Genomic DNA, 144,179 nt, shown 5'->3' on the forward strand with positions numbered 1-144,179 from the left:
TACCGTGCAAGGATACTAACTAATCTTTGTTTGAGCTAAATAGAACAATTTCATCTGTGTATAAAAGATGTGTAATGTGAAGGGGACCCACACGAGGGGGATGTGAGTTTTTATTGTCCAATGGTGTTAATAAATCTGTCATAAAGAGGTTAAAAAGGTGGGGTGCTAGGACATATCCTTGTTTAAGACTTTGGTAAGTTGGAATCTTCCTGGATAGTCTAGTGCTGTTCCTGATCTTTACGTGAATCCAGGTTTTGGAATACAGCAGTTGGATTGCTCGTAGAGGCTTGTCGGGGAGCCCCCATGTCTTCAGCTTGTTCCATAGCAGCACCCGGTTTATGCCCTCAAAAGCTGCTTTAAAATCTATGAAGCAGTGTTGTAACTTTGCCCTGGCTTGTTTATATTGTTCCATCAAAAAGGCGGCTGCTAGGATATTAGTGTTTTGTACCCACATCTTTTATGAAACCAGTCTGGTTTAACAGGATCACATTGTTTTTGTTAGACAAGTCAATTAAATCTGTCAATAAAAAGGAAGCTTAGGGGCACATGCATCAATATTGCTTTTTGCGATTCCTTAATTGCGAAAAATAAGGAATCGCAATTAAGGAATTGCAAACTGCAATGCATCAAGAAATCGCTAAAAAAATAGCGATTTCTTAAAATTCCTTAATTGCGATTCTCTAATTGAGAATCGCAATTAACGAATACCTCCCCATTGATTTCTATGGGCCTAGAGGCCCATAGGAATGAATGGGAAGACATTCTCAATTTGCAATTCTCCATTAGAGAATCGCAAATTGAGAATGCAATTTCAAGGGTGCAGGGGTGTCCAAAGGACACCCTGTTGCACCCCTGAAATCTGCCTATAAGTACATCTAGCACACACACATGCCCCAAGGGCATGTGTGTGTGTAAAATGGAACTTTAAAAAATGCACTTTAGAGCATTTTTCAAAGTTTTCGCAAATTACCATGAAGGTCAACTTCATGGTAATTTGCTCCCCTTATTAGCGAAATCGCTAATTTTTTAAGTTTGATGCATTGCTTTTAAGGAATCTCAATTTGAGATTCCTTAAATGCATTCGCAATTTAAGAAATCGCAATTTTGCGATTTCTTAAATTGCGAAAAGTATAAAAATGCTGATGCATCCCAAAAGTTGAAATTGCATTCGCAAACGGCCGAATTTTGCGATTCGCACCATTTGCGAATGCAATTTACAATGATGCATGTGCCCCTTAGTGCTTAGTTTCTGTGTCCCCGAGGACAATCAGCCTATAATTGGCTGGGTTTGTCCTGTCACCTTCCTTGAATATTGGATTTATTATGGAACCTCACCAACTCTTGGGTACTGCGCCACTGACCCAAGCTTCCTTGAACAGCGAGGACAGAACTCCTGCCCAAAATTTTACATCTTCTTTGAAACTAGCCTATGGTAGGCGATTTGGCCCTGGCGCAGATTCCTGTCCGGCCGGTGAGAAGGACTTCTTAAACTTGTGCTGATGAATAAAAGTTTTGGTTAGGTTAGGCAGTGAACTCCACACTGGTTGCTGAGTTTGTGGAGTTTTTCACACTGCGAGCTCCACGGAGTACGTGGAGTTGTGAAAAATTCTGCATAGCGTAGCTGAGTTGTTTCCTCACTCTCCAACGTTAGGTTGGCGAGGGCAAGTGAAGAAAATCAAATGGTAGACCCCTCCCAGTGAGATTTCATAATGCGGGCAGTCGCGGATGGTAGCTACCGCTTGTGTTGAAAAACCTTCCATTCGCGTTGAGGTACTACTGCACGAGTACAACATCCACACGAGGGGCAGAAAGAAGCAGCTCCTTCTTGTGCTGCGCATGGTGCTATTGTCGCTGATTTTCCAGCACGGGGCAAACACCCAGTGCTAGAAATCAGTGTGAATGGCGGGCGCGACCTAACACACTTCTCTGCTTGCGGAACTTTGTGTAGTACCAGAGTTTTGTGGTCACTTTGCAGAGTTACCCATAGTAGAACTCCTCAAACTCAGCCCAGGCCTAGTTTTGGTCCTCTAAGGGCTGCAGTTGTTTCATCCATGTATTTGTCACATCATTGTCTGAAAATCTAAAGTTCAGATGCCCTGAAGCTCATTCTTTTTGACCAAGCTACGCCACTGATGACATCAGGACCCTACAGTTACAGGAAGACACAGAGGAGGACCAGGGGCTGCACAGAGCACGCACTAGATATAAAACATGATGTAGTATTGTCTCATTACTTGTGCCAGGTCTCAGAGTCGAAAGCCTGTCCCACAATGGCACCTTATCTTTGACCTGGGACACTTTAACCATATCACCCCACCTTCAAGTACCTCCTCTTAGGCGACATGAAGCTGTGGCCAGAATTCAGAACATTCCTGCCTAGTGCACAGAGTGAAGTGGAGTCCTCGCTAGCTTGTCCTAAAAATATAGCACTGGCCGACACGCAGCATAAAAGCGTCCTCCCTTTACAGGCTAGCGATTGGACAGGCGAAATAACAGGCATTTCGAATGGAAGGACCTTCGCGCATAAAGCCTTCCTAGCCCACTCCGAGTGCCAATGTCTGGAGCTCATCTTCGTTCTTAGGTGTGTGTATCTGATCCCCAAGGTGTTCCGTGGTTTATCTTCTCCCCGTTCATTCTCCATTCACTCTTCTTAAACAATACACCGACGCAGCTGAGAGGCGAAGCATATAAAACGATGAAAAAATAAAGTAAGTTTGAAATCCCTACTGGCTTGCATTGCGACACTACGGTGTAGAATTGCAATCCACGCATGTTGAATCCCGACCACTGGCTTTGTTTTTTTTTCATGAGGAGCATTTGTGGAAATAGGAAAGTGGTACATTCCATACATTTGCTTCACCTTCAAGAGGAAAGTCAAGGGAGCTTGTCTTGTTCCTGCAATGTCATTCGGTAGTATGATCTTGTTAGCAACTTATATAGCACATATACATTCTTTGGTACCAGATGATCTTCCTCAGGAGGATGAAACCCTAAGCTAGCCCTGACAGGTGTTACACCGATGGCCTGCGTGTTTCACACAGACCTTTACAGTAGGCTCAGAATACCGTGTGTGTTCGTGCCTGCCCAGCTGACTGTGCGTGACCCTTGCAGGGAACATGCTTTCTCCGGGCAGTTGTGCACAGTGGGCGTTTGTCGGCCTATCAGGCCTCCCTTGACAGGCAAGGGGACACCGTCTTGTAAAGCTTCAGTGATGACGGCCGTCGGCATCTCGACGATCAAAAGCATCTTATATTACAAGCCTTCCAGATCCTTCCATCTCTCCGGGCTTTGTATGGACCTATTGTGAAGTATTTCTTTCAGTCACCGGCCCCGTTGTGCATTCAATCCTCGTCAGATGGAGCTGTGTTTAAGGGGGGTGAGGCGGTCCTCACAGCCCTGGGCATTCGGGAGGAATGGGTAAGAACCCTGACATCCAAGGGCCTTAAACCAGCTCGGCCGGCCGTCTGGTGACTCTGGCTATCGGTCCTGCCACGAATGACTCTTTCTCAGCCCTGCCGGCCAAATTAATTTAATAGCTCCCTATACTAATTGATCACTAATCTTTTTTGGGTTCCGGAGTAGCGTACTACTCACAGAAAAAGTGCTTTGACGCCTCATCAGGGGTAGTAAGCACAATATAAATGCAATTACATGCATTGACCCCAATGCCTAAAATGCAACCACTGGGAGGCACTGGGATGCAGACGTGGGATGCTACGGACAATTCACGAGCCATGCCAGCCTTCTGAAGGCTGTACGCTGTACCTGTAGCTCTGCATGCTAGTGATCTGCCCTGGTGTTCCAGGTGGTCTGGGCACTCGATGCCCCGGCAGCCTGTAGCTGCTGGTCCCGACATTTTCAGTGTTCATATTCCAGCCAGTGTCGGTAGCTGCTTTCTGCCATGTCGCATTACCTTGCACCAGGCTTGAGTCGCGGGTCCAGCGGCTGAGGTTCAAGAGCTATTCCCCAGGCTGAAAACGAACCCTGCTGAAAGACCCCGGCTTCATGCCTGGGTTGCAAATAAGGGGCCCCTCCGGAGCTGCATGTTGGCGGTAATGGGAGGTGACAGCTGATGAAAGCTGCTATTCATGGCCTCCTGCAGACTTCTACCCGCCCGTGTGGCAGGAACCTAAACACGACCCAACTCCAAGGCAGGCAGAATGTATCCAATGCCCCGAGGGGCGCCTGGCCAGGCTCTTGTGTTTGAGGGGGGTTCTAACGGCATCAAAGCTGCTTCTGGTAAACAATGGCGCTTTCATGTTGGCGCTGGCATCGCTCAGCCCCTCAAGGTGCCCAGGGTGGTCTACGCCTTCTGTTAGGTCTCTTTAGATCTCCCGTTCTCGCATCGTTTACTCTTTTTAAAGATGGACGCTGCGTTCTTAGACCAGAGTTCTTACTGTTGTAACTCCACTCCACCAGAACCGCTGGCCGCACACACCCTTCAGGCCCCTGTGCTTCCAGTTCACCATCTCTCACACTGGGCCAATTCCACAGCCTTAAATATTTCATGCCTCGGGTGGAGGTTTAGTTTGCAAAGTAAAAACACACACCCACTTTATATTCTGCTAAAAAGCACCAACTGGGCGAAGCCTGGATAACTCAAGGCCTGTGGTCTGTCTTCCCTCCCACATTGTGACTGCGCAGCGCATGAAGGGTTTGCAGAAAGTGCCCTGTTTCTCATGTTCCTTGGTCGGCCGCACATGGGAGGCCTTCTCCGGAAGGATACGGTCATTTGATATGCCTGAAGACGAGCCCAATATGACTGACTGCGGGGGAGTGCCTACTGAGACTGTCAATGTTAGGGTAGAAAGGTTCCAGAGAGAGTGAGCTGATCTCAATGGGAGTGAGTAGATGCTGAATGGAGCCAGCCCCGTGGAGCGTTGTCCTCACCAAGTCAAGCATGGCTAGCAGGGAGCTGTGAGCGTGGCCCTCGCCAAGTCAAGCATGGCTAGCAGGGATCTGTGAGCGGGCCCTTGCCCAGTCAAGCATGGCTAGCAGGGAGCTGTGAGCGGGCCCTTGCCCAGTCAAGCATGGCTAGCAGGGAGCTGTGAGCTTTGCCCTCGCCCAGTCAAGCATGGCTAGCAGGGAGCTGTGAGCAGGCCATTGTCCACTTAAGCATTGCTAGCAGGGAGCTGTGTGCGTGGCCCGCGCCCAGTCAAGCATTGCTAGCAGGGAGCTGTGAGCAGGCCCTTGCCCAGTCAAACATGGCTAGCAGGGAGCTGTGAGTGTGGCCCTCGCCAAGTCAAGCATGGCTAGCAGGGAGCTGTGAGCGGAGACTTGCCCAGTCAAGCATAGCTAGCACGGAGCTGTGAGCGTGGCCCTCGCCAAGTCAAGCATGGCAAGCAGGGAGCTGTGAGCGGGCCCTTGCCCAGTCAAGCATGGTTAGCAGGGAGCTGTGAGCGTGGCCCTCGCCAAGTCAAGCATGGCTTGCAGGGATCTGTGAACGTGGGCCTTGCCCAGTCAAGAATGGCTGGCAGGGAGCTGTGAGTGTGGCCCTCGCCAAGTCAAGGCATCTCCCTTCCTCAGGGCTTCACAGGAGCAAAATGTTCACCATTGGGTACCAGACCGAGTATCAGAAACCACCTTTCTCGGAAGGCGCAGTAGAGGCTGGAACGGTGAAACCAGAAAAGAGTATATACATTTGCACACCATGTAGATTGTGTTCTGGGAACCGGGTAGACAAAAACCCTAGCGTCCTCTATCTAATGTCTAATTACATCATAATGGAACCATACACATTCCATGTGGTGTAAAGCTAACAGATTCAGGTGGTCGATTTCCAAAGTTCCCAGTCTGTGGCACCCATCGAGGGATGACGCTGGCCCCGGGATTTCAGACCTTTTTTAAACTATTTGTTTATATATAAAGATCAGCAACAACCTCAACTGAACCGGCGGCAAATAACTCCAAGGCATGCATGGACATAATTTATTCATGTGTTTATTTACTGCTGCTGTTGCCCGATTGAGGGTCATTCTAGTTCAGGCGCGACACGGGAATAGTTATTCATTCAGTTTAGGTGGTGCTTCCCCGAAAGATCTACTCGACCCAACAGTGAAGGGCGAGAATGAGGAGTGAGTTGTCTGAATGCAGGGTGCATTCCCAGACACTTGAAGTAACTCAGCATGTTCTTAATGGTGGCGTAGGGTTTTAGAAAAAAGTTAAACTATTGCTATTATGGCATTAATCAGGGACAGAGGGTGGAGGAAATAAATAATGTGCTGATCCTGCAACAGACTTCATCTCTTATGATTAGGGTTGCCAGCTCATTATTGCGATGTACCAGATGGTACAAACATAAGAAGTCACCTAAAGCTGTATTTTCAGCACTTATCTGTGCATATTTCGAAAACCAAATATAAATAGATAGCACTTTTTTAATTGTGTTCTAGGGCTGCTTGAATGATCAATGACTGATAATTAAAGGGAACAAGGACAGAACAGTCACATTACAAATGAATACATACTTTTTTCTTTATAACCCTATTTAGTGTCAAGAGGAGGTCTATGCAGGCTCTTTAAACACATGGCTAGCATTTTTTTCTTTTGACAACCCTACTTTATATTCCTTTTCATGAAATGCATTCTCACACTACTGCAGTTAATGCAAAATACAAATGTAAGGAATAGGCAGAGTGGTGGCCCAGGGGTACTGGAATCAGACAAGAAAACAAAGCCTTGGTAACCAGTTTACAAAGGTATGTAAATATGCAAATGCTCTTTAAAGACCTGTGAAAAACGTAGGCGTGCAGGAGATAAGACTCCAGGCAATGCCCAGCCGAGCCCACAGCAGCTCGAGCTTCAGCAGCCCGGGCAGAGACACAGGATGGGAGGGGGGGTAAGGAGGGGAAGTGGGGGAGGGGGAGGCTGAAGCCATTTTAGCCCTATGGGCGTTGTACGCCTGTGTACAGTATTGTGTTGTATGTTGAAAGTAATTGACTTGTCAAGCAAAAATACTGACTGGACTATGATTTATTGATTGTTATTATATGCTTTGCGGAGTTCTGAGTTTCTACCTCACACCACCTCCCTGAGTATGACTTGGACTGCTTGACCTCGCTACTCTTAGGTGCGTGTGCTAGAGAGACCTTTGAGGTGCTCATTTTTGTGTCAATATTAAAGCTAGTCATGGGAGTAGAGTGGTAAAAGACTCTCATTGTTACTATTTTATATCAGTAACCCTTATAGCCTTGGGACTCCTGACAAAGTTTTTGTAGCAGATATAAAGATAGAAGGTGGTAAAAAAAGAGCAGGAAACGAAAAAGAATTAGAAGCATTAAGTGCAGTTCTCATGGAGTCAGATTGCCCAATGAGTAAGGAGAACGGCCAAGTTTAAGGAGAAAACCAAGCAAACGCCAACAAAGAGAATCAGAGGAAGAGGGGAATTACAAAGAGTACAAAATGACAGCAACTCTGTAGTAAAGAACAGAGGTAATAACATTGATAAAGAATCAAAGGAAAACAGCAAACTTCAGAAGTGTTTTACATTAGCTAATGCAATATCTGAAATCTAATTAACAATACGTTGATACTATGCCTCCCATTATGGCATTAGGTGATCTATGTTAACTGCAGTGGGTCTATTTTTTACTAAGCAGCACAGGCCAGCCATTAGGTAATGTTATGTTATGTTAATCGCACTTATAGAGCACACAGTTACCCTGGGGTGTCCTGGCACTAAGCAATGCCTGCTGGGGAACATAACGATATATGCTACTGAAAAAAGAGCCATGTCTTCAACCCTTTTCTAAAGGAGAGGAGATCCGTGGCATCCCTGATATGAAAAGGAATATCATTCCATGCCCTAAAAGCACAGGTGATGAAGCTCCTGCCTCCTCAGTTAACTTTTTTAAAGGAGGGCACTAGAACTTGCTTAGCTCCTGTTGATCGTATCATTCTTCCAGGGACGTACCATTGAAATTTACGCCTCAGGAAATCAGGACCTAGACCATTGATGGCCTTGAAAACAGTACAAAGTGTCTTAAAGTGTGCGAGTTGTTTGACCGGGAGCCAATGAAGTTGCGTGAGTTCCTCCTCTACAGAGACAAATTTTGGAGTCCCTGACAACAATCTGGCCACTGCATTTTGGGCAAGTTGAAGCTGAAAGATGTGTTGCTTTTGGGCATTAAGTCATAGGCCATTACAGTAGTCAAGCCGTGACATTAATAGGGCTGTTACCACTGTTTTAAGGCTGTTTTCAGAAAGAAAAAAAGTAATTTTTCTTATGATTCTTAGTGCCAAAAAGCAGGCCGAAGTCACCATACTTAATTGGTCACCCATGGTGAGTTTATTGTCCACTAGTACCCCAAGATTTTTTGCTTTCCTAGTGGGTAGGGAGCAGGGTTCAAGATCTTCCGGCCTCCATTCGGGTGTCCAAAGTAGTGAATTGTTTCTAAACTTTTTGACCTCGGTCTTGTTAGAGTTCAATTTTAAGCCGTTGGAGAACATCCAGCCGGAAATGGCACCCATACAGTTGTGGAAACACGCTGCAGTTTCATTTTCTGCCCCTTATTATTATTATTATTATTAATTAACATTTATAGAGCGCCTGGCTACCCTTAGGCATCCCCGTGCTATCTGAGAGAGTCAAAGCACCAACACGAGAGGCGACCTCATTGAGGCAATCTCTGGAAGAGCCACGTCTTCAGCTGTTTCTGGAAGGACAAATGGTTGACAGTTTATTTGCTGATTTTAGAATTATCCGTCTGGGACTGACCTGCTTGTAACTTCACTTCTCGCGGAACCCGCTCTGCGGGTCCCGCATCGCTTGGGATACTTTGTTGCAGCCGCCTGAAGGTTTGTGGAGGGAACGCCGAGGACAGTGACTCCCCGGGGCTGCGAGCGAGTGCGTGTGCTCCAACTGGGACTGCAATTCCCAGGAGCGCCCGCCAGCCCTGATCATCAACACCTGGGCCGCTCTCCCCGACCCCTCCTACCCTTCCACCGAGGATCCAAAAGCATTTCCCTTAGAGACGGCGAGTGGGACGCTTTGCAGATTTTAGAATTATCCGTCTGGGACTGACCTGCTTTTAACTTCACTTCTCGCGGAACCCGCTCCGCGGGTCCCGCATCGCTTGGGATACTTTGTTGCAGCCGCCTGAAGGTTTGTGGAGGGAACGCCGAGGACAGTGACTCCCCGGGGCTGCGAGCGAGTGCGTGTGCTCCAACTGGGACTGCAATTCCCAGGAGCGCCCGCCAGCCCTGATCATCAACACCTGGGCCGCTCTCCCCGACCCCTCCTACACCTCCCACCCTGTGTGTGTATAATCTATATCGGTCATTAGTACTCCCGCAGCGCGGGAGAGCGCGCGGGAGAAGCCCGGGACAAGGGCGGGGCCGTCTGCGGCCGTTCGAGGCCGATCGAGGCCGGGCAGGGCTACTCCCTTTATATTTTTATTTTTCGATTTTGGTTCATTTTTTTTTTAACTGACACCTGAGGATGTTAATTGAATTGACTTGTTGATTATTTCATTGTGATCTTGGGTATTTTATGATATTTTAACTATTTATGGTATACCTCTTTTCTTTTGTTTTTTAGTATTTGTATATTAATCTATTTGCTCCCACGCTTTTTAATATGTCTCTTCGCTCTGGCAAAGTCAGGCAAGTGCAGATGTCTACATCTAATGGGGTTTTTACTGGCACCATAGACCAATTTTTCCAGCGCACTACTCGCGTATTGGAAAATGAAATCGCCCTGGCTGAAAAGCGCCTATCGTTGGACTTGGTGACTGGTAGGCGTTCTTCACTAGGACCGATTCGTAATGCCCGTTCCCCAGTCCCATTAACTGACCAGACAGACGTTGTTTTGAATGTTAGAGATGTTGTTCCGATTCCAGTTAATCAGGATGTCGTATTGGTAGATGATACTGGTGACTCAGACTTAGATTCTGACAATTCGCTGGAAAGTAGTTCCATTAGACATTCTCCTGTGTATAAGGATAGCGACCCTGTAAAGCAGCCCCCTGATAATATACTTGGTTCTGTTATTAACTCTCACTCCAAGTCTTTGGAGAACCCGCCCGCTTGTAAAACGAGCAAAAGGAAAAGAGAGGATTCAATCCATAGTGAGGGTACTCTGCAACCGAAAAGCCCAACCTCTGTTGTTACTCCTCAGCCCACTTTGTCATCTAGATTTTTAGAACCCCCAGGGAGTATTAACGCTCCAGATGGTGGCCTAGAAGTCACCTTATTGGGGAAAATTGAGCTCTTGATCAAATCACTCCTACTACCTATCTTTGAAAGAACAAGGCTCTTGAATGATAAAATGGACTTAATGGAAACATTAATTAAAGAAAATATGTCCATTTCAAACAATCTATTACACCGCTCAGTCCTGGTGGTGCCACAAGTAATTCCCCCTGAGCAGGTAAAGGACACAACTGATGGGGTTATAAGAAAACCGACTGGGCCATCAAATGCCCCAAGTGCTTCCAACCAAGATACTAATTCTGGACGTACCCAGGTCCCTGTAGCAAATAGAAATAGTAAACCCATTACTGCAAATAATCCCAACCCCGTTCCTAGCACTATACCTAAAACCCCCAAGCCTTTACATAAAGCTAATCTAGCCAATAAAAACCCTAGAACGGCTAGCACTAAACGTAATGTGAACCTCCCACCGGAATCACTACCCTATACTGTTATCTTAACTGGTGTGGCTCCCTTGGAAGTAGGTAAACAGGAATCTTATAATGAATTACGTAATACAGTCAACTATTGGCTAAACAAGAACCGACCCCTACCGCACCCCTCGAAGGCAGTTATACTCAATGTCAGAAGAGTAGAGTGGGTAGGATATAGTAAAAAAGATCTAGAGGGTGACTGCATTGTTATTAGTTTTAGACAACCTTGGGTTGCTGAACTTATTTGCAGAGAGCCCAGATTTGGTCGCATTGGTGATGTACAGACCCTATCATTACAATATTTCTACCCAAAAATTAATACTGTCTCAAATCACAATCATTTCCCTACTGGTAATGGTTCAAGAGAACGATTCTTTCCTGATGTGTCCATCCATCCTTTGTTCCGGCCCCACCTCTCAAATCGATTTGCTCCACTTAGTTGGTTGGATGGAGTAGATTGACATGATAGTGGATTAATGGTTAATGGCCAGGGACACCTAGGTTTGACAAATGGTATTTCACCCTCAATTCTAAATTGTACACGGGAGCTAGTGGAAGATGTCATCTCCCCAGGAACTGATGTGGTGGAAATTTTGGACGACCACTTGAGTAATAATTCTCTTGTTGTTTTGGTGGTGGAAGAATATACTGAGAGTATGTGTTCTATTGTGTCGTGTGAAGGTCCAGTTGAATTAATAGACCCACCAGTTCTATTACCGTCTGATCCCCCATGTGAGCCTGTAAACTGTTTAAAGGTACTGTCTTGGAATATTGCAGGGCTAAGGGGCAAAATGGTTGAGATTGACTGGGGGATCTTTGCGAAGCAATATGATGTTATGGTCTTTCAAGAATCTTGGTCGATGGAAGCACTTTTCCGGCTGGGCTTTTTGAATTTTTATAAACCAGCTCACAAAGGCCCAAGGGGACGGCCGTCTGGGGGGCTTGTAATTTAGGTTCGCCAATCGCTAAATGTCAGGATCTATGAGTTACCAACTTCAAATGATGATCTCATGGGTTTGAAATTGACTAGGGCTGAAACTCGGGATCTATTCGTGATCAACGTTTATGCAAGGGGAAGACCTGGGGAAAAATGCCCTGAAGTGATGAAAGATCTTGAACTCTTGTTAAATGACATTGGTACTGACAATTGTGTAATGTTACTGGGTGATTTGAACTGTACAATTGAGCCCATATTGTCTATGGATGATGGTTGCTATGAGGAAGCAGACCAGCTTTGGAACATTCCCAGCTTAACTCTACCACCAGTTACTAAAGCAACAGAGGCAGTGCTACATTGGCTTGGGCTATGTCTGGAGTGGAACCTGAGGGCAGCCAATGGGAGGTCCAAGTCAGATCTTGCAGGAAATCCCACTTTCGATAATGGCTATAGCAACAGCCGTATTGACTACTGTTTATTTAAAATGGAGTACTGGAATCTTTTGGCAGATATGGAAGTAATTGCACGACCCGAAAGTGACCATAACCCTTTGTCAATCACGCTAAAAATGGAAATGGGCATAGATAGAAAACAAAATGTTGATATCTATACAACAGCGAATGTAGTCCTTACTAACGATTGTCGTAGGCTTCGCTGGGATAAGATTGTGGAAGACCCTAGTGTTTTGTCTAAGATCTCCAAGGATGTCACATTGGCTACAGAAAAGCTGGAGCTAATATTGGCAAATAGGGGCATTCTTGATCAAGTAGGCCCAATTCATGAATCATTATTTACCACAATAAAAACCCATTTTACGTTGAAAGGTGGTCTTAAACATAAAAAAAAGGTAATTTGGGGGCAAAATGGTATGATGCAAGCTGCAGGAAGGCACATAATCGCCTTATATCTGTAATTAAAACTAGGGATACTCAGGCAATTAAAGTTGTGAGGGCGGAGTACAGAAAAACCCTGAAACTTGCCAAAACTGTATGGGATGATAATCGTTGGCAGGACCTTTATGAGGCCAGCCTATCAGGTAACCAATTGAAATTCTGGCAGGTAGTTAAATGGGGAGGATGTGGTGACCTGCAAACCCCCACTAACCATGTCTCGGCGGATACGTGGGTTGAGTTTTTTTCAGCCCAGTTTTGTGGCAAGCAAACAAATGGTAATCCCAGCGAGGAGGGAATGTTGATTCTTCCACAGCTGGTGAACTGCGGACATGTGGTTTTTAGTGAACGTGAGACGGAGATAGCGTTACAATTAAGTAAAAATGGCAAAGCACCCGGGATGGACTGTGTCCCAGCAGACCTTTTTAAATATGATATGGAAAATTGGGTTCCGTATATCATTGCCCTGGCTAATGCCATTGCTTTGGGCGCAGAAATCCCGGTATCTTGGAGAGGGGCAGAGATTCTTCCAGTACATAAAAAAGGAGACAAGTCTAGTGCGGCGAATTATCGCCCCATTAGCCTTATCGACGCACTACAAAAAGTAATGGCCAGATTGCTGTTAGGCAGAATACAGTTATGGGCGAGGGAAGAAAATATCTTGTCCCCACTACAGGCAGGCTTTAGAGCCAACACAAGCACTATCGACCAGGTAGTCAGATTCACCATGATTTACTGGAAGACGGTTCATCTAGGAGGAGGTACATTATACGCTGCGTTCGTAGATTTAAAATCTGCGTTCGACCTGGTCCCTAGAGACAAGATGTGGTTGGCACTAAGTAAAATGGGAATGCCTCCTGACTTATTAGATTTAACGATTAGGTTACACAATCATAACTTTGCGAGAGTGAGATGGGGATCCCAAAGCCAAGTAACGGAGTCATTCCCTGTTACGCGGGGAGTTAGACAAGGGTGCGTCTTGGCACCATCCCTCTTTCTTCTTTTTATTAATCAGGTAGTGCAGTTCCTTTCGTCTGTTTCATCTGATGCCCCCGTATTGGGAGGGACTAAATTCCCACTTTTAATATTCGCCGACGATACCCTGATTCTGGCTAAAACCCAGGTGGGGTTGCAAACTGCCATTAATAAATTCACGGAGTTTTGTAAACTAAATGACCTGGAGATTAATGTCTCGAAAACCAAGTTTATGGTATTTTCAAAATGTAAACCTCGCAAGGGTTATGTTACCATGAACGAAGTATCATTAGAGCAAGTATGGGTAATGACCTACCTAGGCGTGTCTATTGATTATAGACTGCGGTGGAGAGAACAGATTGAGGCTATGTGCCTCAAACTAGCTAGGTTATCAGGGTGTCTCGTGAAGGAACAGCGTTGCTCCCTCACGAAAAGAGTACTTCCCCCCACGAAAATCTATAAGGCCAAAATTAGTTCAGCCATTCTCTATGGCTCTGACCTATGGGGTCATGTTGATCTTGTACCACTGGATAAAATTCAGAACAAATTTTTTCGAAGCTTGGTAGGTTTACCGCCCTCAACCCCCGCAATCCCACTATTGCTCGATATGGGCTGCCAATCTCTTAAAAATCAAGCTCTATTTAGAATGGTTGCTTTATGGAGAAGAATTTGGTCTACCCCAGAACTGATAATGTTTGCTAATGAGCTTCGGGAGGTTCAACTGTCCTTTGGCTCAGGGTATATACCCTGGTTCAAAAGTATTAAAGCAACCCTCCTTAAGATGGGTCTACCTTTACATTGGTCAGATCCAGGTAATCAAACCTTTCCCTCAAAGAATGAGTTTAAACAGTTGTTCTGGTCAGTTGTTAAAAATGATATGGTTTCACTTTCAGCTGGTTCTTCACTTACCAGTTCCTTCTTGCTTTATAAAGTAATTCCCCAACTTGAGACGTATTGGGATAACATCACCAAAGGCCTAGATAGAAAACTCTATCATCAATTTAGAGTAGGCACCTTACCAATTAGGGAATTTACTAACAAATGGCAGAATAGTCTGAAAATGTATTGTCCCTTTTGTTTAGGAGTTAATGAAACTGAGAGCCATTTCTTATTTGAATGTTATGCCTATCGCGCACCCCGTCTGAAGTGGCTCAAACCAGTTTGTCGACGAACTAAAAAACGGGTGTGTAAAGAAGCAATACACATTCTAAGAACAAATACAGCTGAGTGGGTTTCCATTGGTTTGGCAAAATATCTTGGATGGGCTTGGGTAATCCGAGCAAGGTATATCAAAGAAGCTAGCAAGTAGCGTCCACTATTAATTTAACTAGATTATTTTGAAACTGACTGATTATGATCTAGGACATAATGTCTGTTATATTCGTTGGTTTTAACATTGTGTAAAATGAAAACTGTTCCAGATATTGTTGGTATAGCTTTTGTTGATAACTGCTAAGAAAAAAATGTATTAAGTGGTTATTTGCTTATATTAAGGTTTATCCTTTTTAAATTTTGAATAATATCATTTTCTTCTTTTTGTTTCTGATACATTTTTGTGTATGTTATGTCTTTTATGAAGGAAAACTTCGAAATAAAGACTATAAAAACTGAAATTGAAAACTTTCTTTATTTTAAAAGTTTTATATAGCACTGGCTAGACCCGGAGGTATCAGAGCGCTTTACTTGAGCATCAGATCATAGTTACAGGTTACAACATTACAAAGGTTACACAGTTCTTAGAGCATGGCAACATAGTTACATGTAAGGTCAAGATAAACAATAAGCACAAATACGAAAGGGGAAAAGCAGGCAAGGTGAGAGATTCAGGGGAGGGGGAGTTGGAGCACGGGAAGTAGACAGATAATGAGGGCGGGAAAGGGGAGGGGAGGGTGAGAGACAGAGCATGGGAAGAGGAGGGGAAGGGTGATGGGGACACAAACCGGTAGATGAGTCAAGGCAACATCCAAAGTCCAGTAAGCTGTGATCCCAGGGCAGACAAGGGGAGAGATTCAGGGGAGAGAGGATAGGAGCTAGGGAAGAGACAATAAGGAGAGACGAAAAGAAGTCTGCCTAAAGACCGACTGGGTAGGTGACGACCAAGGAGGGAATTCACGGTCCATCTCCACTATAGCTAAACCAAGTAGCTCTATCGGGCGTCAGACAAAGTAGTTCAGTCTCAATACATTGAGAGAGGAGAGAAGGAGAGACATAAATAGAGGGAGGATACGGTAGGAGATGACAGGAGAGACGAAAGGAAGTGTAACAATGTGGTTGAACAATATACCAGAAAAGATCAACAAGTAAACATTATATAAAACAATCAGCAATACAATTAGGGGAGGAGAGAAAGGAGAGAGAAAGTAGTGGGGGGTAGAGGAGGAGGAAAAGTGAGGATAAGGGAAGAGACAACAGCGCAGCTGAGCCGGAAGAGTATTCCGTAATTTTTTTTTTTTTTTTTTTAAACCTTTATTGAAACTTGCAAAGTATTACATGCGCAGGCCCACAACCACAGGGGCCGGCCGCAAGCGTATCAAATGAATCAGGATGTAGAAACAAGAACACGACCGAACAAAGCAACATCATAGATACGTCATGTGTGAGTGCGCACTGCAAAGCATAAGGATATATGAGGTTTTCGTTTTTTTAAAAGTTATGTAGAGTAGGAACGGCTGCAGGAGCAATGGCGTCACACCACATAATAAAATAAGAAGAGGTAAGGGGGGGACGTACCCCGCAGAGCAAACAGAATCAGTTGATGAACCACACAGTTGTCAAAACAATACAGTCGCCGAGGCGGACCTAGAGCAAAAACAATACGACAGCAAGCAATAAAGCAGAGCACCATTCTGAAAACTCGCCCCCCAGGAACCTAAAGGCATAGTTGAGTGTAGAAGCCTTATAAGAAAAGGAAAAAGGGAAAGAAAGACAGCCAACCCTACTAAAGAGGTAAAGAACCCTCCCAGAGACAGACGGAAAAAGAAGAAAGGGACCATAGAACAAAACAAACTAAAATAACAAACCCCCCCCACACCCGCCACCCTACACCACTGTAATGGCTACGGCCTACCCCACTAACAGCGTGCCTGTCGCCCAGGAACTGCCCCAAAGGAGAGGGAAAGAAAAGAGAAAGCGGAGGAGGAGAAAGCAGACACACTCCCGGACTCCCATGCCCACCGCCATCAGCAACCACCCGGAGACACAATAAAACCAATATTCAGCAATTATACAAACCAGTCACGGTAGGATAAATAACAGCCACCCAATTCCCATCACAATATAGGCACAACCCCGGCATTAAGAAAAGCTATTATATCGGAACCCAGCGATAAATTTCAGCCCTGGCCAGTACGGTCCGTCCTAAGAGTCTTTGCCACTCGAGCCGCCATTTTGATGGAAAAGGCAAAGCGTCCATAAAAGTTCTTTGCAGCATAAGAGGATCGAAAACAGGATAAAAGTACATGGCTCGAACTAGGAAAGATGTCCAAGAACAGCGAGCATCCGAAACCATCAGCAAGTAACTCGTGGCCACATGGAAGGTTGTCCATAGAAGTGATGGGTGGCAGCAGGGTCAGGCAAAAGACACTAGTGAGAAGCACGGGCTGGCTAGCCGGCAATAGGGGACCGTCGAGAATCATAAAGTCCGGGCGATGCACAGGGACCCTGACCTCTGAGATGCCATGAATCGCTGGTACCATCTCCAGCTGGAGACCAAACGAGGTGTCGTCCTCAGGTTCCAGGATACCGTCCACTTTCACCATCAGTGTCCGGAACACAGCGACTGTGTGCGAATGGAGCGCCCCAATGGCGGCCACAACTGCCCGTAGTGATGGCGTGCCCTCCGTCCGCTCCATCTCCTCTCGGTAGGTGACAGAGCCGGGTTCGGACCCCGGAGGCCGGCTGCTCCGGAGTCACAGGCCACGTAAATCTGATTACAAATAATGGGCGCTCCTCGTCTTATAGAACACACCTTCGCCGTCAGGGAGGACCCAGCCCGTCGACCCCCACGGGGCAGAAAGGGCTCCGGGCGCCGGGCCTCCACCACAGCAGCCGGCGTGGCACGCTGGCGTGTCCCGGGTGTGGATCGTTCAAAGGATCGTCAGAAAAATCAACAATTCAGGCACTCTTCGGGAGACCGGGCTCAGTCCAGGTCTCACGGCCGACGTTGTTCAACTCCGACTCGGGTAGTCTAGAAATCGAGGCCCCGGCTTCAACACGATGTTAGGCCGAGAATAGAAACACGGCGTATCTTCGTCAGCCGATAAGGTAGAAATCTCGGGATTGCACCTCTGGAAGCAGTAGACCTTCATAGACAAGAAAATCAGGTGTACAGACAGGATGAAAGACAGGATAATCGAGCTGTTGGCGGAGGTCGACGGAGCCGGGAGCTTATGCGGCCATCTTGATTCGTAGCGTAGCTCCTCCTCCAGTATTCCAAAATTTTGCTGCGTTATAAGAGAACATACGACCCCCTGATTGTGCTCTCTTGTTTTTAGGAATCACAACCAGAAACTGGTTGGCTGACCGGAGACATCTTGTTGGATGGTAGAAGGTTATGAGAAAATGATTTACCTTGGGACCTGTCCCCAAAGGAATTTATGTGCTATGCACAAAGCTTTCAAATTAATCCGTTCAGCAATTGCAGCCAGTGGAGTTTTCTCAAGACTGGATTGACGGAGTGGCGGTAGGGGGTGTGATGGAGCAGCCTGGCTGCACAATTCTGCACCACCTGCAGCTTCCCTATTGCGGCCTTTGTGGTCCCTAAGTAAAGGGAGTTCCCATAATCTAATCATGAGAGCACCAGTGCCTCTACAATGACTCTACGTGCTGGTAGTAATGGGAGGAGTTTCCATAGCATTCTAATGATGCCAAAGCAGCATGCTGCCAACTTGATTGCCTGGCTCTTGAATTTAAGGCATTTGTCTAGCCAGATGCCTAAACTTTTTATCTGATCTTTGGGGGTTGGAGCTGGCCCAAGACATTTTGGCCAGTTTAATCCTATTGGTTCCATTGGGGTGCCTGGATGGTTATGTAAGATCATTAGCTCCGTCTTGTCTCCGTTAAGTTTGAGACAAGACTGATCCATCCAGGCAGCTACTACTTCCATACAAGCTTCAAGATTAATTGGTGTAGTCCGTAGATGTTTTAGTGCTACAACCAATTGTGTATCATCTGCGTAAGTGATGATTTGGATACCGTAGGGAAGAACTAGTACAGCCAGGGGTTTAAGATAAACATTAAATAGGGTAGGGTTCAATGAAGAGCCCTGGGGAACTCCGCACGTAAGAGGCAAACATTTGGAGGTGCAGTTCCCCTCGAACACCTGGAATGCTCTCTCTTTCAGGAAAAGATTCAATCCAGGTTAGGACTTTGCCTGAGACTCCCACCCTTCTGAGCCTGTCAAACAGGATATTATAATTGACAGTATCGAATCCAGAGCTCAGGTTGAGTAATATAACCGCTACAGTCCCTCCCTACCATGGTTAGCTCTAAATCCTGTCTGAGTAGTATGTAAAAGGGAGTGGTTCTCTAGATGTTCTGAGAGAAGCTTATTTACATATTTCTCAAGAATTTTGCTGTTCCCAGGGAGCAAAGAGACAGGACGGTAGTAACTCTATATGTCTAGGTCAAAATTGGGCTTTTTCAAAAGGGCCCTTATCATGGCATGTTTCCATGCCCAGGGTACCTGCCCGCAAGATAGCGAAGAGGTTAATACTTCTAGCCGAGCTGGAAGAATGATTTCTTCTACTTTGTGAAGCTTTTGAAGCGGACCCGAGTCTAAAGGGGAATCCAACTTGACCTGCGCAAAGAGTTATGATAATGTAGCCTGATCCAGGGTAGGGAAGTCTTCTAGATGTGGGATCGTATCATATGAGGAGTCTGTTTCCTGCCCCCCTTGTACAAACAAGGGGGGGCAGGAAACAGACTCCTCATATGATACTTGTGCTTTGGGGAAGGAGTTGTAGATACCTAGAATTTCTTTGTTAAAAAATTCTGCTAGTTTATCACATCTAGTCTGACCCGAAGCTGACGGCAAGTCGGGACCCGGGCACCTAGTGAGTGTTTTTGTAATTTGGAAAATATTCCTAGGTGTGTTCGCTGCTGCTGTTATTTTCTCCTAAAAAAAAAAGGCTTGTTTTTTTTAATTTCTGATTGATATATTTTAATAGCTTCTCTATATTTTTGTTTTTTTCCATCATTATAGTCCTTCCTCCATGTTCTCTCTAATTTCTTGCATTTTTGTTTAAGTTCTCTTAAATTAGGCGAGTACCATGGCGTCTGTTTTTTTTGCTGTTTATCCTGAATGCATTTGTATGGGAGCATAGCATCCAACGAGGCACTAATCCATTGATTGTAATTCTCTGATGCTATCATGATATTAACCTCCTTCCCTGGTTTGGTATTTACCAGAGCCTGTGGCAGGAGTTTTGTCCAGGGGCTGGCCCACTTCTTGCAGGTTTTTCCCTTCCGTCTGATATGGGGTGTTCCAGGTTATGGGAATTAAAAAGTGATCGGACCATGGGATCAGAACAGGGCTTCCTGTGCTGAGCTGTATGTCATCTGAAAAGACTGGGTCAAGAATAAGGCCCTTTTCATGTGTGGGGCTAGACACTTTTTGTAATAGTTGAATGGCCAGTAAATCGTGTGTCAGGTCTGCTGCATCCGCTTTAAGAGGCTTTTCAAGATGTGGATTCAGATCTCCCAATACTGTCAGATTGGGAGATCTGCTAGCCAGTCTGGCAGCGGCGTCTGTTAATGATTTAAGAAATTGTCCAAAGGGGCCCGGGGGATGATAGACCAAGATCCCTGTGATTGTGGCGGCAAATGATATTGCAAATGCCATACTTTCACAGTCTACTATGATCCATGGCTCTATGCTTCCCCTCAGATAGTCTTTTAAAATAATGGCGATACCTCCTCCTTTTTTCAATTTCCTATCTTGTTGTAAGATGTGATACCCTGGTATTAGTGCTTGAATCACATCAGGCTCTGAGTCCTGATGGAGCCATGTTTCTGTTAGAAACAGCACTTCTGGCTGTTCATCTCTCAGTAAGATATTAATTTCCCTTACATGTTTAGGGAGGGATCTAGCGCCGGGACACCTCCATCGGAGGTAGCTGCGCGCTCTATAAGCTTCATAAATAAATAAATCTACAGTTGAGGAGGAGCATCTTTCGTGTTAATGTAATGTTTGCCGGGTTAAATGAACAATGAGAACATGATGCATGGCCGTTCATTTTGCTCATGGCATGAGTATATTCATCTCTCAATGGGATTCGTAATCCGTATAATCGAGAGGCTGAATACCATCTGATCTCTGTGGTCTGAGAGCCAGGGTTTCTGGGCCCTGGCTGTCCAGGTCGGGCGTGGACGGGCGCAGACAGGCTTGCCTTTGGCACGCCGGCGGCGTGCCCGCTGAGCACGTCCGCTGAGCGCTCACATTTGCATCTGATCTAAATAGCTGCCCTTCCCTTCTGCTTCCTGTCTATGCCCTGCCTCCTCTAGCTGCCTCTCTTCGCACAACAGCCGTCCGAAGGAGGTCCGAGAATTTGGTGAGGTGAAGCCTTAGAGGTAAAGTGCGCTAGTATAAATGCTCAGTGCAATCTCAGTTTAAAAAAAGTTTGTAAGAACAGTTTAAAAACAAGTTAAAAGTCCCCCCTTAGTCAATGATAACACTATTTGAGTGTCATTAGCATAGGAGGTGAGTTGGAAAACTAAAGATCTAATGACACCTGCCAGGGATGCCACATAGATATTGAAAAGCGTCGGGATGAGAGACGAGCCCTGTGGCACCCCACAGGGGAGGTGTCGTATTCCCAGACCCAGGAGAACACGCAGGACACAATAGTGTTGTACAGGTATGCCTTTATTCTTTTCCCTTACAGCATATGCATATCACGACCTCATGCTTCGAGGTCCAGCATTAGAATGTCCTCTCCCCACCCCTTGACCGGATGTGGTGTCCGGTGTCCCCTCGCCCCAGCGCTGCCCCAGGGTCCTAGTGCCCTTGTCCTGGACAGGACATCTCCCCCCCTGTTGCAAAACAAAAATTTTTGAGAAAGGAAAGAGAGAGAGAGAGAGAGAGAGAGAGAGAGAGAGAGAGAGAGAGAGAGAGAGAGATGTTGTTCGATGGCCCAGAGGCCTCTTCTTTTACACCTCTTCAATTAGTCTCTTTCGTTCCATGTGCTTCCTTCTTGATCGCTGTTTTCTGATATCCGCTTGAGCTTCTTCCTTTTGTGTGCCTTTCTATAGTTCTTGCTTTGACCTTTCCGCTTCTCTTGCGTCTGCCTTGCTGACATGCGAAAGGTGCCCTGTGACGTGACACTGGCCAAACTGCCGCCTTTGCCACCCGTTCTTTTGCTTTTGTAATTTTCAAATTGCCTCCGGGGATCTCGTTGCTCCATTTCCTCGCTTGTCCTTCTTTGACCATCGCAATGCCTCCTTTCTTTCTTTTCCGTTTCGTCGCATGTCTTCCTTTTTTCTCCTGAGCCTTTGTTGTTGCGTTTGCTGTTTGAGCTCTTACAGCAGTGTCTTCTTGTTCCACGCTTTTTCCTTTCTTGTGTGTGATAGTCTCACTCTTCTTCATTCTCTCATTTCCACCACCTGTCTTCGGTAATTTTTTTTTTGTTGATGTTGTGTCACCTTTGCTACCAGTTCTATTTCGTTGCCATCTGAATTTGGCTTTCTGCGCTGTCCCCGGTCAGCATGTGCTGCGTCGTCCTCGGCCGTCATAGCAAGTCTGGTCTCTTTCAATTCTTTGTGGTGCTCTTCGGTCCACGTGACACGTTTTCCTTTGTTTGTTAGCCCCTTCGGTGGGGTGCTTGTGATGGCATCATCTTCTTCCAGTCTTTCAGTTGCCATAAGACCCATCATTTGCGTTGTGACGTTGCTCAACAGGCACGGCGCTGTTTCTTCTGTGAACTTTCCTCGCTCCATTTCTTTTGCGTCTGCTGTCGCTCTAGCCTCCGCTCTTGCTAGGGCCAGGATGTTTTCTAGTGATGTTGGCTCTTTTAGTATCTTTGCACGGAAGCTCCTGTCACGGCATCCTTCTATTATTCGCAATCTTATTGCTTGTGTGTTGTCAAATTTGTCAAATTCACAATGTGTTACAAGTTTCCTCAGCCTGGTCGCAAAGTCATCTGGTGTTTCGCCTATTTGTTGAGACGCAGTTGCGAAATTGTATCTTTCAAGATCAATATTTCTTTGCCGGTCAAATGTCATTGTTAAACATTTCTTTAGTTTTTTATAAGTAGTTGTTTCCTTTGTTGGTAGCGTCACTAGGAGGTCCCCAATGTCATCGCCTGCATAATTTAGTAATAGACCCAGTTTCTTTGCCTCTGTCACATCAGTCTCCTCCATGTATCTCTCCAGATGTCTGATCCAATTCTCCCACCTTATTCCTACTTGTGGCTCCGACAAGTTGAATGGTGGTGGTTTTCTGTATTGTGCACTTTGTCTTTCTGGCTTGGGGTCTGTCATTTCTTCTTTTCTATGCTCTTCTTGACACTCTTTCGTGCGCGCTTCCTGGTATTCTTTTGTTGTTTCCCGTGCTCTTTCTGGCACTCTTCTGTTTCCTGTGCTCTTCTTGGCACTCTTCTATTCTCCGTGCTCTTCCGGCACTCTTCTATTCTCCGTGCTCTTCCTGGCACTTTTTTTTTTGTTTTGTTTTTTTTTTGTTATTTCTTCTATTGTCTTTTTCTTTTGTTGTTTCCCGTGCTCTTTCTGGCACCCTTCTGTGTCCTGTGCTCTTCCTGGCACTCTTCTATTCTCCGTGCTCTTCCTGGCACTCTTTTTTTTTTTTTTTTTCTTGTTATGTCTTCTATTGTCTTTTTCTTTTGTTGTTTCCCGTGCTCTTTCTGGCACTCTTCTGTTTCCTGTGCTCTTCTTGGCACTCTTCTATTCTCCGTGCTCTTCCGGCACTCTTCTATTCTCCGTGCTCTTCCTGGTACTCTTTTTTTTTTTTTGTTATGTCTTCTATTGTCTTTTTCTTTTGTTGTTTCCCGTGCTCTTTCTGGCACTCTTCTGTTTCCTGTGCTCTTCTTGGCACTCTTCTATTCTCCGTGCTCTTCCTGGCACTCTTCTATTCTCCGTGCTCTTCCTGGCACTCTTTTTTTTTTTTTTGTTATGTCTTCTATTGTCTTTTTCTTTTATTCACTGTTTTTTTGTCTTCGCTTGTGCTTTATTAGCGCTCAATTCCTTTAGTTCGATTCTCTTATTCGTCCTTGTCAGCCTTTGTTCCGTCTTTGTTTTCTTCTTTGTCTGTGCTTTGTTCTCTTGTATCTTCTTTATTTGCACCTGTTCGTTGTGCTTTCACCTTCTTTTCTGTTCTTTGTTCTATTGCTCCTTGTTCAACCCTTATTTTCTTATTTTGCCTCTTTTTGCCTTTGCATATGCTTGTTTGTGCCTTTTCCTTAATTTCCTTTCTTTTCTTTCTTTTGTCCTTTATTTTGCCTCGTTTTGCCTTTGCATATCCTTGTTTGTGCCTTTATCTTAATCTCCTTTCTTTTCTTTCCTTTGTCCTTTTACTTGTTGTCTTTTTCTCTTATTCACTGTTTTTGTCTTCGCTTGTGCTTTATTAGCGCTCAATTCCTTTAGTTCGATTCTCTTATTCGTCCTTGTCACCCTTTGTTCTTTCTTTATTTTCTTCTTTGTCTGTGCTTTGTTCTCTTGTATCTTCTTTATTTGCACCTGTTCGTTGTGCTGTCACCTTCTTTTCTGTTCTTTGTTCTATTGCTCCTTGTTCAACCCTTATTTCCTTATTCTGCCTCTTTTTGCCTTTGCATATGCTTGTTTGTGCCTTTTTCTTTATTTCTTTTCTTTCCTTTGTCCTTTATTTCTTGTGATTTATTGCTTTGTCCTTTATTTCTTGTGCTTTATTGATATGTCCTTTTCTTGGCCCCTCTTCTTCTTTATTTGCACCTGTATTTATGCATTTATGCCCACTTGTCGTTATTTGTCCTTCTTTGTGCCTTTTCTCCTCTTTGATCGGCACTTTCTGATGTTTTTCGCCCTTTGCCTGACTTTAAGATGGCCGCCGCGCTTGTTCTTCGTCCCTATTGGCTTGTACAGCCTGATTCTAAGATGACCGCCATCTTCTCGCGGGACTTCGCAGCCAATCGCGGATCAGCCTGACCTCAAAATGGCCGCCGCGCTTGTTCTTCGTCCCTATTGGCCCTCGCGCCTGGCCCCAATATGGCCGCCGAGACTCTCGCGAGAGCTCGCGCTGGCTTTTCTTTTGTATCTTGAAGCTCGCGCTCTTTGGCTGGCGCTTACCGGGCTTGTTTTTTTTCCGTTTGCGGCGGTCGGGGTGGGCTCCCACGTCGCTGCTTTCTTCTGGACGGCGCTTCACTCTTCCCTCTTCCTTCTTGACCACGACGCAATCCAGGGTGGGCTCCTGGTTCAACTCACGATGTTCCGATGGCACAGCATGCAGTCCGTCGTCCTCGTCGCCAGATGTCGTATTCCCAGACCCAGGAGAACACGCAGGACACGATAGTGTTGTACAGGTATGCCTTTATTCTTTTCCCTTACAGCATATGCATATCACAACCTCATGCTTCGAGGTCCAGCATTAGAATGTCCTCTCCCCACCCCTTGACCGGATGTGGTGTCCGGTGTCCCCTCGCCCCTGCGCTGCCCCAGGGTCCTAGTGCCCTTGTCCTGGACAGGACAGGAGGGAGAATGTTTTTGACGTATTACCGTCTAAGTCCACCGTTTGCAATCTATCAGAATGTAGGGCATTCACCATTACAGATCCTAGCTGATATTAAAGCCCCACTGATGGAAGCCTTCAGAAGTGACTGCTGCTGGGTGGGTTGGTAATTCTGCACTTGTTGGAAAGCATCTCTATGTCAAAACAGCCCATCCCTGGCACGACTGAGCACTAATACCTATTCAACATTAGATTCCATCAGTAGCCGAGCAAACACCGCAGATACTAAGATAAGCCTTTCAATAGTCTGAATTTAAACAGTGTTTTTCGTTAGGTGGGGGGCGATGGCTGTTATTAAGTGGCACACACTGCTGTATGGTGGGCACACAGAAGCCATCCCAGCTGGAGAAGCACCAAATACCTCCTTCCATCTGAAAAATACATTGTTGGTCCGTACTCCTATTGGCCACTGGCAGAAATTAGCCAGGCTGTTTGCCCTTCCACTTTTCCTGCTCGTCCTTGTGGAGAGGGATTACCTAGTCTCCTAGTTAAAATATATCAGAGGAAGACATCAGTCTCCCTATGCCAAGTTTCTGCCTCCAAGCTCATAATTTCAAGGTGAGGGGGTACCTGTAGATGCTGCCAGTCAGGTGGCAGCATCCCCTCCTAATAATCCTGCCAGCAGCCCTCCAACCACCGGCTATGCAAGAATCTGGTTGTCTAACATGCAGTCTGCTTTTCCCATGCGTGACGGAGAATACACATGGGAGTGGCAGCACTAATGTTGCTGATGCGACAAGTATCCTCCTCCCACGGTCAGTCTCAGGTTATCCTATACAGCCACCTCTGTGAAGACAATTATCACCCACCAGCGAAGGAACAGGGGGGGTTATAATAACAGGTTGGGGCAAAGGCATTGTCCAGAGGTAGATTCCATTTGTAACGAGAGCCTACAGGTATTAGCTTCCATAGGTGCTACGTCACTTGATATATCTCCGCACAGGTTTGGTGCAGGTTCAGCTGTAGGCTGTGTCACAAGTACCAGTTCCCATTCAGTAACATGAGCTGTCATTCAGCCCTAAGAGCTGTCTGCCCAGAATCATCATATGGAATAAAAAGATCAGACAACTTGTTTACATAGTGTTAACAAATGCACATTCAGTTAACTTTAGGACAACAGAAGTGATAGAGTCCCAGACCCAAAAAGTGGGACGTGAATCCACATCTTTTAAGAATAAATGACTTTGGTGATAGACAAATGGACGTAGCTGCTTGGCTGGGTTGTCGCTGCTATCGTGTGTCTTTAAATTTCACGAAAGAAAAGGAGGTATCGGTCTGGACACAAACACTGAAGGAAGGAATGTGGGAGACATGCAAGACTGCCGCCATTTTAAGACTTCTGAGACTCCACAGCTGGTAGTAATATTTATAAAAATATTGAACTGTACGGAAATCTTTTATTTCCTGGCTCCTATTTTTAGAAGCTTTTGCTTTCAGATTTAAAAAAAATGTCCAATGAGGCCCTATTTGAAGCATTGCTTGCCTCATTTTATTCCAACAAGCGAGTGCATTATTAAACTAACTAGTCAGCATCAGCGTTTCCGAATTTAGCTGTTATTCTTAGCTGATGCACAGATGTATTTATATTTTTTGCATATAGCGTACCATACTTGTGGGAGTATGAGCACTTCACTATTTAAGACTGCTGGAACGTAACAATAAAATGATGACTAGAGAATCCGGTACTTTCCTTGATTTGCAAATATTTTGCCTGTAGAATTTACAATAAGTGATTGTTAGAAATCTGGAACAGCATTCCACAATCGTTGAACAAGCCATCTGGGAAACATTGAGAAAAAACACAACAAGCCTCGTCTTTCAGTTAGAAACCTCCTCTGTGTGTAAATGATCCAACAAGGAGTGGAGTGAGGCAGGCTTGCCTTACATCTGCACAGTCACCTCCTATTCTTCTTTCCTACTACTACCTAGTAGAATGAATGTGCTGTTAAAGGGCTATGCACTCTTCACAAAACATGACATTTTTATATTACTGATTTTTTTATCTTCTGAATTGCAGAATCAAAATTACGTTAATCGATTTTTTTTCATTTTCTTTAAAGCCGTTATCCATTACGTGAACTTTATCCCATCGTTGAAACAGCAAGCAGAAAAAGAGAGCAGGGTCAATGGAATGACATGAGTATTATCACACTGAGTTCTTGGAGGCAGCTTGAGAGTGCTGTAAGGAGACTCATAACTACTCTTGGGGGACACACCAAGGGGCATATTCTCAAGGACTTATCGCCGATTTATCGGCACTTTAGCACTGCAATAGTGGAGAAAGAATTATCGCCCCCTTTTCAAGCTGATGCAAACTGCCGATATCGCCAGTTTTCAGCGATAGCTTCCACAAAAAATATCGCCACGGAGGAGAGCAACAACTAACACTAATGATATGCAGAGTAGGCGTTGCTGTGCAAAAAAACACGAAAACACCGACATTCTCAACGACCAGCCAGATCTGCAATGAGGTCCAAATACAGACGATAAGGCGCGATAGCAGCAAGGATTTAATACCTGCCTTTTACTGGTGTTAAGCAGGACGACAACCTGCAGTATGAAAGGGAGCCCAGCCCAGAGCCACATGTGAGACCAACAGATGCCATGGAGCCAATGATCATACAGCTAGGAGACCAAATAGGGTCACATCAACCACTACCCCCTTCCCCTGGACACCCCTTTCCCCGGACTACCACTGAGGCAGCGCAGAACAGGACAGCGGACATTCTGAAAATGACATGGCCCTTCAGCCACACAATAGCAGAATGTGGGGCAAGGTGGGAACCAAGTATGTGTGAAGGAGGAAAGTTACTCATGAATAAGAATGCACACAATGCCAAGTGTGGCGGTGATACGCTGGACAGACCTCAGTATGCAGAGCACAGACTTGTCCATGTGGACATATACTGCTGGTGCATGTAGTGTTGTGAACAGTGGATGCAACCATGTTACCTCAGGTAGTGGGGAACACCTCGGTCATGTACCTGTGTTGTCCCCCCTGTAAGCGTAAGCGGAGTGGGCTGGTCTGGCGTACGACAGTCCAGCATAGGAGTGTGAATAAATAGGCCGGGGCTCAGGGCGTGGTTCACTTCTGGTAAGGCCAACGTGTCTGCTAGGGCGACGGCCCTCACCCTGTCAAGAGGCCGCCAGTGTGAACGTCAGCCTCCTCGACACATGCCCCCACCGAACGCAGCAGCACAGCAACCTGGAGTTATGTCTGTGCTGACTACTGCCTTCGATCTACACTGGGGTCAGCAGGGCTCCCAATTCAGATCGAGGCACGATTGCAAATGACGCAGTCCAGTAGGCAAAAGACAATGCTGCCAGTGCTTCCCGCCTGGACCACGCATCATCACAGGCTGCGCACCCGCTGAGCGCCACAGGTGCCACTAACTCAGTGCTCCACAAGTCATTGCCTCATGGCATGATTGAGGCAGAATTTATTAGGCAAAATACATTACTCCCAGTGTGGCCTGCCCGGACCATGCATCATCGAAGGCTGCGCACCCTCTGAGCGCTTCAGGTGCCACTAACTCTGTGAACCACAAGTCAACGCCATGTGGCCTTATTGGCCTTATTTTGTCTGATTTTGGTATTGTTATTTTTGTTTGATTATTCGTTTTTCTGTTTCCCTTACCAGCCCTTTCTGTGGGCTGTTGTTCCCCTTTGTCTCCCCTCCATTTTCACACCGCCACTTGTAGTGTAGCTCCTATTTTCCCAATAGGCTCTGCGCATTGGAATAGTACCTACAGCAGTAAAGGCCTAGGCCAGACGTTAACTAGGTCTACTACTGTCGATACTAGACTTAATTTTTGGGTTTGCCAGCTAAGCTCAGAGTTCGCTAGAAACTTTCTCGAATGTTCAAGGAAGGATTAACTTCCCTGATTAGACAAGAAGGGATTTAGTTTCTGACAACCATAGAACATGACAACTTTGCTCTCCCCTAATCAAGAGTCAATCTCGAGAGTCGTGTGAGCACAAGGCAATTATTTTACTCAGTCAGTACGTGCATTCTTAGTCTCATCAGAATGTAGAGAAAAGGAAGAGACGGGCGTGTTCAATAAAAGATGTTATTTATTGATCAGTCTCTTTTCTCGTACAAGAGAAATGGATCGATATTATTGCAATACTTATAGTTAAGTAAAGTGCATACATTAGAAGCAATAGTATAAAATAATACTGTAAAAACATTGATATGGTTTCTGAGCCATATGATGTTTAAAATGATTAAAATATATTTACATACACATATACATTTGACTAAACGTGCTCAACTGGTGTTTCTAAATACGCCTACCCCGTGTACCTGACCTAAGTCTAATGCGTGGGCGGGAATAGAAAGTTACAGTTTAAGTTAAGTTTGTTTTTGCCAAGTGAATAACTAAAGAATTCTCTGTGAGGGGTTATTCAGTTCTGTACCTGGAAGTTAGGATGAATGAGGAATGGTATCTCTTTCTCTGCTCTCGATATTCCAGGCTGCCTGCGAGGGCTACCCGGAAGCGCCGGTGCTGGGTCTCTCGGCTTGAGATAGCAGCGTGTCTCTCAGCGCGTCAGGAAGGCGGGGCTGCTGCCAGCGGGGTCTGCTTCTGCTCTTGGCTTCGGCAAGTATGGCTGCTCCGTCTTGTCACCACGCGTGTGTTTGCATAGGGCAAGGTCGGCAATATTTATACCTTAAAGGTGCCGAGATTGACGTAAGGATGGACATAGGTACGTCAATAAAGATGTCATACGACTTGCTCGTTAGCACATTCTTTTGCAAAAGTTCTCTGTGAAATCAAAACAATGGCCGCACGGATTATCCAGGTTGTCATAGGTTTGATTTGTTATGAGAACGTCGTATGCCTTATCAGGGGCTGGAGGAATGTCGCTTGTCTAATTAGATCTCAAGCGTTATGACCTAATCAGATAACACGTTCCTGTGCCGTAGTGTGACTGCGTCAGATAACGGTATCTGCATCATGGGGGATTTCTTGCCTCATGGGCTGACTGTTAGTTAACTTGATAGTTAGTTTAACCAGAATAGGGTCAGGAATAGGGGGACTGATTCAGAACCTATAGAAATACACGACACCCACTCCACGCTAACTATGGTCATATCTACTAATCTATGCATAGTATAACATAGTACAACATACTATAGAGTATAGTGTATACCTTACCACCCCAAAATACATAAATGCATTTCGAAATTTTCAAATATACTGAAAAATTGCAGTCATATATATTGTATGCACTTAAGCTATGAATTAAATGCAAAAGTAAACACGCAGTGTTATGCATTATTGCTTATTGGTATATGAGAAATACACATGAAATGGCTCTTAATATGGCTATACAGAAAGGAAGTCCGAGACCATTTCATCACATAATAAAATATTTGTGAACATACCAGCGGGCAGCTAAAGTCTATATAAAGTATCTAAAAATAGAAATCTTAGTTCTCTAGGAATAGTTTCTTACTTTAAGCAGAAGACCAGTGTCCCGGGAAAAAATATGTAGAAGAATATTTTAAGGGGCATGCTGAAAAAATTGCTGTCCGCGAACTGGATGGTAATTGTTCATGTGACTTTATTTTTAAAGTTGAATGCCGAATTCAGGGAACGCCGTGTGCGAGTTTACTCAAAAGTCTCTATTTCTGTTCCGGAGAGAACATCATATCATTCAGGCTTTCGAAAAAACTGTCAACAGCTTCATGGGAAAGTTCCACTAAGTCGGAAATAGGGGTAACCATGCATTCATGCGCATGATTGTCTCCATTGACATTCTGATTTGCATTGCTGACAGAAGGTCGTACCTGTTCGATGTTGCTTTCATCTTGAACTTCACTACTCTTCAATCGTAGTGGTGAAGATTCCAGGAATGCCGTCATCAGGATTGGCAGCCTTTGAGGGCAGCACAAAGCGTGAACCTTGGTAGGAACCGACAGTGTATCTTCATCCACCGGCGCATCCGATTGTAGCGTCAGACAGGTGTCTAACACGCATTCTTCTCCGCATAGCAGACACCTTAGTACAGGTAAAACACACCTTTGCCACATTGGTCGAAATGATAGAAACCAAGTCATGTTTAGGTCTCTAAGCCGGGAGAGTCCCAGGATTTTTGATATCCGGTCCCGGTATCCAATGGCTAGGATCGTATCTTCCATTGTCGCGAGAGTTTGATCTGTGACATGGGTTGCCATAACGAAAAATAAGGACTAGGAATAGGATTCCCGCAATTAGTCCTAGGATCAGGGGAAGTCCGCCAAAAATCGAATGGACGAAATCTGGAAAAATACCCAGTATGGCTTTGAATGGTGTTAATGCCATCGAAAATACTGTCTTAAATACCTTTGAGACCCCAGTGGTATCAGAAATATTTAAGATTTCGCTTAGGATTTCCGCGAAATGTACGGGGGAATTAGTTGATAATAATGTATGTATCTCTGCAGTCGTCCTTGCGACTTGTAGATCATATGTTTCTTTTGATGACGTGAGCCTTGTAGGCGTCTGTAGAAGCACTGTTTTCATTCTGCTTAAAGTGTCTATTCGAATAGAAGTAATTTTCAAACTGGGCCATGCCCTTGCCTCCCTGTCTGGAAAGGAGCTGGGGAATAAAGAGCGTCCACAGCACTTGACCTTCGCCGTTGTAGTTACTAGATAAGGAGTCCCGGGCATAAGACTGCAACATCTGCGGTCTACAATAAGAATGTAACTCCCATTATAGAGTCTTTGAAAGAATGGTTCTATTTCAGTTGCAGGTGCGCCTTGCTGGTGACATGAAAGGTTGTATGAATTCCCTTCACAGGCTCCATGCAAACTAATTCCGTTACACAGAAGCGTGCCGCTTAGTGACATAGCACAATTGTTGCCACTAAGAAACACTTTCTGTCCTTTATTACTGACACATGCATGTGAATAGGGCAGGTTCCAAGTTGTTTTAAGGTACCCCTTTCCCAATTTCTCGTACATGCCAGCCTGTATATATTTTTGGCAGTATTGAAACCTGAAGGTTGAGATTGGAATATTTATGATTCCGTGGATTATCCATTCACTGACAGGTCGTTCTGACATTGTCAACGGTAATCTTTCTAGTTTTTCAATGCTCAAGATTGTATAATCAGCACCCTTTTGCGCCATACCGATTTGTCTATCAGTAAGGTTAAAGATTTGGAATAGTGACGTTGTGTTGATTAAACGCCAAGGCACATAGCCTGAACGCAGATTTTGTAACGTCCAGCCAAGCTGTACAATGGAACGCAATTGTGACTGACCATGTTGTAATAACAGTAAGTCTTGCGATAAAATATCGATTGCTGAAGACACAATTCTGTCCAATGAAAAAATTCTGGAGGACAGAGTCATTAACCCATTATCCACTACAGAAAGTGATTTTTCCAAATTAATACGGTCAATTTCCCGTATTCTTTCTGCTGTTTCAATTTGAGTAACCTTCCAGGCCTCATTGTATGCTGCATATACAGAGGCTGCTATGAAACGCTTTTGACGCTGTTTGCGTGGTCCCAGTATGAAATCACGCAAGTCAGCACCATCAGTAAGTAAAGTTAGGTGTTGCTTAATTTCAGGCAGTGTGGAAGACTGTAGCCATTGAAGGCATAATTTGCCCACACTGTAGGTTGTTATTATCCCTGGGTGATGTCTTTGGGGATATCTTGGGTCTGGCCTGGTCATTTTAAAACCCTGTGGTTTTTTTCAGGAATCTTTTTTGACAGTTATTTGTATCTGTGGGCCAGATCAACCATTGTTTCCAATCAGGATGTGTTCTGTTTTGGTTAAGTATATGGTTTACGTCTATTTCTTCATCTGTATCAGAGCTGTTGCTAAACATTGTTGGCTTAGGAATAGACAGGTTATTTAAATCTTTGATTTTGGCTAAGCCAAGACAGGTGGTTTGTTGAACAGTGTCATTTAAAAATATCATTTGTTCTGGGATCATGCAGGCTCTAAACAAAGCTTCTAAACCCTGTACTTGCCATTCTTTTGTACCCCAAACACTTTTCAAATCAACATTTTTGTCCCAATAATCAAATCCAAAAGTATTCATTTTTTCAAAGAATGAATCTGAATATATCAATTTTGTGTTGGTTATCATGGTTTTCATCCCTGTCTTGTTTGACAATTTGTAATAAAATGTTTCAGCATTAGTTATGTTAAAACCTGAAAAATATGAATATTTGTCATAAACGGTTCTTGAACTCCCTTTTGGAGGTGTTGCACAATGTTCCCATTGATTATAATTTAAAACATTTCTAGGTTGTGCAGATTTATGCAAAAAATGGTTACCATAATGGTTATAGCATAACATACTATCATAATTTGTAGAACCTTGCAAATAATCATGTTTTGTAAATTTAGCAGACATTACTAAGTCCGACATCATATTGTTAATACTTTCAAAGTCCCAATCATCAGCAAATGAGTTTGGTTTTGCAAAGTCACTCAAAGAGATCTTGATTTGGTGTGGGTATTTCAGGATCTCGACCGGACCATAAATTTCATAGTCAGTGTTGTCCCAGGCTACCCCACCAGGTATCGGATTGGCTGTGAAGTTGGCTGAAGAAAGTTCTGGAGAAAGTTCTCTTTTCTCGACGTGTGAAGATGTGTGTGGTTTGAGGGCCAAGTTGATGTTCTGACTTGCTGTGTCCATTTTAGCATATTTTCCCTCAATGAAGCGTCCCAAAGTAAATACCATGATGAGCCAAAGTATGAGGATAAATGCACCAAAACCCACCCAAAATTCAATCCATGGAGAAACCAGATATGTTTCTTTCAGTTGTTTCAAAAGTTCCTTAGCTTTGTCTTTAAAGGATTTTGATGATGGCTGTGTCTTTGGTTCACTGAAGCCTTCAGAGGAATCATCGAAGTTGATGAAGTAACCAGATGCAGTTCTGTCAATTGTTCCAATTGGTTCAGGATTTTTGTTTTTTGCATTGTCACTTGGTACTTCAGTATAGATTGGTGTGTCTCTGCTAAATGTTTTTATTTGGGTTTTCAGAGGTCTTAGTTCTATTGCATTGTTGCATAGTCCTTGTTGTTCTTCTGTAGGCGTTTCGAATGTGATGAGCCTCTTTGTTAGGACCCCTGTACTGGTAGCAAACCTTGGTGTTCTGCTACTTATTGGGAGTCCACTTGGCCTACCGTTTGTTATCGGCCACATGTTGTGGTTTTACCAGGTCGATGGATACAACTCGGTTCTCCTTTTTTCCAGCAAATGGCGGTAGTACAACTGATCTTGTCCCGTTGACAGACAAGACAGGAACTGCTTTTCTGTAAGAAGGCCCAAATTCCTTCTTTACCGCGATCTTCTCCCTGACTAGATCCCCGACTTTTGGAATCCAGACAGGTCTTGCTGGGACAGGTGGTGATTCTTCAGTGGTCGTTGGCTGTTGTTTCAACTGTATGTTGCTCAGGTCTTTTCTTGTTTTGTTTAAGTCCTGCAAAATAGCCAAACGGTCTTTGACATCAAAGGTTTTTTCTATTACCACTGAAGTCTGACTATCAAGGTCAGAGATCAACATCCTAGTTCCGAATAATAATTCGTACGGACTGAATCCCTTCAGAGAATTTCTTGGCAAGTTATTTAGACTACGTTGGACACTTATTAGATGTTTGACCCACCCAGCTCCCGAACCTAATACCTTTGCCGTTATAGATTGCTTTATGTCACGGTTTTTTCTTTCAACAATTCCGTTCCCCTCAGGGTGAAATGGACAAGAGTACCGCAATTGCACGCCCATGCTGACCATGGCCTCCTTATAAGCCCGAGAGCTAAAAGCAGGACCATTGTCCGAATGCAGAATGCCAATTGCGTATGTGCCGATGAAGACCCGCAAATCTTTTATAACAGTTCTGGCGTCAGCCGTTCGCTGGGGCCACATCCATATGAATCTCGTGCATGAGTCCACTGCGACCAAGATATATTTATAGTTACCATCCCTTTGTAAGGGACCGCAGTGGTCTAGATAAACACAGGCTAATGGTTTATCCGAGATTAGAAGGGGCGTCTGTGCTGGACGTCTCACAGTTGATACTTTCATTTTTTGACATATTTCACATGCTAGAACATAGTTCCTTGTTTGTCTTCTCATTTGTGGCCACCAGTATCTCTGTTTTAATAATGATACAGTGGCTGAGACGCCAGCATGGGTAGAAGCAAGCCCTTCGTGTGCCGCTATTATTAGTCCTAATCTATGTTCCATGTTTGGAATTGCCCTATCCCCCACTCCAGGGATTTGAGCAAAAGGAACATTGTTTTCATCAGTTATGTATGAGTATTTCACTGGAAAGCCTTTAGGGAGTGGTTCTATCGAATCCTTTTCTGAAGCGCTGACAGCTTGTAATATTTCACTGTCTATTTTTGTTTTTGACCGGGTGACGGCAGCTACGGAAGCCGTTTGCACAGCTGCCTTCGCGGCCTCATCAGCCAATGAATTCCCTGCAACGTGAACGCCATCACGTTGATGATTCAGTGTATGTATCACGTGAGTCTTTGGTAGTTCTTTTTGTAAAAGAGCTACTTGTTCCCATAGCATTTTATGCTTGATTGTGCCACCTTTCGCATCCTTGAAACCGTTTTGAAGCCAGATCTGCAAGTATTCATTATAAGATTGAACGCAATAATACGAATCGCACACTATGAGTGTGGGGAATTCTCGATCGGTATTTTCAAGCGCCATCTTGAATGCTAGTAGTTCAGCTCGCTGAGCTGTGCAATCTCCTAGAGATTGGGTTTTAGTGAGGGTTGGTTTAAATTTCCCTTCGTGCCAACGACCTTTAACAATCGCGCACGCAGCACTGTAAGCTTGTTTACCCCCTACTGCGGGTTGTGCTGATCCGTCTGTATATATTATACAGCCGTATTGGTCTAGAGGCAGAATTTCGGTCGGCGGAGGACATTCAAATTCATATTGGAGAAATTCTTGTGTTTTTAAGTAAGGATCAAATTCGTACACCACGTCTGTTGCAGCAAGAGAGTTAGCCCATTGTATCCATCTCAGATGGAGTGCTTTAGCATTTGGAATGCTTGCCTTTGTTACCGCCTCTAGGGCTGGTATCGGTGTCACGATTATTATTCGTTTACCTTGTGCCAGGGCTCGTTCTTTTGCTATAGCTGTCTGTGTCGCTGTAAGAATTTTTTCCGTTGGGCTAAATTTCATTTCAGCCTTAGTGTACAAGTGTGATTTGAATGCAATTGGTACCTTTTCTCCTTCATTAGAAGTCAGGTATGTGAATCCGCATCTCCCTGGGATGACTCGGATCACAAGGTTGCGTGTATTATCACGGGTTTCTAATTTTGTTTTAATTAGCATGTCTGTTTGTAAGGATCTCAAAATTTCTGTGTGTGTTTGAGTCCAACTGGATCTTTTAAAGTCTGGTTTAATTAGATCATAAAGGGGTTTGACCCTTTCTGCGTAATTTGCAATGTATATTCTTCCGAAATTTAGGAAGCCTAGAATTGACTGTAGGTTTTTTAGTGTTTTTGGAGCTTGGATTACGGCACATTTCTCTAGGAAATTGTCTGCCAGGCTTTTACCTTCACTTGATAACTCATATCCTAAGAATAGGACTGTCAGATGGGCAATTCTGGACTTTTTAAAGTTGAATTTGTAACCCTCTGCAGCGAAACCAAGTATTATGGTGTTCACCCTTTTCAAGTGAGTCTCCAAGTCATCATCTGTTAAGTAAATGTCATCAACATAAGATAATGCTTCATCATCATATAGTTGTAGTAATTCTGTTACTCTCGCTGAGAATACCCCCGGGCTGTTCTTGTACCCCTGGGCTAACCGACAGAATTGCTTTTGAGTGCCATTTACTGAGAATGCAGTTAAATATCTGCTCTCTGGTGCTATGTTTTGACAAAAGAATCCATTGGAGATGTCCAAGGTTGTTTTGTATTTTTTGCGCACTATGTTATTCATTAGTGCAGCACTGTGTGAGTTTTGCACTGCAAAGGTTTTGCAACATGTGTTAAGGTGTCGGTAATCCAAAACTAGACGGTATGAATTGTCTGGTTTGGAGACCGGAAACAAAGGATTGTTCATTTGTGAGGTGCAAGTTTCAATCACCCCCTGGTATTCTAGCTGATCTAGTATTTCATTTACTTGTTTTTTAGCTTCTTGCTTAATTGGGTACTGCCTTTGTGCAGTAGGTTGTGATTTTAACTGGATTTTGTGAGGAGGAGAATCCTCATCCCATCCTACGTGATTTTTATATAAAGCAGGTGCTAAGGCCACTGCCCACTTTCTAGCAAGTGTGTATTTTTTATGAATCGGGATTTGATTCGAGAAGGCAGGCATAATTACTTCTTTGCCATGAGGGCACTCCCTGACAAACTCTGGTGGCCAGTCTTTTTCAGCTAGAAGGATGTCATAGCCTTTGGAGAGGTTATCCCAAAATAGTCCCCTTATTTTCCTAGTCTTATCTCCCTCTATACGTAATGTTATCTCGTATATCTTGTGGGGCTTGCTAACTCTGGTATCTGCAGTTTCCACTTGAAGGTATTCATTCGTGTCCACTGTCTCCAGATGATTCATAAGGACTTTGCGAGCTATGCTCACATCTGCTGCGCTGTCTAGCATTGTCTGAGCCCACTCTCCGTTTTTCAGTTGTGTCCTCAGTATTCTCGGCATTGTTAACTACCTTGATACTGGCTACCTTCTTTTTTGGAAATTGTAATTTCTTTTTTAGTTGAGCAGGTTCCTTGTCTTTGGACTTGGCGTGCTCTTCTGATCGTCCTCTTCTTTCCGATTTCTGCGAGGAATTCTGAAAAGATTGAGAGGGACGTGTATCAATGTCTTGATATCTATCAGGTTTTTTAATATTATCCCTATTTCTAAGGTTATATCTATTCCCAGAGGGGTCACTCTGTGGTGACCTCTGTCTTTGGTTTGGAGATTTCTCTCTTCGCCTAGGAGACCTTCCTCTGGGCTGGAATTTCTTTTCTTTAGGATTGGATTGTTTATTTCCATCCCAGTTCTTTTTTGGTGAATTATTATTATTAAAAAATATTTTTTCTGGACTTGTAGTCAGTTGCGGTTTTACTGGTATTCCACCTAGACTATCTCTGCCTAGTTCTTCATAGGATTTTTCTATGATTCTGGCAATTTCAGCTGGTTGGTCTGCTATATCTGTCTCTTTTAACCTCTGGCGGATCGCCACGTTTGCTGCTTCACCTTTTATGTTGGCTAGTAATATAGCCGAGACCTGCTTGAAGTCTTTCAGTAATTTCATACCAAGAGTTAAAGCAGGTTCTGGACCGTATTCATCTTGAATTTGTTTTAGCACATCTGGTATCACCGAAATGGATGGGACACCGTGCGTTTTTGTGTAGATGGAAGCAAAGACTGTACCCCAAGTGTCACAGTCCTCAATGTGTGGTGCGATTCCCATTGGGAGACATATAGTCAGAATCCTGTGTTTTTCCAGCGGGCTGGTGTCAGGAAACACCGCCTCTATTTGGGTAATTTTCTGTGCCAACCAGAATGGTATCTGTTCCCGTTTAACTGGAACTTTACCTAGGCAGGATTGGATGTTCTGTGGTGTAATTTTATTTGTGTTCCCCTGGTGAGGGATCAGCTGTGGAAGTTTAATCGCTGGCTGAATTGTTGAAGTCCGCATTACATACTGAACTAATTGTCTATGAATTTTTAGTAGTTGTTTTAGCTGTATTAATAGCTCTGCTGAAGGCATTCTTTCGATGTCTGGATGTGGTGTGTATCCGGCTAAGACCGGCCACGTTGCTCCTGGTCTACCTAAAGGACCGAGCCTTGTAATGTGATTGTTATGTATTAGGGCGCCATCAAATAAGAGCAAATGCTCTTGGAATTTGAGTGGTACTTCCACCTCCTCGAAAGGAGTGTAAATGTCAGGTGGTACCTCTATTTTGTAATAGTGGAAGTACTTTGTTACAGCATTTGCTGCTGGAAAATGTATCCATGTATAGTATACCTCTGTCTGCCGATATTCGTGTGCCTCAATTATGAATATGACTGTGCCACCTCTAGGTGTCAGTCCATTTTCTATAAGTTTTAAGGTTATAGATCTCCTTTTGCTGACCGGAATGAGTATTATATCCGCGTCTGCATCCTTTAGTGCAGTATCTGCTGCTGCTATTTCAGCTGCTAATCTAACTGCCTCTCTTTCTTCATCACTGTCTCCCATTTTACAGACAGGATGGTATTATGTCTATTTGCAGATCAGGTTTCTTTATGGAACAAAGATTAGATGCACAATATTATGGAACTGTTTTTATCCTTCAACGTTGACTAGACCAAGAACCATACATAGGAGTTCCCTTCTGCGAGGTTTTGGAGGATATAACCTTTCACCCACTCCAGACGTCTTTGGAGTATTTGGGAAAAGGGGTCTGAGTGAGAAAGCACGACTGAGTTACTCTAAATGTCTTACGTTAGTTTTATCGCCCTTTCCAAACGCGTTGGGCGCCATGTAGTGTAGCTCCTATTTTCCCAATAGGCTCTGCGCATTGGAATAGTACCTACAGCAGTAAAGGCCTAGGCCAGACGTTAACTAGGTCTACTACTGTCGATACTAGACTTAATTTTTGGGTTTGCCAGCTAAGCTCAGAGTTCGCTAGAAACTTTCTCGAATGTTCAAGGAAGGATTAACTTCCCTGATTAGACAAGAAGGGATTTAGTTTCTGACAACCATAGAACATGACAACTTTGCTCTCCCCTAATCAAGAGTCAATCTCGAGAGTCGTGTGAGCACAAGGCAATTATTTTACTCAGTCAGTACGTGCATTCTTAGTCTCATCAGAATGTAGAGAAAAGGAAGAGACGGGCGTGTTCAATAAAAGATGTTATTTATTGATCAGTCTCTTTTCTCGTACAAGAGAAATGGATCGATATTATTGCAATACTTATAGTTAAGTAAAGTGCATACATTAGAAGCAATAGTATAAAATAATACTGTAAAAACATTGATATGGTTTCTGAGCCATATGATGTTTAAAATGATTAAAATATATTTACATACACATATACATTTGACTAAACGTGCTCAACTGGTGTTTCTAAATACGCCTACCCCGTGTACCTGACCTAAGTCTAATGCGTGGGCGGGAATAGAAAGTTACAGTTTAAGTTAAGTTTGTTTTTGCCAAGTGAATAACTAAAGAATTCTCTGTGAGGGGTTATTCAGTTCTGTACCTGGAAGTTAGGATGAATGAGGAATGGTATCTCTTTCTCTGCTCTCGATATTCCAGGCTGCCTGCGAGGGCTACCCGGAAGCGCCGGTGCTGGGTCTCTCGGCTTGAGATAGCAGCGCGTCTCTCAGCGCGTCAGGAAGGCGGGGCTGCTGCCAGCGGGGTCTGCTTCTGCTCTTGGCTTCGGCAAGTATGGCTGCTCCGTCTTGTCACCACGCGTGTGTTTGCATAGGGCAAGGTCGGCATTATTTATACCTTAAAGGTGCCGAGATTGACGTAAGGATGGACATAGGTACGTCAATAAAGATGTCATACGACTTGCTCGTTAGCACATTCTTTTGCAAAAGTTCTCTGTGAAATCAAAACAATGGCCGCACGGATTATCCAGGTTGTCATAGGTTTGATTTGTTATGAGAACGTCGTATGCCTTATCAGGGGCTGGAGGAATGTCGCTTGTCTAATTAGATCTCAAGCGTTATGACCTAATCAGATAACACGTTCCTGTGCCGTAGTGTGACTGCGTCAGATAACGGTATCTGCATCATGGGGGATTTCTTGCCTCATGGGCTGACTGTTAGTTAACTTGATAGTTAGTTTAACCAGAATAGGGTCAGGAATAGGGGGACTGATTCAGAACCTATAGAAATACACGACACACTGACCCTCCACCACTGCCCCGATCCCGCCTCCCAGCTCCTCGTCGCTCCCCCCTCCGCTACATCATGGCGATCGCTGCAGAGGAGCGCATATGAGTCCTCAGACCTCGGTCTAAAGCACGCACTCTCCCTGGCAGCTCCGCGGTGCTCTGCTTTGCCTAGAAGCCAGCCCTCCTCTGTGGCAGGGTTCAAGACTACCCTGATCCAACTGTTTCCAACAGGCACATGGTGATTGTGTTTTTTTGGATGTAATTTTGTCTGATTTTGGTATTGTTATTATTGCTTGATTACTTGTTAATCTATTCCCCTTTCAGCCCTTGCTGTGGGCTGTTGTTTCCCTTCATCTCCCCTACATTTTCCTGCCGCCACTGACCCTCCCCCTACCGCCCGTTCCCGCCTCCCAGCTCCTAGTCCCTTTCCCTCCCCTACATCATGGCGACCACTGCGCGGTCACGCAGTGGACACACACAGCAGGCATGCCGCTGGCGTGCCAAAGTAAAGCCCGTCTGCGTCCATCCACGCCTGGACCGCACCCAGTGCCAGACCCCCTGGCCCCCATGAGCGCCATGAAGCCCGACGCCACTACGACATCAACACCTTCAGCAAACTCAACACCGGCCGATCATCCACCTACTTCCAGGCCACCCCAAAGCTCGTGGAAAACAACACCCCGAACTCGTCCCAATCTGGATTCCGCAGCATCCACAGCACTGAAACCACCCTCATTGCCGCCAATGATGATATCAGGACCCTGTTGAACAATGGTGAAACCGCGGCCCTAATCATCCTGGACCTCTCGTCCACCTTCGACACCGTCTGCCACCACACCCTATGAACACGCTTACATGACACAGGCATCCGCGACAAAGCCCTGGACCAGATCACCTCCTTCCTCACCTGCAGAACCTAGAGAGTCCGCCTCTCTCCATTCTGATCCGAAGCCACCAAGATCACCTGCGGCGTACCCCAAGGTTCATCCCTCAGCCAGACCCTCTTTAACATCTACATGGCGCCACTCGCCAACATCGTCGGATCGCACAACCTCAACATCGTCTCACACGGCGACGGCACCTAACTGATCCTCTCCCTCACCAAGGACACCGTCAAATCCAACCTTCACGAAGGAATGAAGGTCGTCGCCGAATGGATGAAGAACAGTTGCCTGAAACTGAACTCTGATAAGACGGAGGTCCTCATCCTTGGCTCCCCCCTCCGCCTGGGATGACTCCTGGTGGCCGGCCATGCTGGGAGCTGCACCGACACCCACCGACCACGCACGCAACCTGGGGTTCATCCTAGACTCATCACTATCTATGACCCAGCAAGTCAACGCCGTCTCCTCTTCCTGCTTCAACACTCTCCGCATGCTTTGCAAGATTTACAGATGGATCTTCACCGGAACCAGAAGGACGGTCACCCAGGTCTTCATCAGCAGCAGGCTGGACAATGGCAACACCCTCTACGTGGGAACCACGACCAAACTACAGAAAATACTTCAACGCATACAGAATGGCTCCGCACGCCTCATCCTCGACATCCCCTGCCACAGCCACACCACTGCCCACCTGAGGGACCTGCATTGGCTCCACGTCAACAAGAGGATCACCTTCAAACTCCTTACCAATGCTCACAAGCACTCCACAATACCAGACCAACATACCTCAACAAACGACTCACCTCCTACACCCCGAACCTCCAGCTTCGCTCCGCTGACCTCACCCTCACCACTGTTCCACGCATCCACCGAACGGCCACCACCGGCAGATTATTCTTCCACCTCACCGCCAAGACAGGGGACACCCTCCCTATCCACTTGCGGCAGACCCAAGACCTGCTGACCTTCAGGAGACTTCTCAAGACCTGGCTGTTCGGGCAGGAGAAGCACCCCCCACCCCCTTAGTGCCTTGAGACCCTCATGGGTGAGTAGTGCACTCTACCAATATTTGATTGAATGATTGATTGATTGATTGATTGATTGAGGCAGAATTCAATAGACAAAAGACATTGCTCCCAGTGCGGCCCGCCTAGATGACGCATCATCGCTGGCTGCGCACCCCCTGAGTGCTTCAGGTGCCAGCAACTCTGTGCACCACAAGTCAACGCCACATGGCTGTGAGCCCCTGCTGACCTCTGCCTCCAGCCTACACTGTAGTCTGCATGGCTCACACACATGCAATCAATTCCTGACCTTCACGGACGACGTATCATCGCTGGCTGCGCACCCCTTGAGTGCCACAGGTGCCACTAACTCTGTGCACCACAAGGCAATGCCACGTGGCTGTGAGCCCCTGCTGACCTCTGCCTTTGGCCTACACTGAGGTCAGCAGGGCTTACACACCGCCAATCCATTCCCGACCTTCCTGGATGATGCATCATCATTGGCTGCGTAACTGCTGAGCGCCACAGGTGCCTCTAACTCTGTGTACCACAAGTCAACGCCATGTGGCTGTGGGCCCTGCTGACCTCTGCCTCTGGCCAACATTACAGACAGCAGGGCTCACACACATCCAATCCATTCCTGACCTTCATCATGCATCATCGCTGGCTGCGGACCCGCTGAGCGCATGAGGTTCCACTAACAATGTCACCTCAGGCAGTGTGGAAGACCTAGGACGATGATGATGAAGATGAGGCAGGTGTAACACACCCCACTGCAGCTGCAGCAGGAATATCCTGAAGGGACACAATCATTGACAATTTCTTCACATTAGCATGCTCAGCTCTGGTGCCCCTATCTCAGTGCACCAGAAGTCATAGCCCCTTCTGATTGAAAATTGGGTGACCTCTGTACTTGCTCCAGCTACCTCCATGATGCTTCGCAGATGTTTGTGTTATGTTGGTGTTTTCTGTTTCCGCTTTAATAGTGATCACTGTTCAAGTTGTTGCCAGCACCAACCACTCCCTGAGGGCTGGCTCACACTCACCCCACACCCATCAGCACAGGCATCACTGGATATGTGATCCTGGTAATAAAAAGGGCCTGGGCGCACGTGCCCATAGCCAGTTCCACTACCTATCCAAGTGTGTCCGTGTGGTCATTATGAATGAATGATGGCCCCGGGCCCTACCACATTGCATTGTGCTGTGGACAGAGGACGCAACCATGTCACCTCAGGCAGTGGGTAAGAGCTTGGACATGTAGCTAAGCTGTCCCCCCCATAAGCGACAATGTTGCAATGTAGCATGCACCTGGAGGGCGGCCTCACATGAACGGAGTAATGAAGGAGCGCAAGACTGCTCGGGGTCCAGGATCATACATGCCAAATTTTGTGTGTATTTGTATTGCCGCAGCATGAGCCAAATGCCTAGCCACATTAGCAGTGCCAGTTCATCCAGGCATGTACTCTACATCTGTGTCTGCCCTATCCTTAGGATAGACCTACATTCGCATGGGCCCCACCTTCAATGACCAACATCAAAGTGGCGTTGTCAGGCTTTTGGACATGCGCAGACAGTCATGACAATACTGTGCCATAGGAATGCAAGTGATGCAATCGTGCAGCACACATAAGTAATTGTATTTGGGGGAGGGAGGAGCAGCTGTGAGGCAATGTAACACACAGTGATGCCGCTCATATAAGACATGTCAAACATGAATCCCAAAGCCGCACACATCCCAAACCCCACCCCCAAAAAGACACATTACATTTCCTGATTGCAAGTAGATGACAAACTTACATTAGGGATGAAAGCTCCTTTGTTTGAACTATCAGGCATGAGCCAATCTACACCTCCGACTTCCGACTTCGGAATTGCATTTGCTCGGCACCCCCTGACAGATACCATAGCAGCAGATGACGACTCCCACACTACGCACAGCCAGAGGAAGGAACAACGCATACACACCCCACAAACAGAAGTTCTTGCTTGAAGTTATCTTGCATGTAATGTCCTTCACACTTACTCCCACACCATCCCAGGCGTACAACCATTGCCCACTAAAACATCAGCCGAGCTTTGGCATTTCATCCACAGAACTGGCGCAGGTCACAACAGTGCCGCTTCAACCAGAGCCACTGACCCAATGGTAGAACATCCCAGACACATGCACAACTTCTGTCACGTGGAACTGTACCGTGCACGTATGCAGCATTTACTGGGTGCACTGCCATTAGGCTAAGCTTGCAACTTGCCAAAATCACCAGCTTTCAGCCTGTGTTGCATTGTCGGTCGTGCATGTTCGAGTGGTGCATGGATGTCTTCCTATCCAAAAGGACGGTAGATGAACTGGATTTTGACATGTGTGTACGCCCCCTGAGTATCACTGTGATACCTGTTTATGGGATGCCTTGATACTTGGCATACATGCTGGCAGCTGGACCTGGGAGATTTCACAAATCCTCAAGTGCAGTGACCACATTGAACTGCTCCCCTATTGGGCTCTAGTGCAAGTTGGTAAAAGAGGGTGGAGGCAGCACATCCGTCCGGACCTGCTAATGGATGGACTCGCCGTCCTGTTTGATGAAGTCGACAATGACCTCATGTTGGAAATATTAGCCTACGAAGATGCAATTGCTTTCATGGACGAGTAGCTACGTACCTGCAGCCACAACAGATTGGAACACATTGTACATGTCCCGACACCTTGTTGCATCTTGGAGATCTGGTCACATATCCCACGACAACAGTGGACATTGCAGCATTCGCCTGGATTCCGAATACATGAGTGGTCAACAACGTGGCTTAACACACACCTAGGAAAGGTGAAGCACTCCCCCGGAGTGAACAGCGGTGCTTGCAACGTTCCTCATTCTGACATACTGCTGCATTGGTCTGCATGTTGTGGCACTTATCTTGCCCATATTGACATGCATATGTCAATAAAGTCTATGCACCTTCACTTGTATTCAACTGTGATAAGTGTTGATTTGAATGACAATGTGTGTGTCAATGCCTATCTGGGTCACAGCCATACCAGTGCATTGATAGCATTACCCAGGGAGTACCTTTTTGTGGAATCCCTGTCCCTCCATTCATCAAACTTTCATTCTTGATTGATCATGGCCATGACACATCTGTGTGAATTGGAATGTTTTATTCACTTTCAGTGGAGTGTTGAAGCTGGAGCAGTACAGGGCCATGCAAACCCAACTTTATATTGTTGGCCCGTGGAGGGCCAGCCAGAGTCCTTTCGGGATTGACAAGTTCATTTCTGAGGCTTGCATCCGCTCCATGTTTTCCATGATCATTCGCATATGACGCAACTCCTTGCTGACATCGCTGGGGCCTCTCTCACTAGACAGTTGTTCTTGGCTCAGAGTCATGACTCCAGCGATGTCAGCCATGGCTTGTTGTAGAGCAAGGAGCGGACAGTGTGTGTATCTGTTAGGGATTGTGAGTGATCCCTGATGGGACTTAGACACCTACATATGGCATCTAGTTTTGCTGTCATGAGGTCGAACCCCATCCGCAGCTGGTCAGACATCTCCTCCTGGCACCCTAACACATAGCGTTGGAAGACCATGTGTGGTCGTGGGGGTCCTGGTAGACAGCTGTGGTGGTGGGTGCTTCCTGCTGTGTGATCTGTGCAGGGGGTGGGGTCTCATGGAGGCAGCTAGGCTGCCCTGCTCCTGGAGGTGGGGTGCCAGAGTTGTCCCTGGGCTCTTGGAGGGCTTCGGTGTAGATGTTGGGGAGATCCTCTTCATCATCAGTGCTGAGTTGTTGGGGCTGCTTTGCAGGAGGTGTTGATTCTCTCTCTACAATGTGAAGGGGAAATGCAGATTGACATTGTGTTCACATGTATGTTCACGCATTGTACAAGTTAACTGTCAGGCTGCATGGCAATGTACATTGTGACTGTTTATGAGGAGACGCCTACACAAGCGGCAGCAGTTGTGTCCTCTGTTCTGTTGTAAAAGTGTTGCAGTTTGTACCACATTGTTGTCAATGTTGGGGAGCTCTGCATCTTGTGTGTGTGTGCTGTATTGTGGGTGAGTTGCCCCTTCAGCTCTGATTTGGCTGGCCCTTATCCCTTGCAGGCCTTTCACTTCTGTGCTCATACAGTGCTGAGATGTTGCAGACTTGGTAAATTGGGCTCTTGGTCAGAGTTATGACTCTTGGCCATGGTGTGTCAGCAGATGTGCTATACTTACTTGTGCATGTGTGCCATTGAGCCCATCTTCCCCATCCCCCCAGTCCATGGTTGTTACACACCCTCTTGCTGTTGGCTCAGGTCATGTTGTGCAGTGTCAAGTCCCCCAACTCCTGCCACCGTCTCCTCAATGATGGTCCCAGGCTGGTCCTCCATGGGAGTTGTGGGGTCATGGTTGTCCTCTGTACTTGCTCTGGCTACCTCCATGGTGCTTCACAGTTGTATGTGTTTTGTTTGTGTTTTTTGTTGCTGCTTTAATAGTGATTTTTCTCGCCTGACTTGTGGGTGGCGCTGCTTATTGCTGCATTTTTTATCGCAGTTGGGCCATCGCAACTTTTTTCACGTTCGTTTTTAGATTTTTATCGCCGTCCTGGTGATTTTATTGCATACATTTGACTCGTTATCGGTAGACTATCTCATGTTACCGCCATGTTGTGCATAGGACGTTAACACAGTTATTTCCCCCCGATAGAAGGCGATATGTAAGATTGTGTTAACCAATTTTGGTGATGATTATCGCACGTTCTTGAGAATATCCCCCTAAGTCTGCTGAGGGCAGAGAGCTGCCTGCCCAGCCTTAATTTCACCCTGGTGACTCTATCCCCTTTGATCATGCCCACTTTCTGACACTTGCACCATTTTAGGTCTGTGGACCATCTTTACCTGAGGGAGCAAAATTAGATTTAGGACCACAAGATCATTTTGGGAAGGCAGTCTACCTAAAGAGCTCATAGGGGGCTATGCATAAACAGGGTGCCCCTTTTCGTGAGCAGGTACAGCTGGCTTTGAAGGCAGAAGCTCAGTAAGCCAACACTGTACCCCTTTCAATCTTCCCTGAATCGTTTAATGCCTGCTCAGAAAACCTCATCTAGAGAAAGAGTCTCAGGTGAAGGTTTGGGAGTCTTCTTTTAAGTATTACAGCTCTTGGTGGCCTAGATTTTTTCTCTTGCTCCTGGAGATTGAAGATAACGGATGGAAAGGGCTTCTGCCGACGACCCAGTGTTTTCTTGGGTTACCCACCCCAACACTAGTGTAGGGAAACTACTGCATTTGCTGTGCTATATATGAGAATTGGTTGTAGGGTCGCTATGAGGTCAGAACAGAACTATTATTGTCTGTGAGATAACATCTGACCATACAGCATGCATCTGCAATTAAACTTAAAGGCCCTTTGTAGGTGCTCACTGCATGTATAATTTGTTTGCTGAATTTATTGATAAAGATTCTATTTCTATAAAAAGCATATATTTGTTCATTTTTTCGATATAAATAGACACTCAAAGCCTCAATGTCACAATGAGACTATTTGGCAGAATTGAGGATGTAATTTGGCAGAGTAGGTGACACAGACTTTGAAATGAATTGTAGACTGGCGAGGGATCTCCTGATGCCAAGTCTCTCCATTGCAATCTTGTAGAACAGGATCATCAAAAATGGGTCAAATTAAACACTCGGAGTAAATGAGGGACTAGAGTGAACATATTCATTACAGAGAGAAGGACCAGAGTCATAAAAGGATGTATGTGTGATACGCTGTCCTTAAATTGGAGCTGACTAATGACAGGTAAACATCTAATACACGAGGTCAAGGGTGGACCAAACAGCGCCAGCCTCAATGCCCGAGGGTAAAAACATATTTACTACAAATTGCTAACAGAAGCAACAAATGAGTCATAGAAGAGCAGCACATAACGTTGCACGGCAAAGTACAGGCATGAGCTATTACGAACGTCTGATCTGAATGAACCTTTGTAAGAGATAGCCATGTTTTTAAAAACGTAATATTGCAAAAGAAATGTCTTTTTTAGGTGTGGCTATATGAATACTTCTAGCAACATTCCTCTGCTGTTGCTTAATGAGGAAATATGGACTTTGATAAGGGTTATGCCATGTGTATTCAAAACATTAGCCATTTTTACGAAGCTCCAGAACTTCCCCTCAACAAACCTTGGACATTTGTTCTGGTTCACTTCTGTAAAGTTTTTCTAATTACAGGAAGATAACTTTCTCTCTAACTGAACCCAGGAAACGTAAAAATATATGACAACGTTTTTTTGCAAATTTTCCCATTTTCAGAGATCTTTTTAAAACTCATAATGCCATTTTCATCGATGTCATACCCAGTCTGTGGGGACACAGGGCACACAGACCCCTCATGTGGGGGCTGGGATCATTTACCTCCGATGTCCCAGGCACTGCTGTAACAAAACCAAAACTGCAAAGAAGAGTGTGGGGGGACTTTTCCACACACCCCTTCCATCCTTATGCTATGTTATTGATATGGTGGTCCTCAGAACACTTTTATCCTCTGACACACCCTGGACACCATTCTTGTGGTGCGGTGCCGGAAGGTCTGGGTGCCAGGATAGAGAGGTTTTATTCGTGCACTGAAAAAGATAGATGCCATAGCAAAAGGGTCACTATTGCTGCACCTGGCAGATGACTACATTGACAAACTGTGAATTTCAAAGTGTACCTGAAACCCCTTGTGAACTCATGTTATGAACACTTCCTATTCTGACAGGCTAAATATTATATGACAGTGGTGAGTGCACGGAATGCTTTTGTTTGTTTCCTTGAAGGTTAAGATATGACATAGTCCCAAATTATTCAGGGCGTGTCCGTAGGCACAAATTAAGAAGGCTTATCCTCTGAGAACCAGAGATGTCACTCTGTCACTGGAGCACTCTCTGTCGAGGGCATTTCCTTAAATGTACTGAAATAACCGAAGCACACGTTGAATCCTCATTCTCCAATATGACCTTGGAATCAGATCCCAAAGACATAGTTGCACTGCTATCAATCTTCAGCATAGAGGCAATAAGAAACAGACGTAAAAGCACAAAATATATTGTAAGGGACTGGCTAGCCACACATTATTTGCATCTGATTCCTTTGCAAACTGCCTAAGAAAAGGGAAGATGTGCTACATCTATGGCAAAGTCAATTGTTTCATGTAAGTAGCTGGTGAGTGGGCACTGACCTAGTGAAGTAGTGTGGCTCACTGGTTAGAGGCGGTAGACCCGAGAGCAGAGGACGGCCCGGGACCAGGGTTCGATTCCCGGCGCGGCAGGTTTCTGGACCAGGGTCAGCGGACTCGATAATTCTCTCGCCTCGGTGCCCACTCTGATCAGCGTTCACACTCGGCAACTCTGGGCATTAGCTTGCCTCATCTTCACTAACGGCCCCACCAGACCGCCGGGGATGCCTGGTCTCACCCTGGAGATACCCATTAGGGACCATCTCTCAGGGAAGCCAGGAAGGGTTTCGCAGCGGTCGAAGCGCCTTGGGACCCTACGGGTAAGTAGTGCGCTATATAAATGCCTATACATTTACATTTACATGACCTGAGGTGCACAATGAAAGTATCAACCCAAGGGGGCGTGGCTAAGCGCCCGACGCGGATGGAAGCAAACGGGTAGCGGCTCTGTCCGTACCGGAGTCTACAGGCGGTTTGCGCCCCTCCAGTGAGACATGGAGACCCGCACTTCACGTCGGAACTGACCAGGCACCTTCCAGGCTGGTTTTTACTGCTCCAGTGCGCCGACGGTGCTTCCATTCACCGGATTTCGCTCCTGTCGCGGCTCCTCCAGATCGCGACCGCCATTTTGTTTTCTTGCCGGTGCCACTCGCAGTTGCGCGTTACACTGCACACATCTCCACCAGATCTAATGGACCTTTTTTGATGCCGTTTTTCATCACCTCATGATGGGAACCACTCTTAATCTGCACAGGTGACTTATTTTCACTTTTTGGCACTGATTTCTTGTGATTGCGCCGAATTTACTGTTCTCCTCAGGCTGGGCGGCCATTTTGTTTTGCTTCATTTTGCGATATTCCTGACACCTGATTTTTCGACGCCTCAATGGCGCAGCGTTTTGACAAACACCCTAAGCGCAACTTTGTAAAGAATTCTAAGCTGTTTTCAACGCTGGCTAATATAGAAACCTCCACAAACCCTCCCATCGATACTGCGACAGCTGATATGGAGGCCTCTTCCTCTCAGGTGGCAACCAAAACCAACCCAAAAAGGCTGAAGAAAGACCCACCCTCCCCCTTGCAAGCCTCTTCCTCTATCTCAATCGAATTGCTCCTCGAAGAAATACGAGCCCTGCGTCCCTACATGGAAGACACCAATGCCAAGCTGCAAACGCTTACCGACAATTGGTCAAACATAGACGCCAGGGTCTCCACTGTAGAAAAAGATGTCTCATCTCTTCAGGAAACGGCTACCAAGGTTGTCCATATGGATCTTCAGATCTCTTCTCTTCAAAAACAGGTCGAAGACCTTTAAAATAGGAATAGGCGCAATAACCTCCGTCTTTACGGCCTGAAAGAGGGAAGCGAGGGGAGTGACCCTATTGATTTCTTCCAGTCCTTTCTCCCCAAGCTATTGCACTTACCTGAAGGTACCTCACTCAACATTCAGCGTGCCCACAGACTCGGACGACTCCCCTCCTCTACTTCGTCCTCCACTAAACCTAGGGGTGTGATAATGTACTTCCTTGAATACACGGACTTATTGAAGGTCCTCTTGGCTGCAAAGGCCTCCCACGCATTATTTGGTCAGGCTCCACCTTATTCTTTGCTCAAGACTACGCTAAGTCCACTGCTGCCCGCCGAAAAGCCTTCCTTGATATGCGTCCAGACCTCCGTTCCATTGGAGCAAGATATGGACTTTTCCACCCGTGCCTATTTAAAGTCACCTATAACAACAAGACTACTACTTATGAGGACCCTGTGCGACTCCGAAGTTTCCTGAATTCCTGTGGTTCCGCAGGCATGGAGTTCTCCAACTCCTCTTCTTCGTTTCCGCCATGACTCTTGTTGTTATTTTCATTGATTTTTTCCTCTAACCTGGTTTATTGTTCTCTCATAATTATTTAGTGCCATGTTTTTAGACTCTACGACGAGTTTATATATTCCTCTTCCTTGTTATTTGATATAGTTCTTTCCTTTGTCAATACGATATCTGTTTGTGCTCTTGGTCCTGGTCTTTATTATCCTCTAACCCCGTTGTTCTCCTTTTTATACAGATTGTCAACAGCGCTTCGTCATGTTTTTCTCCGGTTGGACTTCCCGCTGCCCTATGTGCTCGCCCTTCGTTGGTTGGTCTTACCTCCCTCCCGTTACCTCCGTACTGTTCCCCCCTTGTCCTGTCGTTGACCGTTTCCCCCCTCCGACATTCCTTGTAAGTACCTCCCCTTCATCACACTGTAACATGTTAACATTCAATGCATTTGTTTTCTTTTTTGTATCCTTCATACTCTTTTTAATTATGTTGGTGTCAATTCCGATCAGATCGTTATTCAATCCCTTCTCTCTTCTTTCTCTTCTCCCTATCAGCGTTCTTTGGTATTTTATTGTCACTCACGTTCTTTTCCTGTACTCTCTTACCACCTTACTCAGTCTTTCCTCTTGGTTTACTCTGCATCTTTCTTCTTGTCGTTTCTTCATTGCATTTTCTACATGTCTCCTATGGTTTCTTTCCTCCGCTGCTTTTTCTCATTCCCAGTTTGCATTTATCTTCTTACCACAACTCACTCATTCTCCCACATCGTTTTTTTTCTTCTTGGTAATCCTTGACATTGTTCTTTTTGTTGTTTTCTTTCTCAAGCTTTCTTATGTCCTTCCCTTTTTGCTATTTCACTCTTTTTCATTGTTCCTTTCTTCCTCTTCATTAGTTTTCCGCATTGTTACAATCTCTCTTGTGTTCTTACTTCTTTTATTTCCTTTCCTCTCTTCCTTTCTCTGTCTCCTTTCTTCTCGCCTTTCCATTTCTCCAGGCTTTGAGGCTTTACTTTTATTCCCTATTTTTAGTGCGTTACCCCCTCTCAATTTTCTATGATGTCAATACGTATTATTTCCTGGAACGTTAAAGGTTTGCATTCACCCATTAAGAGGCAAAAGATCCTTTCCCACCTAGCTAAATTGAATGTAGATATAGCCTTTTTGCAAGAAACCCATCTCTCTGATGTCGAAGCTGCTAAGCTTAAAAGAGGATGGGTGGGAACTGTATTCTCTGCTCCTGGTGATGGTAAAAGAAATGGTGTTGTTTTGTTAATTCGCAAGTCTTTTTTACATTCAGTTTTACAGTTTGAATCTGATCCTGAAGGCAGATGGTTATTTGTTAAACTTTCCTCCAGAGGTGTCCCTCTTTCCCTACTCAATGTTTATGCCCCTACCGGTGGGAATCCTATTTTTTGGAGTGCGTTCGCCTCCCGTATCACTGAATATATGGAGGACAATTTTGTCTTAGCAGGCGACTGTAATATGCCTTTGGATCCCTTTTTAGACAGGCATTCCAAATCTTTTTTTGTCCCTAATAAATCTCATAAGCAATTCACACATGCCATTTCTCAACACAAACTTGTTGATGCCTGGCGATTATGCAATCCGAACTGTAACGAATTTACTTTCTATTCCCCAGTGCACCACTCCCAATCACGTATCGACTATATTTTTTTATCCCATCACTTATCCCAATCCCTTACTCAGGCTGAGATTGGTCCCATAATGTTTTCTGATCACGCTCCAGTTACAATTAACATTGATATTTTACCCAAATCCATCGGTCCCAGGAGGTGGCGTTTCAACAACACCCTCCTCCTCGATCCCAAATTCACTGCCTCCTTCACCGATTTTACTACCAAATTTTTTGCTGTTAATGACACCCCCTCACTAGCCAATCATGTCATCTGGGACGCTTATAAAGCTGTTGCCAGAGACTTCATAATCAGACATGTTTCTGCAAAACGTAAAGCTGCTCGTCTCCGTACCAATGACCTGCTATCTCAGATCAAATCCCTAGAGCATTCCTTTTACACTTCCCATACTCAGGACAGTCTGACAGCTCTAGTTCATGCCAAAATGCAATATAACAAACAATCCACTGAAGATGCCTCATTGTATTTGTTGAAATCCAGTTCGAAATTTTATGGTGGGAAAAATAAGGCGGGGAAAGTTCTTGCTAATTATTTGAAAGTCAAGCAAAACAAATTGAATATTGAGACTGTTTTTGATGTTAACTCAGTCTTGCAACACAAAGATGCTGATATCCTGGAAGAATTTTCTCGTTTCTATTCTACACTCTATTCTTCTGAGACTCAACCCTCTGCTCACTCTCTTTCCGCCTTCTTTGCAAGCATTCAACCTCCTCCCAATTTTCCTGTTGACCTTGCCACCCTTGAATCTCCCATCACTATCCGCGAATTACATACTGCCCTTCATTCCCTTAAAAAAGACAAAGCTCCTGGCCCAGATGGATTCACTGTCGAATTTTATCAACACTTTGCAACCCTTTTGTTACCCAAAATACACCGCCTTCTCGACTCCTTCAAAAATAATGGTGCTTCCTCTGGTACTTTTTCAGACGCTTATATTTGTATTATACCCAAGGAGGGGAAAGACACTCAGCATTGCAAAAATTACAGGCCGATATCACTAGTCAACATTGATTACAAATTATATGCCAAATCTTTAGCCATTAGACTAGATCCTTTTCTTCCAGAGCTTCTTGGTCCCGAACAATCGGGATTTGTCAAAGGACGTTTCATTTCTGATAACACCAGACTCCTCTTTAATGTCCTTTCTAAGTCATCACGATTCCACGATTCCCTTGCCGCAATCGCCTTAGATGCTGAGAAGGCATTTGATAGAGTGGAATGGTCTTTTCTTTTCTTTGCATTGAAATGGTTTGGGTTTGGCCCTAATTTTATTTCCCTCATGTTGGACAGGCCACATGAAGGGCCGCTCTCCCCCGGCCCAACCAGGCCCGAGCCCAGCCACGCAAGTACCACACACCACCATTGCACGTCCACCGTCCCCGCAGGGACCCCTACACTCGAACCTGTTGACCGCGTAGGCCGAACCACTATCGGCCTGCGCGCCCATCCTGGGCGCCATCTTGGACACTCCACCACGAGGCCGCCTGGCCCCCGATCGACCTCAACCCTGGGCCTGGCCAGGCCTCAGACATTCCGGCACCACCATCCACCCAGGAGGTGAGCGGGCTACTTGGTCAGTCAATGGGAGCAAGAGGTGTCGATGGCTCTCCCCCGCCAAGTGCCGCTCGCCCATCGCCTCCCCGGGCGCTGGCTCCACCCCCCTGCTGGGTGTCGGGACTCCCTCATCCCGGACCTCCCGACCTCCAAGTGCGAGGGTCCGGACATCAAAGCACACCAGCCCTATAACTGGGGCAGCTCCAGAGCAGGACGGGAGTTGTATCTTGGAGTCGAGAGACGCAAAGAAGAACTCATCCTTGACGGACTACTGGCGCTGCCGTAGCTCTGTCTTGTGCACCCTCGTCTTGCCTGCTGGCGCTGCCGCGGCTTTGGGAACCACCCTATCCTTCATCGTCGTCGGGACCTGCTGGCGTGGCCGCGGACCGTTTGTAACCACCACCTTCATCGGGACCTGCTGGCTCTGCCGCGGACCGTCGTCTTCCTTCATCCATCTCGGGACCTGCTGGCTCCGCCGCGGCCCGTTCATCTACACCACCGAGCTCGAGGATTGAGAGCTATTTCCCTCTTTTTGGTAACAAGACTGTCCCGCTACCCTTTTCCCAAACAGAGACCAGAATAGAGGGGACCCCTGAGTCCAGACCTCCTTGTACCATTCTACCGTACTTGAAGAATTGCCTATAAAGTATCGTTGAACTTTATCCTTGTGTGGTGTCCGTCTGTGGGGGGGAAGTTACTTGTCTGTACGATTCACTGGAGACGGCTCTCCCCGGAGACCTCTCCCCTTATCCTCGGCCGACCCTCCCGGTCCGTCTAACATTGGTGGCCAGCGGCGCGATCCGAATCACCGCATAAACCGTACAGAGAGTAGCTCACCCCACGGCGAATCACGATGTCAACTAAAGACAGCGGATCAACGGAGAAATTCCAGATGGAGAAATTGGATGAGTACAGCCATCGTGAACTTAAACAGTTCTGTATCGAATTAGGTATCGCTACCACCGGACTAAATACCAAAGATGACTTTAAGCAGGCCCTAGAATCTTGGGCAGAAACCGGGGCTGACGGAACCCCCGATCAAAACATCGCAGCACAAACCCCCATGGCCCCTGAAGGGCGAGGAACGGGTCTCTCGCCAGACGAGATCCAGGAACGAGAAAGAACCCGACTACACGAGCTGGAAATGGCCCGGCTCAAAATGGACGTTGAACTGAAGTTGGCCGAACAGAAAATCAACTTAGAGCACCTGCGTCTCCGAGAAGAAAGAGAGGAGAAACAGAGACAAAGGGAGCTCGAGGAAAAGAAACTGGCATATGAACATGAGCGGAAACTAACTGAAATCGACCTACGCAAACAGAATAAAGAAGCAGGGGTGTCCGAGCAACCCCACACTCCAGGGGCAACAGAGAAGAAGGTACACATCCCCAAGGATGTCGTTCGAGAATACTTCCGAGAGGACGACATCCAGCAATGGTTTAAGGCCTATGAAATCGCTATGACTGCACACCGGATCGATAGAAGCGATTGGGGGGCCGGTCTGTGGGGGAGATTCCTCAATGAGGGCCGCGACGCCCTGCTGCAACTCCCGGACCACCAGATGACCTCCTATGACCATATGAAAGCTGCACTCCTCACCCGCTATGGCCTCACACCCGAGATGTACCGTCAGAGGTTCCGAGACTGCACCCGCATCCCGGGTACAACTTGGGTAGACTATGTCAATTACTTTAGCCGAGCCTTCGAGGGCTGGATCAAAGGAAGCAAGGTCACAACCTACGAACAACTGTTCAATCTTATGGTATGGGAGCATCTGTCGAACAATTGCTTCATTGAACTTCGCCAGCACCTCCTCGACAGCAAGTTAACGGATCCCCGGCAGCTCGCAGCCGAAGCTGACCGGTGGGAGATCACCAGAGTGGGTCGAAATGGGTCCTACGAACAGAACCGGAACAACAATGGTCAGCACCGTCCCCGAGGAGGAGGAGGCCAAGGACGCGGAAGAAGCAACGCTCCGGTCACCCCCACTACCAGCACCACCCCCCCGGCCAACCGGGGCAGCACCCCAGCGCGACCGGGATATCGAGCCAATGGTACCTGCCATCGATGCCAACGAGTCGGACACTATGCAAACGACCCAAGCTGCCCCCAGTACCAGAGCCCAAGACCCCGCCAAGTAGCCGCTGCTGCTCTGGGGGAGGAACAGATCTCAGAGGAACAAGAAGAATATGAACAGGAGCACCAAGAATGGGAGCCAGCCGCCATGGCTCTCGCCTGCCTAGGGGGGAGAGACATGGTCCCGCGGGTCCCCCTACCCGCTAATACCCAGAAGTACAGCCAATGGGTGGGCATCAATGGACGCCGGGCTGAAGCCCTTCGTGACACTGGGGCCAGTGTAACAGCCGTCCGCTGTCACCTGGTGACCCCCGAACAATACTTACCCAACATTCTCTGCCCTGTACGTTCAGCCGATAACTCAGAAAGTCTGTGTCGGATGGCCTGCGTCCCCTTCGAATGGGGAGGGGTCTCCGGCATGTTGAAGGTGACGGTCCGAGATGATGCCCCCGTAGACTGCCTCCTGGGTAATGACCTGGAAAGCTCTCCATGGGCAGCAGTCGAACGAAAAGAGCACCTGGGGATGTTGGGCGTCCCGGACTGGGCGTGCGTCACCACCCGGTCCATGACCGCCCGTGCCAACCCCCGCCCAGAGGAACCCGAATGGCCGGCGCCACCGCCTCCGGTCGCCCCCGCCGAAACCACCGACCGTGACGTCCCCCCCGAACCAGCTCAACCTCCAGACCTCGCTAACCCCGACCAGTGGCCTCAAGAGGGGGGGCCCACGCAAGAACAATTTCGCCAAGAACAAAAGACCTGTCCCTCCCTCGAGGGACTCCGCCAGCAAGCGCTAGCCCAAAGCGCAGGGGATACCTCCGGAACTCACTGGGTCTACTGGGACAATGATCTGCTGTACAGTGAGCAAAGAATCGCGGAGCTGGGGGCCAGCCGAGTCCTAGTGGTACCCCTCCGTTTTAGAGACTTTCTGCTAAACCTGGCCCACGATGTCCCCCTGGCAGGACACCTGGGTCAAGACAAAACCTATAGCCGCCTGGTGACCCACTTCTTCTGGCCCAAAATGAGGGACAATGTACACCAGCATTGCCGATCTTGCCCCACGTGCCAAGCCAGTAGAAAGAGCGGCCGCAAACTGAAAGCCCCCCTGCAACCTTTTCCCGTGGTCACCACCCCGTTCGAGAGGGTCGGAATCGATATCGTAGGGCCCCTGGACCCGCGCACAAAACAAGGCCATCGATTCATCCTGGTGCTAGTGGACCACGCCACCCGCTACCCGGAGGCTGTTCCCCTGCGGACTGTGACAGCCCCGGTAGTCGGCCGGGCTCTGATGGGGATCTTCTCCCGGGTGGGCTTCCCCCGGGAGGTCGTCAGTGACAGAGGCACGAACTTTATTTCGAAATATATGAAGTCTCTCTGGCAACAGTGCGGGGTTACCTACCGGTTCACGACCCCCTATCACCCTCAAGGAAACGGACTCGTTGAGCGGTTCAACCGCACGCTCAAAGGGATGATCGGGGGGTTGGAAGAGCCCCTCCGTCGCCAGTGGGATGTGCTGCTGCCGTGCCTCCTCTTCGCCTATCGAGAGGTTCCCCAGAAGTCCCTGGGCTTCAGCCCATTTGAACTGCTATATGGACACCCCGTGCGGGGGCCGCTCAGCCTAGTCAAGGAAGGCTGGGAGATGCCCCCTCTAAAGAACCCCCCAGATGTTTTCCGCTACCTCCTAACCCTCCGCAACCAGACCCGGCGATTCCGAGAACTAGCAAAAGCCCACCTAGAGGCCAGTCAAGAGGACATGAAAAGGTGGTATGACCGGAATGCCTCCTCCATCGAATTTGAACCTGGGCAACAGGTATGGGTGATGTCCCCCACCGAACCCTGCGCCCTACAAGACAAGTGGACAGGGCCCTTCAAAGTGGTCGAGCGCAAGGGTCCGGCTACCTATCTCATCGACTTGGAATCTTCCCGGAACCCCCTCCGGGTCCTCCACGCTAACAGACTGAAACCGCACTTTGTACGGACAGAACTCAGCCTCCTGATGGCCACAGACAATGGGGCTGAAGAGGACTCCGAGCCCCTCCCTGACCTTCTACGAACTCGGGAGAAAGACGGCTCCGTAGATGGGGTCCGACTCTCAGAGGCCCTCACCCGAGAGCAATGCCAGGAGTGCCGAGTTCTCCTGTCACAATTCGCCAGCCTGTTCTCCCTCACCCCAGGTGTCACTTCCTGGTGTACGCACGATGTGGACACGGGGGACAGCCCCCCTATCCGCCACCGGGCCTACCGCGTGCCAGATCGGGTACGGGCCTGCATCCAGGAAGAAGTAGCCAAAATGCTCACGCTCGGGGTCATCGAGCCCTCAGACAGCCCCTGGGCCAGCCCTGTAGTACTGGTCCCCAAAGCAGCTGCCCCCGGCACCACACCAGAACTCCGGTTCTGCGTCGACTACCGGGGCTTGAATGCGGTCACCAGGACAGACGCACATCCCATCCCCCGGGCAGATGAACTAATCGACCGCATGGGAGCTGCCCGCTACCTCAGTATCTTCGACCTGACGGCGGGCTACTGGCAAATCGGCCTCACACCCCGGGCACAAGAACGTTCTGCCTTCTCCACTCCCGATGGCCATTACCATTTCACAGTCATGCCCTTCGGCATGAAGAATGCCCCAGCAACATTCCAACGGCTCGTCAATCAGGTCCTGGCGGGGCTCGAAGGATTCAGCGCCGCCTACCTAGACGACATCGCTGTATACAGCAACCATTGGTCCGAGCACCTCCACCACCTCCGAGCCGTGCTGCAAGCCCTTCAGCGAGCTGGCCTCACGATCAAGGCCAGCAAGTGTCAAATTGGGCAAGGGTCTGTAACCTACCTCGGGCACCAGGTGGGAAGCGGCCTGGTGGCCCCTCTGCAGCTAAAAATTGCCGCCATCCAGTCCTGGCAGCCCCCCATCACCCAGACCGAGGTACGAGCCTTCCTGGGCCTCACGGGCTATTACCGAAGGTTCGTGAAAGACTATGGTACTATCGTGAGGCCCCTCACAGAACTCACGTCAAAAAATCAGCCCCAGAAAGTCAACTGGACCCCAGAGTGTCAAGCTGCCTTTGAACAATTGAAAGCCGCCATGTGCTCCGCCCCTGTGCTCCAGGCCCCCGACTACGGCCGGGAGTTCATCGTCCAGACGGATGCCTCCGACCATGGCATTGGGGCAGTCCTGTCGCAAGTGAACACCGAAGGCCGTGATCAACCGGTGGCCTTCATCAGCCGGCGACTCCTACCACGGGAACAACGCTGGAGCACCATCGAGAGGGAGGCCTTCGCGGTGGTATGGGCCCTCAAGAAGCTCCGGCCCTACCTTTTTGGCACACACTTTCGGGTACAGACCGACCACCGACCCCTGCAGTGGCTGATGCAGATGCGGGGGGAAAACCCGAAGTTACTACGCTGGTCCATCTCCCTACAAGGGATGGACTTCACAGTTGAACACCGGCCTGGGCCAGATCACGCCAACGCAGATGGCCTGTCCCGGTTCTTCCGCCTCGACGAGAAGAGTCCCCAAGAGGATGGGTAACTCTCCCCGCCTTCAGCTGGGGGGGACGCATGTTGGACAGGCCACATGAAGGGCCGCTCTCCCCCGGCCCAACCAGGCCCGAGCCCAGCCACGCAAGTACCACACACCACCATTGCACGTCCACCGTCCCCGCAGGGACCCCTACACTCGAACCTGTTGACCGCGTAGGCCGAACCACTATCGGCCTGCGCGCCCATCCTGGGCGCCATCTTGGACACTCCACCACGAGGCCGCCTGGCCCCCGATCGACCTCAACCCTGGGCCTGGCCAGGCCTCAGACATTCCGGCACCACCATCCACCCAGGAGGTGAGCGGGCTACTTGGTCAGTCAATGGGAGCAAGAGGTGTCGATGGCTCTCCCCCGCCAAGTGCCGCTCGCCCATCGCCTCCCCGGGCGCTGGCTCCACCCCCCTGCTGGGTGTCGGGACTCCCTCATCCCGGACCTCCCGACCTCCAAGTGCGAGGGTCCGGACATCAAAGCACACCAGCCCTATAACTGGGGCAGCTCCAGAGCAGGACGGGAGTTGTATCTTGGAGTCGAGAGACGCAAAGAAGAACTCATCCTTGACGGACTACTGGCGCTGCCGTAGCTCTGTCTTGTGCACCCTCGTCTTGCCTGCTGGCGCTGCCGCGGCTTTGGGAACCACCCTATCCTTCATCGTCGTCGGGACCTGCTGGCGTGGCCGCGGACCGTTTGTAACCACCACCTTCATCGGGACCTGCTGGCTCTGCCGCGGACCGTCGTCTTCCTTCATCCATCTCGGGACCTGCTGGCTCCGCCGCGGCCCGTTCATCTACACCACCGAGCTCGAGGATTGAGAGCTATTTCCCTCTTTTTGGTAACAAGACTGTCCCGCTACCCTTTTCCCAAACAGAGACCAGAATAGAGGGGACCCCTGAGTCCAGACCTCCTTGTACCATTCTACCGTACTTGAAGAATTGCCTATAAAGTATCGTTGAACTTTATCCTTGTGTGGTGTCCGTCTGTGGGGGGGAAGTTACTTGTCTGTACGATTCACTGGAGACGGCTCTCCCCGGAGACCTCTCCCCTTATCCTCGGCCGACCCTCCCGGTCCGTCTTACACCTCATTTCCTTCCTGTATACGAACCCTAGAGCAGCGGTTTGCGCCAATGGCTTGATTTCTTCGTTTTTCAGCCTTGGCAGAGGAGTCCGTCAAGGTTGCCCTCTTTCCCCTTTCCTCTTTAATTTGGCCCTAGAACCTTTCCTATCAAAACTACGTCAGAACCCAAACATTCATGGTTTCCAGCTCTCTAGTTCGCAGGTCAAATTAGCTGCCTACGCGGATGATATTCTACTTTTCATTTCCAAACCTTCTGTCTCCATCCCTGCATTCCTTACTGAAGTCAGTGTTTACTCTCAACTCTCTGGATATAAATTAAATAATGATAAATGCGAAATTCTACCTCTTACTAAATTCACCTTCAAACCTGATTTTGTGGCGTCTAACTTCAAGTGGAACACAGCTCATATAAAGTACCTTGGTTTGCATATCACTTCTTCTATTTCAGATACCATATCTCTGTGCCTTACTCAATGTACCCAAAAACTAATAGACCTTACATCCAGATGGCATCCCCTCTACCTATCATGGTGGGGTCGTCTTGATACTATCAAGATGATGCTCTCCCCAATTGTCCTCTATACCATTTCAAACGTTCCTGTTTCCATTCCTGTCAAATTTTTTACTAAGATTAATAAAACTCTTTCCTCCTTCTTATGGTCTGGTAAGAGGCCACGTATGTCTTTATTACGTCTGCGTCTACCCAAATCAGAGGGTGGGGTTAATTTCCCAAATTTCCCCGCATACCACAAAGCTTTTCTCCTCAAACAAGCTTCCATCTGGCTCAAAGACCCTACCGAGCCTCTTCCCCTTTGGGCTGAACTTGAACGTCTTTCTCTCTCTCCTTTCTCGTTTGCCGAATATCTCTCCTCCCGTAAACCCCAATTCATCTCTACCCCAATTCACAAATATACTGCGAAAATACTCTTAGCTTCTGCTCCAGACCCCCCCTCCTCTTTTAATGAGTTTCTTAACACCACCATCTGGTATAATAACAGTGTTCTCATTAATCAGAAGCCTTTTTACTGGAAAACTTGGAGGCAACGAGGCCTTATTTGGGTTTCTCAACTTTTTCATGGATCTATTTTCCAGTCCTTTTCTGTCCTTAGTCGTACTTTCTCGCTCCCTCCTTCCTTCAGCCGCAAATTCGTCTTACTTAGGACTGCTGTTATGTCCGCTTATGATTCCCTCTCTCACTCCCCTCCTTCCGCTGCTTTCTCCAACCCAACCTCCTCACTTCATTCCCTATTAAGTTCCAGCCCTTCAGCTTCTTCCATCTATCATTCCTTTCACAACCCTCTTTTACCTAGGCCGAAATCGACAGTGGAGGAGCAGTGGGAATCTGATTTAGGCGCGTCTTGGCCTACCTCCCTCTGGGATAAAATATGGACTAAGCTCCGCAAATCCTCTAGAGCTGCTTCCCTCACACAAACACTTTTCTTTATTTATAATCGACTTCTCTACACGCCATCTCTCCTTCACAAGAGATTCCCCTCGACTCCGGACCTTTGTTGGTCCTGCTCCATCCCCAACGCCACGCTATTTCATATGCTTTTTCTATGTACCCCTCACACGCATTTTTTGGACTCAGGTTTGGGACCAAATGAATACTATATTTCACACTACTATCCCCTTATCCTTTACTGACATCTTTCTTGGCTCACTCTCACCCTCCTGGACTGATGTTGATGCAAATGTTCAAATTGTAGATTTGTTATTAGCTGTTGCTTTCCAACAGATTACTGTTCATTGGAAAAATTCACATGATATTACTTTCAAAGCTTGGTGGTTTAATGTATGTTATAATCACAGACTTGATACTGCATTTGTTTATCCCCTTCACCTTGCCCCGAAGAGACATTCTCTCTGGCTTCCCATCACCCTGTACCTCGATGTTTGTGCCAAACGCCCCTCTCATTTGCCCCCCTTTCAGCAAGAGGTTTCTAAACCTCCCTAAACTACCTTTCGTTCCCTTATTTTTTCTAGTATATTTTTTCTAGTATTCAATTCTCCATGTATAATTTATACTGCATCTCCCTTTGTCCATAGCCTCATGTATTTTTACCACTAGCCTCATTTTCTTTTTTTCCCCTACAACTTTCAATTTTTGGTATTTATTGTTGTTACCTAATTTACCTTACCTTTTGACGACAATGTATCTTATTTCTTCTGATGCGATGACACCTCTGTTATATTAATAAAAATTTATTTGAACTTAAAAGAAAGTATCAACCCAAAAGAATGTCCAAATCAAGCAGTCTAAAGAGCAATGAAGTACATCTGAAGTACCTAATCAAAATAAAGAGGTAGACTGCCCCAGCTGTCCATGAACTTTATGGGACATGAGCAGGTCCTAAGCCTTGCCCAGCCTCCAATCATCATACACATGGAAGTTTCTTCGACACAATGCCTATACAACTGAACTAGGCATTAATCACTAACACTGTGCACACAAACCAGAACAAAGAAGTGAGTCCAGCATATTTACGACAAACTAAGAGGAAGGCTGTTCAGCTTCATAGCCACAAAAGCTCTGCATCTCATGCATTTTTCTCAAACTTGCAAGTTAAGTGAGATGTTCAAAGAATTGCAAAGACTATTCCAAGAAGTTGGGTGCTTGAAAAAGAAAAGCATCAAACTTCAACTCGATAATACTGTGCAGCATGCTCCCTGAATCCAGTATAGCTTTCAAGATATGAAACTGAGCCTGCAGATATTGAAAGGTCCAAACGCCATTCACTTGGGTTTTTCTTATCATAGAACAAAAGCGCCTTACAAGGATGCTATCAAAAGTACATACCACATCATATCACACTGGATGATCTTATGACACAAATCGAAGGGTCACAGCGGTTCTTCAAAACTGACCACAGTTTTACATAGCTCTAGTTCCTGATACACTGGGAATCTTGAATCAGTTTCCCATGCTCAACGAGTGGTTGTTGACGTTGAAGGAACTGCCTATGGTTTGGCATGTGCAGTGCAGCCAATGGGTTCTAGAACTGCATCGTAGAAATAGTGTTAGGCCCGATGGGTAACACTCATGTCACAAATGAACCAGACATTCAGGCAGTGGCTAACAATCCACCTCAATAAGTGGGAATTACTCTGTTTCAACATTGATTTCACATTCTGACATAAAATACATCGGCTTCTAGATCACGGCCAATATGGTATTTCAAAGAATGCTGCAAATGTCAAAGCAATACCTGAGTTTGTTTCTAAAATTTAATGTTTCCTTGGCATAGAGACATAGGGCCCCATTAGGATGTCGGGCGGATTGCCTCCGCCAGGGTGGCGGTGGCCACCGCCACCCTGGCGGAGGCAATTCGCCCGACAAGCACTCTTGTTTTCCCCTACGCCAGATTAGGATGGCGGAGGGGACAGCGGCGGACGGAAAGACCGTCCGCCGCTTTACCGCCGCGGTCACCTTGCGACCGCGGCGGTAATGGATTAATATGGTGGCGGTGTCCAATGGACACCGCCAGCCATATTACAATGGCACAAAGTAGAGGCCTTTCCGCGGCGGCAATTCTGCCACGGAAAGGCAGGCGGGGATTGCTGCGGGGGCCCCCTGCAGGGCCCCCAGGTTGCCACCACTGTCGGGGGGCACATGGGGGGTATCTATGGTACCCCCCACATTTGCATATGCAAAGCGGCAGGCTTGCAAAAAAGCACAAATGCAAAAATGCAAAAAAGCATTTTTAGCATTGTGGCGGGCGGTGCAGAGTGCACCGCCCGCCACAATGCTAAAACTACAGGATGTGCCCGCCACTGTGGCGGGCACATCCTAATTCCCCCCACGGGACCCCCGCCCTTATGGCGGGCGGTCCCGTTCCCCACTATGGTGATCATAATGACCCCCATAATTTGGGCATTTCATCAACAACCAGACATTACTATGTGGCACTCTGCAACTTACTGAAGACAATGTCGCCTTGGGATTTGACCAAAGAACACCATAAGACCTCCAGCCCATGAAAGACCTGACACCATTCAGAGAGCACAAGTAGGTCTATGCTGCACTGGTTATTGGCAGCAGAGCCACGGGTCTTAAAGCTGTCCTGATGATTGTGGAAGCCTCTTCTGCATTATTACTGGAAATCTGAGGAAAATCATTCATATTGGTCAAAGTTGAACAGTTTTTCATTTTAGTCTTACACCTGAAAATCATCACTTTTGTGACAATTTTTCGCACATTTCCTTTTTTGCTAATAAATTAGAACGGCTCTGTAAAAGATATGCTTGGCACTAAATATCACTTTAAAAAACAAATGGAAATCAGCTTCACCAGGGCAGTCCCGTTGCATCCCATCAAGGTACAATAATGTACCTCGCACTCCACTATGTATAAGGAGAACCATAAATTAAGAATATGGTGTGCTGGCCTGTGGCAACTGCCAGGTACTGTGAACAACACGGACTCCATGCCTTCTACATCTGACCCGTGCTGAACATCATAGTATTATCAAAGCAAAAGCATGAACCAATGAAAAAGTATGATTTCCTCACATCAACGTTAACGTTGAAACTTATGTGGGCAGGTTCATCCAGGTTTAATGGTAATCTTCGATATCTGCAAGAGGACTAAAGTCACCTATGAAAAAGGTGGAAATTGGTGAAAACAGAGGAAAACAGAAAGGAATATAGGAGTGGTGGCATATTTTACTCACCAACTTCCCGAGGGGGCCTTATGTATTACCTAAAGGGAAAGCTGATGATTTTGAAGGTCCCATTTCAAAATTAAATATAGGGGCCCTTACAAATATCATAATAAAGTGCTGCTCGCTCCGCAAAATAAAACTGTTTCCATGCAGTACATTTAAAAAATATTTTAAGTAATTCGAAATGCCCTCTGAAAATGTCAGTTAACTTCCAAAGAATATGCAAATTCTTTACTAATGAACCTATGATGATAATTTTTGCATAGATTTTTATCACATATTGCATGCCAATTATATTCTGCTACAATAAAGTGCATCAAATTTCTAGGCACTAAAAACATTCTTACGCCTGAGAATGTGCTAAGCTATTTTTGTGTTAATGAAAGGTCCGCTTACGCACCTTTGCCTTCCTTCTCTTCCTTTTCTTCTACACTCCACAGCTCTCCTTTTCAATTTCCTATTCTTCCTTGCCAGCTTTGTCTTGACTTCGCTGTATCTCTCATTTCACTCCTTTCATCTGTCTATCTCCACCCTCTGGTTGTCTTTTTAGGTCGAGCCTAGCGGTAGTACGCGCACCCACTTGCTCTGTGAGGCATGCCGTAGTCGAGCAGTCTGCCCATATTTTTGATTGGCTGGTGTCATTGTCCTTGGTAAATGCTGGCTTCCGATTGATAATGAGGCTTGCTAGTCCCTGCTTGTTACCACCCTGTCACCATTTGTTATCTCCGATGAGGACTGGATCTTTTACTTGTGGCGTTACACGGTCTCCTTCATAAGTCGGTAAGCACTCTTTTTTATTTCATTTGCAGCGCGGTCCTCTTTCACTTTAGCGGTCACGCTTGTATATTTCATTAATTTGCCATGCGAGCCGAAAGGGAGCGTTTGTACTCACTAATCTAGCAAGCATTTGCAGTGCAATAGGTCTCGCATTTACGTGAGATTGAGCCATTGACATTGCAAATAACAGTGCCTTTTAGTTTTGTTTTCATTTTTAAAACATAAATAAAAGGCATTGTCAATTATAATGCCAATAGCTTAAACTTGTGTTATTGTAGACCTATTGCATTGCAAATGCTTTTTTGTTCTCTCTTTGGTTCTCTGTTTTTTCTGTACCGATCTCTGTGCTTTCCATCTCATCTCACCTTTTTCACCTGTCTCCTTCTTCTTGTTGCCTTTGTTTCTCTCTTTTCTGTCATCTCTCTCTCTTTCCATCTGTCTCTTTCCTTGTAACCCCACTCCCTGTCCCTTTTATCACTCTTCCACTCTCTCTCACTTTTTTCGCTCCTAATTCTGTTTCCCTTTCCATACCCTCATACAGCTGCCTTTCTGTCGTCCCTTTTTCCTTTCTTTACCCTAGTTCCTTTAGACCCTTCTCCCATGCCTCTTCTCTCTTTTGAAATAGCTCAGTGAGAATGAGAGGTCTTTTTGCTACAGAGGCCTCTTGGTAAAATTAAGCAATACTTTTGGAAACATGCACTTACAGCTTAAGAGAAAACATACACGTAAAATCAAGCTTTTAATAGTTTTCCAAGCTGCCAGACACTTATAATGTACAGGAGACTGAGGGACCCCCTCTAGTAGGGGGAACCATGGGGACCACCGCACCACATGGGATGCAGACACATTCTTTCATGGTTCTGCAACTGAGCCTTCAGCACTTGACTCTCAGTGGTAGCAATGGTGAGCAGCCACACATTTTTCAGGGAGGTTAGATTGAGGAGTACAACAGGCTCAGCACTTAAAGAGACACCCAACAGTTTAATAACCAATTGTCCAGCCCAGTTCTTCCACACACCTGGTGGGCATGTCCTAAGATCCAACCTTTCTGGATACAGATACAGAGTATCATACGGGTTATCACCAATGTCCATCTCCCATTTGACCCTCAGCGGTTCCTTTTCAGAGATCCTGGGGTAAATTGCATTATTCCCTCATTGACCCCTCAGGGCTGTCTTATATCTCAAGTCCTTCTTGCAGCACGGCTCTGTGTGATGCAATTCTGGAAACAACCACTCTCTCCTTCTGTAGCAATGTGGTGGGGGAAGCTTTGGGCTCTGTATGCCATGGAGAATTTGACTGCTCTTCTTCGGGACAGGATGGCTAAATTTGACACATTCTGGCGTCCCTTCACCACTCATGTTAAGCGTTTATGATGAACTGGAGGTCTCCACATGGCAATGTCGCAAATACTATGTGCGTCTGATATTTATGTTAGGTCTCATTCTGCTTCAGATGCCGACTCTGTGGAAATGTGACCAATATGTGTGCATTTCGGACGGTATTTGTCAATCTCTGCTTTCTATTGTATACTACTATATAGGACTTGGTCTCCTCATTGGATGTGGGCTTGATGTATTTTGAAAAAGTATTATATGTGATCCCTATTGTTTATTCGAAAATGCAAAATAAAGTTATTTAAAAAAAGAGATGTACTTTAAAATACAATAAACATAATACTACACAAAAAATATAAAGTACGCAGACTAATGCCTCCCATTGAGGATGGTGCCTGTGCCCCCTTCCACCTCCCCTCAGTTTAAAGTACCCCAGTGTAGGTTTTAGCACAAATGCAGTATTTCTCTCCTTGGTATGGTAGGCATTAAATCTCTCCACTGTTAGTCTCACCCACAGTTCGGGTCTGTGGTAGGCCTCACTCCAGCCTCCTGTTCTTCAGTCCTGGCTCTTCCACCATGGTCCGAAGACACATCAGCCTCTGTGCATCAAGTGGCTGCACCAGTTCTTCTGAGTAGACATGGCCTCCACAGCAGCGACTGGAAGCAAAGGCAGAGACATGCAGCTATATTCAGTCTGCAGCTCTCTTCCCGGCACACAGTGTTCGCAGTGTATGAGCTCCTCAGGTCACAGCAGGATTTCCCTCCTCCTGGGCTCGGTGAGCCATCTATTCAGCAGCTTGGTCTTCACTTGGTAACGATGGTGATACCGTATATCTCTGGTCACAGGTCTGGCAACGACAGCTGAGTTGCTCCAAGGCCCTTTAGTGCAACAGCAATGGCTTGGTTTGATCGGGCGTGTTTCGGTCAGCACCTCATCAGCTGCACCGTCACTCAAGCAACCAGCGGCAAGTGGCTTGAAGCAGCACCTTTACTTCTGGCAATGTGGTCCATTCGGGAACACTTGATGGCACAAGGTCTCTTATTTAGTGCAGACTCAGTTTGCAAGTGCCATGATTTAATGGTGCTCTCTTCTTCAATGGATCAGACTGCTTGGGCACACTTTGGAGCAAGTGCCACTGCTGCGACAGCTGGGTCGAACCACTCAAGCACGCTGTGGCAGTGCTGCAAATCCTCCATTTTAGCGATAGTAACAAACTACATGCTGGAGCATGCCTTGAATCTGTGTCGAGTATTCTTAACCAAGCCGGCAGTCCGCTTTCTCTTCAGGGTGTGCATGTGCCTTACTTTATCCTCCAGGAAGGATCCTCCAGGTGTTCCACTACAAGGAACAGCTGATGTTTCAGGTCACACTCCAGGTGGTGACTAGTCACCTCTGAGGAGCTGGCTGTCAAGCAGATACTAGCCCTGGTTCTATAGTATCCCTATGGGTAGTATGTGGAGCACCCCTGCTTGGTTGAAGAGAACTTGGAACTCAAACAACAAGTGGGTCAGCATCTCCCACTTTCATAAAGGTATAGCAGAAAAGGGATGTGTATTCTCTGAGTGTACCTCTAAAATCAGCTTGGTTCTTCTTTCATGGGTCCTCATGCTGTCTTCCAGACTTGGACTAGAGTAATGTTCCTCACAGTAGGGTTGTCTCTAGGTTGAAGTGCCCACAACAGAGGCAGTGATCAAGAATACAGACACAATTCTGACCCTATCTAAAGGACTGTTCTCCCTCTGTCAATAGGTACTGCAGTCCCTCTCTTTACCCCTGCCATCTACCAAATGGCAGAATTTAGAAAGACAAATCATAATTAATCTGCAGCAAAAAGACCTCATTGAATATCTAAGGGTTGCTTGTCTTCTCTTTACCCACTTTAGAGTCTTGCCACCTCCCTTTAGTCTAAGGAATAACAGCAATATACTTCCTCAACCTGGGAAAGTAACCTAACCTCCATCTTGTGCACACAAATAGGTCAGGGGCTTTCAAAATGGACCGCACAGTCTCTTTCACTATAGTTAACTCAGACAGGAGCAATGTGTGTAACACACTGATAATACATCAATACAAACATGCGCTTGGGATATCAGCACATGGCCCTGTCTTCACCTGTAGAAGAGGAACTTTACATGAGTGTTCCAGGAGGCCATCACTCATGTGACAAAAGTCTGGTCACACAACGGTCACTAAAAACATGGTGTGAAGCCATCATCAAGCTACACAATTGAACCTGTGATGGGCCTAGTAGTTCTCTGTCGCTAAAGAGAGCACACTTGGTGCGCCTCTCCAAGTCCAGGATTGGTCCACGAGTGGAGTCTCATCAAGGGGGAGGTCTAGGCATAGGAGATTAGAGTGAGGATGGGGCCAAAAATGGAAAAAACAGGATATGCGATACTCACAGTTGGTCATTCGGGGCTGGGGATCCAATTGTCCACCATTCAGGGCACATTCCAGTCGCAACATAGGAAAACATTCAGGGCCAGATTTTCCACATACCCATGCAGCGCAGCAGCCACAAATGCTGCGCTGTGTGAAAAGGAGAGAGGAGGAAAGTACCATAGTTACAGAGATATGACACTCTCCCCTTTCCTGAGCGCTGGAGCTACAATCAGCTGTTGTGCGCCACAGAGACACTTCTGTGTCAAAGCACAAGGGTGTCTCCATGAGTCTAGAATAGGTTTTGTACTAGAAGGATACACTTCCAGTACAAAATACCATGCATAGACTGACTTTAACCCTATTCTTTCTTTGTATGTTGGCTGTAAAGTGCAGCACATGTACAAAGTCTGAAAAGGAAGAAGAAATGAAAGCATTTCTCCTTTGTTGCGACTACTTCAAAAAGGGCACAGTTTTCTGAAAGTGAACCCTCTCTACTTCATTTAGTAAAGAGGGTTTAGATTCATAAACCTTGTGTGGCTGCATGGGAACTCCCATGCTCCACCCATGGTACGTCCCCTTGGCGCTAAGTGATGCAAAGCTGCGCTATGAGCTGATTTCTGTAACTTTCATGTTATTTCCAGTGCTAAACAAGTTTAGCACTGGAAAGTAAATAGAAAAAAAAAGATTTTGCACTGATTTGATTCACTTTTGTGATGCAAACACAGCGTAAAATCTTAGTAAACCTCCCAGTGACCTATAGGAGGGTATTGGAAGTCCATTTATGTGATCTCGTCGCACATGAGAGAACAGGAGATTGTACCTCTTCCGGAGGTCGCTCTGTTGGGTTATGTTCATGGGTTCCCTAAAAAAATTGCGTAAATTCACAGCAATTGCCTTATTCCTTGTGAAGAGGGAAATTGCTATTCACTGGGGAAGTAAGGTCGCCCCCACAACTAATGCCTGGCTGGCGAGCCTTACGTATTTTAACACTAATTGTGAATTGTTTGCGTCCTTGCAGCCCCCTACATGCAGGCCAAAAGACATTTGGCATCCCTCAAGGCCCACCTCCTTCAAATTAGCTCCACCCATTCAGCAGCACAACCTGCTGGTATTGCACCCACTGGTGAGGGTTCAGTTTTAATAGATTATGTTTTTCTCATGCTTCTTTGTACTTTACTAAGTATGAGCTGTGTAGATTGGGTTTCTCTGACAGAAACCGACCAAACGTGTCATTTTGAATGCCTTGGGGGGTGGAAAATTATATGTAAACTGATTGAACATTCTCATGTACTCTTGTGTGTGGACCAAGTACGGATTACCCTTTACAAACACTTGTTTTAATTACTCTGCCATGGTTTATGAAAATGTAATTCCTTCATTGAGCGCATTAACAAAAAGATAAATAAAGATTTTTTTTAAAATCTCCCCCTGACTGTCTTCTGTGAAGCATATTTTTTGAAAGAATTAATTTTGTAACATAAGATGTTGCAGCGCTCACTATTTTCACTTAGATGTGTCGAAGTTTTTCTTGTACCTTCACAAATGTTGCAGAAAAAAAGACTTTTCCCCTTAGCATATCCCAAGGGGTGATACAAGAACTGGACCTGCTGACTTATCTACAGGATTATGTATTGTCAAGCTTTAAGAATGTAGTTTCGCTTAATCACATATTCTTTCTACAGAATGTGTTGTTTACATTGGTTTGGTGCTGGTACAAAATAAATACATTTTTCACAGAAATGGTGTCAGCAAAATTCAGGAATCTCTGTTATGTTTAGCATATGCATCACATATGTTTCACACAGCTGTGTGCCCTGAGCTTCACTTCATCCACTGCTCCTTTTGCACCACACCCTGTACTGCCCTGAGGCATGTTTTCCAGTGCACCAGTATGCAATATCGCTCAATTGTTCCTTGGTGTGCATGAGTCTAGAATAGGTTTTGTACTAGAAGGATACACTTCCAGTACAAAATACCATGCATAGACTGACTTTAACCCTTTTCTTTCTTTGTATGTTGGCTGTAAAGTGCAGCACATGTACAAAGTCTGAAAAGGAAGAAGAAATGAAAGCATCTCTCCTTTGTTGCGACTACTTCAAAAAGGGCACAGTTTTCTGAAACTGAACCCTCTCTACTTCATTTAGTAAAGAGGATTTAGATTCATAAACCTTGTGTGGCTGCATGGGAACTCCCATCCTCCACCCATGGTACGTCCCCTTGGCGCAAAGTGACGCAAAGCTGCGCTATGAGCTGATTTCTGTAACTTTCATGTTATTTCCAGTGCTAAACAAGTTTAGCACTGGAAAGTAAATAGAAAAAAAAAGATTTTGCACTGATTTGATTCACTTTTGTGATGCAAACACAGCGTAAAATCTTAGTAAACCTCCCAGTGACTGATAGGAGGGTATTGGAAGTCCATTTATGTGATCTTGTCGCACATGAGAGAACAGGAGATTGTACCTCTTCCGGAGGTCGCTCTGTTGGGTTATGTTCATGGGTTCCCTAAAAAAATGCGTAAATTCACAGCAATTGCCTTATTCCTTGTGAAGAGGGAAATTGCTATTCGCTGGGGAAGTAAGGTCACCCCCACAACTAATGCCTGGCTGGCGAGCCTTACGTATTTTAACACTAATTGTGAATTGTTTGCGTCCTTGCAGCCCCCTACATGCAGGCCAAAAGACATTTGGCATCCCTCAAGGCCCACCTCCTTCAAATTAGCTCCACCCATTCAGCAGCACAACCTGCTGGTATTGCACCCACTGGTGAGGGTTCAGTTTTAATAGATTATGTTTTTCTCATGCTTCTTTGTACTTTACTAAGTATGAGCTGTGTAGATTGGGTTTCTCTGACAGAAACCGACCAAACGTGTCATTTTGAATGCCTTGGGGGGTGGAAAATTATATGTAAACTGATTGAACATTCTCATGTACTCTTGTGTGTGGACCAAGTACGGATTACCCTTTACAAACACTTGTTGTAATTACTCTGCCATGGTTTATGAAAATGTAATTCCTTCATTGAGCGCATTAACAAAAGAATAAATAAAGATTTTTTTTAAAATCTCCCCCTGACTGTCTTCTGTGAAGCATATTTTTTGAAAGAATTAATTTTGTAACATAAGATGTTGCAGCGCTCACTATTTTCACTTAGATGTGTCGAAGGTTTTCTTGTACCTTCACAAATGTTGCAGAAAAAAAGACTTTTCCCCTTAGCATATCCCAAGGGGTGATACAAGAACTGGACCTGCTGACTTATCTACAGGATTATGTATTGTCAAGCTTTAAGAATGTAGTTTCGCTTAATCACATAATCTTTCTACAGCATTTGTTGTTTACATTGGTTTGGTGCTGGTACAAAATAAATACATTTTTCACAGAAATGGTGTCAGCAAAATTCAGGAATTTCTGTTATGTTTAGCATATGCATCACATATGTTTCACACAGCTGTGTGCCCTGAGCTTCACTTCATCCACTGCTCCTTGTGCACCACACCCTGTACTGCCCTGAGGCATGTTTTCCAGTGCACCAGTATGCAATATCGCTAAATTGTTCCTTGGTGTGCTGGTAGGGGGTATGGGGTATGACAATATATATTTTTTTTCATTCCATTGAAAGTGGAAGTCATTTCCACAGATCCTCTTACCAAAGTTGAAAAAGGCAGAAGGTAGATGGTATTTCGCTGCAAATCAAGTAACCCTATGCGATTACCAGCCCTGCAACCATCACATCAGTCAAGGAATAGTCTGTGATGGGACAGGTGGGAGGCAGTGCTGGCTGCCGCAATACTGAAGTGAGGGGGCTGAATGAAGGAATAAAAAAAAAAAACTAACCTGAGTACGCCGCCGCCTCAGTACTCTTCTCCTGCTCTCCTGCACTGGAGCGCAGGCTCCCCACCGAATCCCGGCGCTGCTCTCATGCTATGAGAGCAGCTCCAGGATTGGTCTGAGCAGTGTGGTTTGCCACTCAGACAGCACATTAGATGCCTGTGATGTTTCTTCAACCCGGCTGTGCAAAACAGATGGGTTGGAGAAACCTGAGTGTGCATGTCTATGCTTAACACGTCTGGCCAAACAGACATGCACACCTACAGTGTGCCTACCACCACTCCCTGGTATGCCTGGGCCTGCCCCTCCCTACAATGCTGGCATTGGCTCAGTCAGTCAGGGGTAGCGGGCGGGGCTGACCCGTGATCAACGCTCCTCCACCATTACGGACGAGCAGCCAGTCTTGGGCAGCGAATTAAAGGCAATTTGAAAAAAAAGATTTGTCTTGTGTAGTTCTAAGTATTAGTGTTCTTCCAGTGCAAGTCACAATTGATCCAATTGTGCACATCTCCAGTGCTCTCCTCCTGCTGTTCACATTGAGCCCTGTGCTGCACATCATCCTGCGCCTGCTGATCCTCATCACCCTCCGATTTGTGTTACATATGGCTATGTATGACTACATACATGTCGACTAATGCCTTTATATGTATTCATCTTACATGGGGTCTTTATGTTAACATGTCAGATGCGTACCTGCTCTAAGCATAAATGCGTATTTGTATGCTGTATGTCTGTCCTTTCTTGTAGTATACAAAAGTCAATGCAAACTATCGAATGAAGAACATATTGTTACTTCATCTTTCCTGAGGAAGGTGGCCCTCAACTGTGGGTTTTCCAAAACATCGGCAGGGTGTTTTCTGGAGTGTAGCATCCTCAATACCTTATTTAACTGTCTGATGTTTAGTATAGCTAATATGATTTGTAACATCAAGTGTTTCATCCTCTGTCTTGCACCCTCTTGGAGCGTGCTTTTTGACAATATTTTTGTAACCTTATATTTAAACAATATATATATACATATATTCACTGAAAAAAACCATAGGTTTCAGACATGTTATAATTAGAAAATAGCATTTCAAAACCTTAGAAATTCACTGAAAAAAACATAGGTTTCAAGGACATTATAGTTATTTGGCCATTTCACTCGTACAAAACCATAGAAATTCCCCCGTCATGGTTAATTCAGCTAACTATAACTCGGGCCCCCGCAATGCACTGCTGATGACGTCACATATTACATCATTCATCACATGGTCAGTGACATCACTGATAACATCTCAAATGACATCACTAATGACATCATCCAAGTGAAAACCTGATCCACCTCCTCACAGTCTAATATAACCTATGATACACCCACTGTAAAATACAGACTACTATTTTGAAACCATCGACACACCAATACCAGTTACTACATACACAGTCACTGATTCCTAGGTCTACACACACATCAACTCATTCACGCATACATTCCCTCATACATGTAGTCACTCTTCAATACAACACCATCATAAGCACTCATACACCTATACAGACACTCACACACCACCACTCATCCAGAGTTACTCACACATCTATTCAGTCATGCAAAGAATCAATAACAATTCTGTTTACTCACCTACACAGTTATACACACACCACATCACTTATTCATACAGAAACAAACGGATACTTATTCTCTTCTACAGTCACTGATACTAGTACACACTCATCCATACAGCCACTCTCACAATCACTGACTCTTACATTTAGTCATTTATATACATAAACTTTCACATACACTGCCTTTTACATATGTAGTTACTTGGACATGTATCATTGAGACATCCATTCAGTCACCAACACATCCATACAGGTGCCGGCCCTGGGGAGTGGCGGTCCCCAGGGCGATCAAAGGCTCCAGGAGGGAGGCCGTGCGGCACCCCTCCCACCATTTGCACACTGCCCCCCCCGCAGCCCTGGGGACCGCCACCCCCTGGGGCTTCTTTTAAAAATATATATATATATACCTGTGTGGCAGCTCCCCGTGTGGAAATGCAATGCCGGCTCCCACAGGAGGCGGGGAGCCGGCTGGGACCGTGGGGGCATTGAGGCTGCCCGGGGCTCAGTATTGGCCATGGGAGGGGGCCCACTGGGTGTCCCTGGGGGCCAACTAGCCAACCAGGTACCTCCAGTAAGCGCCAGAGGGCTGCTTTGCAGAGTGGTGGTCCAGGCCACGCCCCTTTTTACACCTCTCTGCAACGCAGCTCTGTGGCGCTTACTGGAGATACCTAGTGGGCTAGTTGGACCCCATGGACCCTCAGGATTCAAGGGGACTTAATCATCCAACTTAAAACGTGTTTGCACAGTGGTGAAAGGAGGGGGTGGGGCCTGAGGTAACATGTGTGCAAACATGCACTGGGGCACATTTTAAGTTGGGGTATTAAGTCCCCTTGAATCCTGAGGGTCCCTGGGCCCAACGAGCCCACCAGGTACCTCCAGTAAGCGCCACAGAGCTGCTTTGCAGAGAGGTGTAAAAGGGGGTGAGGCCTCTGAACACCTCTCTGCAACACAGCTCCCAGGCACATACTGGAGGTACCTGGTGGGCTAGTTGGACCCCAGGGACCCTCAGGATTCAAGGGGACTTAATCGCTCAACTTAAAACACGCCACGGGTGCATTTGCACAGCGGTAAAGGGAGGTGGCGGGGCCTGAGGTGACGTGTGCAAACACGCTCTGTGGTACAATATATATACTGAAAAAAACATAGGTTTCAGGGGTGTTATAGTTAGCTGGACATTTCACTCGTATAAAACCTTTGAAATTCTCCCGTTATAGTTAGTTGTACTAACTCGTTTATAGTTAGTTGTACTAGCTATAACTCGCGCGCCCGCATTCCACTGCTGATGATGTCACATATTACATCATTCATGACATGGTCAGTGACATCACTGATAACATCACTGATGACATCATCCATTGAAAGTGGTTTGGTTCGTTATTTAAATATATATTATATATATAGAGCAATCTGCCTTGAAGACTGAGTGGATGTATAAGTGTGTGAATGGAGGATTTAGTACCAATGTGATTGCCTGTCTAAGTGAGGAATTTTAAGTGTCTCACTAAATATATGGGATAGTGAGTAAACTATATGAATACCTGTATCACTCTGTCTCTTGTTGTGTAAACTACTACATAAGTTGGTTACTACCTATGTGAAAGTCTACATTAGTTATTAATTAGTTAAATAAGTATTTGTATGGGATAGTGAATGAATGTGTGTGTGGTTGGGTGGGACATGTGTGACTGGGTGAAAGATGTGTAAATAGTTTATTTAGTAAGTATATGAGGTTAATACTGTATGTGGAAACAGTTGTTTGGGTGATTGAATCTCTTTATGGGTGTGGTGGTGAGTAAATATATTTCTCAATTATATATGTCCAGCAAACTAAAAATATCAAAGGCAGTGTATGTGACAGTTATCTATACTAATATAATAAAGAGAGAGCCCAAACCTTTGAGGCGGGTAATCTCAGGAACCACAGCACCAATCACAGCACCCAATACAGCATTGGAAACGACAGTTGCAGCAGATGGACATAGGCTGTACAAGTGGCCACCATATACATTACAAAGGTAAAACAGACTTGGGGGTAAAGTAGTCCCTTGTGGGCGTGGGTGTTGTGCTGTCAGCGATGGGCGCGGCAAACAAACCTTCACAGGACTCCCTTGTGGGCGTGGGCATTGTGAGAGGGGCATGGACAAACAGCAAACATCAAGAGGCTCGGCATTCGCAGAGCGCGGGGCGCGCCATTCCCCGTCATTACTGGTAAAAGCGAAAACGGCATTGTAAACAAAAACCTTCACATTACTCCATTGTGGGCCTGGCCGTTGTCAGAGGTGCGTGGCAAACCCTGAATGGGCGCCGCATTCACGGGGCGCGCCTCCTGGACGTTGTCAGAGGGGCGTGGTCAAACACCAATGGGCAAGGCTTCACGGGCCGCGGCATTGCTACGGTGCTCACGCGGGGGCTCAAGCCACTCAGCCTAACAGCGGGGATCACAAAACTTTGCATACTGCTCCGGTGCTCATGCACCAACTTCAATAAACAGGTACATAACGACGTGAAAGCTCAATGATAAATAACGCTCCGAAATAATCTTACATTTTGTGATACTTACCTAATGCTGCTAACCTCACGGTTTACTTTTTTCCAATGACTACAATGAAAAGGCTTTCAGAGGCACAGTTGCTCACACTTTCATTATAAATCACATATGTCATAGGGAGCGGATTGTAAGTGATGTACTACACATTCTATTTCTGCCCCGGACAACGTCGGGACGGGCTGCTAGTTGTATATAAATAAGTATACATACTACTCAGTGATTGTATGAGTGATGTATGGATAACTGTATACTTGTAATACTGATTTTATAACACACTATGAGTTACTATCTATATGAATAAATAAAGTGGTGTTTGTATTAGTGTATAGCTAAGTAAATGTAAGTATGAACTCCATCTATGTATGTACCCCATAGGAGTTGCCTACACTTTGCGCATGCATGTTTGTGGTAGCGCATGCGTATTAATGTTACGCATGTGCACAATATGTCCCACCATCTGGCTATGTACTCCTAACGTATTTCATTTTATTTGCGCATGCTCAATTACAACATGCCCAATCACAGCTCTCACACCCAGTGCATCATGCTCAACCAATCATCCTTCTGCAAAGCATTTATAAGCTGCTAACCTTCTTGAACTTTTCCTATTCCACAGTCACAGCCATTGAGAGTGTTCATATCCACTTCTTCGTAGGTGAGCACTTTTTTAAGAATAATTAAATTAATTAATCTGAACAATCTTTAAATACCGCGTAAATGCAAATTCATGCTCGATTTGGCAATGCTGTTTTTAAGCACGCTTTCCTGCTTTTTTATATCGTTAAAGTTGACTTCGTAAATTTTATTTCTGTGCAAATCACTTAATCCTGGTGCGTTTGTTTAATTTGCCAAGCGCCACTTGGCCGCTCCTACAGCAGTGTGCTACTTGATGTTCAAGTGAATGCAACGTAGTTTTTCTCGTGTAAGTAGTGCGTCACATGCCCCATGCATTGCAAAAGTAATATTTTCGGCAAAAGTGTATTTTAGCATGGTTTCCAGCTCTTATAACTGAAATATTTTGCCTTGGTAGACGATGTTTCTGGGAAAATTACTTAATCCGGCTGCATATAATTTTGTAAGTGGTGCGTCACGTGCTCCTTCCTCCCCATGCACTGCACATATAATCGATTTGTCATTGTTGTATTTTAGCACGCTATCCATGTTTTAAATTACCTTAAACTTCATTCGCCCCCTGTTCTATCTCATTATACAGATATCTCAACCATGAGACGTACTGGTCGCCACAAGCCTCTCTCAATCTCCTTAACCCTTCCCTTCAAAGTTGACCGGATTCTTAGTCTGCAAGTGCTTCCGCATACTTGCAGTTCCACACCAGTCCTCTTTATTGGGGTCTCCTCTTGAAAGCAGTCTTGCATATGCGGCAAGTAACTTTTCTTCCATTCACCTTTTTTAAGACTTGTGAAAATTAATTGCAAAACATTCAATAAATATTGTGTCACTAAGCATTGTATAAAATGCTTTATTAAAAATATGCAGAAAATGTTCCCTTTAATTGTTGTTAACGTCTTTACAAAAGAATTTGAAAGGAGAAAGTAGGAGATGAATAACGGAGGTAGGACGTTATATCTCAAACTTCAAAAATTGATAAAAAGGGTGGACCAAAGTCTGCATGTACAATGCCAGTGGAAGTGTTTCAGGCACACTGGAAACATAAAAAAAATATATATATCGTCAAGTGTTACTTTTACTTGTAATGTTTGCCCTCATTTAGTCACATTAATCTAATTTTTAACACTAATTTTCTTTTTTGTTTTGCAGATTAACTACAATACTTCTTTTGGACTCCATATTATATGTTGTTTATTATATTGTTATGTTAGTTCTAGTTCTAGTTATTTATTGTATTGTTATATTTTAGTTATAGTTCCAGTTATTGTTTTAATAAAAGTTAATAAAAAAAAGTACGTACGGCTGTTTTTTTTGTGGGGGTAGCAGTCATCAATAGAAATGATATTTATAATTTGAAATATAATTCTGAGGCTAACTCATTAGCAACATAGTGTGGTGAACTTTTAACCTCTGTGCTCACGTAAGTGTTCCATGAACTGTTACTATGGTAACAGGCAGAAAACCGTTTGGGGTTAGGGTTAAAAGTTACTGGCTGTACAAAAACTGTTATATTTACGCAGGATCTTCTACATCACAGAAAGGAAAGCAAAGTAAAACAAAACACTGTACCAGATTACAATCCCCTTGAATCACTTTCGCGTCCAACCCACCCTACAACATTACAAGTATGTGGGATTCAAAGACCCCCCTCAAGCCCTGGGAAACACCACCCCCTGAAATTTGTATATTACGGGACGCAAACTGCGTAGCCTATGTTTATATTTATTCACATGCCACCTTGAGTGATGCACCACTAAGATACAGGAGGCCTTCAGCCCCAGGAGCCGCAGCGTCAACCTGACCGAGACCAGGGATAAAAGCTGAAAGATCAGAATCAGCCTAAATATCCCGAACCCGCTGTTTGGAGTGAGAAACCCGAAACTGCACCGAGTCCAGAACCGCTCCAATGAAGAGTAGCTTCTGAGAGGGGCACAGATGTGACTTCAGTATGTTGATGGACAACCCCAGCAGGTGCAAGAGGTCGACCGTAGCCTGGAGGTGGGAGACGACTGTCTGCGGCGAGCCCGCCTTCAACAACCAGTCGTCAAGATAGGGGAAGACTGGAACCCCTGACTCTGCGCAGATAAGTGAATAAACACGTGAATAAATCTTTCTACTTTTCTACGAGACTATAGAATATTATCCATATACCACAGCAATCTGCGTTTCAATATGCATGGCATCTATTGAAGAGATAGTGTACATTTTACAGATGAAGGAAACTGAGTCTTCCTCATGAACCTTAGACTCTGCATCGGTACTTACTTGTAATTACTAAATTCTCTCAATAAACACAAGTGCTCTTTCAAGAACCACCAAACATCTATTACCCATAAGCTTGAAATATATCTAAAAAATACATGCTTCATTTTTTTCAGCGACCAAATGCGCAGATCCTACGCGCATCTCGTGACTTTTTTGGTAAAAAAAATTTTCTTACGTTTTTTGCCCTACGGGTCCCTATGTCACCCCCTGAGCAGGCCTAGGTTGTCAGGGTGTGTCTAACCTGCCCGTGTTAACGTTTTGCCGACATATTTCACAGACTTTTTCATCCTTGCTTCTACCGAGTTGCAAAATGGCTGCCAACAGTTCCTGGTTTCGAATGTTTACTACTGCTTGACAGCCAATTAGAATTCAGTGTGTGATCGGAACGGTGCACTTATCCTACGAGGCCAAATCTCGCACAATCCGCGGATCCTCCGCGGCCATAGATATATAAATGTCTTTAACCGCAATTTTTTCAACAACTACTGAACAGATTGACACCAGATAGGCCAAAAGGCACAAGTCGAAACTGAGGACTACCTCTCTGCCAAATTTGGTGTGATTCCGTTCAGCCGTTCGAGCTGTAGCCGTGGCTAAAGGTACTATGAGATATTGCATGGGGAAAACACGTTTTGGGACCCCCTTTTTTCTTGGCCCCCGCTTCACCAATCACCCCCAAACTTTCAGGGATGGAGTGGTACTGAGCTGGCCAAAAGTTTGGAAAATTTCAAGAAGATTCATCAATCGACGCCAACGTTGTTGGCAATAGAATGTTGCGGTTTTCCTATGGATAATAGGTCCTAAATATAACTCCCTACTGGCGACCGCCAGTAGGTAATATACATATATATCTATATATATAGTGGCACTGTATGGTGTCATTGTGGGGTCCGCAATGAACCCAAGTGACGTATTATTGAACCAATGAAAGGAAATTAGTATGATCATCAAATATTTCCACTAGGTTAGGCAGATATCCTGTTACTGCTGATCATTAGCCAAAACTAATACTGCAGAGAAGAATCTAGTCAACTGACAATACGAGTTCAAAAATATATAAAATTGTCCACTAGGGGACTGAGTCAAGTGTGGATCCCACATAAGTGCGAGGTCCAAACAATCATGAGGTGCAGTAATAATTTTTACATCCCTATTGGGCCTGGTACAAAACAGAATAGCCATTTCAAAGAAGGAGTGATTCTGGAAAAAAAAAAAGGAAAAGAAAACGCATCCTGATGTCTCATTCTTTTTAACATTAGTATGCTGTATTACCTTCATTGAGCAAACTGTTTCTAACGATGTTAATCATTTGTACAATAAGTATTTATCTATTTCATACTGCATACTCTAAAATTAGGAGAACCAAGGATAACTTGCAAGCTCTTTGCACAATTTTTCTTTTTACTGTTTTGTCTGTTCCCATAATATCACTTCTCCTTTCCTTCCTCAGCTGCATACATTTGGACGTTGTCAGAACACTGAGTACAAAAATATCGACCAGCCCAAACCGTACATATATATTTAAGTTATGTTTATATAGGTAAGTACAGATTCATTATTCCTAACTCCACACTCATGAACCTTGATGATATATACGTATACCATCAAGGTACAAGGGTGCAGAAGTAGGAATAGTACATCTACACTTACATAGACCTGTTTTTACAATATTGTTGTAGTCGATATTTTAGCCAAAATATTCAACAGGTCAATATTAACATCTTGATATTCCGGTTGGAAACTGTTTCTGGCCTCTCTTTATAGCCATTGATTTCAGGACTAGCAATAAAACGACTTCATCCTAGAGAAATAAAAACAATATTCTAGGTAAAGCCACACTGGTGATGTGTATGTTGGGAACATATGTGCTGTTTCTCTGTTGATACTACAACAATATTCTGGGTGCCCTCATTTTTCTTTACAATGTGTAGTCACCTTAACGGCATTTAACATGAATACTTCAAAATGCTTCCCTATTTAGTGGAACACACCTTTTTTCCAACTCTTATACCACTCGGTCGGATTTATGTGCCCTTTATGTATGAGTTAATTCCTGACTACATGAAGTGTAACCTGGTCTGGGATGGTGGCCCTCACGAAATGGGAAAAGGTAGCATCATTCGGGTGAAAAACTAGAGCTAGTATCAAATTATTCTACACTGACTATTGTAAATGTCTGAGAAGCAACCCTGCAGGCACTGTCTATTTTTCTAGAGGTTCCAAATAATCCCAATATGGTGAGGGATGATCCGGAAACAAGGTAACCCAAAAACTCTGCTAGAAGGGTTGGCAACACACAGATGGTCTTTGTGGGAAGAGCCAAAGACCTGGGAGCCATACTTGTTTGATGCTGTGCTTTCAAGGCCCTCATACGAGAGGAAGTTAAAGCAAAAACGTTTGATTTCTTTCATCTGGGGGCCAAGAATATAACAAAGTCTTTGATTGCAGCTCCCGACTGCAGAGCGTGCTTTCATCACAGCACACCCGGATTACTGCCACTCCCTGTACCCGGGTTGCCTCGATATATCACAGCCTGGAATGCAGCCGCCGCTCTGGTACATTGTAGCAAGCTCCCAGCACATCAATTAAGGTGTCTGTACACACCACACTCTGGCCGAGCCAGCTTCCGAGCTCGCGCTCCCTGCAGCAGAGTTGAACTAGGAGTGTAGGAGATGAATGGCATGTCACAGTTCACACAAAGTGTCAGTGAGGTGCCAGGAGTGGAATGTCTGGACTCCAGATTCGGTGCACTGTACAGGCGGCTGTGAAAGTTGCCTTGGTCTGACAAGGATCTATTACTTTCAGCCTGGGGTGCTCTCATGGGTCACGTGTTCTACTGGCTGTATGCGAACAGCGTGTCCTCTATCCCGTTGATCATTTTAAAATAAGTAAATGACCCACATCCCACTTACAGTAATACATTTGGGCAGGGACTGGGAGTGAGGCGTCTCCCAAATTTACGAAGGTAAGAGGCCTTTGAACTTTTCTGGCCGATGGGACTTGAGTCAATATCTAGAAGAGATTGCCCAGTTCACATTAGCAGTTGTAATTTTCTAAATGCTTACATCACACCTGCATGGAAATATTATATCACCTATCACTGCCCACAAAAACAAAACACATACAAGCACATTAAATCCCATTCACACACAATTAACTACTACAACCGCTCACAAAACACAAACGCTTACAAAATACAAACACATGCCCTCATGTAAACACAAATAATACACATCTTAAACCAACTTTACCATGCAATACACAATTTTCAATCAATAAAAACACCAAATACGAACCGTGCTTATACACAACACTCACACACCCACCTTTCATCCATTGCACAATTTAGAGCCTTGAAACATGACCCTCATGCTTCACCTCCACCCCAACCCATACACCTTCCATCCTCAACAAATGTGAAAGACATAAACAATGCACAACTCTACATAACCTTGCATCTCCTTCTCCATTACACAAGACTACCCTGCGAGAATGCAGAAGAAGGGTATGCCTGGTTGGGGGTGCCGGGGTGGGCGGGTCAGGGAAGAGTGGCTAGCCCCAGGGCTGACCAACCCAGTCATAGCACGCTCCGTTTTCTTCATTTAGGCTGCTGGGCAGCCTGCAAGAAGAAAACAGCCTCCCCATAGACGCCTGTCAGGACGGGGTCCTAGCCAATCACAGGGCTGCCATTGCAGCGTTGTGATTGGCTTAGGGGAAGAGAGGGAGGAGGCCTGTTTCTGCTTCCTGTGAGCAGAGAGCAGGAGACACGACACGGGAGTCCGGGCCGGAGGCGAAGGTATGTTTTTTAAAAATTATAATTTTTATTAAATTAACCCCCGTGATCATCCCCACCCAACTACCCATGATTCATGAGGGCCGTGACTGACTACATTTCCAGCCCATTCACAGACACAACTTGACTGACTCTTCATAAATGAATCACGGTTGGGGGATGACATGGCTCCAGTATTACATGAAGCTGCTCCTCCAGGTTATCAAATTATCACACAAAATCATATAGGCAAAAGAGGAGGCGGACTAACTATTATATTTATGGAAAAAACTAATCTCACCAAAGTTGAGGATGGTTCCATACAAGGCCCTCCTTGCCAGGTGCAACCCTACACCAACTTTTTTCCTGTAACTTCTTCCTTCTTTACAGACTGCTACCTAGCGATGGAAAATTCCCAGACACATTTCTAGACAAATTTATTACACTATATTCAAATCTATGCATCTTTGGTGAACTAAGCATATGGTTTGAAAAACCTAATTTGCCTCACCCCAGAACTATCACCAGTAGTCTAGGTGCACTCAAACGACATCAGATCATCCCCAAACCCACACACATTGCCAGGCACATCCTACATGTAATTTTCTTGCCACCCAGACCCAGTTAGCTAAGGGGTAACTGCAGTCATGTGATATTAACACCACCTGGTAGCCTTCCAACAAAAGACACTACAGCCCTCCACACCTAAGCCCACATTATCTGTAACTACATATCGACGTTCGAAAAAACTGAATTTATGGGACCTAGGAACACCAACTACATCCACAACATAACTGGACACAATAAATTCTGTTAAAAAACTTTATGAGTGGCTCCAAGAAAGTTTGATATCTTCATACCAATAAAGCGAACAAAAAATGGCAATACAAAATAAGCCACTTGGATAAATGCTAAACTAAAAAAAATAAAACAACAATGCACCTGGCGCAAAACAAACAACACTCAAGACAAACTACCTCTACACAAACGTAACATAACGTAAGTAAATATAAATGCTGGTATTTGTAAAGCTCACAGCTATCTCCGGAGAGGTGTCCTGGCGTTGTGGGCCGTCGGGAAGATTAGGCAAGCTATTGCCCAGAGTCACATGGTGCTGGGCTAACCTGCGGCCGGAGCCTGGGATCTACCCGTGAACTCTGTGGTCAGAAAGTCAGGTACCCTGGCCGCTGTGCCACACCTCTTCCACGTAACACAATGTACAAGTCAACAAGCAAAAAAGCAAAACAAAAAACCTACTATTCATATAGAATTCACAATGCAAAATGTGAAAATAAAGACATTTATAAAAATCACACAAAATTTCAAAAACCTAAATGCACAGAAGGAATCCATCTAATTTCTTAAGAATTTTGTGAAAAACTGGCAAATCATTGGTCAAACCCAATCAGACATCCTGGATTCCTTTTTAAACAAAAAGAAAACCACCAGCACCAGCTCATTATCAAAACCCATCAGAGAGTAGGCTAGCACAGCCTCTGCATTCCTTCAAACAACTATCCGAAACTTGATTTTTGGATCATGTCAAAGAAAGCAGGAATACATATGACCATCAATTAAGAAAAGAAACCTGGACCCTCAAAAATCCAACAACTACAGACCTATTGCAAATGGGCCATTCATGGCCAAAGTAATAGAAAAATCAGCATTTGGAAAAAGGTCGGAATTAATTCAAGATAACGCCATACTTTAAGATTTCTAAACAGAATTTCATCCTGAAAGAGGCACCAAATTGTCCCTATTCGCCAACTAGTATGACCATAAGAACACAATACATTACAATGGGGTTATTGCACTACTTCTCTTAGAACTTTCAGCTGCCTTTAACACAGTTGATCATGACACTAAAATAACTACTAACTCGGATATGGGTGAAGGAGGGTGGTTCATAGTGTACCTCTCATTACCACCTTATTAATAAATGTCTGTTTTCAGTTCTTATAGTAAATGGACAAGTCGCCATGTTTTTGTAAGTTGAGCACACTGTGATGAGTAAAACTTGCAGTGCACACAAACCACGTGATACTTTGAATACATTTGCTGAGCCGGCTGAAAGAATATGATGCGGTGACGGACACAACACTTGACGAATGGCCAACTTCAGTGCCTCCGTGTGAAAGTCTGCAAATTTATAAAATGTATAAACTTTGTCCTTAACATGATACTTTTTCCTCATGAGAGAGTAGGGATGTGTATTGAATAGGTGGGAACTGAAAATGAACAATGAGGTAGTTAAAGGAAGTATGATCTAATGTCGAATGACTATCCACTCCTCGTTTTAACCAATCCCTTAGCTAGAATAGGAGGTATTAGCAACTCTAATGGGATGGACATATACAAAAAGGGTATAAAGAGTAGGTGATTAGGGGTGGGGTTAAGGGTTGCTGCTGTGAGATTTTTGATTGAGACGGAGAGAGTGAGGGTGAGCTACTGATTTCCGGGTTGCAGAGAGGCTTAATCAACCCAGTCCTATCCTTATCCAGATCTTAAACATTTGATCCCTATAACTCTGATCGGGGGTCCCTTGCCGTTACCTAGGCCACGCTGGTAGTTTTCCTCGTTTTTATTTCTTTGAATTGGTATCTTAGATAACTCGAGAAATTATTTTGTGTTTTGTCTCTCCATCAATTTTTTCTTAAATTTGATGCTTATATTATCTGATTACTTTTCATCTATCCCCTCCTTATGACAAATGGATTTGTTGAGATTGAGTATTTGCTAGATGATTATCAGATTGTATTCTCTCTCATGAGGTATTTTTCTGAATTAATGCATTTTGTTAGATAAAAATGTAATAACTTACAAAAGGTTGTGGTGATATGCGTCTGTCTATGATTTTGACAGGACTATTTACATTCAAATATTCAACAAATTGATCCATCGATCAAGTAGATAAAGAATTGATCCTAGGTGATTACATGTGAATTTGTGGAAATCCATAACTATTGAAATTGGGTTATATGATTTGATAAGGAAATAGCGAACTTAACCGACCAGCACAACAAGGACATTTGGGTGTATGGGCCACAGTACATGGATTAATTGAATGTTCGTCCCTGTCCAAAAATTATTCTGTCTGTGCTGGATCAGTTACTTGGTAGTAGATCAATGGTCAATTATTGATTATTTGGGTAATAGTTACAGAATAATCATTATATGTTTTAACATAAAGAGTCAGTGTTTTTGTTTTTATGTTTTCCAGAAGTACAGGTACGGAAGTGTTGCCTAGGAATCCCAGGAAAAGGAATTTGAAGAGTGTGGTAAAGAAATCACACTGCAGAAGTATCTTGTCTGTTGTGATAATTCTGAAAAGCTAGGTAGGGCTGTCAGAATTATGTTTAGGGACATTTTCCGATGAAAAGGGAAAGATTGTGATAGCGAAGGGTCACCGTATTTGGAACTCTGGTAAGGGAAGCCGAGATCAGTAACAAGACAACCCTCTTTGTAAGTCAAGAGACCCTCTTTTGATACCTCGTGCGATCTTGAGAGGAGCCGATAGGTAATGCTGGAGCTTGGTAGAAACGTGAGATAAAGCTGGTCGTTATTATTGCTTGCAGTGTAAGAAAATCTCTCTGAAAACTGAAGACGATCTCTTTATTTAGTGTAGCAGACAAGGTAGCATTGTTTTTATGTTGTTGCTAACAGAATTTTGATTAAGAAAAACTCAGAAAAATATTGCCGTGAGGTTTTGTAAAGGGTGGGTCGTAGCAGGAGTGATACTGATGTCACAAGGTGCCGCGCTGGTATTGGAGGAGACAGCGAGTGTGGAGCAAAGAGCAGATTGTAAAGGGAGGGTCAGTAGTAGGAGTGATACTGATGTCACATGGTGCCGCGCTGGCATTGGTCAGGCAGCGGGAGTGAGCAGAGTGGTGATTGTGTGATTAGTGTGAGTTGCGCTGACATTGGACAAAACTGAAATTACCTGGTTTATTGGGATTGGTTAAGTTAGTGCAGGGCACGCTGGGGTAGGACGATGGAGTGAGGCTATCATATGTGTGTATGGTTGGAAAACTGGATGAAAAATAGAAAGGATGATGGAGTGTTAGCTTTCCCTGAGTTTGGTACATCTAATGTGAGGATTTTGCAAAATTTAAGAGAGAAAATAAACTCCTTAGAGCCAAATCCAAGACTCACCAAGTATGAAGCCCTAGAAGAATGGGATGTGGAAGCATTCGAGAGAGAGAGGGATTGAGGGGGTAGTAGAGTCAGAAGGATGTTTGGAGGATACCCATTTGAAAGGCGAGAGGATCAAATGAAAAGATGGAGAAAGGCTGTAGTACTGCAGGGTTATACCCATTTTTGACAGTGGAGGGTCAAACAGGAGCTGAATGTAAAGAAAAATCGAGGCATCTGGACTCCATCTGATGATGAATTATTGGAGGGTATAATGACAAAAAGACCCCCACCTTATGAAGACAATCCAGGGTAAGTGACTCCGAGTGCCCCCGAATCATAAACATGACACCATTAACACTCCATGTCATTGATTTAGCAACACAAATAAGAGAGATGAAGTCAGGCTGAATCAGAACCAGAATCAGAAAAGTGCTTTATTCGATTTTAGCAAAAACATAAAATCATAAAAGCAACAATTTATACATAACAATTCCATACGAGTATCGTGATTAAAAAAGACTTTTTAAAAAAAAAGAAAGATGTAGTTTTACAGTAGCAGGACAAACTCCTTTCAGTAATACAACTAACAATTTATAAAATTCCGTTTTCTCAGATTTTTTTTAAAAAACCCAACATAATTGCAATACAAATGTCAATTTCCAGTTGTTGTAAGGATAAATACGCTGGGCGGCATTGCTGCCATTGACCCTGCTTCAAATACTGCTTAATCCACCTTCTACGTTCACTCTCATAAAATTGACAAAATAAAACCACGTGAAATGTGGATTGCAAAGATTGATTATCGCAAGGGCAAAGCCCCAATTTCCTCGACCAATCATTTTTAGATGGAAATGTTACCAGGCGATGGAATGTATCAAATCTGAACCTGGTCAGGAAAGGATATACCTATCAAAACCCTTTATACAATGGAGGCGATAGGGTTGGATAGTGTAACAGGCCAAGGTCATTTGATGTTCGATCATTGATGTTTTGGTGATTTCGGACGATAATCTAAGCAGTTCAAAGTGGTTCATACATAAAATTTTCAATTCCTTTCTTGATATATTGCAAATTAGTTTGGGGTTGTCATACAGTTCGGGTCTATGCAGATCAGTTAGTGTTTATTTTACATAGTCTAACCATGGGACATTTCTTGAGTGGTCCAATACCATTGCATCCTTAATGATGTCTCGATTAAGGCTCAAGGTATCTGCAGACCAGACTCTCTGCCAGAGCAAGATGGGTTGCAATTTTATAAGGTCTGTAATGAACTCCATTCCTAGTTCTGCATGACAGTTAAAAACTGAAGTACTCTGAGGTAACTCTAAAATATACCTTAAAAAAACTATATGTTCAATAGAAACATCACCCACTTGGATAGATTTACATTTAGCCCGTCCTTTCCCACACAACATCACAAAGGATTTCTTTGCGTTTAGTATTAAGCCCCTATTGGCCATAAACTCAGTGTATTTGGAAAGTGCTTTCTGGGCGCCTAACTTAGTTCTGGCCATTAGCACTGCATCGTCCGCGTAGAGAAGGGAGACAACCTGCTTGTTGTTGTACCTTGCCGAATCTACTACCATGGCCCCCAATTCATCCCCCAAAGCGTTCGTATATATGGAGAAAAGGAATGGGGCCAGGTCGCAGCCCTGTCTAACTCCCCTCTCTACGTGGAAGGGTTTGGTGCATTCTCCCTTTAGGCCATGTCTCACCTTTGCTGTGGCTCCTGCATATAATTGTCGGAGAAACTGCAGTATAGCGGGTTCCACCCGTATATATTCTAGGATAGTCCATAAGGTATCATGGTCTACTCAGTCGAAGGCGGCTGTGAGGTCAACAAATATAGCGTATAGACACCCTGTCTTTGCCTGCGTATATTTCCCTTGAAGTAATACAAAGTTTAAAACCTGCTCCACGGTGCCCATCCCCTCCCTAAAACCATATTGTACCAGACTCAGGATGTCGTTGTCGTCTGCCCAGGTTTGTAGTCTATTTAACACCACCCTTCCCGCAATCTTCATTAAAGAGTCCAGAAGTGATATAGGCCTATAACTAGCTGGATTCTCCTGGTCCCCTTTTTTGTAGTTGGGTATTATTACTGATTCGGACCAAGTTTTTATGAATCCGTTTGAGCAACAAGCCCTTAAGACACGTGTTAGAAGTGGGGCCCAGAGATTGGTAGTCAATTTAAATATATCGTTTGGAATCCCAACGGGACATGGGTCTTTCTTTCCTTTGCTCTTATTAATTGTCATTAACATTTCCCCGTGTGTGAACTCAATTAAAATTGGACGATAATCCTAAACACATCCCTCCAGCTCACTACTCTCTAGAAGTTCTGCAGAGTTGCCAGCTTTATTATATACCTTCGAGAAGAAATCAATCCAGGTGTTTTTATCTATCGCGATTTCTATTCTTGACAAATACTTTTTAGAGAAAAAGGGAGCGTTCACTGCCTGCCAGAATAAATGCGAATCTCTACATTGTGCAGCCTTTTACAGGTTTTGCCAAGCCTGTTCTTTTATTTCTTTTTTGCGCTGTTTCCTAGCTGTGTTATAATTCTTCCTGCATGCTCAAATTGCATCATCATCCCTTATTGGTGTGCTAAGTGCAGTTTTAAGGGAGGAGTATGTTTTGGTACACTGGGTGTCAAACCATCCATTGCTCTTGTCTTGTTTGGATAACCGTGGTAACCTGCATGAAGGCATCTAAGGTCTCAACATAAGAGGTCTCTTCATCTAAACATACAAGGATAGGTGTTAAAGCCTTTGATATAATGTCTGCATTCGTTAATATTGGATCTTTTTTAACCCACCTGAGCGAAAAACCATTTTGGCGAGCCAAAACAATTTCTTGGGACCAAGCCAAACACTGTATAGTGGAGCAATTAGTGGTGTTGGCTAGTTTAAGGTGCAGGCTAAGAGGCAGATGATCACTAAGACCGTTGGGAAAAATCATACATTTTTCCACCCGTTTTGAGTATCGGTTAGGAAGAATAATGAAATCGATCACAGTTTTACATCCACGGCCTATATAAGTAGGACTAAAGTTTACGTTTGGGGAACACATCATGTTTACGAAACGGAGGTCAAACATGGCCATTATATCATTAATTTTTTCCCCTCTTTCTGTATGGACAAAATGTTTCAAATGACCATTTTCCTCAAATTCATTTTACCCGAGACCACACGCATTCAAATTGCAAACACTTATATTGAAATTCCCTCCCCAGATGAGGATTACATCTCTTCCCTTTGCAATTGTTTGATCATTTAGATCTTCAATAAAGGTTTTTTTCACATCCATGAAGTTAGATTTATCAATATTATTGTAAAAGTTTACAACCAGCAACTTTACGGGTGAGTGTAAATAGATGGAAACCATTTGATAATAGGCCGTACTTTTTAGCATTTTAATACTCTCCACCCTCAACATATTAGAAATGTAAACACAGATTCCAACTTGGTGTCTCCCATGCCAAGACCGCACCGCTGGGATAAGGAAGGTTTTATATCCATCCAAATGCTTTTCATTTATAAGCCAGGTTTCTTGAATACACATTATATCAACATTCTGAATAAAATCACCCCAAACATTATTAGAAACTTTGGTCTCCAGTTCACGCACATTCCAAGAAACAATCCTAACAAGCCCATGACTAGATGGGGGCTCGGTGAGTAGGGCACAATCATCATCATTAAAAGACTTTAGTGCTTCCATCTTTGAGGGGGTTTCCATGTGTTCTCCTGCCTTAATAGCCGCGGAGTTCCCTACTCCAGGTCTAGTTTGTTCGCTACAACTTACACCTTGGTCCTCATTTCCGTCAGGTTCTAGGCCCTCTTTATAAGTTTTTTCTTTAGTGTTCGCGGTGGCTACGATTTGTAACAAATTAACCTCATTCTGGGGCTCTAATGCATCCTTATTTAAAAACTGCATGTGGGATATGTTCACTTTCTGGCCTGGGCTGCCCAGATTATGGTAAATATCGTGGAGTCAATCCACATCCTCGAGCTGCCTCAAGGGATCGAATCTATTGTTTACTGCTACAGTATAGATCGAATTGTTATCGCGATAGCAATGTCCCATCTGGAGATTTTCCCTTCCTACCAAACGTGGATGGTAAAAGAAACACAATGCGAAAGTTTTTATCCCATCCATTCTTAGATCCCCTGGACCCACACGTTTAAAGATTTCGTGGACTAAGGCGGGAGAACTTAGGGTCAAGACAACGCAGTCCCCTGTCCAGGTCTTTCTCTCACAATCCACCCATGAGACATGTCTCACCATTTTAAACGCCTCGAACATGTCCTTTACTAAGCCAGTCTTTGACCCTAAGTAGTGAATGGACTTATTCCGCAAGGTAACCCAGGATTCTTTATCGCGGTCATCTATCGGCGGGACATTTGCCAAAACAATAGTGTAGGGGGTTCCGGCAGGTGGAAGGTTTAAAGTAATGAGTTCTTGGCGCACTATATGGGTAGATGGCTTAAGAGACCTTTCCTGTATGTGCGCATTAGTTAGTGAAACGCTCCCTTTATTGTTTTTATCTGTGCCTCCTGCTCCCTCTTTTTCATCATATTTATTGTGCCTTAGTAGAGTACCTTCTCTAACAGTTTTTTCCAAGTTCCTAGGACTGCAGACTCCTTGTCTCAGCGTGCAAGATATCAGGTCATCATCCTCTTTTGGTGACCTAAGCGCTAGTTTGGTTAGTTTATTTAATTTATTCATAATAGAACTTTGCCTGGCTTCTAGTTGAGCTAATGTTTCCTCTAGAGGGCCAAAAAGTGTTTGAATGGTAGTAGCCAATTCTGCAAATAGGGACTTGAGATCCGGGGGACAATTGTTATTTTGGGGTTTAGTATTATTCTTTCCCTGAGTTGCCCGTTTTCTTCCTCTGTTTGCCCCCATGTTAAGCTTGCTTTGTAACATAGTTGCAGCTGGTGCCTTATTGGTTGATATCCCGGGAGTCATGTGTATCACAGGGGGTAAACTAATAGGTAGAGCTTTCTTTACCTTTGTACAAGTTCTCTTTGGTGGCATGTTCTTTAAATTTATCTTCTCTGGCGGTGGTCCTATGATCGATTTATTTAGCTTTCTTTTGCCCATCAATAGTGTAATAATCTGTTATCGTGCACGAATAGGGGCACTACGTCAATCAGTCAGAAAAAATAAAACCAAGGAACAGTCAAGTCTTTAGCAATATTGTAGTCCTTACTTCTTGATGTTGATGTCCCAAAGTCCTAGAAGCAAGAAGCCAAGAAACGGGGCCCTTCCCAGCCTCTTCCGGGCATGGACAGGCCGGGGCGAGCCCGCGCACGTCCCGCGCTTTTAAAGGCTGAATGAGATTCTTCTCGCGGCTCTTCCCACGAGACCGCACTGCCACCTGGAGGATGTAGTGCCCCGGCAGTCTGCGGTCCGCGAGAGCGGCGAGTTTAGCAAAGAGGCGGTGCTGTGAGTCCCCCTTTCGCAGCCACAGCAGGCAACCAGGTAAGAAGCTGCTACTTGTCAGACTGATTAATAAGGCAAAAATAGAACAAATACAGAAATTAAATTAATTAAATGTAAATGCTGAAGCTGAAGCTGTAATATTACCTGTAACTATAGGTTCTGTGATTCCCTTAATTGGAGAAAGCATACAATTACAGGAAATACCTACTTTAACCATTCCAAGAAGCAGTAACCTAGTGAGTAACGAGAATCAGAGTGGATCAAATAATAATACCTTATTGAATCCACCAATTTGAGATTTAATGACTGAAACTCCAAAAAGAAATACCCAGTTAGAGCCAAGAAATTTAGGTCAAAATATAACTCCCGTAACAGGAAGTTTGATGGGTCCAACCCCAGAAGAGCTTAGTAATTGGGTAAAGGAATTAACAAGGATAGATACCCAGCATAAAGGTGTGAATGTGAGTCAATTAAAGGTAGACTTAGAAGAAATGATTATTGGAATGATAAGTCCAGAAAGATTAGGAACTTATACAGAGGATGAGTTGTTATTTCTGTGCAAGAGTATTACTTGAGAAATTGTCAGAAGTAGCAGGTGAATTTGGGGTTGATATTGAGAAGTCAAAGGTGTTACAAAAACCGTACCGCATGGACTTTACTGACAAAGATTTAGAAAGTTTGAATACGTCTGGAAAAAGACTGCAGATAAAAGAGTTGATGAATATTTTAAAGAAATGGGGAACAATATAAAAATGTAGAAGTAAATGGATGAAAAAGAAGGAGGAAGCCAGTGGGAAAGGAACATCCATGTTTCCAGTAAAAGAAACGGAGCAGGCAGAAAGAGTTTGTCCCATGAGAGAGGGTCCAGGCGGTGGGTATGTTCACATACCTTGGACTAGACGAGATATATTGCCCTTTACAAAAGATTTTCCCAGATTACGGGAAAAAACGGTTGAATAGTGTAAACAAGTGGATCGATTTTGTGAAGGTATCCAAAGTTTTACGGAAAAATTTAGATGGGTTGTTTGAAATAGTGGTTCCTGCAGATCTGTGGACCAAATGCAAGATTACGGTTGACTGGCCAAAAGATGAATATCCTAGAGATGCAAAAACAGGTGTCCTGTCTGATGAGGTTATGAAAAAGTATCATCAGGTTATTACCTTTTTAAAGGGGAAAATCAGTCCAAAAGAAACAGATTGGGTGAATATTGATGGAACAACCCAGGAGCCTAAATAATCTATTCATGCCTATTATGAGAGGCTGTTGCAGGTGTTAAACAGTATAGTGGATTTGAAAACATTGGCAATAAGGATATGGGACATTTTGTGTATCGGTTTGTTTATGAATTAAGGCCTGAAATCAGTGCCATGATACAGCAGCATATGCTAGTTGGCAAAGTAAGTCTATAGATGAAATGTTGAAATATGCAAAGTACTATAGCGACGATATTGACTCTCGATTGAAAAAGCTAAAAGAGAAAATTATGTGGGCTCAAGTAAAATTGGCTGAACAGCAACAAGAGACAAATACTGTTTCACAGAACCAGGGTCAGGAGAGATTGACAACCAGTGAGAATCGAGGAAAATTTAAAATGAGTAGAGAAAAGGCTAAAAAGAAATTTCCTTGTCAAGCTTACGGGAAGTTGGGACATTGGAAAAATAATGTGCAAATCAAAATTTAAATCCACAGATGCAGAATGAAGCGATCAGGAAGCAGCAACAGCAGGTAGTTACCACCGAGTTACAGGTGCCACAACCGCCCATACCTCCAAATGTGAATGCTCATAAGCAGATGTACAGCACAAGTTCGGAATTTCGAGGAGAAGAGCAGTTTAGTAAGAGCCTGTTAGTTTCGCAGTATTTGGTGCGTAGTAATGAGAGTGATTTGCAGTGACGGGGGAGAAAGAGTACATACTTGGCGCATCTTTAGCGGTAGATCAGTCAGGTCTATTTATTGATGGAAAGGTAGAAGGAAAAGATGTCACCTTTTTATCGGACACTGGTGCTAACTATTACACTGTGAGAAAAGGGGAAACGCAAACCTACCCCTCTCGGGAGAAACTATCCAAGTTGTAGGCGTTGCAAACAAACTCCTAAAAACTCCTGTTACAGCCTCAATAGAAGTTCATATTGGAAATTTCAAAGATATGCATCAGTTTGTTTTGTGTGACACTAGTTCAGTGAATCTCTTGGGCAGGGATTTGTTGTGCAAAATGAATTGCACTTTTTATTGTACACTGGATGGTGTTGCAATAATGACACCGGATGAGGATGTTGAATACAAATTATTGATGGCCCAACGAGAGTCAGAAGTAATTGAATTCTTTTCATTACTGACTGAAGAAGATTTACCAGAGGGATTGAAAGGTACTGTGAGTCCAGATGTGTGGGACTTTACCGGAAAAGAAATAGGCTTAATGAAAAATGTGGACCCCATCCAAGTAATAGTGAAGGATGGAGCATGTATCCAAATACTGCCCAGTACAAAATGAGCCCAGAGGTAATTACTGGAGTCACGCCAGTGATTGAGCAGATGATTGAACAAGGTGTCTTAAAAGAAATAATGAGCAGTCCTTGTAACTCTCCCATTATTGGTATCAAAAAGCCTAGCGGAAAATATAGAATAGTTCAAGACCAAAGAAAAGTGAATAAAATTGTTGTGCCATGTGGCCCAATAGTGCCAAACCCCGCTGTAATCCTGTATCAGATTCCATGTGTTGCTGAATGGTAGACAGTCATTGATTTGTGTCAGGCCTTCTTTTCCATCCCTTTGCATTCGGATAGCCAATATTTGTTTGCCTTCCTGTTCAGAAATCTTGTTTTGGCATGGTGGTGGTTCAACAAGGGTATACTGAAAGTCCATCAATCTTTAATCAAATCTTGAAAAAATGTTTGGGAACTTTGAAATTGCCTAGGAACTCTGTCCTGATCCAATATATTGATGACTTACTGTTGGCATCCACAACTCGGATATTGTAGGCAGTGGATATTTGTATTTTCATTGATTGCAAAGCCTCTACAAAAATGTACTAGAAAAGATGGGAAAGATCCAATTGTGTTGAATGAGGAGATTATGGAGTCTTTCAATAGACTGCGAAACAGTCTTTCTAGGCGCAGGCCCTGGGAATGCCAGATTACTCTAAAGAATTTGCATGATACTGTTGTGAGTGAGATGGTTGTGCGCCTGCGGTCTTAACTCAGAAACACGGTATTGCAAGGTGTCCAATAGCATATTTTTCTGCTACTCTGGACACAGTGGCCGCTGCATTGCCAGGTTGCTTAAAATCAGTGGCTGCCATTGTGTGAGTTTGAAACAGAGTGAATCAATTGTGATGGTTACCCAGTAAAAGTCTATGTACCACACTCTGTTGAGATACTTTTAACTGGTACTTGAACTCAACATATGACAAATAGTTGGCTAAGTACGGGAGAGTAATCCTAGGTGCTGAAAATATGACAGTGGTAAGATGCACTACTGTGAACCCTGCCACATTGTTACCAAATTCAAGGTGAGAGGAGGTGAGAGAAGAAGCAGAACATGATTGTTTGGAAGTGACAGAGCATTGTACCAAGACCCGTCCAGATATTTCAGATGATTTAGGAGGATTCTGATTGCAAACTGTTTGCAGATGGGTCTTGTTTAAGGGATGAAAGAGGTGAGTTGTGCGCTAGATATGCTGTCTGTACTCTGGCCAGAGCACTGGAAGTGTCTTGTCTAAAAGGCATAAAATCTGCCCAAGTTGCAGAGCTGTTTACTCTTACTAGAGCTTGTAAATTGGCAAAGGGTCTAAAAGTAACAATTTACACTGACAGCCAATACTGTTTTGGTGTAGTGCATGAATTTGGTCAGCTACGGATGCAAAGAGGATTCATGACCTCCTCTGGGTCACCAATTCGGAATGGGAAAACTAAAAAGGAATTGTTGGAAGTTTTACAGTTGCCAAAAAGATTTCCAGTAGCGAAATGTGCTTCACACCAATCTGGAGATAATGATGTGACAAAGGGTAACAGATACGCGGATCAATTAGTGCGTTACCGTACACGAAACACCCTAGCTATAAATTGATCTATTGAACGAGGATATACCGAATGCCACCTTATGGTCGCCACCACATTTGAGACATAGGATGAGGTGAGACAAATGCAGGAAGAAGTCAGTGACAGAGAAAAGGAAGAATAGAAAAAAGCAGGTTGTAGAAAAAATGATGATGAGATATGGATCTGTTATGATGAGAGACCAGTATTGCCAGATTTATTACGTTCTCACATGGCTAGGATGTACCATAGACATGCGCACATCGGACGGCATGCCATTGTAAGAATGTTCCAACAGTCCTGGTGCAATCCTAAGTTTAGGTTAATAGCTGAAAGTTTGTGCCAAAGGTGTGTTGTTTGTAAGAAACAAAACCCAAGGAAGAAAGACAGTGGTAAGCTGGGGTGTAATTGGGAAAGCAGGAGGACCTTGTACTAGACTTCAAATCGATTTTATCCAACTACCTCCATGTAATGGACTAAAGTATGTCTAGGCTGTGGGGTTTTAGGTTTAAACCTATAATAACTGATAAACCCCACTGAAAGAAAAATAGTCCTCACCGTTGAAAACATATAAACCCTGAAAAAACACCTGCACAACCACAAACTAAATGCCATTCAAAGAAAGGAAAAAGAAAGTGAACGAGTCATTTTGTTCTTACTGAAGGGGTCAATAAAATGTAACCTTGTTATACAAGCTAGCAGTAAGAAAGACTGGCTAATATTATTCTGCTTGAGTTTTGCTCTTTAGGGATGCCACTAAAATATTGTTTCTTCTTCCTTTTACTTTTTTCAGTTTTATGGCCTTTGGTCTAAAGATGCAGGGTTTAGTTTCACGTTTTAGGTTCAGTTTAATTATTTTATAAATTGTAGAGAATCAGGACATATCAAACTCACATTTGATATTTTGGCTGCATTTGATTCTTTCACTGATAGGTAAGATGGCTAGTTTCATAAAAATCTTTCCTAATATGTGTCATCACATTTACCCACAGAGAATGGGTAAAAACCCTTAATACATCAGACCATAGTTTCTAGTGGGTCAGTATTGATAGTAGGTGAATTGCCAACACCTCAGGCTTTAAACATTAAATGCAAGGTATAGTGACAAGTATATATATATCACCAAGCATCTGGGATAGTGGTGAAAACGTGACACCAGACTTTTGGAAAACATGGAACGCAGTGTCACTTATTATGCTCTGCAAAAAAGATTCTTTCCAAGTTCAACAAAGATTGGAGTGATATTGTTTTTATTTGTAGTGGTTCAGCTACGTATTTAAAAAATGTGTGTGATGATCTGTCAAAATTGATACCCGAGCTGAAGTGATTCCCTGTAAGAGATCCTTGCCACTTGTTAGATGGTATGCTGAAAGCATCTTTACAATCTTCAGAGTTAATGATGGATGCTATTGACTTTTTAGTCCATTCTGGTGCACTGTTTTCTTTTGCCCAGGAACTAAAACGCAAATATTTATCGTTTCGTGCTTTATGTGGCATCAAAGAAAGAGTCATCCCAACTGTGCCCCTTAGCTGACGGTTCTCAGCCCAAGGGGCTATGAATGCTGAGAGGGCATTTTCACAGAAGTTTACATGGGAAGGAAAGAGCGAGCGCACATGACCAAAGACTCACTGAAGAAGTATTGTATTGTGTACTACAATAAGATTAATTTGCAAAAATCTCTTTGGACCTCATATATACTACACGTACACTGTCTATATACCATGTTCTTTCAGTGCAGAAAGCAAGCAATGATAAAAGCAAAACGTTCCATAAACACCAGAAAAACACTTTTTCTGTTGTTTTTAGTGGCGTGAACATGTGTAACCACTGATAACAACTGTTTTTTAAGATATTGAAAACACTGAAAAAAAACACCAGAATTTACCAAAAATAGAAACTGAAAACAGGACAGCCTAAGTATGTCCTAGTCATTGTTTGTTTGTTTTCTCGCTGGCTGGAAGCCTACCCAATGAGGAGAAACAACAGTCTGACTGTTGCCAAATTATTGTTGAGAGAATTAATCCCAAGATTCGGTTTTCCGGTCACTTTGGAATCGGATAGAGGGTTACATTTTAATAATGAAATAATTCGAATGATCTGTGCTGCGTTACAAATTTAATAGAAGTTACATTGTGCCTACCGACCTAAAGCATCTGGTATTGTTGAACAAATTAATGGCACCATAAAGTCCAGATTAGGAAAGTTGTGTGCATCCACAACACTAAAACGGCCTGCTGCTTTGCCCCTGGTGCTCATGAGTCTTAGAAGCATACCTGACAAAAAGACAGGGTTGAGTCCCCACAAAGTGTTAATGGGAAGAGCCATGAGACAAGCATACACATTCCTGCAAATAAATTGATGAATCTTTCTGCTGATCGTGCGCTGGACTATTGCAGAGGAATGGCTGACCTGGTACTTTCTGTGTCCCGCAAGGTTGGAGGAGATGCCACACCGACACAGCGTGACCAAGCACACAACCTGAATCCTGGAGAGTGGGTGCTAGTGAAAAAGCAAGTGAGGAAGACGTGCTTAAAACCCCATTGGAGCGCCCCTTACCAAATCGTATTGGTGACTGTGGGGAAAAATATATGTCTCAATATGTTTGCATCAGCCAAATAAGTGAATCAATCCCATATTCTCTTCCACACTATCTCAGACCTACTAAGCTAACAGCTCTGACTAAGCTGCTTGCTCCGTGCTCCTGAACACTCCTCCCCTTAGAAATCTATTAACTCCTGACCCCATGACCTCTAGTGCCCTCATTGACACGTCATGGGTTAACAGCTGTGGAAAGCCTCTGAATCTTGCAGGTTTGCTTAAACTTGCTTTCTGGTCCCTTGTGCCCTTATATTGCTCTATGTTCTGGGCCTGCATGACACTTCTATTTGTATATGTACAACCGTATTTGGCCTTGGTCACATCTTATGAGTTTACTGATGACTGCACTTTCTGCCCTATATATTCTCCTGTGACTATCTATGAGGGGCAGAAGAAGCTTGTTCCAAGACGTGACACTGCGGCTGCATTCTGCCTTGGCATGCCAATAAACTGACAAAGGTGTAAGAACATTTCCTGTGTTTTGTGAGGCAGCTGTGGTTTATTTGCTTTGCGTCGCTCTGCGGAGGGTTGGAGGATTTATTGCCCAACTTAATGGATTTATTACCTAACAGTGACGACCACAGCATTGAAGTGTTTTTTGTTTGCCAAATTGGATACATGCGAGCCATACTCATCTAGTCCCAAGTCCAATTGAAAGACCTGAAGAACAGCGACTGAGAAACAAAAGTCCACAACCAGTTGCTGAAGTGTGTGAGGCTGAGGAATCTGGAGTGACAGATTCAAGTGAACTTTTGGACGATGAACAGCCAAGCACAAGTCAAGTAGAATGGGCACCAGATACAGGGACACAAGAGACCACTGTTAAGTCGGAGGAAGGTGAGGCTGTTCTTGAACCAAGAGAAGGTGAAAAGGCTATCGGAGCAGAAAAAGAAACATCAGAGATTCCAAATGCTGTCTCAGAAGAGAAAAAGTGGAAAAAATAGCAAGTGAGTCAGACTCGAATATTGAACCTACAGAGACTGAAACACAAGGAAACCAAGAAATACCGATAGAGAATGAGGATGAGAGCCATTTGATACCACCTCAATAAAGAATCTTTCCAGCCTGAGGTGGATTAAAGTTTTGTCAGAGCAAGTCATTTGCAAGGGGCAAAGAAGAAACATCAATCCGTGTAGGATTAAAACACCATATTTTTATATTTAAATTTAATCTTTTAGATAGAAGTTCATTTAGATTTTCCTAGGCCTAAGTGAAAGGAGATTGTTAGACTTTTCTATTTTTGTAGAATATTAAAATGGGGAAAAATAAAGTGACTGAACAACCAAATTGTAAACTAAAACGTAGATGTGTTAAATTGTACTTTTATAATATTTTCTTACTAACACTTATTTGGATCCTACTAACAGTAATCATACCAATTTTTGATGTGAATAACATTGAAATAATACTAATGAAGTGTCTCCTAAAAGAATGAAAGACGTTGCTAAACAGACCATACATACTAATGGAAAACAGTTAGATAGAATCATACTCCATCATGAGGAATCAGATAATGATTTTTCATTAAATGTATTTACTAAATTGTTGTATGAGTATGCTAATACCATGAATGTGAGTGACTGTTATGTTTGCATGAAATTGCCCTCATCTGTTTCTGAGGGCTTAACGTATCATCATCTTTCTCTAACGTATGCTGTTTCATGTAGGTTCCTTAGTAGTCTCTTTTACATGGAGGGTAAATAGGATTATCAGTACACAAATGTAGATTTGGTATTTTCAAAGGTACCGATAATAAGTAGACTAAACAAAGTAGAAAGTGCTAAACATGCATGTCATATGGGTGAATTTTTCCATATTACCAAGCCATTAGATTTAGACCACGCTTATAAAAATAACCTAACCTGTGGACTGCATTATGAGGAACAATTGTTTTTGGATATAGCAGAACATAGAAGAGAGAGTTTCCAGAAAAAAACGGTTAAACAAAAGACACAACAATCACCTTAGGCATTTAAGGAAGTAAATATGAAAGGAGTGAAACTTATGCTTTAGACTGGTCAAAAAGAGGGAAATTATGCCTATTGGGATCAAAGACTAACTACAATAATTATTTTATTGGCACTAGTGAGTGTGAACATAACTTTCAAATCACAGGAGGTTGGGGATTAAAGAGTGGAATTGGTCCTGTCTTCCCGGGGATATACTATGTATGTGGTAGGAAAGCCTATTATAGGTATCCTGCCTACTAGTATGGGAGTTGCTTCTTTGGGATTGTGTTTCCAAAAATGTATCATTTAGATGTAAAGGATAATAGTGTCAATGAAATAAAACAAGGATTAACACGCAGAAGGAGAGCAAGTTTTACTGAAATAGTAGGTGATTTATTCTCTGATCTGATACCATCAGTTGGGGTAGTACTGAATTTGTATACAATTCAAAGGCTGTCTACAGTAGTTGATTGATTATCAACAGATACTGGGGTTGTTTTTTTGATGATTGATACTGAAATGGTGGCAATCAGATCAATGGTTTTCCAAAATAGATTGCCCTTGATATTAATTTGGCAAAAGAGGGTGGAGTCTGTGGAACATTAAAAGTTCAGCATTGCTGTACATATATCCCTGATAAAAGTAAAGGGATAGAAGGTTACATTAGAAACATTACAAAGTTACACAAGGATTTATCCTAACTGGAGGTTGATGGTATCTGGGAAAGAGATGGGAAAAGTCTTACAGCTGCGAAAAATTGGTTTACAATGTTTGGAGAGAGTCTTTTAGGGAAGATAGTAATGCCAATGGTTTCAATAGCAATAATAATTTTAATAATAATAACAGCCTATAAGTGTTGTAAGTGCATGAAAAGAAAGAAAATTACATTAGATAAAAGGTATAAAAGAAAGGAGTAAAGAGAAAAAGAGATGAGCTAGAACTTGAAGAAATAAATGAAGAATTTTATGATATGATGAAAAGGTTAGATGTGAGTGCCATGAAAAGAGAGAAAGATACTAAGCTTTAAATAACATAAAAGGTGGTACTCTGCATGGTGAGTGTTTGTGATGGCTTTAAAAGGCATCAAAAGGGGGATTGATGGAGCGGGGATTCGAAAAAGAAACCCGCTCTTGTTGAGTACCCCATGTAACATATACTAATATTAAGTAGATAGAATACTATTGTGTACTTATACATTTCATTAGGGTGAACTGCTCCACAAAATGCATGAAATGAATCTGACCAAACGTGAATAACTGAAGATGTAATAATATTGTGTGCATAGGCATGTCGCGTGATGCTTAAGAAATGCTTATTAACGTTGCCTTTACTTATGCTTTGCTAAAATAACTACTAACTCGGATCTGGGTGAAGGAGGGTGGTTACTAGTGAACATCTCATTACCACCTTATTAATAAATGTCTGTTTTCAGTTTTTTTAGTAAATGGACAAGTCGCCATGTTTTGACCATACTGTGATGAGTGAAACTTGCAGCGCACACAAACCACGTGATACTGTAGATAAATTTGCTAAGCCAGCTGAAAGAGTATGATGGGGTGAAGGACACAACACTTGACTAATGGCTAGCTTCTGTGCCTCCGTGTGAAAGTCTGCAAATTTTTAAAATGTATCAACATTTTCCTCATGAGAGAGTAGGGATGTGCATTGAATATGTGGGATCTGAAAATGAACAATTGGGTAGTTAAAGAAAGCATGATCTAATGTCGAATGACCATCCAGCCCTTGTTTTAACCAATCCTGTACATAGAAAAGGAGGTATTAGCAACTTTAGTAGGATGGACATGTATGAAAAGGGTATAAAGAGTAGGTGATTAGGGGTGGGGTTAAGGGTTGCTGCTGCAAGATCTTTGAGGGAGACAGAGAGAATGAGGGTGCACTACTGATATCCGTGTTGCAGAGAGGCCTAGTCGATCCAGTCCTATCCTTATCTAGATCTTAAGCCTTTGATCCCTGACACTCTGATCGGGGGTCCCTTGCCGCTACCAAGGCAGGTGGTGGTTTTCCTCGTTCTTATTTCTTTGGGTTGGTATCTTAGTTAACTTGAGAACTTATTTTGTGTTTTGTCTCTCCATCAATTTGTTCTTAAATGAGAAGTTAATTTGATGCTTATATTAACTGATGACTCTTCATCTATCCCCTCCTTATGACAAATGGATTTGTTGAGATTGAGTATTTGCTAGATGATTATTAGATTGTATTTTCTCTCATGAGGTGTTTTTCTGAATTAATGCATTGTGTTATATAAAAATGTAATAACTCACAAAAAGCTGTGGTTATTTACGTCTGTCTATGATTTTGAAATTACTATTTACTTTCAATTATTCAACTAATTGATCCATTGATCAAGTATAAGAAGAATTGATCCTACACGATTATATGTGAATTTGTGGAAATCCATAACTATTGAAATTGGGTTAACTGATTTGATAAGGAAATAGGGAACTTGACTGAACAGCGCAACAGAGACGTTTGGGTGTCTGTGTATCGGCCACAGTACATGGAATAATTGAATGTTCGCCCTGTCCAAAAAAGATTGGGTCTGCGTTGGATTAAAAGATTGGCTTAAATAAAGCATTCATTGCTGGAGGGGTGATCACATTCCCGAAAAACACCATAAAGTCAGATGCCACATGAAGTTAAAACACTTAGTAAATCAGGACACAGCACACACAGTACACGCAGTAATCACACACCCCTCATGCTGGACATCTGAACACGTTACCCTCTAGCCCTCATTGTGTCCACGCAAGGTCAATGCCCACACGCATTTGTTATCAGGGGGCTTATTTATGACCGCAAAAACAAGGTTCACATTCTATACCAAATAAGGAGCTCCAGAAATGCTTTATGATACCCAAAGAAATGTAAAAAACCATGCTCAGATTGTTGTACTTTGAAGCAGTCCTCAGACCTGCTTCAGTAACTGTACTCCTGGCCTAAGCATTTAATTAAACCAACAGTTTCTGTTTTGCCAAATGACTTTTGTCTTTTATTTTTTCAAAGAAAATTCCTATTTAAGCAGCAAAACAAAGAATGTGGAATGTATTAATACAAGCCCTAGTGGTTTTATGAACATCACTTTACATATACCTTATCCCTATGAGATGTTTGAATGGTGAATTTGCTGTTGCTAGAATGAAGCAACATGCTAATTGTTAGCAACAGTGGCTCAAGAGGAATGTGTTACTTTATTAAACTGTTAAGAAATTAGATTTGATGCCATGTCATAGTTTATTTGTGAAAAATATACACATGGTGAGAGTGTAGAATTTATGTATGAGATATACATATGTAATTGTGGGTAAAAGATGTAGAAGACTTTACAGAATATAGTGAATAATGACTATTAAGATTTCTTGACCAACTTGTGACTCTTATATTTTTAGTTATTTTCTCTTTTTGTAGGAGGAAAATGAAAAACAGAAGTTGTGAACAAGAAATGTATCCTATAAGAAAATATATGGAGGAGAAAAAAAAGTCTTGTTCACTTTTGAAAAAAACAGGAAATAACTGTAGAAAGTGAGGAGACTGAATTGGAGAAATGATATTATTTATATTGCATAGGGGGACACTACTTGTCTCTGAGAAAATAGTTGTCTGCTACATAAGCAGCAAAAATTAGCTTTGTTGAGATGAGCCTTCTTCAACACCGCCACCTTCCCGGAGAGCTGGAAGCACGCCGAGATCAGCGCCCTCCTGAAGAAGCCTACAGCGGACCCCACCGATCTCAAAAACTTCCGCCCCATCTCGCTCCTCCCTTTTCCTGCTAAAGTCATCGAGAAGATCGTCAACAGACAGCTGACCGCCTTCCTCGAGACGAACGGATCCCTCGACCCTTCGCAGTCCGGCTTCAGAGCCAACCACAGCACCCAGACCGCCCTCATCGCAGCCACCGAAGACATCCGGACCCTGCTCGACAAGGGGGAAACAGTGGCCCTCATCCTCCTGGACCTCTCCGCTGCGTTCGACACGGTCTGCCACCGCACCCTAGTCCAGCGCCTCAGCAACATCGGTATCCAAGAGAAGGCACTGGAGTGGATCATCTCGTTCCTCGCCGGAAGAACACAAAGAGTCCGCCTTCCCCCGTTTTGCTCCGAGGCCACCGAAGTCATCTGCGGCGTCCCGCAAGGATCTTCACTCAGCCCCACCCTCTTCAACATCTACATGAAACCTCTCGCAGCCATCGCACGCCAGCACAACCTCAACATCATCTCTTACGCCGACGACACCCAGCTGATCCTCTCCCTCACCAGAGACTTCGACACCGCCAGAACCTGCCTACACGAAGGGATGAAAGACGTCGCCGAGTGGATGAAGGACAGCTGCCTGAAACTGAACTCGGACAAGACGGAAGTCCTCATCCTGGGATCTTCGCCCTCCGCCTGGGACGACTCCTGGTGGCCCCCAGCCCTGGGCACCGCACCCAAGCCAACCGACCACGCACGCAACCTGGGCTTCATCCTGGACCCCTCCCTCTCGATGACCAGACAAGTCAACGCCGTCTCCTCATCGTGCTTCAACACCCTGCGTATGCTTCGCAAGATCTTCCGCTGGATCCCGACCGAGACCAGGAAGACTGTCACCCAGGCACTCGTCACCAGCCGACTGGACTACGGAAACGCCCTCTACGCCGGAACCACAGCCAAGCTACAGAAAAGACTCCAGCGCATCCAGAACGCCTCCGCCCGACTCATCCTGGATGTCCCCCGACGCAGCCACATCTCCAGCCACCTGAGGAACATGCACTGGCTCCCCGTCGACAAGAGGATCACATTCCGGCTCCTCACCCACGCACACAAGTCTCTCCACGACCTGGGCCCCAAGTACCTCAACGACCGCCTGACCTTCTACACGCCCACCCGCCAGCTACGGTCCACCAGCCTCGCCCTCGCAGCCGTACCACGCATCCGAAGAGCCACCGCCGGAGGAAGATCCTTCTCTTACCTGGCTGCCAAGACTTGGAACTCCCTCCCCATCCACCTTCGGCTGACCCAGGACCATCTCGCCTTCAGGAAACAACTCAAGACCTGGCTGTTCGAGCAGTAGCATACCCCTCCCCCCAAGCGCCTTGAGACCCTCCCGGGTGAGTAGTGCGCTATACAAATGGCATGATTGATTGATTGATTGATTGATAAGCTGGATTATTATCTTGTTCAGCAGTGAGTACCTGAACAGCCGCAGGGCATCCACATTGAAAAGATGTGGTAGCACATGGAGAGCTCTGCATTTCAGTAGCATGAGCTATCTCTGCCTGAGCTAACATTTGTGAACTCATCTAAACAAATACATGAGAAACTTTGCTGAGACTTTTTTGATAGCTGGCCTGAAAATAAAATAAACTGCCATACCAAAGACTCTTTGCTAGGCTGGGGTGGTGCAGCTACACCAGGCTGATCATCATAATGTGATGACATTATAAATGACAAAAGCTGGTTCTTTTGTTTGTTTTATAATTGCTGATATAGTTTGTTAATGTAGCGATGTCACTGACAATGCCATGAATGATGTAATATGTGATGTCATGAGCAGTGCATTGCGGGGGCGTGAGTTATAGTTAGCTGAACTAATTATAACAGTGGAATTTCTATGGTTGTGTACGAGTGAAATGTCCAGCTAACTATAAAGTCCCTGAAACCTGTTTTTTGCTAATTTCTAACTAAAACGTCTGTAAAATGTAAATTTAAAAACATAGGGGCCCATTAGGATCTCGGGCGGATCGCCACCGCCCGCATGGGTGTGGCGATCCACCTGAGATCCGTCCCCGCCTGCCACCCATTTCCTCCGCCATAGTACTATGGCAGGGAGGACCGCTGCGAACGGAAAGACCGTCCGCCGCTTTTCCTCCCAGTCAACAAGTCGAACGTGTGGAAAAGAGTTTAATATGGTGGTGGTGTCTGTTAGAAAACCCCCAGCCATATTACTATGGGGGCGGAAACATGCCTTTCCGTGGAGGCACATTGCCGCCACGGAGAGGCATGCAGGAATTGCTTGCGGCTGAGACTCTGGGGTGTTGGGGGTGAACATGGGGGGCACCCCCTGCAGTTCCATGCACAACATGGCAGGCACCGCGCGGTGCCTGCCATGTTGTGCATGGAAGTGCATGACATGCCTTCCTGGCATTGTGGTGGGCCGGTGCTGAGTGCACCGCACGCCACAATGTCAGGAATGCAGGATGTGCCTGCCACTGTGGCAGGCGCATCCTAATGGCCCCCCTGGCACCCCAGCCCTTATGGCGGGTGGTCCCATTTCACGATAGGATGGCGGGCAGACAAAGTCCGCCCGACATCCTAATGACTCCCATAGTGAGGAGAAATATTAGCACATACTTTTTTTTTCTTCTATTGTAAACAATATTTTTTTTATATCTTCTATTTAGAATTATAGCAAGTAATAGATGTTTTTAGTCACAAGAAAGTAAATGACACGGTTTGCCAGGCAACAGTTTTTAAGCTGTACATCGGAATCGAAAGTGAAACCTTCACTGCTTCACATTTTGTAGCTTTTCCCAACACGTGCACAAGTGAAACAGTGAAACCGGGAGCACGTGTCAACTGTAAAATGTGACATCTAAATGGCCGGAGCCACATTTTCCTTCCATGGAGTACTCAATAACCAAAAGTATATAAACCACACCCGTTGTTCGAATAGTTTTGTTTTTGCGACTTATTTTCACGTGTCCATTCTGTGATGCAGGTTCCCTTAATATTTTCGTATTTCTCTTTTTCTTTGTTGTGGTTCCTATTCTCGTTCTCCCTATACAGTGTATAGGAATAGTCTTGTATATATTACTACTTTTCTATATACTTTTAATGGAGTAGATGATCTGTTACCACGGAAGTGAGCGACCTCTAAGCACTAACACAAAACTTTCCCGACTTCTACAGAATAGAGACTGTAAAAATCTTGTTTTTTGTTGTTGTCCTCCTTATTCTTCTTCTCCAGTGGAATACTATAAAGTCACCCTGTATATTTTAATACTGTGAACTTATAGTACTTCAGAGAAGTTGGAGATCTATCTCTGCTCCATACATATACTACAGTTATTTCCGTTGATAACTTACTACCTCGCACTTTGTAACACTGCTAATATTTTATAAAATAGTAGTCTTTAAAAAAACAAACTGTATACATGGTCTTTTATTTAATGTTTACATTTCTAGGTAATAAGACATAATTTATGTTTAACTGTTTTTTACTTGTTATTGTTCTTCTCACATGAGATGATGTAGTACGGGAGTGTTTCTTGTAGCACTTCTTTTCTACTTTATCTAAAAGTAACCGATGCCCTCTTATATTAACAAGAATATGGGGCAACACTTTTATAAACTATAGGCGACAAAAAAAGGAGGGTGTGGCCATGCTTAAGGGATATTTTATGAATTGCATTTTTATTTGTCACCCCTCTGATATATACAGCTTCACTTTCCTAAGAAAGTATATTTGTGATTGCTTAATAAAAACTGTTTCAAACATAGACTTAATTTTTTGCAGCGCAACCACACCTACTATTTTGTTGCAAGGAAATAGCACTACCCCGACAGAAGTAAGCACCACACTATAACTATACATTATAAGTAAACATTGCTCCTGAGAAGTAGGTTACTCAGAACCTTATTTAAATGAAGACCGTAACAGCGAGCTTTTTTTTTCAACCCCCTCCTCCATATTATTATATTAGCTCAAAAGATGTAGCACTCCCCATCAGAAAAGTAACCACCACATTCTAAGTAAATACTGCTCCTGTGAAGTATCCCACCCGCTGACTTAATAAAAAGAAGACCGCAATACACTGTTATTTTCCCAACATGAGTTGTAGGCCCCACACAAATTATATAAATGGCCCTTAAAATATATTTTAAAAAACTACCTTCACAGCCCCTGTCCTCCACATTGTGACCTCTGTACATAGTTAATAGTGTTCCTATTCTCCCCTCTACTACTTTGTCTTCCTGTACTCCTTTGAAGTGCGTCACAAAATGGTTGAAAACAGTGAACCGTTCCAACCCAATAACGAGCAAACTTGTACTTGGAACACTTTAGTCAATAAAATGTCCATGGTGTTCCACAGAAGGGGAGGGAATGGCTGTCAACAATTCTACTTTTAATGCTTCACAGCCAATGAACATTAAGCTTGGCAAGGTCCCGCTTGGAACACGTTACCCAATGACATGTCCCTAACACTCCGCGCAGGGGGAAGGAATTGCTGACAACACTTCTACTTTCAATGGTTCACAACCAATTAACATTAAGCTCTGGAAGGTCCTCCTTAGAACATGTGAGCCAATCAGATGTCCTTGCTACTCTGCGGAGGGGAAGTGAATGGCTAGAAACACTTCTACTTTCAATGTTTCGCAGCCAATGAACATTAAGCTTGTTGTTGCAACACCTCAGCAAATTAAAAGTTAATTTTGTTCCATGCACAGATACAGAACATGCCCTCACACATATTATTAAATTTCCATTAACAAACTGACACTATCCATGATAAATGTGAACACTGTATTATACGTAAAGATTGTCCGCATTATATTAACGGAAGGACGCAATACGGCGCATTGTTGTTTTCCTGATATAATTTCTACAGCCTACTAATTCCCCCTCCCAACATGAGTAAAGCCCCGGGGCTGCGGGGGCCTCAGTGGACCCCGCTATTATTTTTTAAGAAATAACCCCAGGACCTAGCCCAGCCAAGGGCTGCATTAAAATATAATTTTTTGAGAAATGCCCCCGGGACCTAGCCCACCCAGGGGCCTCATTAAAATAAAACGCAGGAACTCGCGACCCCAGCGCGAATTGCTCCCAAAGAAATGTTAAATACTTTTTTTGACCCTGTGGATCCTTTTGAGACCCCCTAAGCATGCCTAGGGGGGGTCAGGGTGTTTCTACCCTATCCCCTTCTCTTGTTTTATACCTTTGTTGCTCTGTTTTCTGGTGACTCGCTTCTGCCGAGCCACAAGATGGCTGCCAACACTTCCTGATTTGAAGTGTTCACAACCAATCACAGTCAAGCTCGTGCACAGGACTTAGGCTCCACCCAGATATTAAAAATTTTATTTTTCTAATTTCTCAGCAACTACTGAACGGATTTACACCATTTAAAATAAAGGTCACTTTCTGATTCAAGCACTACCTTTTTGCCAAATTTTGGGTAATTTCGTTCAGTAGTTTCGGCTGTAGCCTTGCACAAAGTTTACTATGGGAAATTGATTTTTTCACTCTTATTTTTTGAATTTCTCAAAAACTACTGACCGGATTTATACCATTCGAAAAAAGGCCACTTTCTGAACCGAGCTCTACATTTCTGCCAAATTTGGGGTAATTCAGTTCAGCAGTCCGGGCTGTATCTTGTCGCAAAAGTTCCTATGGAAATTAACATGGAAAAAATGCGTTTTAGGACCCCCCTTTTTTCTCAGGCCCCACTTGACGAATCACCCCCAAACTTTCAGGATAGGAGCTGACCTGGATAGACTTTTATGGAGAATTTAGTAAAAATTCGTCAAACTGTACCAAAGTTATTAGCAAATCAAAAAATGATTTCCCTATGGAAACTAGGTTGTATTGTAACTATAACTACCTACTAACTACCTACTGGCGACCGCCATAGGTTATAGACCATATATAGTTAGGAATTAGCATTTAGAAAACCTTATTTTACTCACACAAAACCATTGAAATTCCATATATAGTTAGTTGCACTAACTATATATCGCGCACCCGCAATCCACTGCTGATGATGTCACATATTACATCATTCATGACATGGTCAGTGACATCACTGATAACAACATCCAGTGATTTTTTGTTTCTATAAAGTTTAAATATGTCTTACATATTGAAGAATGAGTGGATGTGTAAGTGTCTGGACGAAGGATTTAGTAGGTGCATGACTGACTGTATGAGTGAGTGATTAAATGTGTCTCACTGACTGCATGGGTTAGTGACTAAACTGTCTTAATTTGTGCATAATTATGTCTGTTGTTCTGTAAACTGCTGCATGTGTTGATCAGTAGCTATATGAGTAACTATATGGGTTATTGATTGATTGCCCAAGTATTTGTATGGGAGACTGAGTGTGTGTGTGGCTAGCTGGGAGGTGTGTGACTCTGTGCAGATCAATCTGTACTTGTATCAATGATTGTATAAGAAGGTAAGTATGTGTTAGTATATGTTTGAAAATGTAAGGTGCTCTATGTTTAACTGTATAGACAAGAAAATGGAAGTGTCATTGATTCTTTACAGGACTGACTAGGTGTGTGAGTAACTCCATGGATGAGTGGCAGACTGTGAGTGTCTGTATAGGTGTATGAGTGCATATGATAGTGTTGTAAAGATGAGTGATTGTATGTATGAATGATTGTATGGGTGAATGAGTGAAGGTGTGTGTAGACGTAGCAATCAGTGAGTGCGTATGTAGTAACTAGTATTGGTGTGTCAATGGTTTCAAAAATTATACTCTCTTTTTAACACTGGGTGAAACAGAGGTTATATTAAAATGTGAGGAGATGCATTGTATTGTCACATGAATGATATCATCAGTGATGTGGTCATTGATGTCAAATGAGATGTCATCAGTGATGTCATCAGTGATGTCATTTGAGATGTCATCAGTGATGTCATCAGTGATGTCACTGACCATGTCATGAATGATGTAATATGTGACATCATCAGCAGTGGATTGCGGGTGCGCGATATATAGTTAGTGCAACTAACTATATATGGAATTTCAATGGTTTTGTGTGAGTAAAATAAGGTTTTCTAAATGCTAATTCCTAACTATATATGGTCTATAACCTATGGTTTTTTCAGTGAATTTTCAAGGTTTTGTAAATGCTAATTCCTAACTATATATGGTCTATAACCTATGGTTTTTTCTGTGAATTTCATTGGTTTTTTAACAGCTAATATCTGTAGCTGTAAAATGTATTCTTCTTTAAATCCAAAAATATATTTTATATGTTTATGAATAATTTTTTTTTTTTATATTTTTTTTTCTTCGTTCCCGCTTCGCGAATCGGGGAGCTTCCCGTTAGCTGACCTTGATGCCGCGAAATAGACCGCGAGCCGGTAAACGTTTCTTTACCGCAAGTGCCGCGTTAGAAAACAACATCGTGACGCCTCCCGTCCGCATGACGTTTCACGTTGTCGCGTGATACGTCATATGACGTGCTACGTTAGCGAACTGGTACGCGAAGCGAGTCGCAAAGCGCAGGTTTCTGGAAGCAAACCGGGAGGCCCTGCAAAGCGCTTAACGTAAACACAGCAAGTCATGTGACTTGGTAATAACACTTTTCATTGGTTCATTTCACTTTTGGTTTCCTAATGATGTAAGACTAGGTCATATAATCTAAAATGAACACTTTTGATTGGTTGAGAACTCTTGTTTTTCCCAAATGATGAAAATCCCTCCTTCTTTCCTCACTCTGACTTTCATCATTGTGAGAGAAAGACCCTTTGTGATCACTGAGCAATGGCTTCTTTAGTAGCTTCAGCTGGTGCTTCCCCACCACCTCCACCACATCCAAGGAAGAGTGGACCACCTGCTCAAGTTATAATTCAACAAGAAGAAGAAGAAGAGGAACAGGACGACGAGCACGAAGAGAGGCAGTTTGTGCCTGAGCAGCCCAGGACGTCTCACCGGAAAGAAAACTTCATTTGGCAATTTTTTTAAATTCCCAAAGGTCAGAAAAAAGTAAATGCAAGATACGTAACTTGCCTTATATGTCAAGATAGACTGTCCAGAGGAACCGAGAAAAAATACAGTTTCGGAAACTACACAATGCATCACCATATGACTAGGTGGCATCCTAACAACTACAGTGCTGCACAGTTTCGGAACGACCTAGATAATCTCCCTATTATGGCCAGAAGATCTGTTGTACCGGAAGTAACGGGACCAGAGGGCAGGGAGATGGTGCCAAATATACAAATGAAATTTGGTGAAGTAAAACACACCTGCGTATTTTGCGATGGATTCATTTCCTACGGAGAAAAAAGCATCACTCTGATCAACAGAGCTATTGACTATCATATGCAAGTTTGTACGAAACGCCCAAAATAATAAATACTTCTTTTTTGTTTTGTTGCTCCTGTTGAGCCCTTTACAATGAATCGTTTTCATTGCCCCCTCCAAGAAAAACCCCAAAAAATATAAAACTTCAGAAAAATTCAAAAAAAGTAAAAAAATGTTCCGAAAAATAATAAAAAATATATAAAACAACAAAAACAATAAAAAAAAAAGTTCTTTTCAGAACTACCTCCCCGTTATTAAAAAATTGGTACAACATTTGGAACTGTGCCAACCTCTATTTCTCTTAGTTCGCTTCCCAGTTCGCTCGCCGGTACGCGAACTAGAAGCGAACCAAAAACAGTAAGTATAAGGGAAGGAAACAGACACTTATGTTAAAAGAAAGACAGCTATAGGGGAGTAAACTAGAGATACTATTACCCGTAATCCACTGCTGATGATGTCACATATTACATCATTCATGACATGCTCAGTGACATCATCAGCAGAGGATTGCGGGTTTTTTGGCAACGTGCCTTATCCACGGTTTAATAACGCTGCCTTTTGCTTTATATAAGTTTTCAAATTGTATGAAATATATACCAATAGGTCGTTATGAACCTTTAGGTAGTGCTTTTCTTTATGAGGTCTGGTCGCTTCCATACACATACAGATTTTTCAAAGATGATCAAGAAGTTTATCTGAATGGAGAGGAATGCACTGAGACGCCAGATCATTCACTAATGTGTAGGCACATACAGTTACACGGTTCATGCAACAAACACCGACCAAATATGGCTTGCGTGTTGCAAGGCACGCAAGTTCCTGCTATCATCCCCACGTTCAAGTTGTTGGAAAATGGTAGTTATTTGATGCTCAATAATGAAGATTGTTCTGAGTTAATTGAAAAGGGTCTGCACCTCTGTACGGGTGTTCGCTATGTGAAGCACGAAAGTTTCACGGGCCGAACTCAAGGCCACCTCTCTCTGAGACAAAAGAGCTCTTATTCTTGCCATGCCGTTGAAATCTGTCCCAAGGTTGGTATTTGTGGCCAGATTGAAAACTCCCTATGTTCATGTGTGGGAGGAAATAGAACATTTCTGCAGCAAATAACCCGTTCACTTACTGTTACGATAAAAGGAATACTTTTAATTCAGATTTGCCTTTCAATTTCAGCAAGATGGTTCCGACTATCTTTAACGCATCCTCCACAAAGACCCTGGCGCACTTTTTTAAAGTTGTTACCAGTGGTCTCGTGACTTCATTTGAGAAAATCTTTGGAGTCATCCCTGCTTCCTTTCATTCTATTTTCTCCACTCCGGTTCGTGGATTGGCATTTTTACTTGCATTACCAGCGGACGCTCTTGTGCTTTTTTACATTTTTAAATATGGATGTCCCTCCTATGCAACCTCCCACCCTGCAGCTGCTGACACTGTTCCGCAATCGCATGCTAGAATATTATGGCACAATGCCGTTGGCGATATTAAGCACGGCATATGGATTATCTTTTCGATTCTCCTACTTCACCTGTGTCCAGCCTGTATTTCACTGCCTGACCTGTGATTTCGATTGGGCCATTGATTTGTGTCTCTGCGGACCGGTTTCTCCTGACGTCGACTTTAATCAGCTGATGACTCCTATCATTACTCACGAGTTGGTTTGTCCTGGCGAAAGGATTATGGCTGTGGCATTGATGCATGGACTACTTGGTCCCTGGAATTTACTGGCGGCAGCACAGTCTTTCTTGGAACAGAGCTTTCTTGAAAACCCACCGAGCTGTCCTGGTGATAGAGGATCCGGTGCTGGGAGAGCACGTATGTTCTTTTCCGCTTTTAAATTGGATGGCTGAACTGTTTTCGGATGAAGACGGTGACTTCCTATTGGAGGCTGTTGCAGCTTATTTTGCATACACAGTTATGTCATAGACCTTTTTCATGTTTGATATGCTGAGTACTAGCATTTCATTGACAATTCATTGACTTATTTGTCAAGTTTTTATTATTTACCTTGCCTATTGGCTTAAGACTCGATAAAGTACTTGGCTGTTTTATTTTTCTTTAGCATTAAATTTTCCTAGTTTTTAATGCTTTACCTTGCGGACCGTCCACATATAAACTTGCAATCTGCTCTCATGAGATGGCACTTCTATTATCTTATTCAGTTCGTTTCCGGATCATGGGGAGGTGTCATCTAGGTCCTGGATATCTTTACACCGTGTTAAGTTGGCATGGGCTCATTACCGGTTTAAACGCCATTTTTCCTTTTTTGCAACTTCTGCACACGACACTTAGTTGTTGCTTTAGCTTTCCACCTAGTAGTTCATCGTGGTTTACATGAGAATAATATGTTATTGCTCTACTATCTGCTTTGCTTGTTAAACTATATCTGTACAGCGAGTGCTAAAGTTTCAAGAACAACACGATACAGAATTGTTATGAGGTCTGATCTCCACGACTTCATACTCATAACATAAGTGCAACTTCTGCCAATTCTGGGCATGAGGCGGGTTTTATATTGCTTTGCCGAACACACATACACAACAGTTGATGCGGTTCACATGAAGAGAGAGCTGGTGTATGCTGATGTGATTCCTTCAAATCTAAGACACTAAAGTATGGGCACGCCCTAAACCAACACAAAGAGACCTTCTTAGCAAATAATATAATATGTGTATTAGGGAGGGTGAGATATAAGCAGCCGCGGGCCGTGGAGGGAGATACGGTGAGGCAGGGAGGCGGGGAGGGGGAGAAGCAGGGTGGAGCCCTCTCTACCTTGCCCCTCCCCCTCCCCGCCTCCCTGCCCCACCGTAACTCCCTCCACGGCCCGCGGCTGCTTATAAGTGTTGCTAACTCTTATTCATTTACAGCATGTTAACATACTGTCACCATTCGCTTTTTATGTACTAGTAACTATGCTGGTAATTTTGCTACTGATAATATGTGTACTTGTATTCTCCACCCTGCTTCTCCCCCTCCCTGCCTCCCTGCCTCACCGTAACTCCCTCCACGGCCCGCGGCTGCTTATAAGTGTTGCTAACTCTTATTCATTTACAGCATGTTAACATACTATCACCATTCGCTTTTTATGTACTAGTAACTATGCTGGTAATTTTGCTACTGATAATATGTGTACTTCTATTATCTAAGATACTACGCCTGAGAAGACGGCATTAGTAAATAAACATTTCAAATACACATGTGTTCTTCTTAACTCCATGTTCTGGTTTCTAAGAAATATATAACGACCGACTGTTCATGAGTTCCACGTATCCTGAGGTACTATAAGTTCATATTCTGGATTGTCTAAACATTGAGAGTTTGTTATATCCAATGTGACACTGTACCTAGCTTGCTAAGGAGTTTTTGATTACTAACGTGAGTTTTGGGACACCCTAATTCGCCGAGGTTCCAATCCTCTGTCCACAGTTCTGTGTGAGAACAGAAACCCTGCGACAGGGGCACCCCCGACCCTTGCTGGAGCTTCATTACACTTGCGATACAACTCCAGCAATGCGCCACCTTTACTGCACAGATACATCACGCATCTGTGCTGTTTTTGCCCCATGATGCGCCGCATTGTAAATGCAGCACACCATAGGTGACGGAACAGCGGCACAGAATGACTAACACATCCCTGGTGATGCGCCAGTCATCATAAATGTATCCCTATGCTTCTTATCTTGTTAGAGATGAACCGCCATATGTATCATCAAAGTTTTTTGCATTTCCTAAATAGCGAACTTTAAGGAATAAATAGCGATTCTTTACCATTCCTAGTTTGCGATGAGCTATTTGCTAATTACAAATTACCCATTCATTTCCTTCATTTCCATAGGGCGGTTGGACTCACTTTTAGCTCGAACGGCTGAATGGATTTCCACGAAACTTGGCAAAATTGTAGGGACTGGTAGCCCGATGTGCCTTTGCTATGTCTCAAGATATATGCTCCAGTGGTTTTTACGAAAATTAACTTTGAAAAATATATATTGGGCTACATTGGCCTATATATATGTTGGAGCCCAAATGTAGCCCAATGTAGCCCAATGAAGCCCAATGTAGCCCAATGTAGCCCAAAGATGGCCGCCAGACACACAAAAAAACAAATGTAGCCCAAATATCAGCCAGATGTAGCCCAACTATAGCCCAGTGACAGAATGACCAATCAGCTTCGCAAACCTCCGTTACGCGAAGCGGAGCGCTGTTACAGATATATATCTTTTTTTGAACGTTAATTTCTCAAAATCCACTGGAGCACATATATTGAGACCTAGCAAAGGCACATCGGGCTACCAGTCCCTAATATTTTGCCAAGTTTCGTGCAAATCCATTCAGCCGTTCGATTATTATTATTATTATTTTTTTTTGCCCCGCGGGGCCCTTTTAAAACCTCCACATCAAACCTAGGGGGTCAGCGAGGATCTACTATGCCCCCTTATAGTTATTTCCCCCTTTGTTTTGACCTCCTCTTGTATCTCGATCATACCGAGAGACAAGATGGCGGCCGCTACAGACTTTTTGGAATGTTGACAGACGCCGGAGAACCAATCAGCTTCGCTTCACAAAGCTCCGTTGCGCGTAAAGTACGCGTCCTGGGACGCTGCCAGGTCCGCTGTTACAGATATATATCTTTTTTAAAACGTTAATTTCTCAAAATCCACTGGAGCACATATATTGAGACCTACAAAAGGCACATCGGGCTACCAGTCCCTACAATTTTGCCAAGTTTCGTGCAAATCCATTCAGCCGTTCGGGCTAAAAGTGAGGCCAACAGCCCTATGGAAAACTCAATGTTAAAAACACGTTTTGGGACCCCCCTTTTTTCTCGGCCCCCCCTTGACGAACCCCCCCCAAATTTTCAAGGGCTGCTCAGAAACAAAATGTGCCATTTTCCTGAAAATTTCAGCCAATTCCGTCCACAAACGCCAAAGTTATTAGACATAGAATTTTCAAAAATCCCATAGAGAAAAAATCCTAACTATATATACCTACTGGCGACCGCCAGTAGGTAATATATATATTACCTACTGGCGGTCGCCAGTAGGTAGTTATAGTTAGGACCTAGTTTCCATAGGAAATCTGCAACATTCTATTGGGAATAACTTTGGCGCCGGTGGACGAATTTTCGCGAATTTCTCAAATTAGGTGGCCAGTTCCGCTCCGCTCCTTCCCTGAAAGTTTGGGGGGATTCGTTAAGCGGGGGCCGAGATAAAAGGGGGGTCCCAAAACGTGTTTTCCCCATGTTAATTTCCATAGGGCGGTTGGACTCACTTTTAGCCCGAATGGCTGAATGGATTCCCACGAAACTTGGCAAAATTGTAGGGACTGGTAGCCCGATGTGCCTTTGCTATGTCTCAAGATATGTGCTCCAGAGGATTTTGAGTAATTTAGGTTAAAAAAAATATATATATCTATAAGTGCGCCCCGGTACGCGCACCGGGGAGCGCACCCTGCGCGCTACGCGAGTTCGCGCGCGGAAAGCTGATTGGCTCTCGGGTGTCTGTCAACATTCCAAACAGTCCGTAGCGGCCGCCATCTTGTGTCTCGGTAGGATCGAGACACAAGAGGTAGCAAAAATGACCAAAAGGGGGCAGGGTAGACCCCCCTGACCCCATAGGTTTGATGTGGGGGCCATAAAAGGGCTTTGTGGGGCAAAAAAAGAAATTTAAAAAATCGATTTTCGCGGGGGGAGTGCCCGGTACGCGCACCGGGGAGCGTACCGTGGAGCGTACCATGAGGAAAACCCAGTGAAACACTAAAATAATAATTTAAAGTGCTTAGAGGTAGGGTAGCTTTGCGTAGAGTTGTTGTGTTGTGTTGGTGATTTAAGTACCAGCCTGTAGGTACCAATACAGAGTCTTAAATTCCATATACACCATCTACTCTGTAGATAATTTGCATGTTGTTACAGAAGTTATTGTGGTATATGGAATCCATACCATAGTCTGTCTGGAAAGCAGAAACAACGTGGAGGCAGGAGATGAAATACACATTGGAGATAATATAGTGGGAGAAAGGAAGTAACTGAGCAAAATTACTATGTAACACAAAAAAGTTGCACAGTATACTATAAGTCTCACTTTATATTATATTCATTTTGGTACTATTTCATGAATCACATATAAAAAAGAATAATGTCTAGAACAATTTTTAATTATTAAATAAAAATTTATTGCTGTGATTTTTCAAAATTTAAAAGAACTTCCAACATTATATCATCAGGAATGTCCTCATTTTCAGTCCATGATTCCATTTCTTCCACACAATTAACTAACTCTTCGTCCAGAGACTGATCCATAAAGTCAAAGTCTTCCTCAGGATTGTTCTCCAGAACAATTTCGAAAGCAATATTTGGTTTTCCTTCCATTTTCTTGCTGTAAATTGCATTAAAAATAAATATATCAGTAGAGTTAGGGCAGTGTTGGGTTTAAGTTTAGACAGGTACTTCTGAGTTTTTAACAGTGAAGTTATCTTTGGGCAGTGTATGGTATCAAGCAGGAAGTAGAAATATCAAAAAAGTGTATGTGAAGAAGCCTAAGTAATTTCATAATTATACCACAGGAGCCTAACTCAATCCATAACTATAACAGAGAATCCTATCTCAATCTATAACTATAACAGAGGGACAGTAAATAACTATCAGAAAACGTTTTTACAAATTAACTTAAAGTGCCCCTTACAAATTAACAGCTTACCTTATTAAAAGGTGATGAAGATAAATGGAGAAAATTCTTTAAAGATGTACCTCAGGTAGTTGTAGTCAAAATGGCCGTGTTTCCCTCGCATTTTTCATTTATATTCATGTACATAACCAATCAAATGTCAGGAAAAAAAAGTAGAAAATGAAAGTAACATTTTAATTGGTTGTAAATTCTAACACTTCATATGTGTTTTTGTCATGTAATTTACCTCAGGATATTTAGACAGTGCTACAGCTCAAATGGCTCAATGGAATTCCACCAAATTTGGGAACATGGTAGGGACTGGTATGTAGTAGGGCCTATTCTATATTTGGTGAAAGTGTCTCCAGTGGTTTTTATGTAAATTAACTTTTAAAAAATTTTGGGAGCGCTTACCGGTGCGCGCCCCGGTAAGCGTACCGGCAGTGCAACGGGAGTCCTCCATCTTGTGTTTCGGTAGATTTGAGACACAAGATGGAGGACAAACAACGTTGGGAAAGGGTAAAAGGGGACACAGTAGAGACCCTCTGACCCCCTAGGTTTTCTCAGGGGGGCTTAGGAGGCCCATATAGGCAAAAAAAAACATCGGTACGCGCCCCGGGAGCGCTCCGGGGCAAAAAAATAAATAATAAAATAAAATAAAAAAACTATTACATAATTATACAATATAAAATTCGTTATAAAAAATATTACATTTCATACCTATAGATATTTGCTATTAAAAAACCTATGAAATTCACTGAAAAAACCATAGGTTTCACACCAGTTATAGTTAGGAATTAGCATTTAAAAAACCTAATAAATTCACTGAAAAAAACATAGGTTTCACACCAGTTATAGTTAGCTGGAAATTTTACTCGCATAAAGCCATTGAAATTCCCACGTTATAGTTAGTTGGACTCACTATAACTTGCGCGTGCAATGCACTGCTGATGACGTCACATATTACATCACTCATGACATGGTCAGTGACATCACTCATGACATCACTGATGACACCATCCTTGTGACACAGTGACAGACCTCCTTTCACTGTAATGTAACCCTTGAAACACATATTCAAAAATAGAAACTAAAATTTTCAATAAAATTGAGATACCCATATCAGTTACAACAACCAATTCAATAATTCCACCATCTACATACACATCCACTCATTCATCAACAGTTCTATATAGTCACTCATACATATACTCACTCATCATATGTAGTGATACACCTATACATCCTGTTACACACCGACAGTCATCCAAAAGTTACTCACACACATACTCACACATGCAAATAAACTATTGAACATCCATTTATTTGCATATAGAGCTATACACACACTACCACCTTACTTCTAAGGATATTTACACATATTTATTCTCTTTAACAATCACTTATAGAAACACATACTTATTTAAACAGGAACTCTTACAATCTCATACTTTCACATATACTCACTTACATACATCAATATTCACATATACTAGATTAAAACATATGTAGTTACTGATAAAGACACTAGTGAGACAGTCATTCACTCACTAACACACACATATACACACTCATCCACCCATACAGTCCTGCACATATGCTGTCTTCAAAACACATACAGAGAGTCAGTTATTCATGCATCTATGTGCTAAGTAATACCCCCACCAAACCATACAAACACTCATACTGATACTAAAACAAACATCTAATAACCCATATACATACACATGTAGCTACTCACCAACCTATGCAGCCACTTATACAGAAAGTGAAACACTAATCCTTATATTTAAATATTTAAACATTACTCACTAATATATGTATTGCCTAAGATACACTTAATAAGCCAGTTAACCAATCAATTAAAAAAAAAAACATCTAAACACTAATTTATTCTTCCATCAACTTTTACATATTATTATTATTATTATTATTATTATTATTATTATTAGGGTTTTGTAGAGCGCGTAGTAACCCGGAGGCATCCCAGCGCTGGGATCCAGACACATCATGAGGGTAAGTACCGGGAAAGGGAGGGGGCGGGGGGATCAGGATCAGGGGAAGAGGTGCGTTTTGAGTAGTTTCCTAAACCGGAGGTAGTCCGATTCCAACCTTAGTTTGCGGGGGAGAGAGTTCCAGAGGGTGGCTGTGTTCACGGAGAAGCGCCGTCCGCCTGTGCGGGCCCTTTTCACTCTGGGAACTGTGATGAGGTATTCATGGTCAGAGCGGAGGGACCTTGTGGCCTTGTAGTGCCTAATAAGGGTTTTGAGGATGGGGGGGCCTTTGTCCTGTAGGAGTTTATGGGCCAGACAGAGAGCCTTGAATTTGACTCTTTCTCTAACAGGCAGCCAATGAAGGAGCTTCAGAGCTGGTTTGGCCGAGGATCTAGCTGGGGTGTTAGTGAGAAGCCTGGCTGCAGCGTTCTGAATCCTTTGTAGTTTGTTGAAGGTGGCTTCGGGAGCTCCCAGATATATAGCGTTGCTATAGTCCAGCCTAGAAAGAATGAGGCCTTGGATGATCAGTTTCCGGGAGATGGAAGGGAGCAAAGGCAGGATTTTCCTGACTGATCTAAGGAGCCCGAAGCAAATCCCAGCGGTTTTCTTAGCCTGGGTTTTGAAGGACAGATCTTTCTCGATCCAGATTCCCAGGCTCTTGATCTCAGCTTTGGGGGCGGGGGGTTCACCCAAACAGGAGGGCCAGATTTTGGGGGGAAGAGATGGTCCATTATGTCCGAGAAGCAGGATTTCCGTCTTGGACCCGTTGAGTTTCAACGCTGAGTTGTTCATCCACCCCTGGATTTTGGAAAGGCAGCTGTGCAGATTCGCTGGTTCTTGGTTGGGGTGAGATAGAGACACCACCAGCTGGGTGTCATCCGCGTAGCTGATGATTTTCACACCAAACGGGGTGATGACCTCCTCCAATGGGGACATGTAGACATTAAATAGTGTCGGGCTTAATGAGGAGCCCTGCGGTATCCACATTGGAGGGGGACTGTTGGAGAGCGGGAGTCGTTCTCCCAGACCTGGAAGGAGCGGTGTTTTAGAAATGATGCTAACCAGGCAAGGGCAGTGCCCTCCACGCCGCTATCTCTGAGTCGCTGGATAAGAACCTGATGGTTGACAGTGTCAAAGGCCGCACTGAGGTCCAGGAGGATCACTGCCACTGATCCTCCTGCGTCCAGAATGAGTCTGGCCTCCTCCACTGCCGGCAGGAGGGCGGTGTCCGTGCCCTGACCCGGGTGAAATCCCGTCTGCGAGCTTTTCAGCCGGTTGGTAGACTCCAGAAACTGGGAGAGCTTTTTGTTTACTAACTTTTCAGTGATTTTACTGATGCCGGGGAGGAGGGAGATTGGCCTGTAATTGGCCAAGTCAAGGGGGTCTAGTAGAGGCTTTTTTAGGAGGGCCTTGATCACAGCCGCTTTCCAGCTGGGGGGGGACCTTACCCTGAAGTAATGAAGAGTTGATGAGGTCAGTAAGAGGGAGGGCGATCGTGGGTGCCACTTTTTTGAGCATACGGATGGGCACCGGGTCGTTGGGGGAGCCACTTTTGATCGAGGCGAGCGTGGGCAAAACCTCTTCAATAGTTACAGGGCCGAGTGTGTTAAGGTGGGAGGTGGCCGGGTCAGATCTGCGACAACTCTCGTCAGGGAGGCTGTGATCGACTGGTGGTAGAGTGGCGAGAATTTTCTGGATTTTCTCGTCAAAATACTTTGCTAGTTTTTGGCATTTGTCCTCAGAGGCGTTGGGATCTGGGAGATTCCCTGGTGTTGGTTCCGGGACTTTGAGTAGTTCTTGTAGGATGGTGAAGGTTTCCCTGGCAGAACAGGAAGAATTTTTTATTTTTTCGTCATAGAATTGGATTTTGGTGTTGCGAAGCGCGAGTTTGTAAATTCTTAAGGAGGTACGGAAGGCGTCTTTTTTGGCTGCAGATTTGTCCTTTCTCCATGAGCGTTCCGTCCTTTTACAGTCCTTGCGTAGTAGGTTAAGCTCAGGGGTGTACCATTGAGCCGGATTTACTCTTTTGATTCGTTTCACAGTACTGGTTTTGGGGAGGAGGTTGTCCAGAGAGTGAGTGAGCCAGGAGTTAAACTGCACATCTGCAGTGTCTGGGTCAGGAGCTGGGGGGGGAGAGAAGTCATGAGCGTGGATGCCCATTCCTCTGGCGAAAGTTTGCGCCAGCATCTATCGGTTACCCGGGTCTCGGATGTTTGGGGTTGCGGAAAGGAGAGATGCCAGTCTATGGGGATCAAGAAGTGGTCTGTCCAAGGTAGAGGGAGGGGAGTGCCAGTTTTAAAGTTGTGGATGTTTGCAAAAATGGGGTCCAGCAGGTGTCCTTTCTCGTGAGTGGGCTCTTGGTTAACCAGTCGTGTGCCAAAGGACGTGAGATCGAGAAGAAGTTCGGAGGCAATTACGTCCTTAGGGTCTAGTAGATGGAGGTTGAGGTCTCCCAGGATTAGAAAGTTGGAGGTTGTTGCTGCCATGAGGGAGACAGTGTCAGCCAAAGCGCTAGCGAACTTGGCTGGGGCTCCAGGTGGACGGTATATCAATAGACCAGAAAGGGAGGTTACAGGTGAAATCTGAAGAGCAAATTGACAACTTTCGCAGTCCTCAATATTGCCATTGCTAGTTCTACAGGAGAAATGCTCTCTGAATATTATAGCCAGACCACCTCCTCTACCGAGGGGTCTGTTCTGGGAGTGGATTTGGTAACCAGGTGGTAGGGCATTAACGATATCAGAGTGGGTATGAGGGGTGAGCCAAGTTTACATATACATATATAACACATATTTATTTCTCGGAAAGACACACATTCACTGGATGGTGTCATCAGTGATGTCATGAGTGATGTCACTGACCATGTCATGAGTGATGTAATATGTGACGTCATCAGCAGTGCATTGCACGCGCAAGTTATAGTGAGTCCAACTAACTATAACGTGGGAATTTCAATGGTTTTATGCGAGTAAAATTTCCGGCTAACTATAACTGATGTGAAACCTATGTTTTTTTCAGTGAATTTAATAGTTTTTTTTAATGCTAATTCCTAACTATAACTGGTGTGAAACCTATGGTTTTTTCAGTGAATATATATATATATTCACTGAAAAAACCATAGGTTATAGACCATATATAGTTAGGAATTAGCATTTAAAAAACCTTATTTTACTCACACAAAACCATTGAAATTCCATATATAGTTAGTTGCACTAACTATATATCGCGCACCCGCAATCCACTGCTGATCATGTCACATATTACATCATTCATGACATGGTCAGTGACATCACTGATGACATCACTGATGACATCTCAAATGACATCACTGATGACATCACTGATGACATCTCATTTGACATCATTCTTGTGCTAATACGATAAACCTCTTCAGACTCTAATATAACCTTAGATACACTCAGTGTATACAGACACTCACACACTGTCACTCATCCATGGAGTTACTCACACACCTAGTCAGTCATGCAAAGAAACAATCTCACCTCCATTTCCTTAACTATACAGTTATACACACCTTACTTATTCAAGCATATACTAACACATATTTACTCTCTTACACAATCCCTGATACAAGTTCACAATGATCCATACAGCCACTCACACATTCAGTGGCTCTCATGCACAGTTAATTATATATGCCAACTCTCACATGTACTGTGTTTTACATATGTACTTACTATGACATGTAGCATTGAGATATCCATTCACTCATCAATACACTCATGCACACAGTCAACTGCCCATGTAGCTGTTTCCACATGCACTCTTGAACTCATACACCTAGTGAATCAACTGCTGACACATCTATGCACAGAGTCACACACCTCCCAGCCACCCCCACACAAACTCAATCTCCCATACAAATACTTGGGCAACCAATCAATAACACATATAGCCTCTCGTATAGCTAATGATCAACACATGCAGCAGTTTACATCACAACAGACATACTGATGCACACATTCAGACTGTTTAGTCACTAACCCATGCATTTAGTACGACACATTTATTCACTCACTCACAGTCAGTCACGCACCTACTAAATCCTTCATCCAGACACTTATACATCCACTCATTCTTCAATATATCAAACATATTTAAACTTTACAGAAACACACAGTCACTGGATGATGTCATCAGTGATGTCATCAGTGATGTCATTTGAGATGTCATCAGTGATGTCATCAGTGATGTCATTTGAGATGTCATCAGTGATGTCATCAGTGATGTCATTTGAGATGTCATCAGTGATGTCATCAGTGATGTCACTGACCATGTCATGAATGATGTAATATGTGACATGATCAGCAGTGGATTGCGGGTGCGCGATATATAGTTAGTGCAACTAACTATATATGGAATTTCAATGGTTTTGTGTGAGTAAAATAAGGTTTTTTAAATGCTAATTCCTAACTATATATGGTCTATAACCTATGGTTTTTTCAGTGAATTTTCAAGGTTTTGTAAATGCTAATTCCTAACTATATATGGTCTATAACCTATGGTTTTTTCAGTGAATTTCAATGGTTTTTTAATAGCAAATATCATAAGCTGTCGAATGTCAAGTACGTGGTAAGTGAAAACATTTTCGTGTTTATGCACACTGATCTGCTTTGAATGGTGCCCCCCCCCCCCTCATTTCTATTAGGAGTACTCTCTCTTTGCAGATAGTGAAAGGTAGTTAACGCAGGCCTTTGCCCCCATTGTAATCCGTCGTGCCTGCTTCTCTCTCCATTTGATTGATTGTTATCCAAGTATTTACTGTTTTAGAATTAGTTCTCTTTGGTTCATTCTCTATTTACAAACAAACACAGAGTCGCAATACTCTGTTTAGTCTTTGCAGATAACGAAAAATCGTGTAAAAAAAAAGAAAAGGAATCGAGCAAAATCAGTAGGCCACTAATGGGATTTCTTTTTGACCTCGCTAAAATAGAAACATTAGGAACAACCCCTCATGACAAATACAAAACTAGTGAGATGAACTGAACTCCACAAAATGATGGCTGCAAAACAGCTCGGCTCCGCCACCCACCCCGCCCAAAATAACGATAAAGAACGGCTGCCATGATTGGTTGCGGAATGACCACGACGGAGCTACGAAATGGTGCTGCTCTCATGCTAACCCCAGCTTCAGTCTGAAACATCCAGAAACACTGTAGACTACCAATTCGATCAGTTCCGGTAGCGCCCCAATGTAACCCGGTAGAGAAGAACTAGCCCTCCCCTCTTTGACTGATGGTTCTTGTTGCCTGTCCCTTCTGTTGTCATTTAACAGAACTATTTAGCCTGCTGAAAGGGGTTGTGTTCCGACCGCTGGTTGGTGGAGACATTTTGACTATATTCTGTACCTGCGTTGTCGCGTAATGCGTCATATGACGCGCCGCGTTAGCGCATCCGGAAGTCATCCGGGGCGCGCAGCGCGTAACGTAAGCATAACAAGTCATGTGACTTGTTAATAAAACTTTTCATTGGTTCATTTTACTTTTCTTATTGTAATGATGAAAGGCTTGGTCATATGACCTAAAAATTTCGCTTTTCATTACTTCCGAACATTATTTTTTCTTAAATATATGGTATAATGTTCCAGGCTAATGTACTTTCCCGGAAATTTTACAACTGTCCTGCAAGTAAAATATATTCTTTTTTCGAGAAAAAGAGCGTTTCTTCGTCCCATGACGGAGCCGTTGAGCAAAAGAGGGTCGACCTGCTGTCTTAGTCGCCGATAAGCCTGAATATGAGATTCTTATCGATCACTTTATGTTGCAGGAATAGAAAACACAACAGCCCTTGACCATTTATCTTTACTGCGTTCCTTCGTATTATACCTTTTACCCTTCATGTAATTGGTCTGCTTTATTTCACTTGCCTTTTAATGATTCTAAAACAGTCACTATTATTAAAAACTTTACCAATGTATATACTACTACCATGTTTTCTTTTAAAAACCTTTATTGTGAAAATTTCATTATACAAATACGAGCCTATAACCACGTGGGCCTGCCACAGAGCAAACTGTAATCGTATATGATGAATAGACATTTACACTGTAGAGGAACGTAACGGGCGAGCCATTAGGTTGCAAGAACTAAGGTGTCTAACAGTTACGGAATCGGTGGACGTACATTTTATAATTAAAATACGACAGGGCCAGTTACAATAAAATTATCTAGATATACATTTGCGGGCAAGTACCATGGGTGACGTTAATTCGAACTTTCAACAGTACAGTAATCAATAACACATCAGAACTTAATATCAATAGGGATGTCGAAATATTCAATCAATTCTCGTCCCCGCCCGCAATGTGCTTCAAAACTGCATACGTATCTCGTGATTTCAAGGTTCTGCAACCAGTACACAACAAGGAGTTACGAGTCCCATTTATTCCGGCGCCATTTTGGGCGAGGACGGGCAGGTCCAGGATATAGTCAAAATGTCTCTACCAACCATCGACTATGATGATGTTCATATGCTGTATTTATTAGAGTAACACTCATCTGTCCACATGAAATTAATTTGCCACAATCTAAACATGTCATTTTAATCTTTCCAAAGTTCTTCTAAATATTTGGGACCGTTTCCCTTGCCTCTGAAGCTCTCAGTGCCACTTCTTTGATGAATGTACTAGCAGGTCAGGGGTTCTCCTCCAAATCTCTCTTTTATGCAGCACTATAATTAATTGGTGCCACCTCTCCATATGACGATGCATGGTATAGTTACCACAACTATATTTTTTTTCGGTTCCTCTGGAGAGTTCATCGTGGCAGATGAAGCGTGTAACGTACCGGGCATTTACCTTTTTTTGCATGTACAGGAAAGGAAAAAAAAATCGAGCGTCCGAGTTCTAAGGTGTCCCAGGGCCATTTTAGTGGACCAGGCCCAAATCCAAAGAACAGGTCGCCATTTTGAGAGTCCTCTTGCAGCCGCCTGTCGCTGTAGCATCAAGAGCAGCCGAAACTCAGCTGAATGGCAACTGAAACGGTAAAGGGGCGCCCCACTACAGCAGACGAGCCTCCACCTAGGAAGGCCCATTCACGCCGGCTCCCCCCCCCTTCGGGCACCCCACGCCGTTATTCGGAGCAGTATTGTAGGATGGCCACACCAGTGCGGCAACTTGCTAGACATCACCTCGGTGGTAACCGAATCTCAACGCCTTGTGGTGTCTCCTATTCAGAAAACATTGTTATGCTGCCTTCGACCTATTCGCCGCAAGTGCGCACACAACTCAACTGCATAGCTTGCTAGACACCACCTCGGTGCCATCCGGATCTTGGAATGTCAGCACCTTTTGGTGTCTTCTCTTCAGAAAATATTATTGCGCTGCCTTTGGCCCCATTCGCACATCAGTCCGCTACTGACGCCATCTCACAGGCTAATGGGGCGCCCCACGCCGACTTTCAGCATTGTAGAATAACCACACCAGTACAGCAACTTGCTAGACATCACCTCGGTGCCATCCGGATCTCGGCGCCCCACTGCAGATGAAGTGCCTCTCAACTATGAAACCACCACGGTGACATCCGGATCTTGGCGCGTTGTGCTGCCTTCGGCCTATTCGCACATCGGTCCGCTACTGACGCCATCTCACAGGCTAATGGGGCGACCCACGCCGAGTTTCAGCATTGTAGGATGACCACACCAGTACAGCAACTTGCTAGACATCACCTCGGTGCCATCCGGATCTCGGCGCCCCACTGCAGATGAAGTGCCTCTCAACTATGAAACCACCACGGTGACATCCGGATCTTGGCGCGTTGTGCTGCCTTCGGCCTATTCGCACATCGGTCCGCTACTGACGCCATCTCACAGGCTAATGGGGCAACCCACGCCGAGTTTCAGCATTGTAGGATGACCACACCAGTACAGCAACTTGCTAGACATCACCTCAGTGCCATCCGAATCTTGGCATCTCAACGCCTAGTGGTATCTTCCATACAAAAAATATTGTTACGCTGCCTTTGGCCCCATTCGCACATCAGTCCGCAACTTAGACACCACCTCGGTGCCATCCGGATCTTGGAATGTCAGCACCTTTTGGTGTCTTCTCTTCAGAAAATATTATTGCGCTGCCTTTGGCCCCATTCGCACATCAGTCCGCTACTGACGCCATCTCACAGGCTAATGGGGCGCCCCACGCCGACTTTCAGCATTGTAGAATAACCACACCAGTACAGCAACTTGCTAGACATCACCTCGGTGCCATCCGGATCTCGGCGCCCCACTGCAGATGAAGTGCCTCTCAACTATGAAACCACCACGGTGACATCCAGATCTTGGCGCGTTGTGCTGCCTTCGGCCTATTCGCACATCGGTCCGCTACTGACGCCATCTCACAGGCTAATGGGGTGACCCACGCCGAGTTTCAGCATTGTAGGATGACCACACCAGTACAGCAACTTGCTAGACATCACCTCGGTGCCATCCGGATCTCGGCGCCCCACTGCAGATGAAGTGCCTCTCAACTATGAAACCACCACGGTGACATCCGGATCTTGGCGCGTTGTGCTGCCTTCGGCCTATTCGCACATCGGTCCGCTACTGACACCATCTCACAGGCTAATGGGGCGACCCACGCCGAGTTTCAGCATTGTAGGATGGCCACACCAGTACAGCAACTTGCTAGACATCACCTCAGTGCCATCCGAATCTTGGCATCTCAACGCCTAGTGGTATCTTCCATACAAAAAATATTGTTACGCTGCCTTTGGCCCCATTCGCACATCAGTCCGCAACTTAGACATCACCTCGGTGCCATCCGGATCTTGGCATCTCAGCGCCTTGTGGTGTCAGTCAGAAAATATTGTTGCGCTGCCTTTGGCCCCATTCGCACATCGGTCCGCTACTGACGCCATCTCACAGGCCAACGGGGCGCCCCACGCCGACTTTCAACATTGTAGGATGGCCACAGAAGTGCGACAACTTACTAGACACCACCTCGGTGCCATCCGGATCTTGGCGCGTTGTGCTGCCTTCGGCCTATTCGCACATCGGTCCACTACTGACGCAAACTCACAGGCCAACGGGGCGCCCCACGCCGACTTTCAGCATTGTAGGATGGCCACACCAGTGCTGCAACTTGCTGGACACCACCTCGGTGCCATCCGGATCTTGGCGCGTTGTATTGCCTTCGGCCTATTCGCACATCAGTCCGCTACTGACGCCGCCTCACGTGCCAACGTATTTTCTCCGCATTTTATACCCTATGCCGCATAACAGGTCATGTGACTTGTTTATAAAACTTTTCATTGGTTCATTTTACTTTTGGTTTCCTAATGATGGAAGGCTTGATCATATGACCTAAAAACAACACTTTTCATTGGATGAAAACTTTTTTTTTCCCCCAAACGATGAAAGCCCCACCTTGTTTCTGGATGTTTCAGACTAAACTGGCGTCAGCATGAGAGCACCACCATCTCGTAGCTCCGTCGTGGTCATTCCGCGAGCAATCATGGCAGCCGCTCCCCACCAGAAGCCTGCAGGAGTCGGGGCCCCCAAAACTTTTGATGAATTCTCAAGGCGGAGGGGACGCTTTCGAGAATGGGGTCCAAGACCTAGCAGACAAGCGTCCGATTTCCAAGGTGTCCCAGGGCCATTTCAGTGGACCACGCCCAAAAAGGAAAGAGCCTGCCGCCATTTTGAGAGTCCTGTGGCAGCCGCCTATCGCTGCACCGCAAGAGTGGGCGCAACTCAGCTGAATGGCGGATTTTGACACAGTGGACCAAAAGCGGACGGAATGGCAACTGAAACGGTAAAGGGGCGCCCCACTAAAACAGATGAGACTCCACCTGGAGAGGCCCGTTCACGCCGCCTCCCCCGGGGCGCCCCACGCCGTTATTCGGAGCAGCATTGTAGGATACCAAAACCAGTGCGGCAACTTACTGGACATCACCTTGGTGCCATCGTTCTGCTGCCTTGGAACTATTCGCACAACAGTTTGCTACTGATGACCCACCCCCCGCGACGCCCCACGCCGTTATTTGCTGGGTGGCAACTTACTAGACATCACTTTCGTGTCATCTAGATTTCGGCGCGTTCTGCTGCCTTGGAACTATTCGCACAACAGTTTGCTACTGATGACCCACCCCCCGCCGGAAATCTGGACGTTGTGCTGCGTTGGGACTATTCGCACAGCCGACCGCTACTTCGTTGTTTTTCCCTAAAAATGTTTATATGTTATTACTATTTTTGTTTTCTTGTATATATTTATAAATTATTAAAGTTTTATAATCTTACTACTTTGTCGGAGTGCTATATATTTTTAATGTGACACATAATTGTAAAAACTTTGATGTACAAAGAGTCATCCCTGGAATCTTCCGCTTCACGCTCGGTCCCCTCCCCAATCACAATACAGGATGGTTTTCAGATAATAGCAACGCTTCTGCTGTGACGGATCTCATCGAGTGTGGGCCTTGATCTACTATAACTCCTTTGAAGAGGGGTGATTCTTTACAGCTGTGGCCATAAACTACATCTGCAGGGCTAGCTGATAGCCTAGGACCGGCCTGGACAATCGGACACAGAGGAAAAGGAGTGTCAGAGGGTGCGGTAGTGAATAGGGCGAAAGGGAGGTGTCGGGCGGGCACAGGGTGTGATTCTCAGGGAAGAGCAGCGCAGATGGGGGGAGGTTTATTACCCATGCATAAGACAGAGACCGGGGGTGACCACTGCCTGGGTGAGATGCTTGCGAGGGTGGGGAGCCATGCTAAGGATCGACAGCGTGCACAGAGTGGGTCTGGTCAAGGCATCTAAAATGGCTGCCGTGCACGACAAAAGTGTGGCATTTGAAAAAAGACAAGATGGCGCAGACAATGTTTTTCAACACTTCCTGATTTCCTTCGAATCGAACGTTAACAGACGTTGGGGCATATTACCAAAGTTAAGCGATATTTATCCCTAACGATGCATTGCAAAGATTTTTTTACCGTCAGAAATTATCGCAGATAAACCTTGCTATTATCAAGGTTTATCGCAAATACGATAAAAAACGACCGCAATGCATTAATATCGCTGAAAACTCAGCGATATTCATGCATTACCGAGCTAATGCTCTTAGCCATGTTATCCACCTCCCATTGGATAACATGGCTAAGAACTGCTCAGGGCAGCTGTTACTTTTTGGAGATATTCGCGCTTATCTCGAATATTTCCAAAAGTTGATAATAGGAGATAGCGATGTTAGCGACTGTTTCCAGTCGCTAACATCTTGGCATGCCCACTTTGCATGTCATTAGTGATAAATATCACTCACATGCAAAGTGGGACCCAAGATGGTCGCTATCTCCTACTAGCCGTCGCTAACTGGTGTTAGCAACAGCTAGGTAATACAGATATAATTTTATCTCCGCGAAGCGGAGCGCTGTTACAGATATATATCTTGTTTTTGAACGTTAATTTCTCAAAATGCACTGAAGCACATATATTGAGACATAGCAAAGGCACATCGGGCTACCAGTCCCTAATATTTTACCAAGTTTCGTGCAAATCCATTCAGCCGTTCGATTATTATTATTATATTTTTTTTTTGCCCCGCGGGGCCCTTTTAAAACCTCCACATCAAACCTAGGGGGTCAGCGAGGATCTACTATGCCCCCTTATGGTCATTTGCCCCTTCGCTTTGGCCTCCTCTTGTCTCTCGATCCTACCGAGAGACAAGATGGCAGCCGCTACGTACTGTTTGGAATGTTTACAGACACCGGAGAGCCAATCAGCTTCGCTTCGCAAAGCTCCGTAACGCGAAAAGTACGCGAAGCGGTGCGCTGTTACAGATATATATCTTTTTTTTAACGTTAATTTCTCAAAATCCACTGGAGCACATATATTGAGACCTAGCAAAGGCACATCGGGCTACCAGTCCCTAATATTTTGCCAAGTTTCGTGCAAATCCATTCAGCCGTTCGATTATTATTATTTTGGGTTTTTTTTGCCCCGCGGGGCCCTTTTAAAACCTCCACATCAAACGTAGGGGGTCAGCGAGGATCTACTATTCCCCCTTATGGTCATTTGCCCCTTCGCTTTGGCCTCCTCTTGTCTCTCGATCCTACCGAGAGACAAGATGGCGGCCGCTACGGACTTTTTGGAATGTTGACAGACGCCAGAGAACCAATCAGCTTCGCTTCACAAAGCTCCGTTGCGCGAAAAGTACGCGTCCTGGGACGCTGCCCGGTCCGCTGTTACAGATATATATCTTTTTTTAAACGTTAATTTCTCAAAATCCACTGGAGCACATATATTGAGACCTACAAAAGGCACATCGGGCTACCAGTCCCTACAATTTTGCCAAGTTTCGTGCAAATCCATTCAGCCGTTCGGGCTAAAAGTGAGGCCAACCGCCCTATGGAAAACTCAATGTTAAAAACACGTTTTGGGACCCCCCTTTTTTCTCGGCCCCCCCTTGACGAACCCCCCCCAAATTTTCAAAGGCTGCTCAGAAACAAAATGTGCCATTTTCCTGAAAATTTCAGCCAATTCCGTCCACAAACGGCAAAGTTATTAGACATAGAATTTTCAAAAAACCCATAGAGAAAAAATCCTAACTATATATATATATATATATATATATATATATATATATATATATATATATATATATTGTAATAGTGTATGAAAAGGTGTATGTGATTGTCACGTGGATGATGTCATCAGTGATGTCTTCAGTGATGTCATTTGAGATGTCATCAGTGATGTCACTGACCATGTCATGAATGATGTAATATGTGACATCATCAGCAGTGGATTGCGGGTGCGCGATATATACTTAGTACAACTAACTATATAGGAGCAATTTCAATGGTTTTGTATGAGTAAAATGTCCAGCTAACTATAACACCACTAAAACTTATAGTTTTTTGAGCGAATTTCAAAGGTTTTGTATAAGCTAATTCCTAACTATATAACTCCTGAAACCTATGGTTTTTTCAGTGAATTTCAAAGTTTTTTTTAAATGCTAATTCCTAACTATATAAGGCCTGAAACCTATGGTTTTTTCAGTGAATATATATATATATATATATATTACCTACTGGCGGTCGCCAGTAGGTATATATAGTTAGGATTTTTTCTCTATGGGTTTTTTGAAAATTCTATGTCTAATAACTTTGGCGTTTGTGGACGGAATTGGCTGAAATTTTCAGGAAAATGGCACATTATGTTTCTGAGCAGCCCCTGAAAATTGGGGGGGGGTTCGTCCAGGGGGGGTCGAGAAAAAAGGGGGGTCCCAAAACGTGTTTTTAACATTGAGTTTTCCATAGGGCGGTTGGCCTCACTTTTAGCCCGAACGGCTGAATGGATTTGCACGAAACTTGGCAGAATTGTAGAGACTGGTAGCCCGATGTGCCTTTTGTAGGTCTCAATATATGTGCTACAGTGGATTTTGAGAAATTAACATTTAAAAAAAGATATATATCTGTAACAGCGGACCGGGCAGCGCTCCAGTTCGTGTACTTTTCGCGCAACGGAGCTTTGTGAAGCGAAGCTGATTGGTTCTCCGGCGTCTGTAAACATTCCAAACAGTCCGTAGCGGCCGCCATCTTGTCTCTCGGTAGGATCGAGAGACAAGTGGAGGCCAAACCGAAGGGGCAAATGACCATAAGGGGGCATAGTAGATCCTCCCTGACCGTTTAGGTTTGATGTGGAGGTTTTAAAAGGGCCCCGCGGGGCAAAAAAAAAAAAAAATAATAATAATCGAACAGCTGAATGGATTTGCACGAAACTTGGCTAAATTGTAGGGACTGGTAGCCCGATGTGCCTTTGCTAGATCTCAATATATGTGCTCCAGTGGATTTTGAGAAATTAACGTTCAAAAAAAGATATATATCTGTAACAGCGCACCGCTTCGCGTACTTTTCGCGTTACGGAGCTTTGCGAAGCGAAGCTGATTGGCTCTCCGGTGTCTGTAAACATTCCAAACAGTCCGTAGCGGCCGCCATCTTGTCTCTCGGTAGGATCGAGAGACAAGAGGAGGCCAAAGCGAAGGGGCAAATGACCATAAGGGGGCATAGTAGATCCTCGCTGACCCCCTAGGTTTGATGTGGAGGTTTTAAAAGGGCCCCGCGGGGCAAAAAAAAAAAATAATAATAATAATCGAACGGCTGAATGGATTTGCACGAAACTTAGTGAAATATTAGGGACTGGTAGCCCGATGTGCCTTTGCTAGGTCTCAATATATGTGCTTCAGTGCATTTTGAGAAATTAACGTTCAAAAACAAGATATATATCTGTAACAGCGCTCCGCTTCGCGGAGATAAAATTATATCTGTATTACCTAGCTGTTGCTAACACCAGTTAGCGACGGCTAGTAGGAGATAGCGACCATCTTGGGCCCCACTTTGCATGTGAGTGATATTTATCACTAATGACATGCAAAGTGGGCATGCCAAGATGTTAGCGACTGGAAACAGTCGCTAACATCGCTATCTCCTATTATCAACTTTTGGAAATATTCGAGATAAGCGCGAATATCTCCAAAAAGTAACAGCTGCCCTGAGCAGTTCTTAGCCATGTTATCCAATGGGAGGTGGATAACATGGCTAAGAGCATTAGCTCGGTAATGCATGAATATCGCTGAGTTTTCAGCGATATTAATGCATTGCGGTCGTTTTTTATCGTATTTGCGATAAACCTTGATAATAGCAAGGTTTATCTGCGATAATTTCTGACGGTAAAAAAATCGTTGCTAAGCATCGTTAGGGATAAATATCGCTTAACTTTGGTAATATGCCCCAACGTCTGTTAACGTTCGATTCGAAGGAAATCAGGAAGTGTTGAAAAACATTGTCTGCGCCATCTTGTCTTTTTTCAAATGCCACACTTTTGTCGTGCACGGCAGCCATTTTAGATGCCTTGACCAGACCCACTCTGTGCACGCTGTCGATCCTTAGCATGGCTCCCCACCCTCGCAAGCATCTCCTCCAGGCAGTGGTCACCCCCGCTCTCTGTCTTATGCATGGGTAATAAACCTCCCCCCATCTGCGCTGCTCTTCCCTGAGAATCACACCCTGTGCCTGCCCGACACCTCCCTTTCGCCCTATTCACTACCGCACCCTCTGACACTCCTTTTCCTCTGTGTCCGATTGTCCAGGCTGGTCCTAGGGTATCAGCTAGCCCTGCAGATGTAGTTTATGGCCACAGCTGTAAAGAATCACCCCTCTTCAAAGGAGTTATAGTAGATCAAGGCCCACACTCGATGAGATCCGTCACAGCAGAAGCGTTGCTATTATCTGAAAACCATCCTGTATTGTGATTGGGGAGGGGACCGAGCCTGAAGCGGAAGATTCCAGGGATGACTCTTTGTACATCAAAGTTTTTACAATTATGTGTCACATTAAAAATATATAGCACTCCGACAAAGTAGTAAGATTATAAAACTTTAATAATTTATAAATATATACAAGAAAACAAAAATAGTAAGAACATATAAACATTTTTAGGGAAAAACAACGAAGTAGCGGTCGGCTGTGCGAATAGTCCCAACGCAGCACAACGTCCAGATTTCCGGCGTGGGGCGTCGCGGGGGGTGGGTCATCAGTAGCAAACTGTTGTGCGAATAGTTCCAAGGCAGCAGAACGCGCTGAAATCTAGATGACACGAAAGTGATGTCTAGTAAGTTGCCACCCAGCAAATAACGGCGTGGGGCGTCGCGGGGGGTGGGTCATCAGTAGCAAACTGTTGTGCGAATAGTTCCAAGGCAGCAGAACGATGGCACCAAGGTGATGTCCAGTAAGTTGCCGCACTGGTTTTGGTATCCTACAATGCTGCTCCGAATAACGGCGTGGGGCGCCCCGGGGGAGGCGGCGTGAACGGGCCTCTCCAGGTGGAGTGTCATCTGTTGTAGTGGGGCGCCCCTTTACCGTTTCAGTTGCCATTCCGTCCGTTTTTGGTCCACTGTGTCAAAAGCCGCAATTCAGCTGAGTTGCGCCCACTCTTGCGGTGCAGCGATAGGCGGCTGTCACAGGACTCTCAAAATGGCGGCAGGCTCTTTCCTTTTTGGGCCTGGTCCACTGAAATGGCCCTGGGACACCTTGGAAATCGGACGCTTGTCTGCTAGGTCTTGGACCCCATTCTCGAAAGCGTCCCCTCCGCCTTGAGAATTCATCAAAAGTTTTGGGGGCCCCGACTCCTGCAGGCTTCTGGTGGGGAGCGGCTGCCATGATTGCTCGCGGAATGACCACGACGGAGCTACGAGATGGTGGTGCTCTGATGCTGACGCCAGCTTCAGTCTGAAACATCCAGAAACAAGGTGGGGCTTTCATCGTTTGGGAAAAAAAAAAGTTTTCATCCAATGAAAAGTGTTGTTTTTAGGTCATATGATCAAGCCTTCCATCATTAGGAAACCAAAAGTAAAATGAACCAATGAAAAGTTTTATAAACAAGTCACATGACCTGTTATGCGGCATAGGGTATAAAATGCGGAGAAAATACGTTGGCCTGTGAGTTTGCGTCAGTAGCGGACCGATGTGCGAATAGGCCGAAGGCAGCACAACGCGCCAAGATCCGGATGGCACCGAGGTGGTGTCTAGTAAGTTGCCGCACTGGTGTGGCCATCCTACAATGCTGAAAGTCGGCGTGGGGCGCCCCGTTGGCCTGTGAGATGGCGTCAGTAGCGGACCGATGTGTGAATGGGGCCGAAGGCAGCGCAACAATATTTTCGGAATAGAAGACACCACTAGGCGCTGAGATGCCAAGATCCGGATGGCACCGAGGTGGTGTGTAGCAAGTTGCCGCACTGGTGTGGCCATCCTACAATGCTGAAAGTCGGCGTGGGGCGCCCCGTTGGCCTGTGAGTTTGCGTCAGTAGCGGACCGATGTGCGAATAGGCCGAAGGCAGCACAACGCGCCAAGATCCGGATGGCACCGAGGTGGTGTCTAGTAAGTTGTCGCACTTCTGTGGCCATCCTACAATGTTGAAAGTCGGCGTGGGGCGCCCCGTTGGCCTGTGAGATGGCGTCAGTAGCGGACCGATGTGCGAATGGGGCCAAAGGCAGCGCAACAATATTTTCTGATTTGAAGACACCACAAGGCGCTGAGATGCCAAGATCTGGATGGCACCGAGGTGGTGTCTAGCAAGTTGTGGCACTGGTGTGGCCATCGTACAATGGTAAAAGTCGGCGTGGGGCGCCCTGTTGGCCTGTGAGATGGTGTCAGTAGCGGACTGATGTGCGAATGGGGCCAAAGGCAGCGCAACAATATTTTCTGAGTGACACCACAAGGCGCTGAGATGCCAAGATCCGGATGGCACCGAGGTGATGTCTAAGTTGCGGACTGATGTGCGAATGGGGCCAAAGGCAGCGTAACAATATTTTCTGTATGGAAGATACCACTAGGCGTTGAGATGCTAAGATTCGGATGGCACCGAGGTGATGTCTAGCAAGTTGCTGTACTGGTGTGGTCATCCTACAATGCTGAAACTCGGCGTGGGTCGCCCCATTAGCCTGTGAGATGGCGTCAGTAGCGGACCGATGTGCGAATGGGGCCAAAGGCAGCGCAACAATATTTTCTGACTGACACCACAAGGCGCTGAGATGCCAAGATCCGGATGGCACCGAGGTGATGTCTAAGTTGCGGACTGATGTGCGAATGGGGCCAAAGGCAGCGTAACAATATTTTCTGTATGGAAGATACCACTAGGCGTTGAGATGCCAAGATTCGGATGGCACCGAGGTGATGTCTAGCAAGTTGCTGTACTGGTGTGGTCATCCTACAATGCTGAAACTCGGCGTGGGTCGCCCCATTAGCCTGTGAGATGGCGTCAGTAGCGGACCGATGTGCGAATAGGCCGAAGGCAGCACAACGCGCCAAGATCCGGATGTCACCGTGGTGGTTTCATAGTTGAGAGGCACTTCATCTGCAGTGGGGCGCCGAGATCCGGATGGCACCGAGGTGATGTCTAGCAAGTTGCTGTACTGGTGTGGTCATCCTACAATGCTGAAAGTCGGCGTGGGGCGCCCCATTAGCCTGTGAGATGGCGTCAGTAGCGGACTGATGTGCGAATGGGGCCAAAGGCAGCGCAACAATATTTTCTGAAGAGAAGACACCAAAAGGCGCTGACATTCCAAGATCCGGATGGCACCGAGGTGGTGTCTAGCAAGCTATGCAGTTGAGTTGTGTGCGCACTTGCGGCGAATAGGTCGAAGGCAGCATAACAATGTTTTCTGAATAGAAGACACCACAAGGCGTTGAGATTCGGTTACCACCGAGGTGATGTCTAGCAAGTTGCCGCACTGGTGTGGCCATCCTACAATACTGCTCCGAATAACGGCGTGGGGTGCCCGAAGGGGGGGAGGGGGAGGCGGCGTGAATGGGCCTTCCTAGGTGGAGGCTCGTCTGCTGTAGTGGGGCGCCCCTTTACCGTTTCAGTTGCCATTCAGCTGAGTTTCGGCTGCTCTTGATGCTACAGCGACAGGCGGCTGCAAGAGGACTCTCAAAATGGCGGCCTGTTCTTTGGATTTGGGCCTGGTCCACTAAAATGGCCCTGGGACACCTTAGAACTCGGACGCTCGATTTTTTTTTCCTTTCCTGTACATGCAAAAAAAGGTAAATGCCCGGTACGTTACACGCTTCATCTGCCACGATGAACTCTCCAGAGGAACCGAAAGAAAATATAGTTGTGGTAACTATACCATGCATCGTCATATGGAGAGGTGGCACCAATTAATTATAGTGCTGCATAAAAGAGAGATTTGGAGGAGAACCCCTGACCTGCTAGTACATTCATCAAAGAAGTGGCACTGAGAGCTTCAGAGGCAAGGGAAACAGTCCCAAATATTTAGAAGAACTTTGGAAAGATTAAAATGACATGTTTAGATTGTGGCAAATTAATTTCATGTGGACAGGTGAGTGTTACTCTTATAAATACAGCATATGAACATCATCATAGTCGATGGTTGGTAGAGACATTTTGACTATATCCTGGACCTGCCCGTCCTCGCCCAAAATGGCGCCGGAATAAATGGGACTCGTAACTCCTTGTTGTGTACTGGTTGCAGAACCTTGAAATCACGAGATACGTATGCAGTTTTGAAGCACATGGCGGGCGGGGACGAGAATTGATTGAATATTTCGACATCCCTATTGATATTAAGTTCTGATGTGTTATTGATTACTGTACTGCTGAAAGTTCGAATTAACGTCACCCATGGTACTTGCCCGCAAATGTATATCTAGATAATTTTATTGTAACTGGCCCTGTCGTATTTTAATTATAAAATGTACGTCCACCGATTCCGTAACTGTTAGACACCTTAGTTCTTGCAACCTAATGGCCCGCCCGTTACGTTCCTCTACAGTGTAAATGTCTATCATATACGATTACAGTTTGCTCCGTGGCAGGCCCACGTGGTTATAGGCTCGTATTTGTATAATGAAATTTTCACAATAAAGGTTTTTAAAAGAAAACATGGTAGTAGTATATACATTGGTAAAGTTTTTAATAATAGTCACTGTTTTAGAATCATTAAAAGGCAAGTGAAATAAAGCAGACCAATTACATGAAGGGTAAAAGGTATAATACGAAGGAACGCAGTAAAGATAAATGGTCAAGGGCTGTTGTGTTTTCTATTCCTGCAACATAAAGTGATCGATAAGAATCTCATATTCAGGCGTATCGGCGACTAAGACAGCAGGTCGACCCTCTTTTGCTCAACGGCTCCGTCATGGGACGAAGAAACGCTCTTTTTCTCGAAAAAAGAATATATTTTACTTGCAGGACAGTTGTAAAATTTCCGGGAAAGTACATTAGCCTGGAACATTATAACATATATTTAAGAAAAAATAATGTTCGGAA

The sequence above is a fragment of the Lissotriton helveticus genome, chromosome 7 (assembly GCF_964261635.1).
Source record: "Lissotriton helveticus chromosome 7, aLisHel1.1, whole genome shotgun sequence".
NCBI classification, from domain to species: Eukaryota; Metazoa; Chordata; class Amphibia; order Caudata; family Salamandridae; genus Lissotriton; species Lissotriton helveticus.